Genomic DNA, 129,928 nt, shown 5'->3' on the forward strand with positions numbered 1-129,928 from the left:
ACGCTCCCTCAGCAGCACAGAGGCTGGTCAGTCTGTACTTACCTTCCTTGTGAGCTGGATCTACAGATTGTCTCAGGTGAACAGACTCCCGATACTGCCCAGCAGCAATGAGCTACTGAGATGAAACATATTTCTAAGAACATATCCTTATGCAAGACACTTATCACATGCTCCACGCATATATAATAAAATAAAAATAAAAATAAAAATAGCTGGGATTCTGAGTACCTCAGTGAACTGAGAACCTCAGTGAGCAGTAGCAACAGGGCCCATGAAAGTACTATGAAAGTCTCACTTTCCTCTGCTTCTCTTGCACGGATTTAGGGAGATGAAGGGAGCTTTGCAGAGACCTCTAGAATGATGGCATTGGCCCTGCTACCACTGCTGAGCCTTCCAGGTGTGCAGCACATTTCTTTCCACCAGCTGATGCTTGTTAGAACTGACACCAAACTGAGTTTAAATCAAAAGTAATTCTTTCAGAATCCTTTTCTTTCTTCTTTCTCACAGTCTTTCTGCAGCAGCTGCAGCCAATGTATTGTTGCCAAAAGTCACTCAGAAGCCTGATCACTAATTTGCAAAACTGATGCTGTTTGACCATAAGATGCAAACTGCAGCTTGTCTCCAGCAATCAACACTGTGACTTGAAGCACCCTTCAGGCTGGCCACAGCGCTAAAATGGTATCATTGAATTAAAAAGAAAGGTAATGGGATGGCAATGAAGGAGTTGCTCTTTATGAATTTGACCACTCATTCTGGTGTTTTGAAATACGGAAAAGCTGCCTGCAGTATTGACTTAACAAATAGGAAGACAATCCCTTCTATAAGGAAACAATAATTTCTATAGTAATATGGAGGGGCTGGATGAATGGAATCAACTACAAGATAATCAACAGCTTGTTGCAAACAAAGGTCTTTCAAACAGGCAGCCTGACAAAACCAGCTTCTTTCTGGAAACTCATGAGACAAGGGAAGACTGCCTTCCATATGCAGGACATCTCTCCTAATAAAAGCTGGACTGCAAAAAAAAACCAAACCCAAAACACCCAAATGAAACTTCTATCAGGCTAATGGTATTTGTTTTCTTTGAAGCTTTCTTGCTTATCTTGTTTTTTTTCTTATTTTTAAAATGCATTAAAACAAGGAAATCTAAAGTTTGAATTTGAATTCCACTTGCCACACTGCCTTTGGGTCCTGCACCAGTGGTATACTACATGCAGATAAAAGTGACTTCAGTGATCATTCTTTATCAGTAATGTGTTGATATAACTTTATAGCCATATATACTATTTCCTTAGTACCTTAGCACATGGAAGGGGAACTTACACTTTGTTAGAAGCAGGTGGTTATCTGGAAGGAACAGCATCTTCTGATGTATTTGAGATGGAACCTACAACTCGACAAATTTGACTTCCTCCATTTATAGAAATTCATGGGGAAGATATTTCCTATTCTTTTCACATTCAAACCTTTGAAATTACAGTTTGTCAGGTCTCACCTATGGTCAGCAGTGCCTGTCCATCTGGAATGCCTCTGTTTATCTTTGTCTCTTTCTAGCAAACAACTTTTGATCACAGCAGGTAGCAAACCTCACTCTCCCTCTCACCAAATATTGTCTTCATACAAGAGGACTCGATGAGTTACATCTGGAAGACTGAAGTACATGGGAAGTTAAATCTGCATTCTCACAGACTTCTCCTGGGAGCTGGCACTTTCTGGCCACCTTAGGAATAGAGGGTGAGTATCAGTTAGTTTCCTTCCATTTTATAGTGTAAAAGGACCGTGTAATGGGCTAAGACGTCTCACATCTCTCTGTTTCGTTTCGTGGAAATCAAAACATAATAAACTATTGATTACTTTCTGTAACAGACACATTTCCTAATACAGAAATATTTTCTTGCCAAAACAGTGAATGTGACTTTTTTTCACAAGTATTTTTCTAATCGTATTGATACAAACTCCTACACAACATCAACTTCACGCAATAGAATCAACAGCACAGGGACACACTAGAGGCTAATTTTATTTCTTACATACCAACACATCTGGAGTGCTTGAAAAAACGCAGAGCAAGAAACCAGCAGATTTAACTTCTTTTGCTGGTTTTGAAAACAGGATAGGAAAGAGATGAAAGGGCAGATGATCCCAGGCTGGGCTGCTAAGGAGAATTAGTAACAGAAGTGGCTAAATCATCTTTAGTGAAGGATACTTTTATATCTCACTGGAAAGTTATTTGGAAAATTGTACTTAGCTAAATTAGAATCATAGAATCATAGAATAACCAGGTTGGAAGAGACCCACCGGATCATCGAGTCCAACCATTCCTATCAACCACTAAACCATGCCCCTTAGCACCTCATCCACCCGTGCCTTAAACACCTCCAGGGAAGGGGACTCAACCACCTCCCTGGGCAGCCTCTGCCAGTGCCCAGTGACCCTTTCTGTGAAAAATTTTTTCCTAATGTCCAGCCTAAACCTCCCCCGGCGGAGCTTGAGGCCATTCCCTCTTGTCCTGTCCCCTGTCACTTGGGAGAAGAGGCCAGCACCCTCCTCTCCACAACCTCCTTTCAGGTAGTTGTAGAGAGCAATGAGGTCTCCCCTCAGCCTCCTCTTCTCCAGGCTAAACAACCCCAGCTCTCTCAGCCGTTCCTCATAAGGCCTGTTCTCCATCCCACTCACCAGCTTTGTTGCTCTTCTCTGGACTTGTTCCAGAACCTCAACATCCTTCTTGTGGTGAGGGGCCCAGAACTGAACACAGGATTCGAGGAGCGGTCTCACCAGTGCCGAGTACAGAGGGAGAATAACCTCCCTGGACCTGCTGGTCACACCATTTCTGATACAAGCCAAGATGCCATTGGCCTTCTTGGCCACCTGGGCACACTGCTGGCTCATATTCAGTAAACAATTAAAAACAATTCTTTACCTATTATTTAAGTAGAATTTAGAAACCAAATGCAAAACACCAAATGCTGCTCCTATCTGAATTCACTCACTGTAAACTCCACTTTCAGCTATAGTTTGAGTACCAGAGGGAGCCTCCAAAATAATAAAAAAAATATTTTAAAAAAACTCAAGAACTCTGCATTCAGATACACACTCTCTTGGCGTTTTTTGTTTCTTTCAGTCAAATCTGTTCCTCTGTGTTCAAGTTGCTGTCTGTAACCTGGAGGACAGCATTTTCTTCAGTCTCTCTGCCTCTGCATGTCTATTAGCCAACATTTTCTGAACTAGTATGACCTTTTCTATTGGTTTGAGGCATATAAAGTTGATAATCATAGTAGAGGGAGAAAGAAAAAATCTATTTGGTGAACAAATCCATTCTGCTTTAAGGACAGACTGTAGTCCCAGTGATAGATATATCAGATTAACTTATCACTACAATTTGATTTCACCAGGCATCTGCAAAAATGATTTTTTCACATAAGGGAGAGTTTCCAGTGTAGAAAGGGGAGTGAGAGCTCTCTCAAAGATCAGCTCTCTTAAAATCATTCTTTCTTGTTGATGTTTTCACTCTTCTCTGAAACAGCTGAAGTATTTTAACGATCAATGGAACTGCTGAGGTACAGTGTCTCTGTGTATCCACCATAATAAGTACCCAGTCAAGAGCAGGAAGACAAAATAAGAGATAGAACTGACAGTTAATCAGAACAGAGACAATTAGGAATCAAGTAGCACCACATCATTTTTCTAGGTTGGTTGATCACTCTTCACTATGAGGGAAGGAAAAAATTTCCACCTTTTAAATTTGGATGATGTTTTCCAGGAAAAGCAAAAGCTCACCTAATCTGTGAATTCATTTCAGAATGATACTCAGAATTATTTTAAGAAGGAAAAATGGACAAGGAACCTGATAGAGCAAGAGAAAAAATTCTAACCCAAACTCAGTAATAGACATCAGATGGAACCTGGGATTCCCTCTACAAAATCCTCTGACATCCCACCCCAGAAAATTGCATTCTAAAACCAAAATGCAGATGAATGGCAAAAGATAGGTTATAGATATCCTTGGTGGAACTTACAGTAATGCTAATTAAAATAAATACATGCCTTCACAACTATGGTTTTTGAAAATGAAATGATTTCTATTTTGTCCTCTTTCCCTCACTCTCTCCAGGACTTGAATCATAATAATGATGATGATTGGAACAGAAAAGGAACTCTCTTTTTCTTTTGAAATTTTATGGCAGGTAGTCACATAATGACATTTCAGAGAGATTACCTGGGTGATTCTGAAATTCATGGCGTACAATAACTATGTCAAGGCACTTCTTACACTAAAAGCTGTAAACAGACTTAAAATATACACCACAAAGAAAAAGTGGCAGCATAATTTTCACAGTTGGTATTTCATTAAAATTTGCTACTTCATTCGTAGTTCCTGTTTCAATAGCTTATCACTTCAAGTGTTACGTGGTCCACAATTTCTACTTTCTGACAGAGGATTTTACTAAAGCACTTAATAATGAAGTAGATTCAGCTTCATCATCCTAATTTAATTAGTTGCTTTGCCAAGGGACTATTGATACAATTGGAGAAAATCACAGCCCTGCTCTGTCCGATAGCAGCAGGCTGGAAAACTTTCCTGCTGGTGGCAGGACCTGGTGCAGTGCTGATGCTACTGCCTCAGAAAGACTGAACAAACTGCCTCTAGGAGAGGGCATTCATCATCAGTGGGAGGAAAATCCAGACTCCCCATGGCCCGAGCAGTAGCTCCCACGGCCATTGGCATACCTCAGCAAGCATACCACAGGAGAGTGGTAATGGAAAGGCTTTTTTTTTTTTTAGTGTGAATCTGTTTTATATTTGTCTCACTTGCCTATGCCTCAACTTTCCCCTTCTCCACAAAAGCAAGAGGAGTGGGTTTTTCTGGGAAAACCAGGGTCTCTGTTCTCCAGTCCTCTGGGATATGGGGAGTGTTTGAAGTCTGAGGATACACTCTAGACCGGAGTATCTTTTTGAAAAGAAATTCAAAGCATTAGTAATAGTTAAACAAATCGATCTTCATGCTGAATACTGTATTTGAAGAAATATAAACTGTGGGTTTATCTTTCTGGTATGGCAACGTAACAGTGGGGTGGCTTTTATTACACTTCTGAGGAGCTGTGCAAAACAACTATTTAACCCTCCAAAGTGAATGTTAGGAACAGAAGGTGATGGTAACTTGCAGCTCCCCTGAGTGCCTTTACATTAGCAGTCATTCTGGTTTTACAGTTCTCTCACAAAGAGTTTTGTTTGCTGCACTGTATACAAACCAGATTACGTCACACATTCATTACATCTGCACATATACACTAGGGAATAAAGCTGATGTCAATGAATAGACTGAAAAGTTTATTGAACAAGTAAATCTGCAGCAATTCTCTCTCCCTCTATTCTCTCTTCCTGTCCATTTGAGTACAGACTTCTGTAAGGCTTGTTTAAAAGACGTATAAAATTCAGATGTCCTTTGTGATTAAAGGAAAATGTTTTAGTGGAAGTGCTCAGCAGTCAGATTTGGCTATTATTCTCTGACTTTCTTTTTAAGGATAAGGAAAAGACAAGAAAAGATAGCTTAAAAAACATGCAACATGATGAGAATAGGATAAAGACTATAAATAAATAGAAGAGGAGCGGAGAGAATATGCATTGGGATAAACATTACATTGACAAAAATTTTCTGTCCACCCTTTCTTCCTCATCTCATCCTGTTCCAGAGCTAGGAAGAGCCAGGTACAGCTATGAACTGTCTGGATCCCTGTGTGTCACGAAATTTTTCAAAAAATTCACTATAATTACACAAATGACCACTGAATTTTTAAGTTTGATCAGCATTAAGTGCAACAGCATATGAACCCGCATCAGGTTCTCTTCAAATTTAAAAGCATTTGCAAAGTCCTGGTCCTAAGCTTTAGAACTCTGTTAGATGTGATGATCCCAGGTCAAGGAGCACTGCTTCTCCTTTGACTACAGGTCCCACCAGCATCTTCTATCCTTTGCAAAGATGACCTCCAAATGGACTAAACCGAGTTAGAATAAAGCCATAGGACTGACAGGGCCCTGAGTGCACCACTAGGCATCATCCCCTTACAGGGGTTTCACTGCCCGCGCTCGAGGTCCGCTCTGATGCAGTGTGGGTGGGTGACCGGGACCAGCCTGCCGTGAAGAGCTGTGTCTTCACATGGGACCTCTGGCCTCAGCTTGGAGACTCTGCCTAAACCCAGGCCCTTTCCTAAGCTGAGGATTTGTCTGTGCCAGGCTTCTTCCTTCCGCATCCTGACCTTTCCTTGCAGCCCAGACTTCCTGGCTCAGTCTTCAACCTGTCCTGTCCCTACAGAATCGCCTGGCTGCCACCCCCAGGCTCGCCCCCTCGCTTGGCTGGGGTGCTGCCAGGATGCCCCCTGCTCAGGGCAGCCACTGTGCTGGCTGCCTCGCTGGCACCCATGGCTCCTAGCTCGCTTGCCTTCGCAGGGCACGGCAGCCCTTGCTGCTCCCTGATAGATGCAGCTTGGATACAGTCACCTTCCAGAATGCTCCAAGTCTGGGAATACAGCCAGTGCTAAAACCAAACACAAGAGGTATTCTCCCTTGAACACACATAATGGCATGCATGCTTGCCCCTAGTCTGTGATAAATCCCACAAATAGCCCATGGGGAAAAGTAATCAAGGTATATGGAAGAGTGAGGAGTGCTATTGTAAAGCTGTGGTGGAATAAAGATGAGAGATCGTATCTTCCATACAGCTGGGGGAGAGAATAAACAAGCACTTGAACACATGGACTTTCTTCAGTCTTGGAACAGTCGCTAAACCTCAGCAAAATACAGGTAGGAAGAAAGTGCTCAGAGTTTAAACCCTTTGAACAAGTTGAGGGAAACGGCAAAAATGATAGGCACCTGTGAGGCACAGACGCCTGACAGTGAAAAGAGAGACAGAGAAGCTGTCCAGGGGTGTAGGATGTAGGGAGTCTGGAACAACAGCAGCCACAGTATGGCAAAAATTATCTGTACTGAATTTATGATTTTTAATAGGTAGTGAAATTATGTTTTACTCTTCCTGGACTCATCTCTGGAAGGCAGCCCAGGATGAGACTGAGAGGCAAGAGCTGCAGTGGCCGTTCCCTAAAAATATTCTCCCGAAGGCAAAGAGCATTTCTATCCTTGCCAGCTGTCTCCGGTTCTAATCTGCTCCCATCTCCAAGCTGCTTCTGCTTAGGAACTGAAGAACTTATCTAAAAGCCTGTATTTTTAATTAATCTCCTCAATAGTATCAGTTAGAATGGTGAGAGACTACTCCCTCCCATAACCTTGTTTCTGAAAGTATAAAGATACATATAAACTATAGTGTAACAAAATCTCTCTGACTCTGAACAGACTATAAGTAACAGAAGGATGTACACATCCACCTGCTAAAAATAATACAAGCTTCTGCAAATTGCTTAGATAGCTGGACTTGCAAGCAAAGAGCAGACACTTGCTGAGTGACTGGCAGCTGCTTTGAAATCAGTTCTTTGTCTTCTTGCAGTTTGAGGCTGCCGCTAAACGGTGTTCTGTGGCATTCTCTGCAGAGAGACTAAAGACTGATGGGTGGCGGAGTCTGAGACCTTGTTGACTCTGCAGCTGGAGGAAGCCTGTTTGTCTGCCTGTGGTATTACTTTTTTTCCATTAAGCAAGTGGTTCTAGCATCCAGGCTAGCCAGCTTGGCAATTCTCAGGGGCACAAGGTTAAAAATATTTAAAAACTTGAGAAAACGTGGGCTCTTTCTGTTAGGAAATCTCTCATTTGAAAGTAATATTTCTTTGGGTTTATCTGGCTTGCCTCTGCAAACGATATGAACTTATAATTCATAAAGAGAGTGGAAATGTCACCCAAAACTTCCTGAGGAATATGAGATCAGCACTAATAGAAATCAATACAGGTTACTTTCCTGATTCATAATGCATGTGTCAGGTTGCAATTCCCCTAGCTGAAGGCAGGGTGTCTGATATATTTGTCTAGTACTTGAACTAGTGCCCAGCTCTGCAGAATCTACCATTTACATTTAAAAGCAATAGCAAGTTTTGAACCCTAACGTTTGTTCAGAGCTCTCATGTTGTCATTAGGTTGCATAGGTGTTTAAATATGATCGGGTATGTGCCCTAAGAAAACAGTTCTAATCGTGATGGTGAGTGAGCAGCACTATTTCCAGCTCTGGGTCCATCACAGTCCGCAGGGGAAGTTTCCTGAAGGGTCTCATCATTCATATGCTGATGCTTCACTTGTACTAATGCCAGGGAGCCTCCAGGACATTAGGGCCAAGTCCTGCACTTCTTGTGAGTCACCTTCATGTTCTCTGCAAATATACCTGGAAAATGTTTTTTCTTTTCTTTTCTTTTCTTTTCTTTTCTTTTCTTTTCTTTTCTTTTCTTTTCTTTTCTTTTCTTTTCTTTTCTTTTCTTTTCTTTTCTTTTCTTTTCTTTTCTTTTCTTTTCTTTTCTTTTCTTTTCTTTTCTTTTCTTTTCTTTTCTTTTCTTTTCTTTTCTTTTCTTTTCTTTTCTTTTCTTTTCTTTTCTTTTCTTTTTTCTCTCCCCTCCCCTCCCCTCCCCTCCCCTCCCCTCCCCTCTCCTCTCCTCTCCTCTCCTCTCCTCTCCTCTCCTCTTATTGGTCGCTTGGGGGTTGGATGTAAAAACCATTTAAGCTGATTTAAATTCTTCCTCCTATTTTTGGACTAGTTCCTATATCAGTGCTTTCAGGAGTTACATAGTTCAATAAATGCTTTGCCAGAACTTCTAAACAGCTTTGAAGAGGACTAGTACTATCTTTATTCATAACGTGGGAAAATCTTGTGTAAGCCTACAGTAGTTAATTTACTTTACAGCCCAGAATCTAAGGCACTAATTAAAATTATAAGTCTTAATTATTTGATTTAATACATTTGGCAGTCAAGATCTGAATCTAAAAACTAAAAATATTGTCTATTTTTTTCTGTCTCTATACATATGCTGTTGTTTAATTGTTCAATACAGCATTTATACAGTGAAATCTATCAGAGATATATAAATACGCACACAAGTAATGTGAAAAGAAAACTTTTCTTTTGTTTTTATCATTAAAAATAGTAGCATTTTACTGCAGCAGAAGATAGATGTCTTGCAAGTGTTATAACTCCAACATATTTTGAGTTTACATACTGCAGTTTCAAGCAGTGAAAAATACTCCTATGTAACTTCAGAAGTACAGTAAAGGCACGACATAAACTTATCCCTTTAAGGGAGAGATAACAAAAACTTTATGTATTGTCACCTCCTGAGAGTCCTGGGAAAATTAAAAAAAAAAATCTTGTATTTTATCCCTTGTCTGACAAAGCAGTGGAGGAAATATTCATTTCCTTCCCATTATTAAAGGCTACCATGTTTCTGCCTATTAGAGAAAAAACGTCATGTGTCAAAGCAAGTACAAAACTTTTTTGGTCTTCCTTAACTATGGTATTAATAAATTCTTGGAACACATTCAGATATCTCCTTGCTAGAAAGATTGTAGGAGAGAAAGCAGTTCCTACCCTTCAGCTGAGGTCATGTAAATGACCATAGGAAAGTCCTTAGCCAATTCGAGTGCTTCAACATTTTTTCTGGACACCATTTAAAAATATATGGGTAGTTTTAAAGCTTCCAGGTAACAAATGGAGCCTACTTAGATGTCTTACAACTTAAAAATGACAGTGATTTCCCATTGAAATATCACTGCTACTGCTGATGTGGAAATTTCATTTATCCTGCTTGTTTTATATCAAGTGATTCGGTGGTCTTGCCTCAATTCTGCAGCAAACCATCACTCTTCCATCTCATTCCCTACATGTCTGGTCTCCCTCCTTTCTGGGAGCTGGGCGAGGTGCCATATGTTCCTTCCACTGTCTCTGGCTGGAGATGACCTTCTCTGTCATCTCTGGTATCTCTGATGACTTAGTTTAATTTTTGTCTTTTTCAAAGAGGCATTAATCCCTAGGTATGTACCACCTTTCCTGTTCAAGGTTTTCTATTTCTTTATAGGTGTGCACGTGCCATCCTTTCTTCTGTGTCCAGCTTCTTTCATTATTAGTATTCTAGTTAAGAGTTTTCTATCAAAAATGTCAGCAGGTTACCAATGATTCATTCTTATCAATGTAAATTATGCTTTGCACTATTAAATAACAGGATCATCAAAACTGCATCTGACACTGTTTTACTACAGTCCCTTTCATTATGGATGGTATTACTTTAAATGGCTTTCAGCTATTCCACTGAATTAAAGGTAAAAGATGAACTTTATGACCTGGTCAAACTTGTGCAATCTAAACTCCAGCCTAGAATATTTATCTAGCTAAACAAGTCCATCAGCTGCTTAGCTGAGATACTCCTTTCCCATATATGCTCCAGCAAATTGAGAATATTAAATCTATATTATTTTCACAAACATAAACAATGAACCCATGACCTTTTCTTTGACAGGACGGACTCTTTGTCTCCACTGAGGCTGTGTCCATGGCTTATCACAAGCCTGAATAGTTAATCTGATACCACAGAAGCTACAAGGAGGCCAATATAACATTTTACTAACTCTTCTGTTTGCTTGCCTATAACTTTAATACATTTTTCTCTGATGTCTTAAGTATTAGCACTCCGTTGTCTTTAAAAAAAAAAAAAGTTTACATAGAAGTGGTATCTTCCACTAGAATCAGTAAGTGGAGCCAGGCACCTCCTGTTCCAACCTGTTCTAATGACCTTAACTTTGTAGGCTTTACTCTTCAGATGTCTTCTTGGTAATTACAGTCCATATTTTGTTCAAGCCAATCATCTGAGGGTTTTTTTGTCTAATCATTATTTATCTGCTTGACATTTGATTTTGTTCTTGGAAGTAAAGGCTTTCATGGCATTTTGTTGTTTTTCTGTATCATAGGCATTTCCTTCATTCATGCTGCTGCTGTTAGAACCACCTGCAGGTCTTCCTACATTTTGAGCTTAGCCACCTTTCTCCTCTCAGACCCACTTGGAACATCAGGATGTTTTCCACCTTCTGCAGATTTCTTGCTGGAGTGGACAACTTCAGTTGTCTCAGCACGTCAGCAGGCTAGCCAAAATTTTAAACTATTGAAAGACTGGGAATGAAGATTTTGTTTGCAGTTCCAGACACAACCCAGTCCACTGTAGGAAACCAGAGTAAGTTCCTAAAGGTGCACAGCTTAGACAGGTTGCATATTCCCTTGCAATTTCACTCTCCACAGTCATACATTTCAAATATATGTGTAGTCCATTGCTTAAGTCTTTGTAAGACAACTTTGTAGTAAACATTCTAAGTAAGCAGTGTCTGATGTGCATGATGTGTTGGGTTTTTAGTTACTCCAAGATTTTTTTTTCTCACTGACACTGCAGATTCACATGAAAACTCTGTTTAAGTATCATCTTGTCTTTTGTACTGTCAGATATTCCACCCTCCCAGAGCTTCCAGCTCCTCCATCCTTGCCATCAAATACTATTCTTGCCTTTCACTTGTTACCCAACGATGTTCACCCTGGGCTCTACACATCCCAGAGCAAGCTGGACCTGCTCCCCTTGCTTGCAGCATTTTCTTCCCATACAGCTCTCTATAGTGCCACTCAAAGATCACATCCTGGAACTACATCACTTCGTTTGAGTAGGACTTATGTCAGTGAGTACGACTTATGTCAGTGAGTACTTTCACACCAGCACAATGCCATGTGTTGGTGTAATCACCAGTAAGACAAAGCTATGCCTATGCTAGGACTTCTTTACCAACAGAGGAAAAACTGCTTTTTACTGGTACCAATTCCAAATACACTTTCCTGCATATTGGCAAAATTAGGCTTTTATATTAGCATAATAAGTACCCCTACATAAGCATAACAAACAGAACTAGTCGAAGTATGGTTTCTGCTGCCATTCGTAGGTGCAATCATACTGACCAGAGTACTAGGTCACAGCTCGGACTGTGATCAGTGTGTTTGCAGAGGGCACATCATAGGCTTGAACAGCAAAACATACCAGGGTACCTGATTTTCATGCACACTAATTTTACTGATAATGATTGAAACAAAATTAGGAATGCTTTCTTGGCATGTTATATCTAGTGGTATATACTAAATATAGGGCTTTTATGAATTCAGCATCTGTGAATAAAGATGTCTCCTGTAGGTGTTTTGTTTATATTAATAATATGCCAGTAAAATTTAAAAATAGGTTGTGCTAAATTGCCTAATTTCTATTTCTTGTCTAGTATAAGCATGACATTGATAAGTTCTGGGTTCTGTCATTCATGGATAAATGAAATTTTTAAAGAAATCATAAAACCAATAAGGGATGCATTAGAAAATAATGCTGTTTATACCACTACATTTAAAGCTTTCTTTTCTTCATTTACACAAACGGTGTGAGATCCAAAGGAATTGTTAAAGGTCTTTTAAAGAAGACTAAAATCCAAATATTTGAGTCAATGAATGTTTTTTTAGTATTGTGAACATTTGAGGAGAGTATTACTGTACATATTAGCTTTTTTTACTGACAGAAAAGAATTAGAGTGCTTAGGAATTTCAAAGCATTTAATTGTTCTGAGCAAGAGATATTTTTCTTTAGATTTGAATTCTATTTTTAATGCCTTAACTGGCATTTTAATATTCCTAGAGTAGAGACTACTGATTTGTTACCAGATTGTTGTTTCAGACATTATTCTATAATTTGCCTTGGTAGCAGGAGGCTTTGAGAGCTTTAATTTATAAACAGGAAAGGATGGCAACTTCTGGATTTTCCTTTTTTGGCATGTTTCAGCACCTTATTATAGTTGAGGGAATTAGAGCAACAGGCTCTAATTTTCTGAATCTAAATCTGAAGCTTTGTTGACAGTACTTCTGCTCTGTCCTGTGGAAACGACCGGTGGGTATGGCAAGCACTCCCAACAAAAGAAACACTTGAGACTTCTTGATGCTAATCCCATGTTGCCAGGGCTCTGAGTGCACCAACTGGAATTACAACCTCTTCCCATGCTCCCAGAGGTTTCACTGTCTGTACTCAAGGCCAGCTCAGACATGGTATTGCAGTGTAACCTTGGATCAGGGTGCTGTGAAAACAGCCAAGTTGCAAGAAAGAGCTGGTCTTTGCTGCATTCAAGGTCAGGCCCTTGCCCGTGGTCCTTGCCTGAGCTATGCTGTTAGCTGTGCTTGGTTCTTGCCTGAGTCTGCTATGCTATAGTAGTGCCCAGCCTTGCACCCTGCTGATCCCGACTCTGCCTTGCTGACTGCAGCTCAGACCTGCTCTGTCCCTACAGAACCACCTGGCGGTCATCAGACTGTCTGGCTGCCATCCCTGGGCCTGCCCCTTCGTCTGCCTGGGGTCTCACCAGGACGCCCCATGCTCAGCGCGGCCACTGTCCCTGATGCCCCATTGGCATCCGCAGCCTCCAGCTCCCCTGCCCTCACTGCTCCTGACGCGGCTTACTCAAGCAGGAGCTCTCCATTAAACAGCTTTCATGCTCAAAGTGGACCTAGGTTGATGAGCTTTGCCAGCCCCATGAAAGCAGAGCAAGCTGCCCAGAGAGACAGGAGGCTAAGCTTTTAATAATGCTCAAGTTGAACTGGGAATCTTAAGGAATTACTTGAGGGGAAACTTAGCCAGCAACTCTGGGCAGTTTAATTTTCCTCTTGCAAATCCTAATGCTTGAAAAAAAGCATAAAATATGAGCAAAGTTTATTTTGGTTTTGGCTGCCATTTTGATTTCCCAGAAAGCCCTGCTTGTCAGACCCCAGGTTTTCTATTAGAAAAAACCCTGGAAATTTAAAATGTAGCCACAAATTTTTGTTTAATGGTTGGGTTTCATACAAAGGCATATTTATGACATTTAGATTACAAAATTATTTCAGCTTACATCTCCAAAAGTAAAAGGAGAACATTTTAAAGTGTTTCAATCCCAAGAACTCAAGCGCTTCATAAACATAGCTGAATTGAAGTTTGCTGATTTCTAGTAAAGTACGTACTGTTCCTTCCCTGATCCTTTAAATAGAAAACAAGGAAAGATTAGGGTCATTTACTCAAATGATGAATAGCCTTTTATAATTAAGGTATTTGTTTTGGATTTGGCGTCATTTCATGTCCATCTAACAAAACTAAAACTGTGTTCCTATTTAAACAGTGGCATATCCCATTCCCCACTATCTGCCACATTTTTCTTATGTCTCTCCTGTCTACTATTTGTTTGGCTGCCCAGCGAATTAACTAATGTTTTCAGCTAAACCAAACCAGGAATCAGCTGTCTGTTAGATTAGGTCGCTGATCTTGCTGCAAGACTGTGTGAAATTCTATCCTTAGAAAAAGTGTTATATCCCCAGTTTTGCTACGGACTTCTTGTATGACCTTTAGCAAATACCTTAAGCTTTCTCTGTTTCCAGTTGTGAAATCGAGATAATTATATTCCTTAGCCTTTTGGTATGCAAAGATTAATTTATTCATGTTCATCTCTTACAATGATGAGCCACAGAAGTTCCTAGATCAACACTTTTATACATTTTAGTTTTATCCATTGACAGCTATCGAGAGTTCACTCCTGTTAAAAGCCTCAGTAAGCCAGACACCTCCACATCTTAGTGATATTAAACTGGACTTCAAAAGCAACAATAATACTTTGCCCATTGTCATCTTCATGGTCACTTTATCCTAAATTAATTCAAATTATCACAGCAGAAATTGTGATTCCTCCAGGTTCCAGAAGGTATTTGCTGCAAAAAGATTATTGTTGCCAATGCACGAATGGCTAGTGTGTAAATATTCTAATGTATACACAGTTCTAATTTGAATGTTTGAAATGCATAATCATTGGTGTGCCATCATGATTTAGGTAATGAGCCAGTGGTGCTTATGGTGCTAGGATGAGGTAGTCATTTTTAAGCTGGTGATTTTCAAGCTTTCATTGGTTTAGTAGCAACAGCGTGTTAACTGCAAAATGCGTTCTCATGGTCTCATCTGAAAAATTAGATGGGGAGGATGTGAAGACTTAACTACCCTAATGGTGGCTCCTACCATGCAATGCTAGCTGTGACATTGAGGAACAACCTCTATCATTAAGACCGAGCCTGTGTCTGGTCTCCAGCTCTGCAGAGAAATTCACATAGGCTCCATTATTTTAAGTGATATCTTCAATGCACCTCACATTCAGAGTGGTTGAGACAAAGATGTGGATTTCCTGCATCTATGGCCTGGAAGATAGGATGGTCAAATAAGAAAATAGTTAAGAAAAAGGTTTGGTGTTCACATGAAAGAAAATAGTACTTCACTCTGTTTCTAATAGAAAGAGTCACTAATCACAGTGGCACTTGTTGTGGCACTGACTGTATTTGCCAGAAAGGCAGTGGAAGTTTCTGTTGCATGGGGTGTAGCATATAAGGAAATAATTAAAAAGCTTGCTTGGCTATATAACAATAAACTCTAGTTTAATCGTTACTGGTTCAATAATCATTAATATCCAGAACACAAAATCTTCCTACCTGAGTTTAAGGAGTAAATTTGCTAAGTGGAACAACTTGCAAAGGTTTATAAGGCAAGAAGTGGGGGTGTGGGGAGGCAGAGGAACGAGACAAAAGCCACCAATGGCTTCAACCTAGGAAAACGAATAACAGTGGTTTATTTTGTAACATCACTGCACTCTAATAGACATTTACTTCAGTGAGACTTAGCGAGAACGCAGCTACGGTGACTTCTGAATCAAAGTTTTTCCAGTGCATTAAGTAAGACACTTTTTGTAATGTGAACTGTCAAGAAGATTCTCTTGTTTTTTGTGTGAGCAGAAACTAACATAAGCTGCAAGCTTTGATGAAATCAAGCATTCTAGTGACAATAAAGAGCATATTACCTATTTATCTACACATTCATTAGAAGAGAAAGGGAGGTTGAAAGTATTTAGTCCACTCCCATTGCACCAGCTGCTGCTGTGTCAGTCTTCATATCTCATGATAAAGCACAGCCATCACCATTAATTAGTGCTACACCATGTGTTGGTCATAACTGCAAGATTAGGCGATTTTGTTTGGAGAAAATATGGTTTTACTGTGTTTCTTTCTCTGAGGTAGAAGTGATAGTAGAGAGAATAGCTCCTTCTAGCTCTGGTTTAGTATACGCTAGGTTATATGGCTATTTTGGTTGCATCTGCTGCCTTTCTACTCAGAAAAAAAGGAGTGTGTGGATACTATCCCCTCTGCATGCTACTAGTGTATATGCCATTGCTTATTAATGCCAGTCCTCATGCTTATCTTTCACTTTATATAGGTATGTTTATGTTTAAATCTAACTAACTGGTCTGAAATGTTATTGTAAGCACCAATGTTATTCTCATCTAAATCCTTCAAACCTAGAAATGAAGTCTGACTTATTTTTATCCAATTTTTTTTTCCCTGTCTGCAGAGGATACTGATAAGGACTATTGAAATATCTGAGCATTAGCCTAACTCTTCTCCCATGGTGGCCTATAGGGTTTTAAATATTGCCAGATCTGATTGTAGCCTGGCTATGTAAAGCCTTTGTTCACTTTGGAATCAGTCATTTGGTGACTGGACTCCGCCACCCAGACAACCTCTTGGAGTATGGTCTTCAGTCACTAGGAAAAACGAAACCGTATTCAGACAGGACCATTCTGAACCATCTTCAACTCACAGAACAGTGATTTTGAGTGAGCCATAGCTCTGTCTCTGGGCTCTCCAAAATTTGGAGATTGCTGTTCTTTTCAGTGTCTGAAAAGTCTTGTGGAAGAACTGCTGCCTGTCCTACTTCGAACAGCAAAGCCTTCAGTAATGCAGGGCTCTTCTCCTACGTCCCCAGCAGGGGACCTGCTTTTCAAAGGCAGACTGGCCTACTCTGTCAGAAGCAAACGCTTCAAGGTCTTGCTGTTGCTTTCTTTCCTAGCATCTTACCCGACCCTAAGGCTCTGGCATTTTTCTTGAGTTGTAGGCTGAACACACAGAACGTTTCCCACAGGTCCTACTGCTTATAAAATTGCTGTCCTGGAAAGTGCTGCTCATTGCAACAAATTGCAAAAGGCAGTTACGCTCTAGAAGTTCCCAAAGTCGTAGGATTAGTGGGACAAATTTGGACAATAATGAGGACAAAAATTACTATTAACAGAATCAGCTGTAAAACAGCAGTTTAGCTAGTGATATGTCAGGAGCATCACAGAAATTCATGGCTCGGGAACTGAACGCACCCCCCATGCCCCCCCCCCAACCTGCAACAACTGAGTACAGATGGAGAAGTTGGCTGTTTTCCATCAATAGTGAGTAACCCATTTTTCTGTGCTGATTGATTTGGCCTGTGCTGTTGCTGTCTTACTTATTTTTTTCTACGTTATTGCTGGCAGAAAGATCTTATCTCCTCACACGTTTGTCTAATGTTGGCAGTAAGCTTAATATCAAATGACAATTCAATGCTTCCTCTTCCATGTCTTGCTGACCTTCAGTTTTGTAGCAATCTCTAATGTGTGTACATGAAAATATATTCGTCACCTAGCTTTTAAAAGTGAGATTGAGAGGAATCATTAGCTTCGTACAAAAACATGCAATATTTTTTTCTGCTACTAGGAGCCTCTATACTAAGCTTAACTGTTGCATATGAGAAAATGGAAGTTCTGTGCACAAACGATTCCATATTTGCAAGCTGCTGACAGACCTTCTGATGAAATGTTAAGCAGTAGTGAGTTTATTCTTCTTTCAGCTTTCTCAGCAACACAGCAACAGAGAAGTAACTTGTTTTCCTTTTTGGAATAACCTTCTTATACCTGAAAGCCTTCACTGAATAAACTGCACAAAAAAATTTAGTTAGTAAAAGACTGAACTAGGACTGAATAAAGTATCTAACAGGTTGGGTTATGGGTTATCTTTTTATTTTAAATCACACTTCATCATACTTCCTACGATTTTATGAGATTCGGTTCTGTTTTTAATCAGTGCTAACTTTGAAAGTTTTCCCGCTCACGTATTTTTATTGCTGGTTCTAACCACCTTAAATTTCTGCTGTAGTAGGAAGTCAGATTTCAAAATCTATGTAAATATTTTCTTACCCTTCTCCCGCATCTCCATAAATCTTACAACACAAACCGTTCAACGTAGTAGTGAAACCGCAGACTGCACAAGTAGCGATTTTGTAAATTACTTCGTAGTAAGTCAAGTCTTACTGATGATACAAACAGTGACATTACGGAGGGGGTGGAAAGGGAAACGGAACAGTTCTGTGCAGCTGTCGGCAGCGGTGTTTCAACTAACCACACATCCTCTTTATCTCATCTTGTACACTGGTTGGACTCGATGATCCTCTGGGTCTTTTCCAACCCAGCGATTCCGTGAGGCAGCGCGGATTCTCGCCTTGCGGAGCGGCCCCAGCGGCCGGGTCCGGGCCGGCCCCGGGCAGCGCCTCCCGCCGCGCGGGGCTCTGCCCCTCCCTGCAAAGGGCCACCCGTGTCCCCACTCTGCCGGGCCGGAGCCCTCATCGCTGACAAAAACGAACGTTTGTTTGTCTCGGTGTTTCCCCCCCCGCCCCGCCTCCCCGAGTCGAAACCCTCGGGCGGCAGCGCTCCAGCCGCCGGCCGCACAGGTGCCTCCCCGCATCGCCGCCGCGATGGGGCCGGCGGGGCCGCCCCCCGCTCCCCTCCGCCTCTGCCTCCTCCCCCTCGCCGCGCCGCCTCCTCCCCGCGCCGGGCGAAAGGTGCCGGCGGCAGGGAACTTTGGGGCGGCCGCGCCATGGCGGAGCAGGGCGAGTCCCCGGCGCACGCCGCGCCGCCCGCCGCGGGGTGGCCCATCTGCAGGGACGCCTACGAGCTGCAGGAGGTTATCGGTCAGTGGCGCGGGGGGCGCGGGGCGGCTGCGGGCCTAGCGCCGCTCAGCCTCGCGGCGGGGGCGCCCGGCGCTGCGGCGGCAGCGCTGCCGCAAACTTTATCCGGGGGGGGGGGGGGCGGCGGCGGCGGCGGCTGCCGCTTCTAGAAGGCGGCGCGCCCCGCCCGCTGCGGCCCGGCGGGGGCTGCTCTGCCGCTACCCGCGGCGCATCCCTACCGCATCTCCTAGCGCATCGCAGCCGCGTCGCCGCCCCGGGGCCGCGCGCCTGCGGGCTTTGTGCGCGCGGGGGATGCGCACGTGCGCGCGGATTACTCGGCATTTTTCTCACGGTCGCTGGCGGGATGGTGGGGGGGGAGGGTGGTCTCGCCGCGGGGCCCGCGCTGTATCGTGGCGGCTTCCTTTAGGTGTTTTTATTATTATTAAAAACTAAACCGCATCTACTTAACCGTTTTCCTCTCCCCCCCTCCTCGTGCGTGGCCTTTCGGCTCCGTTTCGCCCCGTGCCGGCCGCCCGCGGGTCGCGGCGGCTCCGTCCCCGGCATCAGCCCCGGGACGCTGATCGTGCCCCGGTTTGGTTTCTGAGCGGTGCTGGGTGAAGAGGTGCCCGGTGTCAGCGGCGTGTGCGATGGAAAGTTTTCTGTCTCCTGACCTAGGCGCTGCTTGTTGCTTATGAACCGCTTTGGATGTTTAGCCTGGAGAAGAGGAGGCTGAGGGGAGACCTCATTGCTCTCTACAACTACCTGAAAGGAGGTTGTGGAGAGGAGGGTGCTGGCCTCTTCTCCCAAGTGACAGGGGACAGGACAAGAGGGAATGACCTCAAGCTCCGCCAGGGGAGGTTCAGGCTGGACATTAGGAAAAAATGTTTCACAGAAAGGGTCATTGGGCACTGGCAGAGGCTGCCCAGGGAGGTGGTTGAGTCCCCTTCCCTGGAGGTGTTTAAGGGACGGGCGGACGAAGTGCTGAGGGACATGGTTTAGTGTTTGATAGGAATGGTTGGACTCGATGATCCTGGGGGTCTTTTCCAACCTAGTGATTCTATGAATACACTTTTATTTCTTTGTAATGTTTTAAATCTCCAGCAAATATTCCAGAAGGCAAAGGCTGGCTCTGAGACTGTGTTTGCTGCTTCTTATGAACGAGGCCGCCTCACTGAAAAAATCCAGGAGTGTTGCCTGCTGCTGATCTTGGTCATCTTCTGTATTACACACCGGTTGCTAACTGTTAACAGGCTGATGACAGCCAGAACTACATGTTACTGAACGGGGTTCCAAGTTGCATGTGCTCGGCTTTGTCAGGAAGCTTTTTATTTTCTACAGGCAAAAGTTGAGAAAAGTGCTTCTTCCTGAAAATGGGATGGTGCTGGGTTGACCCAGGTGGTACCTTTGTATTTCTCTTTGCACTTCTTAGGCTGCGAAAAGGGACTGAGGAGGGGTGAGGGTTCAGGTCCCTGGGGATGATGGGCCTGGCGCTCTGGCGTAGCCCACACCATGGGCAGGGATTTACTGTCCAGAGGACTTTGTTTTACTCAATCTGGGGAATCAATCTAAATTAGCCAAGCAGGAACGATTCCAGTAGCATAAGCTGTATCTTTTCTAAGGAGTAAATCCCTCTTGTAAGGTAAAAAAAAGCCTTGAAGGTATTGGATTAATTGTCGTCTAGGGTGTAACATGGGTCATATGAGTTATTGAAATAGTTGTTTTCTGTTCCGGTACCTGTAGAATGCCTGGCTGAAAGCTGCATTTAGAAACTCCTTTCTGCTTTCTTCTTTCCACAGAAAAGCTTGTATCTTTTGATATGTAAAATATATTTCTAAACATTTATATATCTAGATGTATATGCATTGTACAGTTGGATGCTAAATTCCAACAGACAATACCTATCCGTAGAGAAATGTTATTGTGAATTACCTCCTGGTGCTCTTAAATGTTGATTTTTCATTGACTAAAGTGAATGCCTAGTGGGGGAATTGGGGTCAGGTTATATTGAATCAGTCTCTTGAACACACTGAACTCGTCTGACTTCAGTTACTAAGCTTAGGTTGCTCACGTGACTTTTCTGTCACTGCGATTTATTTGGTACCACTAGACTTAAAAGTCTTGCACTTAGATAAGTATGTATTTTTTTTCATTAACACCTTGTGTTTGTTTCTTTAACTTATAGAACACGCATTACGAGATTGTATTTAGTCTCAGTACTATTAAAAATAGTAAAACCCACAAACAAACGCACCCCACCCCACCCTTATAAATTCTATCCGTTTGACCATGTGTGAACGTACTTTTAGAGGTGTGGGATGAATGTTGGTGAGAAACTTCTGAAGAATCTTTTTTTATACCTGAGGAAGGGAAGAATGGTATAGTCTGATCTTGATTCAATAGTATTTTATATCTCTTTGCATTGGCCATGCCAGGGTTAGTAGCTTTGTGAACATGAGTCATGAATGATTGTTGAGTTACCAACCTCCACCCCTCTTGAGGACCTGGCATGGTCTTCAGGGACAGTTCAGTTGAGTTCAGTTACAACAGCCCTTTACTAGTAAAATGGGGGAAATAACATATTTGGGCATTGCAGGAGGAAAGGTGCACAGGGTGAGGTAGACCAGGGTAGTTTATCACGATACCAGTCAACAGAGTGGGCTTTATATTGTGTAGTAACTAAAACACAGGTTCAGAGTGACTTCAGTGGTCAGATTTAGGGGGTATTTAAAAGTTTTGGTGGTGATCATAAAATGAAAGTCATTATTAGTTGTGTCAGCTGTCTTCATCCTTTGGATTTAGCAGGTTGGGGAAGTTTTGCTCTTTTTCTCTATAAGAACATGAACTTTTCTTATTGCTCATCTGTGTCTAGCCAAATGCTGTTTTGAAAACCAAGGCCATGTGTTATGGATTTAAATTTTTTTTTCCTTCTCTGTCCGTTACTTCCTGCATCATGGTTGGGAGAATCAAGTGCCTGTTAAAGAGAAAACGCTGGCTTTGAGGAGTGCTTCTTATGTTATTCCAAGTTTGCTTTATTTTTGAGGTGGCTAGCCAATTCTTTCTAAACTCTTGATGTGCAGTTTTGTGATGCGTTTAATCTGCTCTAACAGGCAGCTGTTGAAAGGATCACATTGATCTGAGAGAGAACTAGTTCTTCTGCTGGGTAGTTTTCTGTTGGATCAGGTTCCCTATTTGACTTGCTGCATGGCTGTGTGATTGATAGATCTGATGCAAAGAAGAGCCTCTTCCCATCAATGCCTATGTACAAATCTTTTCTGGAGCAGGAGGAAACCATGCTGATTGCTATCTGTAAACGTATACAAGAAGAGGAAATTCTTACATTAATTCGGATTGATATGGGCTGTGCATGCATCTACCCATTTGGAAGTTAGAAGGGGAATCCCTAACTGTTAGGACAAGAGGATCCAAAGCCAGTTACAGAGATGAGAACTGTAATTGCTATTAAGCAAGAGCCAGATTTAATTTAGTGAAGACCTGGGAGATCTCTTTCTATGATTTTATTGCACTAAGTTAGAATGTGCAGTGGATTTTAATGTATGTGCTGGGAGCTTTTTTAAGCTGGTTATGACTTAGATTTAAAAAAAATAAAGCTAATTGAAGCAAAACTGAGAGAGATGTTCTTATTCAGCTCAGGTTTATAAACAAGTGTTCTAAGTAAAATAGCTGAAACAGATTTATCCAAATAGATGTCACTTACATATGCAAGTTTTTTTTCCTTCTCAGAAGCAGTAGAATTCTTGACAAAACAAACATTTAAATGATGATCAACATGAAATCCTGAAAATTGAAGGGGGTTAAAATTGTATTTGTACCTCTCAAATTGTAAAGAGCCCTATATCACATGGGTGAAAAAAGCAGCTTTAAATCTTGGTCGTTTTTTGTGGGTTTTTTTTCACAGAATCACTAGGTTGGAAAAGAGCCCCAACATCATGAGTCCAGCCATTCCTATCAACCACTAAACCATGCCCCTCAGCACCTCATCCACCCGTCTTTTAAATACCTCCAGGGATGGTGACTCAACCACCTCCCTGGGCAGCCTCTGCCAATGCCCAATGACCCTTTCGCTGAAAATTTTTTTCCTGATGTCCACCCTGAACCTCCCCTAGTGGAGCTTGAGGTGATTCCCTCTTGTCCTGTCCCCTGTCACTTGGGAGAAGAGGCCAGCTCCCTCCTCTCCACAACCTCCTTTCAGGTAGTTGTAGAGAGCAATGAGGTCTCCCCTCAGCCTCCTCTTCTCTAGCTCCTTGTAAGACTTGTTTTGTTTGGTTTGTTTTTGTTTTATTTGTTTGGTTTTTTTGTTGTTGTTGATTTTGTTTTGTTTTTAAAAGTTTACTTAAACTTAAATGAGCAAGTGACTTTCCCTTGTTTTTGGAAAACTACTTTGTAGTTGATGTTACTCTGCTGCATATAACTTAATGTTTGTCAGCCTGTGTTGATAATTGTTGAAGGAAGATTCTGTTATGGAAAAGCAGGGGATTATCTCATGATTAGGCTGAGCGCTAGCTTTCATTATAAGGTTATATTTTTTTCCTTCCTGGTGCAACTGACTTGAAAAATGAATTTGGCTAGAAAATATCCAGAACTAATTGGAAAACAGAGGGCTACTTGTATGTGACGGGTTATCTGTATTGACTGCAACTCATTTAAAAAGTTACCTCGTTGAACTGAGGCTTTCATCTAGTTTTGCCTCTCTAACTTTTAGCTCAAAAATGTCTTGTGGTTTGTAGCAGCACTGCAACTTATGTGGCAAAGTCAAATGTGTTGGGATTTTGAGTAGAACAGGTTACCATGTGAGACTGTTCTGCCGATTTTAGGGTTCTTATTGTAAGCAGCCTGTAAGCTACTTTCCCATTAATGGCTCTAGGGTCTTTCTTGGTGTTTCTATGGAATGTTTTTTTACTTATTTTTTTTCTCCCCTGCTGCATGTGTGTTCTAATGGCTCTTGGTCTGACAGAGAGTAGACTTTCCTGTATTTGTTGTTATTAGAGATCTTTGACTCTGTAGTGAGGTCTCTGATAATGCTGCTCAGGAACTGATGTTCAAGTTTGTAAACATTGTGTATGCTGGTTTGAAAAGCCTCCCTATAGTTAGAGATAAAATTACAGTTCTGTGTTCTGTTAATCAGATGCTCATGTCTCATTCATGGTTTTCAAAATTTCTTACCCATGCCTAACAGGTTTGTTTTGGTTTTTTTTTTTTGGTTTTTTTTTACGTGGAAGAAAAACAGCTGAAAAACTTTCTTATGCATAAGTTTTTATGCTGCAAATTAGATCAGACTATGCTCAGTGAATTACCACAAGCTATAGTAATCTTTGATGTTTGCTCTTGCAGAGATTTATTTCCAAAACCCCTGTAATTCTTACATAAGAAGCTGCGTAATTTGACAAGTAATACTTAAGACTACCTAAGATCTTTATGCTCTGTGGAAAAAGAAAGATGTACCTGCCTTAATTCTGCTCCAAAGCAAAGTACGTTCCTTACAGTAAATCTTAAAAGTTACCTTATTGGTCTACGTGTATACTTGGAATCGTAGAACATCCTGACCCACAAGGATCATTGAGTTCAACTACTTTCCCTGCATGGGACAGCGTCAAAATTCACACCATGAATACATATTAAATACAGCCTTCTTAACATTACTTATTACTTAATACAATTGTAGTTTGACGGTAAGAGTTTACTGTTTTGTAAATTAACATTTTATTTTTTTGAAAATAATTAGTCAAGATTTTCTGTCGGCTAATAACCATTTGAAGAAACTGTAGAAATGCTAAATCCTCATTTAGTATTTTAATAAGGAGTGGCTTTTAATTCAGTTGTCAGAGTAAAGATGGTTATGGCGCAATTTAAAAATACCTTGTAGAGCACTCGCAGTGCTGTGCTGCTAATGAGGCTTTGCAGAGCTTGCAGCTGTTAATTATTCACCTTGTCTCCACATAATAGTAATAGTATTGGGGAAGGGAGTCTTGGGAATTATCTTGGCTTTTTGAACGAAAATGAACTTTCTGCATTAGAAATAACCAGATTGGAGACAAGGCTGTAGTTTACATTGCTTCCAAGGCATTAGGCTCTCTCTCCGTACCATCCAAGTTCCTCTGAGACCTGGGAAGTCCTGTCTCCACAGGAGTTGCTTGAGTGCTAGGCAAGGAGCAGCTCTGGTAAGTGTATGGAAATTTGAAGGGATTGCATGATTTTGATTCTCACTAACTCTTACAACAGCAAGGCTTTGCATCTTCCAAGTGGAACTGCTGCTTGTAACCAGCATTGTTCTTAGATAGGAGACCTGGGAGTGCAATTTTAGGTTGGGTCATGTGTTACTCTGAAACAACATTAGAACTATTTTACTCTTTTTTTCTTTCAGTGAAGAATAGCTTTCCCTTAGCTCAGAGACCAGTTGTTTATTTTTCTAGAATCTGCTTGTCAAATGGAGCTTCTCTTTGTTAAATGGAAACAAAACCACATCTGTTCTGGTTGGCTTGAGGGCCAAAACCAGTGAGCTTTCCATGCAAAGGGGATGAGGGTGGCTGATGTAGTGACTACATGTGTAGGCTATATTTCATTTTTGTGTGACCCTTCCGGTTCTCCCTCTCTTCTCCCTTCCCCCCTTCCAAAATAAATCAGAACTATAAGGCAGCAGTAGATAGAAGCTGGTTTTGCTTCCAGTAATAATAGCAATTCATGGTGTTTAAACAATGGACATTAAAATCAAGTTAAGGTTCTTGTTAACTTCTTGAGTTTGCTGAAGTGGCTGGGATACTGCTGAGCAGCAGCAGCAACGGAGCAATCTTTTTGTGGAACTTGGAATATGAATGTGTCATGGGGAAATTTACGAGTGGATTCTTACTTGTTTCTGCCTTTTGCAGCACAACCTTGTTTGTAGGATGAAATCCTGATAGCACTGCTAGATTTCACTACTTCTTGTGAAGTTTGAAGGTCTTTGGGTGTCTGTAAGGGTGGCATGGTTGAAGCTTGTAGGCGTAAGCACAGTATTACCTAGCAGTGGCAGAACGAAGCACTGTTTGTATGAAATCCTTGGGAAAAGAATTTGCTTTAAAACTTCCCCTTTTCCTTCTTATATCAGTCTCTGTATGCACTGTACCAAGTTCTGTGTGGTAATGTGATCAGCTCTATAACTAATGCAACCAGTACATGTTGAATGCTTTTCTCTTGCCTCCTTTGGTGGAGTTTGCCTGCTGTCCTTCTCTTTAGCCTACCCTGGGGTTGTGTGGTGGCAATGCCGCTCTTCCTTCTCCCTACCACTCGTTCCCTCCTGCACGGTGTTTCTGACTGGAGACTATGCTGCGATATTTAACATATACTGGAGGGCTAGGAGCACTGAGCTAAAAAAAATGTGACACCCCTCTCCCTGCCCTGGGACAGAAAGTGTAGTAAGAAAAAGCAGGGATAGTACACAGGGAGGAAAAAGCAATCATGTGGTACCTGACAGTGCAGGGGGAACCTAATTCTTCCTGAAAATGTTGTCAAGTTGTAGTTACTTTGTGAGAGTTGGTTGACTTTCAGGAGAGAATAGATAGTTGGGAGGTGGCAGTAAAGGGGACAAAGTTTAATCTTTATGAAGAGTGTGTATGCTTCCTGGCATTTAGGTAGACTTCAACTGATTTGTGACTGTTTTGTAGAAAGATTCCATGGCAGTGGTGAGATGCTGATGATGCTAGTAAAGTTTGTGGGTTTTTGAAGCATGCCTCTGAATAACTCCCAGATGTGATTTTCCAAGGTTGCTGTTTGTGACAGTCGTACAGCTCACTCACAAGAGAAGATCAATGAGAAATTTGAGCAGTGTTGTTCGGTCATTAGCTAAAATATTAAGGTTGTAGCACTGGTGGAGTTAATATTTCCAGTCCTTTGCCCCTAGGTGCTTGACTAGGTATGTGACTTTACTCAACAGTTTGGTGAAACCCCAGTATGACACATTAGCTGTTTCTGTTAATCCTTTGTCTTTATCATTAACAATTTCTGAATTGTTTAATTAGCCTAATTATTCCTGTGGATGTCTAACTGTCCCTGAGGTATTTTGGTCAGAAGAAAAATATAGGTGAAACCTGAGGATGTCCTATGAGGCTGCTGTAATGATTGTTACATAGCTTTTAAGTTGAGCTGTGCTAACATACTTCAAAAGAAATGAGGACTAGAAGCAGACTGAAGATCGGAAGATTGTGTTATTAGTCATGATTTCAGAAGTAGTGTCAGCTTAAGGGTCTTCAAGATCAGTGTTGAATGTTTGAGGGTTTACTGAATAGCAACAAATAATATAGATGCAAGCAAACAATGTGCCACGTATACCTGCTTCAGGGCAGTGGTACAGAAATAGTTAATTTAACAGACAAAAAAATGCTGTGTATTTACTTGTTGATCATGCTTTCTGTCCTGTAGCATGGATGAGATCATAAGCTTGAGCTATTGCTTTAGAATTCTGAGAAGAAAATATTCAGATTCAGAAGGCTCACAATTCAATTATAAAGTTGTTTTCACCTTCCCACTTCTTTCCTTTGAAGACATTGTATTACAGGCACTGAATTTAAACTTATAATTTATTTCTGTTAGTGTCTTGTGCTTCCAGTCTCTGAACCACTTAAAACTAATAATGGGAATAATTAGAATTAGATTAGAATCACCTGATGGAAATTGAATAATATGATAACATTTATGTTGTTTCAACTCTTCCATTGTTTCATGAGAAGCAGGGTGAGAAATAGGTGAGTTTTTTTGCTTGTTGTGTGTGGCCATAATAGACTAAAATTCTAGCAGGCCTGTTCTGTTGGGGTGAACTAGCTGAAGATGCTTTGTAGCTCAACACTGCAGTATTAATTAGAGATCTTCATGACAGTGCAGTAGCAATACTGCCTTTGTTTTGGAGGATTGCTGTTCTTCATTCTCAGAAGAGAATGATGCACTATGTGGTTGCATCCGGAAGACTTGGAAAATATTGCATTCATGGTATTAGAATTGTTCCAAGTGTTTGCTTTCAAACTAAATGACAAACAATAAAATATGCCAACTAAATCAACACCACCATTTGTTTATAGTGCTACTTCAGACATGAACAGTAATTCTTTTTTAACAGTTTTTTTTCTAGGCAGGAAGTCTGTTTCAGCATAACAAATCTCGAATTTATCCTGCTTGTATAAGGTGAGGTGGAGTTAAGCGGAGTTTTGTGGAGCTCATATGATACCTTCGTAAGGTAACTTTTGATCCTACAGTGAATACCAGATATCAAGTTCTCAAGTAGCTGTGCAGAGTAATTTCCAGTGTGAGTTTTGCCTTCCAGATGTTAAGATTTGTATGCATATTGAATAACGGTTTCTGTATTGATAATCACAGAATCATGGAATTCAGTTAGAAAAAACCTTTTTAGATCGTCAAGTCCAACCAGAAACCTAACACTGCCAAATCTACCACTATACCATATCCCTAAGCACCATGTTTACATGTCTTTTAAATACCTCCGGGGATGGTGACTCAACCACATCCCTGGGCTGCCTGTTGCAATGTTTGACAACCCTTTCAGTGAAGCAGTATTTCATAATGTCCTATATAAACCTCCCTTGGCATAGCCTGAGGCCATTTCCTCTTGCCCTATCACACATAGGAAGAGTGAAATTATTGCAATACGTCTTTCTTTTCTTTCTTATTTTAACTACAAATTAGATCTTGCTGTTTATCTTTGGGGGAAAAATAGCTGGCCATGTAATGTAATAGAGTATTTAAACATTGTAATAGAGTATGTGCTAGGAAAGGGGTTTTGGTTTTATTTTGCATTTTATTAGGAAGAACTGGTTCTATATTAGAAGAATGTTGGAGAAAAAAGTAGTTTCTTTATATTGGTGAGCTTTGGAGGAAAAGCTTTATTTCTAAGCCAGTGTCGTGCACCACCTATATTTGGTGTGATAAAATGTCATTGTTGTTGTATAGTATGATTCAAATTAACTGCTAGGTTAACTTTTTTTCTTCCTTAATACAAAAAGGTATTTTATTTTGAATTTGTTTCTTTTTCCTTATAGATCTTTGTTATGTAGACAACTCTAGCTCAAAATAGATGTTTCTTCCAGATATGTTATTCAGAGTATGTTATTCTAGGGCTTTTCTTTGTGTTATTCTGAAAACTCAGCAGCTGAATGAGAGTTGGACAGGGAGGTAAGGAGGTGGGAAATCAGTAGAAAACTTATCTCTCTTGGTCCTGTTTTAGCTTGGACAGACTAAACCTGTTCAAGGAGTCTCTCTTAACAGAGATTTTTGTTATCTTATTACTTCAGGTATGAGCCTGCAAAAATTCAGCATGTCCCTGGCCACAGACATGATGAAGGGACTGGAGTACCTTTCATTTGAGGCTGAGAACTGAGACTATAGACTATTCAGTCTGGAGAAAAGAAGGATGAGGGGCTCATGTCAATACAAATAAATACATATATGTTTCCTCTGTGTAACACTGTATGGATGAGGAGGAAAAGTTTAAACAAACAAGCAGAAAAGAAGTGAGACCTGTTAGGTCATTGCCCTAACCAGGGCATATTAAAACAGCAAGAAAGTGTCTGTTTCACACAGGTGATCTTTTGTCTGGCTTTTGGGTCTGTGAATTTGACTGCAAGTTTTTGGTACCACTGTAAGTATATATATAAAAAAAATGTCCACGTAAAGCAGTTTATATTATTATCTGCAAATCTGCCTTGCATTGTGAGGGTGAATAGATAATAACATGACAGACAAAATCTGTTTTAATGTTATAAATTCTTAAACCAAGTTGTATCATTAACTTAACTCTTTTTCATGCCTTTTCTTGGGAAAATGCAGGATGAATAGGGGTTTGTTGGATTCATTCATGTGAAGTACAATACATCCACATTTCTCCTTATCACACAACAGCCCCAATGTAATTGTGCAGCAGGAGCTGACTCTTGCCCGCGGTGTGCCGGCTGGGTGTCGGTGCAGCACAGCTGTGCTGCCAGCCATGCCACAAGAGTAGCGGAAGCGTGGGTGAAGAAGCCTGCTGCACGTTCTTTGGGTGTTACTTTTTTCTCTTTCTTCTTTCCTAACAGATTTGCAGTGTGAGTGAAGCTGGGTTCTTCTGTGTTTTGCAGGAAGCCAGAGCAGACCTGATTATAAAACTAATGTTAACTGGAGAAGAGATCTAGTGTCTCAGAGCTTTTCTTCCCCTATTCTGTCTTGTGAGCTAGTTTAACATATGTGCTGTTATTACCTGGGGCTCAGCTCTTTGCTTTGCTCTTCTCAAGAGTCCCTTCAGAGAACTTTTAAAGGTAATCCGTGCTCCTGCCGGTGTGTTTTCGCTGTAGGTGCTGGGCTGAAATGGGTTTGTTTATTTATTTAGTTAGCTATTTTTCATCATGCCCAAATAAAAGTATTCCTTTAAATCTCTTGAAATAACATTATATGTAGCGGTACGCATTGTTCAGCAGTGTACATATATTCTAGACCATAAGTTTGATGAATTCATGTTACCTTTATATACTGATATGAAAGTGGGAGGCATTTTAGGCATTCATTAGGTGAGTACAGCTAAGCAACCTCCTTACTCTCTGACCTGATACATGTTATTTCTTGGTGGCATTGAACTCCTAATTCCTGTTCTGCAACTTTTGTAGATTAGAGTAAAAATAATATTGAAATGGAGTATTGTTTATTTTATTCTTATGCATAACACCTTATTTCATTTTTTTTTTCTTTTAACAATGGCAGCTTATATGGAGAATAATGTGAGAGGAGAGATCATTACAGGTATAGAATTTGACTTCTCACTGTGACGTTGAGTTTCATACTCTGTAGTTCATTAAGCTCTCGAAATGAAGTACTTCATATTACTTCACATTCACAACCTTGGAAAAATGATAGTGAAGGGAGCATAAGTGGACTAGGTATATAAAATGATGATAAGCAGACCTGAAATCCATGAGACTTGAGGAAAATGTAAGTTCTGCCAACTGGAACAAGAGACTTGGTTTGCATTTCACATTTGATGCCTGTTTTTGTATTGATATATTGTAGGTTTTAAGTAGCGTATTTTACAAGAGTTTCAAGGTGTTTTGTGGTCAGAACTGAATGTTTGTTACTTGTTTAGTGTAGGTTCTGCTGTATTTATTAAGTTGTCTTTGTTGGTTGTTTTCCCTCATACTCTTCTGTTTTAGCACACGTGAGCTTGATGATTTTGTGTTCTTTGAAATGTAAATTCTGTTCCAGAGAATAAGATCTATTTACTCCCAAGAATCTGTTAATCAAGCTTACCAGTTGTCATATGACACTAAGGGGAGAGGCAAATTCTTTTAGGGATCCTTGGCAGAATGATGATGGCACTCAAATGTGGTTAGAATTATAGCTTTATTTTCTTAGCAAGATATTATGATTAGCGTAGCACAGAACTTGTGATTAGAATGGCACAGGATTTCTATGAGCACAGTCAGTATAGTACAATTCATAAATGATGTAATACAGAATTTATAATATGGCTTATGATTTCTAATCACCTAGATCCTCTGCAGATTTGGTCAGATCTTAGTACAAATCTTAGTTTGCTGTATCAATATAAAAGTCATAATCTAGACTCAAAAGTCATATAAAAGCATACAAGTCAGAACTAGAAGGAAGCAAATGATGGTGGAGGCATCCTCAGCCACCAGGGATCACAGATCTCATAGTCCAGCAGCAGTTCTGGTCCAGGTTCCCACTCAGGGCTTGTAACCGATTGATTTTATGACAAGCTGATTTTATGTGCTGTGGTGGGGTCATCACCGCCACTGGAGGTTCTGGGTGCCTGGTACCTTCAAGGACAGTAAGGCAGGAAGGAATAGGCCTGGTGCCCCGGAATCTTGAGGCTGGTAGAGAAGGGAAGAAGGAAACTGTTTGATTTGTCTGCTTTGTTTGCAGGACTGATAATGTGAGGAAGGGAAGTGACTATGACCCACTCAGTACCAGAGAAAGGCTGCTTGCCTTGTAAAATGGAGTTAGTTCTGCTAGCTACATAACCAAGGGTCGGGGGCAGAAAGTACTGGTCGTGTCAGTCTTATCATGACGCCTCCATAAAGCAAATTCCAGTTCTGATGACTGCAAATTCTGTAATAGTGGTGATTGTGGAATTTTTTTTTTTTATATATGCCTTTTTTTCACTAAAAAATAACATTTCTTATGAAGCTATTTGAGATGTGCAGTAGAACAAAAGGAATTTAATCTTGGGTAGTGTTTATAGTGTGGGATTTGCCTAGACAGTCTAATTTGGGTTACTATAGTTCCTGTCCAACTTCTTTATTTAGATGACTCATCCATTTTAAGTGACAAGTCAGGGAGAAGATAACCCTTGCTGGAAGTGGACTGCTTTGTTCAGGTTTTTCCTTACCTGCTGTGGTCCTAATATTTCTTTGGTGTTGGTTGCTAATGCACGTGAAGATACTCTCATGCCAGATCTGGAAACGTACCGGTCTCCCTGTGAGCTCCATGACTGGTGTGTAAGAGGGCTCAAAGCCATGGAGTACCTAGTTAAAACAGATGATTTCGGTGATGATGTGCACAGATGGGCATTAAATTGCCTGGATGTTTGGCATCGCTGTGCTTTCCTTTGCAACACATGTACAACTTTCTTTCAGCATCAAGTACCAAGATGTGTTTGGAGTATATGCAGCTTCCTGCTCAAGGTCAGGCAAAAGGAGAAGCGTTGTGGTTACTCTCCGTTTCTGATGCACTTCTTAAAGCTGATCCTCAGCTTTGTCAGTGATTTGTCTTACCCAAAAGTCTTGAATTCCTTTGTAGGTACGTTCTTACTGAAAGAAACGTGTTTTTGTCATATGCCTTGTATTATTTTTGTGATTGACATGGCTAAAAGTTGTCTAGTGTTGAAATGCAGGGCTGTCAGGTAGGTTGCTCACAGGGACTCCTGCTGTGTTGTCGGCATTTTGAACACTAATCATTATAGCAGAGAGGAATAAAACTATGTTCTGCACTAAATATTAGCATGTTGGATTGTAAAACTGGTAAGGGTGGTGGGATACTTACTGTCTTACTACTGTCGCTTCAAAGGTGAAACTGCATGTAATATGTGACGTGACTGTGTGGGTAACAGGATGTATTGCCCTAGTAGTGAGGCATGGCTTTATTTCAACTGAGGTTCAATAGAATGTGTAATCTTGTCCACCTAGAAGTTTTTGTTTCTCCTGCATGCTTAGTAAATGCAGCGGCTATATTTTTGGTGGTTCATTTATTTTACATGTTTCAATAGAGTTGCACTAAATAAAGCCTCTGTGATGAAAAAAAAAAAATCTGTCAGGCTAGGGTTAGCATCAGCGCTTGGCCTCTGTTCCCAAGATGGGGGGCAAGGGGCAGTTGTGAGGTGGAAGGAGGTAGTGGGCATAGTCTTTGTTTTCTTTTGTTCCCTTTCCAAACTGTGTACTTATTGCCAGTTTTGCTTGAATGCCCCAAACACAGTTAATGGTCATCCTTGGACTTTCCAATATGATCTTAGGGTTTTGGTGGCTTTGTACCAAGCTGAAAAGTGCTGAGCTCTGTATGGCACTAGGCAGCAGTCTTCTTACCAAGAAAGTGTCTGAAAACCAAAAGCCTTCACTTAGGTTTATTTAACAATGCTTGTGTTCAACTTGAAATGAAGCATGAGCCTATGTCTAGTGTAAGTATATCTGGATTCACTTTCAAGCTGTAGATTTCTTTAATGCATTTTTCAGTTGAAGTAGAACTCTTTTAAAATTCTTCTAACCATGGCTGGTGGTGATAGCTGATTATGCTTCAAATAAAACGGACATTAAGAAGAGTTCCAGCTACATAATGTGTTCACCAGCAGAAGGGAAGGCTTAGATTTTCCAGATGAGAGTAGGTTCCCCACTTTCTTGTACAGTATTGATTTGTCTTATTTCCTGAATAATTAATTTGTGATTTATAGTTATTTACTGTACACTAATTTCTATGTTCAAGAAGATAGATTCCTGCTCTCATGCTTTTGGCAGAAGCGATTATTTATTCTCTTCTGAAGATATGACAAGGCGAGCTGTAACATAGTACTGCATAGCAGATGTCAAAATATTTCCTATAATTTATCTAGCCAAAATAATCTGATATAACTGGTACTTTTGCTGTTTTAGTGAGGGTTGGGGGTTATAGAGTAGTTCAAAAAGCCAAGTCATTCCTTCCTGCCTCTGTTTTCTTTGTATGTACATAGACAATATGATGTCTGGTTGATGCTCAGCCTTGCGTTGGCTTAACACTTGAGCAGAAATTCTCTTGTAGTTTTTCTATAATGTGTAATGATTTTGACATGGACATTTGACATGGACAGCAGTGTGCCAAGAAGGCCAATGGCATCTTGGCTTATATCAGAAACGGTGTGACCAGCAGGTCCAGGGAGGTTATTCTCCCTCTGTACTCAGCACTGGTGAGACCGCTCCTCGAATCCTGTGTTCAGTTCTGGGCCCCTCACCACAAGAAGGATGTTGAGGCTCTGGAACGAGTCCAGAGAAGAGCAACGAAGCTGATGAAGAGGCTGGAGAACAGGCCTTATGAGGAGTGGCTGAGAGAGCTGGGGTTGTTTAGCCTGGAGAAGAGGAGGCTGAGGGGAGACCTCATTGCTCTCTATAACTACCTGAAAGGAGGTTGTAGAGAGGAGGGAGCTGGCCTCTTTTTCCAAGTGACAGGGGACAGGGCAAGAGGGAATGGCCTCAAGCTCCACTAGGGGAGGTTTAGGCTGGACGTTAGGAAAAAATTCTTCACAGAAAGGGTCATTGGGCACTGGCAGAGGCTGCCCAGGGAGGTGGTTGAGTCACCTTCCCTGGAGGTGTTTAAGGCACGGGTGGACGAGGTGCTAAGGGGCATGGGTTAGTGTTTGGTAGGAATGGTTGGACTTGATGATCCAGTGGGTCTCTTCCAACCTGGTTATTCTATGATTCTATGATTCTGTTTAGGGTACTTCTCCAATACTTTGGTGGGGCAGTGGGGTCACAGAGCTATTTATAGACCTCTGTCATCTTTGGAGAGTTTTTTTCTGGATTATTCATACAATGTGCTTTCAAAAAGTAGTGTGGGATGAGCTAGACCTTAGATAACTTTTTGTTGGAGAGTAGTTTACACAAAGTAAGTACAACAATTGAATAATCCAGTGATTCTATAGCTGTAATGGTGATGTTTTTAAATGTCCAACTGCAGAACAAATTCATTTTGTATAGCTTCATGAAGAATTAATGAGATTAATTGTTGAACGATGACAATGCAGAAATTGAAGTTATACGTATGGGCATAGATTTCATAGAACACTTAGTGTGTTTTAAGTGAATGATGTCATAATCCTGATGGCTAAGATAAACAGATTACTGGAGTGGTGTGAGAAGCAGAAAAGGCCTTGACTCTGTTTAAGCACTACTCAGCAAAAACTCAAACATCCCCGTGTTATCAACTCTGCTTCCAGCACCAATCCAAAACATAGCCCCACACTAGCTACTATGAAGAAAATGAACTCTGTCACAGCCCAAACTAGCATAATGGTATAGGTCAATATATAAGAGTTTGTATAGATTCTGAGATAAGGTATTCGGTGTTCTTCAATTACAGCTGTTGCCTAACCCTTCAGATACCTAGCCAACATGAAAACTTATGATTGCTAACAAATTACATCCTTTTCAGAGACTGGTTAGAAGAACCATGGGGTTGAAGAAGGTCTCTTTGGGTAGAATGTCTGAAGGGACCTAATGAATACAGAAATCTCTAAAATAGTTTTATGTTGGAATACTGCAGAGCAACACTGAGTTACTATAAAAGACTTGGTAAGTCATTGTGGGCTAATAAGGTTACTGAGTTTTGGTTTTGAGAAGAAGAAAGTATTTTATGTTTTTAATAGAGTTACTGTGCAGTGAGGAATGAGTGGAAAGTGTCAGACCTTTATGCATAACAGGGAATAAATGAAGTGTCATGTGTTTGTGTGAAGATGGGTGTGTGCATGTGTGATGGTCCAGCCATCTCGGCTTGCTTTCTTTTTGAGACTTGCGTGGGGGGCAGATAAAACTGAAATGTTCGTGTCAGTTGTTGATCACACTTGTTCAGAGATCCTCTTTGCCAGTCAGAGACAGGTTCTGCAAAGGTTAAATTCCTGTAAATTAAAAAAAAAAAAAAAAAAGTGCATGGTTCATAGCATGAAAAAACAGGTTGGCAGTAAGGGCATGGTCACACTAGAGAGAAGGATGCAAGAACAAGATTAAACTCTTATGACTCGTTGCCTTTTGTGAAATAGGAGTAGTAGGCACCTTAACGTGGACTGAAATTGTGTTATTACAATACTAACTTTTGAAATTGGCAAAGACAAGCATCTGTAGCAGGAGAACAGCTTTTCCATTAGTGGAAAAAACCCGTCTTTCTTACGAAGCTCTTTGTTTTGAGACTGACCACTGGTAATCCTTTACTTTTTCTTCTACAGTAGACAGCTGCATGTAAAGGCTTCTAAAAAGAGACTGGATGCTAAAACAAGCCCGTACTTTAGTTCTCTCATAGTATGCTCTCCACTGTGAGGGTTTGGTTTTGGAAGACTTGTAAGGTTCAGCATAACCTGAAAAGTAATTTCTTCTGGCAAGGAATGGTTGATTGTAATCTATTCTGTGCAGTCATTTTTCTGTGACCCTAATTTGTTATGGTAAATATTGTCTGTGGCAATTTTGTTTCACTGTATGATAGCGCATTATTCTGTAGTATGTTGTCTCTGGACTGAAATGCTTTTCTGAGCAGTCCTGTTTGTAACAGCTACTCGTCTGGAACGCTTTACGTTTCTATTTGTTTAGCTGACTAGAGAAAGGCATGTATTTATTGACACAAAAGGAGTCTTCTGACCAGATGGGAAAGCTGCACATTTTCCCAATCTTTATCCCCAGTGGTTCACTTTGTGAGCCAGAGGAGGAGAGGGAAACATCTTTTAAGACGAGGGAGGCATATGACCACAAAGTGCCTGGTTCCTACTTCAGTACTTGAAACTGCTTTTTTCGGATGGGTTTATATGTACATCCCACTCAGAATGCAAGCTGCACAGATTGTCTTTACTATCAAAATACTGTATTGTGCAGTGCTCAAAAGGCAGGACGAAGAAGAAACCAAGCTAAATTTGCTTTATCTTAAACGTAGAAAGCTTTTTGCATTGTCAGTGCATTATATGGTGACAACTATCCCACTGCAAGTCATGTCTGTCTGATGGGAAAACACAGGGCAACACACTGAAAGACTTTTCATATATATAAACTTCATATTCTAGTTTGTATCCTAAAATCTCACATCTTGTCCTCTTTCAGTAGGCAAAAGAGAAATGGATCCTTAACTTGTATATACAGATTAATTTTGTGATCAAGAGTTTTCGAATAGCAAGCATGTAGTCTTTGGTTGGGGGTCTCACAAGACTTAACCAAGTGATGTAGTGGGATGGGATCAGGGGTGTGATAAGACTTTTTTTTTTGTAATGTAATTTATAAAGAATGTTTTTAAGCATTATTTACTGGCATTTTACTTTAACTTGAGGAAAGAGTCAAGATTTTATTGTTCTAGGTTGACTAATTTTTCTGTGTGCTTTTTCTGTTTGTCCTTTATATGGCTTTTGTATATGAATGTGTTTTGAAAGTGAAAATCTGGTTGTTTCCTACACATACATAGAACTACTGGCATAAATGAAAAAGATACGTCACGGAAAATACTGTTCTTTGTTCCTATATCCTTAATAGTTAAAAATATGGGTTCTCCCTGCTGCCTCAACATAGAATTGCATAGAGAAAGTAACGAGAGGATTTGTGTCTCAATGTCTACTGAATGAGAACTTCTTTAATGAAAGAGATTGAGCTGAACTGTACTGACTTCGTGGTTCCTTCTTTGGGATGTCTTATTTAATTTTTAAAATCCCTCTTAATTCTTTTATTACACTACATTATTTTTAAAGGCTTTGTTCTGTAAGCAGACAGAACAGGACATGTGAATATTTGCCTGTGACCACATCCTGCAAACACACAACTAGTTAGTCCTGTTGAGACTTTTTTTTTAAGATTAACTCAGAATTTTTGTAATGAAATTCATACACTCAGTTAAAAAGCTTTGTGATTTGAGTGAAAACATCATGTGAACAAACAATGCATGTAAATGGCTGAGCAAAAAGCAGTTAAACCACAATTTTCAGTCATGAGGTATTGTTAGTGCTGATTTTAGATGTGCAGAGGGAAAAGCTCTCAATTGTTCTTAAGTCGACTGGTAACTGAATCCATGTTTGTAGAGTTTGACCACAAAAGGCCTTTTGTTCACTATTTGTATTCATCTAGGACATGCCAGTTACTGAGCATAAGTAGAATGTAGTGTGTGAGCAGGCCAATATAATGCGTTACTCTATTTGTGACTTACCAGAAATCCAAGATTTATATTAAAATAGAATTACAAGTAGAAACTGCTCTTTAGGAGATTTTAGATTTCTGCATTAATGAGCATGATGTAATTACTTTGAGGAAGCATACGCTGCTGTATTTCGTGTGACAGCGAGGTGTGCAACCTGGGCAAAACTCTTCCTGAATATTGCTTGTAATTATTTCATTAATTAGTGAGGCAGTACCTACTGAGGCAAAGCTAGTGGATGCTTGATAAAAGAAGCAAGGAGACCTTTTACTCCTGCTGTTCAATTAAAGCGTGATAAAGGAGATTATTCGAATGCTTTCCTCAAAATTTGTTTAATTCCACCAAGCTTTGTTATCAGTATAGTTGTATGACTATTCATGATTTGCATGTCAAGTAAGCATCAGTGACTTTCTCTGCTGGGCCATTCAGCAATGTGCATCATTGTATTGTTGGTGTGATACCTGTGCCTCTTGTGCTCTTTACAAGAATCAACATGTTCTTTGTAGGATGTTATCCTAGTCACAATGAATAAACAGGAACACAGGTGAAACTCTAAAAGATTAGACATATGCAGTTTTATTGATATGTTTGTGTTCTTTGCATAGTGGGAACAAAAACCTGGTTAAAGAGGGACTGACCTGAAAGAGTAAAAAGAAATAACACTTGATAAAGCACACTCCTCCCCCGCAATGTAATGTCTTAAATTGTTAGCTGTGCAAGTCATGTTCTTCAATAAAACAGATGTGTCCAAAGACAAAAGGGTAATGGTTCCCAAACTGTATGAAGTGCATTGAGGTGGTGGGTGTAGCTTGATAAATGAGCTCATCATTTTAAGGTGTTGACTAGGTTATTTTTTATGGAGTATGGAACAGAAACTTTGAGGGTTTTTTTTCTCCATTTGAGAAGTGTGCAAGCTGTCTTGCTAGTGGAAAGGTATGCATGCGAGGAAAGCACTGAAAAAGGGTAAACAGCAGATTTTAAGTTCTTTGTAAGTACGGGGTTCTTATATTGATGACTGTTTTAAACTCCATATTAAGTCTGTTGCTTTTCTGCCCATTTTCAGGTAGCGGTGCTACGGCAGTTGTCCAGGCAGCACTATGCAAACCCAGGCAAGAACGTGTAGCAATAAAGAGAATCAACTTAGAAAAATGCCAAACCAGTATGGATGAACTACTTGTAAGTAAATCTGAGAGGAACATATTACATGGAGACTGTCTTCTGTTTTCACTTTGTTTTTTGCTTGGTCCAAGAATGAGTGTAGAATTTTATGCAAGATAAGACTGAAAAAAGATTTGAAAATAATTTGAAAGAAGTACGCCCTTCCCCTACAAATATATTTTACTCATGTTTATTTGCTAATGCCACAAAAACAAGAAGTGCAAATTTGAATTTTGAGATAACCAGCTGTTGAAAACTGTGGGAAGAATCTTACCCCTTACTTCCAGGAGACTCTATTTTCAACATATTACCGTCTAATTGACTCTCTTTTCTTGATACTGAGGAAAGATACATTTTCCTTTGGTTAAACACTGATTAAAAGTATAAAGGTAAAATTTAGTAGGTCTCCTTAAAATGTCTAAAGCACCAGAATATGGCAAAAACTAATTGTTGGATCGTTTTGTAATTATAACTTCTGAGGGGAAGAGTAGTAATGTCTACACTACCATCTACACAAGGAAAGTCTTGTTAAATCTAGTAACACGCATTTATCTGATAGGCTATAATAAGTCATTTGAGGAATGCTGTGTGTTTGGGTCACTGATCAGAGGAGAAAAGGGTGTGTAAGAGGCCCTTTGTAAAAGGAACTGCAAGAGTTTTTCCTCTGCACTGCTTATGGCAATCCAGGCGAAGTCACAAAGAACTGTTAAAAAACCAAAATCTGTTGCTTTCTGATGCTCCTAGTTAGGGTTATAAGACTGATGTATATTTATATAGGCAGCATAACAAGAGTTGGACATAAAACTATTCTAAAAGTGAGAACACTCTCTTCTGTTCCACAGGTTATACTACTGCCTAGAGACTGTGGGCTTTTTCTAATGCAGAAATTCCTGCCTCTGAAGGAAATGATCTCCTCAGCAGGGAATTGCCAATGCAAAAGATATCTTGAATATGATACAGAGGGTATGGTCCATCCAGTTTCTTCAAGTAAAATGACTTGTTTACAGTGGAGGACCCAAAATGCTCTTCCTCTGGTGCCTAGTGGCGTTTGCCTTTAGTTTATGTAACAGCTTGTGTGGGACGTCGTGTTTTTTGAAAGAGGATTGTGGTAGTGGAAGCTACCTCTGAGGCAGTGAGGCTTGCTCTCAGCTAAAATCTCTAAAGATAAATTCTGAACTGTGTTTAGAAAGGTGAGATGCTGTGCATGATGTATTAACATCTATAGCTCATAAAGAACATTTCTATAAAACTAGAAATCCTAATAATTGTAATAGAAAATGGTCAAATTTTGATCTTTTTTATTAGAATTTGAACTAATAATAGGAATTGAGTATTAAAAAGTTACAACAAATAAAGCCATACAAAACTGACAAAAATCTGCAAGAAATATGCAGGTGGTCTAGAAAAATGCTGTAGTTAGTTACCAGTTTGTACAAAGTTACCTTAGCAAGTGCCTGAGTATCTTTACTGCTGACCTGTTTCCAGTGTCTGCCAAATGAGGCAATAGGTCTTGAAATTTTGGTCTTGTATTGCTTTTTTTTTCGGTATGAAGACAACTGTCAATACCATCTGCTTTATTTTTTAACATAAGTCAGTTTCTGCGTTGCTGTGTTCAGATTTTGTTTCTTTTATTTGGTTTTTTATATTTTTATTTGTTTTGATCTGAACATAGATTCTGGCTTTCAGAGATCCTGGTTAGGAGGCTATCAAAAAAAACCAACCTTGTACAATTCCTTTTATTTTATGTGTGTCTATACATAAGTGCATGCATACACATATATAATTAGTGCTTCTTTTTTTTTTTTTTCTGTGAGGGGAAGTGTATTTGATCCAACTGAGTTCTAACAGAGAGATTGAAATTTTTATTTTGAAAAATAAAGATGCTATTTTGGAAAAGGGCACCATTGGTCTTCAAAACTCTTGTTACAACTGTACTAACATTTTTATTTCAATCAATAATACTTAGAATGCTCTTGCATTTTTGTTTTATTCAGCACCGTTTTTGCTGCTTACTTTCAGTCACTTATTTTTCTGATCAAACAGTTTCCATTGGCACAAGGATGTTCTGAAACTCTTGCCTACCCTCTGAACATGGTGTTTTGTAAAGCCCTGCTGCTGAGTGCTTATGGATGGTGTGCAAAGACACCCTTCAGAAATTCTCAGCTGTGTGGCCATCAGAGAAGTGGAAAAATGCAGCAAACCTGGTGTCCACGTAAGCAGACTTAGGATTTGGGCCAGTGACAGTTAAAATAGAAAAGCAGTGGGGGAGGGAGTTTGAATAATGCTAAGGTTACACAAACTGCCAAACTCCTGAAATTCAATACTCAGTTTCCTGCAATGTCCTGTGTCCTCACTATTGTAAGCTAAATGTAACTTAACCCCGTGAGCCAAGGAAAATGTTCTGTCCTTAGTATTGCCCTCACTGGGTATCTTCCCCCATCCCCTTACCTCCAATATTTTGGAGTGAACAAAAAATTCAACACTTCTTTGGTCGACAAAGAATATTCTGCAGAATGGCTTGTTGGATTGACTAGATTTTCTAAAGTGTTTGCATTTCTGCTCTGGATAGCCCTTCGAGGCAGGCTCTCTGGAGGAGCCTCTTGCATGTTATGCCCAAGCCCTCAAGCGGCTGGACTCCAGGTGTCTGTGGGGGAGGCCCCATTGTGGTACCTGCCTCGCCCCTGGGAGCTGGACTCAGCCCTGTGGGCGCTGCAGCTGGGCTCTCAAAAAAACTACCTCACAGTTGCTTATTAACAGTGTCACCTGCCTGCCCTTAGGCCAACACACGTTTTTGTGCAATTACCCAGTGAAACCCGATCAGGAATAACCTGGCTGAAAAGAAGTTTAGTTTTTAACCTGGCTGTATTTCCTGATCCAGGCGCACAAACACTTGTGCTAGTGCAAGGGAGGGAGCAGCAGAGGGTTGAGGGAGGGACTTCGTATCTTAAATGCCATTGTGGTTTTGGTGCTGTCAAATGTCTGAGGTGATGTGGATGTGAAAGCAGCTCTGCGGTATTCTCCTGGATGTCCTGCTGCAAGCTTCTCTTCTGATAGTGTATTTTAAGTGAATGCTTTTCTTCCTCACCTGGGCATATCACGGGCCTCAAGGAAGTAATAGAAGTTTGTGGAGGCTTACAGTTCTGTGTGTAACAGGGGCTCTCCAGAAGTACAAATCTGAAATTAATACTTCCCTGGCTAAAATGTAATCTGTTATCTCTCATAGATGCTTTCTTTTTGTTTATTTTTGTTTTGTAAAGACTTTCTTTGGAAAAAGTCACCAAAGCTGAGACACAAGATGCCTTTGGGCGTGGTTACTGTGATAGCTCAGTTTTTACTGATGGGTTGATGCAGGCAGACAAAATATTCCAAGCAGTTTTCAGTTAAAGATTGTGAAGTTTACCACAGTCAGTTAGTTACATTTCTGCAATATTAATGTGTGACTGAAATAAATGAGGTGTATTTTTGCCCAGTAGTTGCAGGTAGACTTCTGCTGTATTACCAGCATAGGAAAAAAATAAAAAGAAGCTTTAGTAAAGAATGAGAGATTTGGTATTGATAGCTGAATTAAGATCTTGAGGCTGTAGCCTGACTTGTGTTTAGGCTCACATGTCTGCAGGGAAAGAGGAGACTGCCCGGCATGTGCTTCTTTTGGTTTCTACTTACTGTCTTGTGGAGGAAAGAAATTATTTTGCAGATTGCTCGGTTATTCAGGCTCATTGCATGACTATTCAGGCATTCATCCTTATGTGGTTGAGGACTCAGAAATTGTCTAGGGAAGAGGACTTTTGGCAAGACTAACTGAAGTATGTGTCAAAATGCAGCGTGACTTATCTATCACCAGCAGGCATAATGAGATTCAATCGCAGTCATATAATACATGTAACTAACGTTTTACTAGAACAGGGCTGTGATCTCAAGTGCATTGCAAATGCACTTCATTGAAAGGGTCATTAGGCAATGGAATGGTCTGCCCAGGGAGGTGGTTGACTTGCCTTCCCTGGAGGTGTTTAAGGTGCGGGTGGATGAGGTACTGAGGGGCATGGTTTAGAGATTGGTGGGAATGGTTGGACTAGATGATCCAGTGGGTCTCTTCCAATGTGGTGATTCTATGATTCTGTGACAACAAAAAAAAAGAACCCTCTTCTGAACACATGCTGAATTGAGTTGTAAGTTGAAAATGGTATCCGTGGCAGCTTTAATCAATCTAAGTGGGATGTCCATAGTGCCTGCCTTGCACCAGTGCTGATGGGTCAGCATGTAGCACAAGTCCTCCTGAAAAGAGTTGCTTTTCAGGGAGGGAGATAAGATGGAAGATCTTGTTTTTAAGCTGGATTGGCTCCCTGATTGGCTTGAGGAGCATGTCCTTTTGCATCAGGAATGTAGCAGAATTGTGCAGCCGGAGGCAGAGAGGGAGAAGTGGGGTTGTGGAGTTAAAAGCTGTGTGAGAGTAAACCCTCCAGTACAGAGGAGGCCTAAACACTCCTATGTTAAGGACTGGCAGGATAATGAGAGCTTCCGGAAAGGTGTTACAGAACAATTATGTGAAAGACAATAGAAAAAGGACTCTGCTTGAAATAACAGATACAAGGCAGTCATTCTTAATGTGTACAGCTGTGGTGTGTCATAGATGGTGTTACTTGGTAGTGCCACGTTGTGCATCTGCTGGTGACTGTGTGCTTCTCTAGTCAATTGTTTCCTCTGGCTTTTGGTCTGTAACAATGCTTTTTCCTCTTGCACTTCTGTTTGATTGTGTGACCCTGGTGTCCACTTGTCCATCTCACAGTAGCCAAGCCAGTGGTGTCCTTTGTCTGACAGCTTCCTTCCTCCTTTCTCACCTGTTCCCATTCTTCTCTTTTCATATCCCTTTTGAACAGAAAAGGCAGTAGGTTTTGATTTTCCCTTGCATTTTTTTATTTTGTCCAGTTTGTATCCACACCTTCAGCTCTCGGAGACTGCTCATTCTTCATTGGTCACTCTGAATTTGGGAGTTCAACAGTAATTTCTTTGCTGCGCTCAGAAGGAAACTTATGCCTTTATCTCCCGGCCAAATCTCCCTTGTTTTTTTGCAATAATGTTTGGTCTTGCATGTAGATCTATAGGTAAATTGCAATGTTTTGGTGCCTTGATGCTTGTTTTGTGCATACTTCAGCTCTATGATAGTATTTTACTTTGGAAATTAAACTTCCTGTCCTATACAAGCAGAACAGATAGCTGGCTGTGTTACGTTGGGCTTTGTATTTCTTACAGAAAGAAATTCAAGCAATGAGTCAATGCAATCACCCCAATGTGGTGACCTATTACACATCTTTTGTGGTGAAGGATGAACTTTGGCTGGTTATGAAGCTGTTAAGTGGAGGTAAGTTACTGGTTTTACTTGTTTAGCTGCAAAGAAATGGCATGATTTTTTTTTCTGATCTGTCTTCTTTGAGTGTAGTTAACCTAACCCAACTATGGGTTACCCAAGGATGTGGGAGCATAGACCCTGAGAGAAACCAGTGATTCATGACAGGAATTTACTATGAGCTGTTGAAAAATACTTAGATAATAAGAAACCTGATGTTAGATTCCTCAAAATTTATAATAATTGAAGTTCAATGTCAAACTGGGTGTTACTAGGGATGTTGTCATCTTTTGTTTGCAGAGAGTATCTCCTTCCAGTCTTGCAGTGCATGTTTGTCGTGAACACATGAGCCATAATCTAAGCTGGATAATAAGCCAAAACCTTTGCTTTAGTTGTCTGTTCAAATGTTGAATACTCCTGAGTATTTAATAAATGGCAGCTTAGCAAGCTGTTAGTAGATATTTCTAATGATAGGAGTGATACTGTATTCTTGGGGAAAAAAAAAGTGCCTTGTTTCTTGTTTGAACGAGGGAGTAGTGTGATTTATTCTGACAGCTAGTTACGTGAAGTCCTTATACATATGTGCAACGATTAAATTGCAGTAGCATAGAAAGAATAAAGAATTATAACTTTCTCAGGAATCTGATTTCATAATGCTATATGTATGTTTTTTTTTGTTTTCTTGGATATGCGATGTAGGTTCAATGCTTGATATAATAAAGTATATTGTCAACAGAGGAGAGCACAAAAATGGTGTCCTTGAAGAACCCATAATAGCAACAATTCTTAAAGAAGTTTTGGAGGGCTTAGACTATCTACACAGGAATGGACAAATTCACAGGTAGGAGCTTGTACACAGGGAGAAGCATTTTCAAAGTATTGTGTACAGTTTGTTGATACTGGTCTGCTGCAGCTGCTTGGCTAAGGAAATTGTATTGCCTTTTTCACCTACTGTAGAATGTGATCAGTAATCATCAAATGATAATGCTCAGGCCGATGCTGTAATCTTGAGTGCAGTTTGTCAGTAATTCTTGCCTAGACTTGATCCTATCTCTCTCTTTTAAAGTTGGGATAAGTCTGTGCTGCACTACGTATGTTAAGACTGTAGTCTATACTCTTGTACCTGCTGGTACTCAAAATATGTAATCTGGCTCAAGTTTTTTACGTGGTCAGTGGCTTGGTTATTGTGTTGCATACTGAACCTGTAATCCGAGCACTTGGGCACTGCTGTATAAATGTAAAATATATTTTTTCCTGGTATTCAGTAATATGAATTACACACATCTCTTTATGACCACATGTGAAGCTGGAATTGGTACCGTTCAATTGCATACTGGTGTCTATACTATCTCTTCTGTGTAGTCTCTCTTCACTGACTTCCTCGTTGTAAATAGTGCAGATCCCTGCGGGATGATCTATATATACACGCTGTAGCAATCCCCAGGTTGCTTCCACTGGCTGGATGTTGAAAGTGCTGTACTCTGAGCTCCCTAATTAATTTTACTGAGGTGAATTTGCTTTAAGGAAGGTGCCTACAACAAACGCTGTTTCAAGCATTAGCCTTTTATAAGAGAATTTTTTAAACAAAACCAGATTCTCTGCAGGCAGAACTCTGAGAATGGAGGTAGTGCAGATGTAGCACAATAGTTTTTCTTTATGTGTACTTCTTATGTCTCATCTTATAAGTGAACTGCCTCTGTAAATGAAGAACTATTTCCTCCTTTTGCAGAGAGAAAATTGAGATAAATGGAGAAATAAAGAACAATTATCTTGACTTCTGGTCTGGAACGCCTAAGATCTGCCACAAACCTTAATTCATAGTCGTCTTTTAAGCTGATGTTATTGTGGAAGGAACATTCATTAAGTTTTAAGGATAACAGGACCCTTTGAGATTGGATTTGGATATTACCCTTGTCTATTCTTAAAGGACCTTAAAAAGATAGAGAGACCCATTTGTTGCATCTAATTTGTTAACTGTCTAGTACCATAGAAGTCCTATTCAAGATGATGCAGTGTGCATTGCTTTTCCCTTGTATGTGTTAGGTGAAAGCTGTGGTAGTTCAGGGAAAACTGTATCGGGTGGTATTTGCCAGTTGGAGAAGATGTTTCCAAAATTGTTCAGGGATTCTGTTCTGTTGCTTCGAAGCATTATTGTTTATGTATAAGGGAACAGGCTATGTTACCTTTCAGTAGCAATGAGTTAATTATTTTCAGTCAGTTTTGCAAAGATTTAACTTTCTCAAATTCTTAATGTTTATGGTACACGCTGTACAAAATATCTATCCTGTGCATTAAGAATGGGATGTACGTTTCTATAAAAACCCCACCCTAAACAGCCAGAAGTTTGTTGCTATCATTACGCATGAATAGTGTGTTAAATGGATATAACTGACTGCTGAGCACAAACTGAATTTTTGACAGATTCAATGTCAAGTAGCTTTTCATTGTGGTACCCTATAGCAGAATATGGTTGCTAATCCTGGGCTTTAATAGCTTCTTTGGGTAGAAACATACGTTATTTTTACCTTTCTTTAAGATGAGTCTCTCCTCTGAAGAGATCAAAGAGGAAAACTTCCTTTTCATCTGTTCTTTTTCATCAGTGGTGCAGTTAGATGTGAGAAAGCTCTGTGTGTGAGATTAGATTTATAAAAGGTGGTAAAAACAGACTTTGGACCAAAATTTCTGTTCTCAGAGTTTATCTGTGAATTGTGCTGATTTTATGCCAAGGCTGAATTTGAGGCAGAATTTGTGAGTTTGAGTTCTGTGCTCTGTTTATTGTAAATCAGTTACATTTTATACTTCAGTTCCTGTTTGTCTTTTAAATATTAAATGCTATCTTATGAAACCAATTAGTATGCAGTATTTATTTATTTGTGTAAAACATGCACATATATACTTTAATATATACAAGCAACCTTTGTTTGTACATTCTAGAGACTTGAAGGCTGGCAACATTCTTCTGGGTGAAGATGGCTCTGTACAAATAGCAGGTAATGGCAGTGTCGGAATTGCAGCTGTATTGGGGCAGCAGATACAAATTTTTCTGTTGGCTTTTAACTGTTGATTTTGGAGTGCTGTTGTTGCAAGTTATCCAGTTTTGGATTTCAGGATTCTTGGTTAATGATTTAGAAATTATTAAGTATTTTTCTGTGTCTCATCAAATATATAAGGAAAGTTTTTGATGTCCTCTTAATGTTTTCTTATGAATCACCCACATACCTTAAACGCCTTGCAAATGGTATCAACTCATTTAAGTTTATTTAATTTATTTCTGCAAGTAATTCTGATAGTTCTTGGTGGTTCAAAAATCTGTATGTACTGCCCTTCATGAGAATCTTGGCTATAGCTTAACTAGTCACTGAAATGCATGACATACATCTCCCTGAGAACTATTTTTGGCTTTTCTACCGTTTGTCTTGCCTTGTTATCAGCTGAATACAGTTTGGCATCTTAAACATGCAGTGAATGTATCTATATGCTTCTTGACTGACAGTCTGTAAGAGTGAAATTATTTGGTTTTCATAAGAGCTTAAGTACAGCACCAGTTGTTCTCAGGGTATTCAGTCCTGTGGTAATACGTATCCAGAAATGTATGGAAAAGAATTGGTTAAAACAGGCAGGGCTTATGCCTCAGATACTCAAGGCAAACACAGAAGAAAGATATATCGGGGGCAATTATATGGCAGTCCAAGCTTTCCTTGGCCAGCCCCATTCTTGCAGGAGCTTGATCCTTTATTTCTTTTGCAGTCTTAACTGTAAACCTGCACGTGGTAAAGTCTACAGCCACTGTCAAGGTGAGAAGGTTACGGGAGAAATGTTTTTGCAGCCTGTGCCTTCCCTCAGTGGGGTTCTTGAGGTCCAGCTCCCTTGGAGGCCACAAGCTTTGTTTCTGTCCCAGTCCTACACCAAATGGTAACTGGATATTGGCCGTGGGTGAGGCTTGGCCGAGTGTCCAGCCTTGGCTGAGCTGAAAAAGATGTTAGGGAATACATGATTTGTAGACTGTGCTTATTTGTGCCACTCTGTTTCCTTTAATTTCAGAATGCTTTATTAATACAGTTAATAAATTGGAGCTCTTCATAAAATCTGTTTTTTCTTTGGCTGTGACTTCTAGTCCCTAACACTGTTGAATTGTTCAGTTCTTTCCTTGTAATATGTTTCCCTTTCTTCTTTATATAACTTGTTCTCCATAATGCTTTGTCTCCTGTGTCACAGGAAGCTTGCCACTGTAGGTAGTCTTATCTGAAATAACCTGTATTTGTAAAAGCTGTATGTGGATGGGAAATTAAAGGCTTGTTTTTATTGAGTAGCTATCAAAGCTTTCTTTCTTTCTGTAAACATACAACAGTGTTTGACTAGTATTGTAGTGAAACGTTTACTTGACTTGATTAAATACTCATCACATCTTTCTCAGTGAGGTGTTGAAATATTTCATTTTGAAGCTTAGGCAAGAAGAGATTTTTACTTAGGTTTTTGGTTGTTGTTTTTTTTTTTTTTCATTGTTCTTCACCCATTTATACTTACTGTTTGTTCTCCTTTTCAAATTAATGCTATATTAATAGGAGAAAACAGCACTACAGGAGTATAGGGAAGTAGGTCTATAGTAAAGTACTTGATTTTAGTATAACCGGTTTGTAAATAGCGGCCTAAAATACTCTTCACACAGCCCACTCAGAATGGCAATATTTCTCTCTAATGCTGATAATCTGTTCTTCTTTGTTCCATTTATCCCCTGCATCTCTCATACAGCTGTTTCTGATGTAGTGACAGATTAATAGAACACTAAAGTGTTTTTTTGTGATTTTGGAATTTGGAAAAAACTATTCATGTCATGCTCTACTACTAAATAAATATGTTGTTGATCACTTTGCTGATTACCTATGACTTGTTAAATCTGCGTAAGTATTTACAATATACATAGTATTCATCCTTCTTCAAATTGCATTCAAATTTAGTAGCTATACGGAAGTAGCTCCTTGTCTTTGAATAATAGCAGTTGCAAATCTTTCAAACCTTGGCTCAAGGTGTTCATTTGAAAACTTTAAGTGACAAACTTACTGGAGTCCTTTGTAACCATATTCAGGAAGACGTATACTAGGTTGTAAAACTTGATGATGTCCTAGCGTAGATCTCCCAGATAAAACCACCTCTATTGTAGCACTTCAAGAACAGTGTCTCATCAAACAAAGGTAAGTCCTGCAATGGAGAGTTCCCACTAGTGGACCTTTTTGAACTGACTTTATTTCTAAAGTGTCAAACTTCTGATTTATTATTGGTAGTTTAACAGATTTTGACTTTTTTCATCCTTCCTAGATTTTGGTGTTAGTGCATTTTTAGCAACGGGAGGTGATGTTACTCGTAACAAAGTAAGGAAAACATTTGTTGGTACTCCATGTTGGATGGCCCCTGAAGTAATGGAGCAGGTATTCCTAATGTTAAAAATACTTCTTTTTTTGTTGGTTTTTTTCAGTCTTTAATTTTTGGAACGTGTGACATCACCATCTTCTTGTCTTTCCTTTCTGGTTCTGTTCCAGGTGCGAGGTTATGACTTCAAGGCTGATATGTGGAGTTTTGGGATAACAGCCATTGAGTTAGCAACAGGAGCAGCACCATATCACAAATACCCTCCCATGAAAGTAACAATCACTTTGTATTACTTAATGCTGTGAACTGTATTATCAATGTTGCTAGATACTTAGCCCTACTTCATTATTAATAGCAATTCAATATATTGAAATAAATGAGTTCTGTGGAATACTTTATTCTCTTTCAATTTCTATGTATTTTTAACTGATTTTGCTTACAGTACCTCTTTTTTGGGTTTTCTGTAGGTGTTAATGCTGACACTTCAAAACGATCCTCCTACTTTAGAAACAGGTGTAGAGGACAAGGAAATGATGAAAAAATATGGCAAATCCTTTAGAAAACTTATTTCATTATGCCTTCAAAAAGATCCTTCCAAAAGGTAGGTCATTATTGCCATGTGCAGTGGGATTATATTTTTAAATGTACAGCCTACTTCAAGTTCTGGTGTTTAAACATCCTCTTTAAGTGTATGATTTGAGTTTTGGAATAGCAGCCTTCAGTGATCTTCATCTGGGGAGAAGTAATTGACTCAATTGTTGCTTAATTTTTCCTCTTATGGATTGTTTATCTAGTTTATTTATACTTAAATATACTGTTGAATTTAACTCTGATCAAACAAAGGAACTTATTTCTCATCTGAGGCAAGATATAAACCTTAAAATTGTGCGTACATCTAACAGGACTACTCAGATTGAGCCAACAGAACTGTTGGTAACCAAATGTATCAGTCTTTTGGCCTCTAAAATAAATTAAAAATAAATAACTAATGTAATGTTACAAAATGAGAAAAATCAACATAAGCTTAATATTGCCTTTAACTTGGATATTTCCAGAGAAAATTATTTGTTAAGATGTATTTATATTTTACTATGAAGTTAAGGGCTCCAAGGTTGCTTAGAGTTTTCCTTATGTTTATGTAGGCAATTGCATGGCAGTGTCTTTGATTTTTTATTTCTTGCTGTGTTTTGTGAATGGGATAGCCAAGATCATGAAAATATTAAATGTCTATTGCAAAACCATTGCTGGGGTCCCAACTTCTCAAAACAGTTTCTTTATCCTTTATTCATTTTTATGCAGACGCACTTCTGTAAGTTTCTTTTGCTGAATAGTTAGAGGAGGCACATTATAATTAACATTATTTCCTAAGGGTTTTTAATATATCGCTCTTTTGGGAGAGTTTCAGAGCTGATATTTTGGGGGAAAAATATTGTTCTTGGAGCACAGTCCTGATTGAGTACTGTGTGGGTTTGTTGTGGTGTGTCTTGCTGTTCACCGATATTATGCTAGTTTAGGTCCAGGATATTGTTGTGGAGAACCAAGTTGAAAAGGTAACAGTGGCAATATTGAAGAACAAGTATAATAAAGAAAAGAGATTGTGTAACATCTTTATTCTTGAAATCCTTCAAATTATTTTTTTCACTGAAGGATCATTTGTGTACTGTTTTCAGATTCCCAGACCCCTTACAATTGGTGGTCTTAATAGCAAGTCCTGATGCTTTAAGCTGCAGGACTGCAGTTTGGCTGCTCACAGATACAAATTAAATGTGTTCTAGATAATCAAGCTTCTTTTAGTTTCCAGCGTCCAGCAGTTTTCAGTGCAAGAATAAACTCGTATGAAAGCGTGAGAAGTAAATAATAAAAATGGTTTTCCTCTTCTTCTTGAATACGTAATACAGGGGTACCTGATCTGTACTTATGATATCCGTGTTGAAACATTAGTCTTTAAACTCATTACACTAATTTATTGCACTGATATTTAAACTTGTGCAATATCTTCATACTTGGGAATGCCTTGAATTGAACAATTAGACCAGCGGGTATGCAGTTAGATCTGTGCATCTGTTACTCTAACTGAGAAGAGAGTGTCCTTAACATTGTGGGATCATCACTTTTTTGTTTCTTCCAAGCCAGGATTTAATTTTGCATGGAGATACCTCCATAGTCATTGTGTCAGTTGTGGGAGACATGCCTGCTCTTTTTGGCAAATTCTAGGGCTGGCATTGCACTGTTGTTGTCTCAGACCATGATGTTTTTCTTTTAGTGGTCGGTATATGGGAGCTTCTCTCTCTCTCCTTAGTGCCAAGGACATTGCTTACAGTCCTCAGTTGTGATTCACTGCTGCAGCCTGTGTGGAAAACAGGCCCAGAAAGCATGTCCAGACCACTGTTTCAGAAGTGTCTCACATACTCAAACTAGTGTCCATCATTCTACCATTGATTAAAACTTTGCTAAGGATCTAGCTTTTGACTCTGTATATTTCTGTTATGAGATGTGATGGTAGCAGATAACTGAAACTTGTCTTAAAGTTAAGTGTTAGTCTGAGGTAGAACATAAACTTTCACACACAAAGTGATTTCTTTTTTTTTTCCCCCTTTAAACGTCCCCTTCCTTTTTGCTCTTCCAATTATTATGTGTGAATTACTGCTAAGCCTGGTGGTCTCCACAATGCCACTAATAGAAACTCCTTTATTGTAGACTTTGGTGCTTTGGAGAGGAATAAAAATAAGTGCTCTATGCAACTACTGTCTGCATTGGATCCTTTTTGTTAACGTTGGAGTCGTTTCATTATCTCTGGCAGCAGTGAACTGATATATACATACAAACTACTTACTCTTCTTCACTTACTCTACAGATGTGTTCTCAGAGAAATAAAAAAGGGCAGATTTAGCATCTTTTTTTGAGACTTAAATTTTCCAAATTGAAGCTTTCCTCTGTCCTATGAAGTTTGTGATGAAGCCAGTCTCTTACTTTTTAATTCAAATGCCAAACTGTAGCAGATGTTGCTTCTGTTCTTTTAGAAATCATGAATCTTGGAGATTTTGGCTTCCCTAAATTTAGCTGTGTCAAAACTAGCCTTGGATAGTGGTATGGGCTTCTAATGGAAAAGACTAAAAAGAACCTAGAGTATTTTATTTCATCCCAAGAGATGTTTCGTGCTCTCCAGAGTCTGCTTCTGTATCCAGGTATGGCTTTGGCTAGATAAATAGCTTTTTAGATCCCTGAAGCTAGGGAAGACAAATCCTGTTGGAATCACTTCGGTGTCTATAAGATTGTGGTAATGTGTTGAAAAAGTCCAAAATATAAACTTGACGATGATGTGAATAAAGGGACTTGAACAGAACAGCAAGTAAAAGTGAAATGTTTTGACCTTACAGCCCTCTCCACAAGAAGGATGTTGAGGCTCTGGAGCAAGTCCAGAGAAGAGCAACGAAGGTGGTAGGGGCTGGAGATATTCTCCAGCCTTATGAGGAATGGCTGAGAGAGCTGGGGTTGTTTATCCTGGAGAAGAGGAGGCTGAGGGGAGACCTCATTGCTCTCTACAACTACCTGAAAGGAGGTTGTAGAGAGGAAGGAGCTGGCCTCTTCTCCCAAGTGACGGGGGACAGGACAAGAGGGAATGGCCTCAAGCTCCGCCAGGGGAGCTTTAGACTGGACATTAGGAAAAAAATTTTCACAGAAAGGGTCATTGGGCACTGGCAGAGGCTGCCCAGGGAGGTGGTTGATTCACCCTCCCTGGAGGTGTTTAAGGCACGGGCGGACGAGGTGCTGAGGGACATGGTTTAGTGTTTGATAGGAATGGTTGGACTCGATGATCCAGTGGGTCTTTTCCAACCTAGTGATTCTGTGATTCTGTTGCTTTGATTTTTGTTTGTCCGTTTGGTTGGAATATGCTCTCGATGACTTTGTTTTTTGCATCATGTTAATAGTGTCAGTATAGTTTCTTGTGAATACCTGCTGATGTCAATGAAGTAAAAGAATGCTAGTAGTAGGTATTCATGCTACTGTTTGGAAAATGTAGTTATTAGCAAAGTTCAGTTTTGCTCATAGAGCCACTTAGGGAAAAACGTGATACCCAACTCTTACTTTTTGTTTGTTCATTTCAAGGGTAAAATGCATTTATGTTGAAAAATAAAAAAAAAGGGGGGGCAGGGGGAAATTAGCAAGTTATAGACTGATTTTTTTTCTTTCCTTTTTTTTTCGGTATTTTTGCTGTAGGGAAGCTTAATTTTTTCATGTGTGGTAAGTGAATACATGTGAATTGATTTGGTAGCTATTATCATTCATTCCCCATTCATACAGTACTAATTTAAAAGTATTAGAGACGTATTGTTTAATTAACGTCTTGTACTGTATTCACTAGGAGTGGTCTTTGTTTTCTGTTCTAATTTATTATTGATCTTTCAGGCCCACAGCAGCAGAACTTTTAAAATGCAAATTTTTCCAGAAAGCCAAGGTAAAACGTTTAATATGAGTAAATTTTGCTATGCCTTAAAATCTACATGAAATTTCTTCTTTCCTTGGGTTGATTCTTAACTTACCAAATGTTGATTTTGCAGAACAGAGAATACCTGATTGAAAAGCTTCTCACTAGAACGCCTAATATAGCACAAAGAGCGAAAAAGGTGAGTATATTCATATCTTTTACTTGACTGGTATGCAAGAGAAAGCAGGGACTGTTCATTTGCTTTATACTGCAGTTGACCGACTATGCCATTTCTTATGCAGTCCCTGAAAGACAGTGACTATTGAATTAATGATTTCTGCAGCTTAGCTTTCTCCAGGAAGCCCTGGGGCATTTTGACTTCTTTTCTGGATGTGCGAAAATAGTATGTGGTATTTGGTATCATACATTATATGATTTTCTTCACATTCCCTTTTAGAAAGCTACAGGTGAAATGTACAAAGAAAAAGTGATCTACAAGCATAGAGGTTCATGAATTGTGAAATTTCTGTCTTCATTGATCACCTAGAGAGAGGGTGAATATAGTATATATGTTATTTGTTGAAGACTGCCTTGTTCTTTGGATTATTTCAAATGTGATGCCCAAATGTGTGGAATTTGGTTCCAAACTCTTCAAGAGTGCTGCTGAATTATTCAGACCAGTGGAGTCTTATCCCCCAGATGATGGAGTTAAACCCACATCTATGGCATGTGCTGTTTTTTCTGTGGTGCCTTTGTCACTTGAATAAATTGAGCTTACTAGGAAATGTGCAGCAGAACCAAAAAAAAAAATATTGTTAACAGGTAAGTATTCTAAAACTTAGGTATGAAGTAAGCTACTGTTCATAAACAGGAATGACTGTTGACTCCTGGTTGCTGTGCATGAGAGATTATGGAACTCCCTTCTGTGGTGCCTTAACTCACCATGTCTTTTCAGTATGAACAACCTGCTTGGAGACTGCTGAGCCTGCAGGTAATGGGGTAGTGTGCTGAGCACAGCTTTCTAAAAGCAGGCTTCCTGCGAGGATGTTTTGAGGAGGGCACCACAATAAAGGAACTGTTCCAGCCCTTGTTGGCACATCAGTTAGGCTTCAGTTACCTGGACTGGCACTTGTAACATTTCCTGTAGTCTTTGTGAATATTGGTTTGGCATAGTTCTGCAACACTGAATTGTTCCTGCAGCTGGTGGCCTGTATTGCAAGAGATTGTCAGCAAGATCTGTATGCTTTAAGTTCCTTCTAATTTTCTTTCAAGTGGAAGTAATTTGGGAAATTAGTGGCAATGATGGGGCTTTATGAGAGGCTGGAGTAGAAAGCTGGAATTGAGGGCTTGTAGAAGGGGGAACATGCTGAGCAGGTTAACCTCTGCAAGGGACCGGGGAGGGATAGTTCAGCTGTTTGCCCATGTGGTGGCAGCAGTGACCACATAAAATTCAAGAAACTGTGGAGAAATAGTCGTTTGTTTTTCAATTTACATCTTGGGCCGTACAGGAGTAATTTAGACACGTTCTGGTGTCAGCTACATTTCTGATAGACCATGAGCCTCGTGAGATTCGTATTGTCACATCAGCTTCAAAGATTGCATGTTAACTTGTATATGCACGTATTTCTTTAAGTAACAGCATCTGTAGTTGCATAACAAATGCAAGATAGCCTCACATGTGCCACCAGAAATACTTTTCTGAATGAAATTTTTTGGACAATTCTTTCAAATTTGGAAGAGGAGTGATTCTTAAAAGCTGTTCAGTGCTAGACACAAATTAATGCGTCTTTTAATAACACGAAGAATTAAACAAATATTTAGGCTTTAGCTAGCGAGAATGCTAAAATATTTATATTTTAAAAGGACACTATTAAAATTCATCAGGGATTTAAAATTTAATTCACTTGTTACAGCTATGCATGTGGCTGCTGTTTTAAGATGCCATAAAATATAAATACATTATAATATTAAAACTGTGTGGTTTTATTTTAAAAAAAGCTTGTGTAAGCATAGTTTTGTTGTTCAAACATTCACATGTAAAATGCCTAGGGCATCACTCTTGGAAGAAGTAACCCCTGTAATGGAAAAAAGAATTTTCGCTGGGGCAAGAGATGGGGAGGAACTGGTGTCATTACTACTTAAATGATCTTCTGCAGCACTTGGTGTGAGATGCCTATAACCAATGACCTGTAGCACCACTGCTAGCATAGATTTCCGATCTGCCCTGCAGTAATTGAATTTTTCCTGTGTTTACCACGTGTATAACTACTATTTTATTCTGTTGCCCAGAACTTCAGCCCCAGTTTGGTTTAAATTCTTTTCTCTTGACAAAGCGTTCTCATGTTTTGCTTTGGCCTTTGCAGCATATGCTTGGCAACTGTTTTGATTAAATAGGAGTTCAGGTCTGTTTTTCAAATCCTGAAAACAGATACACATGGTCTTGTGTGCGTGAAGAAAAGGTTTGATGCTTTATGGATATGTCTTGTTTTAGAACCCAATTTGATAGTTAAGCAACACCTGCATTGTGTGTTTAAAATACTGTTTAACATGAGAGTTGTGAACTACATCTTTGTGCAGATATTCCTCCTAGCAGTGTTTCTCTATTTGCTTTTAATTTTGCTAATTTTGAAATTATTCCCTTCTTCCTGGCCCTATCCTAGTAATTAAGGATAATGCTGAAACACTTCTGGAATTTACTTGCCCAGGAGGTACATATCTTGCCTTTTCCTGTGCAGAACTTGCTTAAGTGTATACTGGTACTGATCCACAGAAATGAGTGTTACACCATGTGACGCCTTTCAGACAATCCTGGGTTTCATTAATGTGACTCTCACTTGTGAGAGTGTTGCTGGTGTCAAAAAGAACTGGAGAAAAGGTTGTGGTGAATGGTCTAAGCTCAGTGCAGTCTGGTAAGTGGGGACATTCTCTGAGACCGTGCTATTGTCATTGATAGAAATGTGGGAGCCCTGACTGCAGTCTCTGCTTTGTTAGGTGGTGTGGTGAGCAGCCTGCCCTGTCCTGCTTGGATCAGGGCTGCATACACCTCTGCAATACAATAACTTAGTAGGAGTTCAGATATGTTATTTATTAACACGTTGAAGTGGTTTTAATTTTGAACTGAATGGTAAGTTGTTTCACTTGTGATTAGGCTTGCTGTATTGGAATAGAGGAAACTAGAAACAGCTTCCAAAATTCCACAGTCAGTTTTGAAATTTTGTCACACTGAAAAATTAATTATAACTCTAAGTACTCTGTATGCCCAAAGTCCCTGGGTCAATTTTGTGGTTTTATAAGCCTGTTTCTTTAATTTTGAAAATCTCCTGCATGACTGCCACTTCTACAAAGTGAGCAGGGGAAAACATGTATCTGCATTTCATTTTATTGCTGTCTGAAGTGCTGCTAGTGAAAAAAATAAAAATCTGAGTAGTAATTGGACTTGGAATTCTATTTTGGAGAAGGTGGTATTGCTCTGTGCTGTTAATAGAAGATCTTTAAAGCTCAGAGCTGTAAGTTACTAGGAAACGCCTGTGAGAATATAAAGAGGTGATTAGTGTGAGTGATACCATTTTTTGTTAAAACTTCAATAGAAATACCCTTACTGATGGGTTGCAATTCTAGCTCTGCAGTACAGCTAATTTAGGGAAATGCTCATGTTACAGTACAGAAGAAATTAAAAATCTATTGCATTTAATGAGGAAAATATAATGAGATCTCAGATTTCTTGGGTAGCTCTAAGAGCGTGATTGCACCTCAAGAAGGCATTCATACACAATATTTCCTTGTTTCAGTAATGTATTTAATCTGATGGAGACACCTCCCCAGTGATGGGTCTTAGTACAGCTGGATTCCGGACCTTTTGAAAAGCAGACAGCAACTTCAGTTTGAGCTCAGATGATTAATAAAAGTGCATGTTCATTGTTACAATCCTTAAGACTTTAAGGAATGCTTATTTTGTTAATGCTGATATAAAAAGATAAAGAGACATGTTGTACTGGAACTCTTTTTCTGGAAAACAGCAGCTAAACTCTATTTGGCATGACTTCCTATGGGGGAGGCCTCTTCATTGCAATGGATTAGTTGTTCAGTTTACCCAGAACACTGCTACAAGTTAAAAAAAAATAATGCAACTGTTACTCTATTGTTGGATATTATTAGAGAAAATAGAGGAGAAACTGTCATTCAGACCATGATGGGATTTTGTTTTTTTTTTTTTTTAAGTTGCTGGAAGTAAAACTTAATGGAAACACTTTTCCCATAAAATACAAATTTGACAAAATCTCACATAATTAGAAAGCAGTGCCTGTGTTAGTGGGTGGTAGAATCGGACGGTGTTTTAAGGGGCAAATACATACAGTTGTGTCAACTTCATTTTAACATTTCACATAGAGGAAGAAGTTCACTGTCAGTATTTCTGCTGGTTATTCTTAAATGTAGTTGAACGATGAGATAGAAGGAACTTTGTGCTGTAGATGGGTTTTCCATCTTTTCTTTCATATGGTGCTTTTACCATCTGTATAGAGTTTGTGAGGATGGATTTTGTGCCCTCTCAAATGGAGCTAATTTAGTATAGAATAGATGAGCTTTAAAAGAAACTACAAAATAGTTTGCTCGATTGGGGGTCTTTTGTGCCTCAGATGGCAATGAGCATCTCTACAATTATTTGTATTACTTGTTTTGGCGGGGTTTAAAAGCTCACACATGTTTAATCTTCGTTGTTAAAAAGTAACCCTCTCCCATATTGGCAAGGGTTTTCCAGTTCATGGTCTATCATGGTTTGACCTCAGAATTCATTTTTGTGGTGAATGAGTCATGCTCCCTTGTGTAACATCATTGATCTGCTCACCAGCTGTTTGTGAGTTGTTGACTTCTTCAGAAATGTCTAGAACGTGGACTAACATGAGGTTGGTATATAATGAGAACTTCTCTGATAAGACCTGTAGCTTTCTGGCATTTATCTAAGCAGTTGAAGCTTTCAGTAGTCGGGGAGGGTTTCATTACTGTGAGGTGCAAGACTAGCATGTTCTTAAAGGTGCTCTTTGAAGGAGTCTTGGTTAAAGAATCATGAAAGGATAAAGGAAGTCTAGGTGGGCATGATGATGGTGGTGGATTCTTTGATCAAGAAGGAAGCTTTATAACTAACTAGAAGATAACCCTATTTTCTTGTCCTCATTTGTAATTACTAGGTTTTCTATCTCTTGCTGAGAATGTGCAGGAAGGTGTTGGTTTTACCTGTTTGCCGTCTGAGAAGTGAAGCCTCAAACACTTAGCTCTCATGACATCCAAAACTAGATTGCCTCTCCTGGATTTGAAAAGGTGTCTTAAGTGCAAAGTGACTCAATCGAATTAGTTGTGATTAAATCTGTTCCCAATCTATAGGCCAGTATTTTGTCAGTGCAGAGTGTGTTTTGGCAACGCAGGCCCCCACAGCTGGTTTGCTAGGATCACCTTAGTGTCACAGTGAGCAAGGTGGTAGGAGAAACCTTTCTGTCTGTCTTTGTTCATAAAAGTAATGAGGAGTTTTGGGAGGATGTGGAAGTGTGTTTTACTTAAGCTTTCTACATTTTGAGAAGTTTTTCAGGAAGGACATGTGGGGAGATGAATTATGAAGAGGATTCTGTATATGCAAGGTGGCTCAGAAGTGGCATTGCCATCTGTTACTAGTTGCTGAAAGACTTATGCAATAATTATGTGGGGATTTTTGCTTTTGTGTGGAGAAGTTAAATTTTTAGTCTTCCTAGTTCTAAAAAAATACGAGGAAAAAAAACCCGATGAAGCCCTGGCCCAACACTGGGAAGAAAGTGAAAAGTAAATACATTTGCCTGGTTTCACCTTGTAAAGCTTTATAAGTACAACACAAAAACCCTGCATGCTGTTTGTTTTGACACTGGCCTCCTGTGCTTGTCGTTGATACTGGTCATATTCTTCAAGTTTCTGGGGAGAACTGCAAGGGAAGTACAGGTGAGGCAGGACATCCTTGAGATTGTGGTATTATGTGGGACTTCATTTAGGTGAAAAATGCCCTTGGCTGAAGAACTTAAAATTATGGCTGGGGCTGAGAACTTCAAGTTTTTAATCAGAATACATACTTCAAGGCTAGCAGAGCAGAAATATGTACAGGTATTATAATAATTCACATGCGGAGCCAGTTTCTGTTTAGAACTCAGAAGCAACTCCACAAGGTGATTATTCAGACTGTGCATCTGCAGGTAAATGAGAAGTTACACGGTGAAGTGAAAGGGGAAGAATGTCAACTGGATGACAAAGGTGTGTGCATCCCAGCTGTGCTGTGTAGGAGTCATAGACAGCAGAGGGCAGCCACATCTAATGTACAGTGCAGTAAGCAGGGTTCAGTCCTGCCTGGACTGTGAAGTCACGCAGGTTGGAGGATGTTGCTTAGTTGGGAGCAGCTCTAAGTCTGTGATTTTAAATGCTATAGCCTTGTCTACTTCTTGATATCTGACTAAATATGAACACTGGAGTTTTGTAAAATTGGATTTTATAAAAACTGAAAATTTATGCTCGCAATTTTCATGTTAATTTTTAACTTTTTGGAGAACTGCACCGAAGTTTTGATTGCCCTATTTTTTTAATGCCTTTAGTAAAGCTGTTTACTATAACTTTAAAATCTGTGTTGAATGCAGAATGTGTATTGCAGTAGAGTCTCTAATGTGCCTATGTAAATGAAGCCTTGTAGGAAATAGAAAAAGGAAGAAGTCAGAATTTCAAATTGAAATGGTGTTTTCAAGCCTTTGAGCTTGAAAGTAAATGAAAATCATAGTAAATTCTTACTTGAACTCTATAGTAGTAGGATATTTTCCTAAATATCCTTTAATGTGACTACATTGCTGGAAGTGAAAACCACCTTTACTACGCAGTAATAAAGACTCTACATGAGGCTGTATCCGTCTTCTTTCTTTTTGACTCTGATCATTTTAAGCAAGTAAACAGCATGGATGATAGAAAAGCATGGTGGAACTGGAAAATGTTGATCAGAAATGGAGAATGCAGTGATTCCTCTAACAGAAAGCCTTTCAGTAATGATTCACCATCTTAATGCCCATTCATTTGAGCAGCAAGGAAAGATAACCAGGTGCTCTAAAGATCTGGACCTTTATCTTTCTTCTTCATCTTTCAGAGTATCAAGTTACTTTGTCAGTTTGCTGTATTTTTGATTGGCTTTCTCTGATTCCTGCAGATACCTTCTTGGCCTTAGCACCTTGATTTGATTGGGGGGCAGGGGGGAGTAAGGATGGAAAAATAAGGAGAACATGAAAGAGCCTCTGTCTACATGTATGAATTAGCCATCAGGTCATGCCTGGTAGCCCATTTGGGATTCCTTGTTTTTGAAGTGAAGTGTTACTTTTGAGAAAAAAAGCGACTCCTCTGTGCAATTAATTGAAAACATCCTCCTCAGCACAGGTACACATTCATGACTGGAAGGACTTCTGTTAAAATGTAAATTAAAGGATTGATTGCAGTTAATAACATTCAGGAATTAAATCTGTTTAGTGGAACTAACAAATGGAAAACTAATGGCTGAAAACCAAAAATCACGCTGAATTACTAAACTTGCGCATTTGCCATGTTACTGGGATTTCTGCAGAACACTGCAATTCCTCAAAACAAAATCAAGTTCAAATTTTGGAGCAGAGATAATAAGTATTTTGCAGTATTTATGTAAAACGTTATGGGTTTGGAAAGCAGAATTAGAAGTGATGGGAATTACCTGTGCTTGTTTAAAAGATGTTTATGTGACAAGAGCATGTCTAGTTTGAGCCGCTACATTTTGCTCTCTCTAAGCAGCATTGTGCTAGCAAGAGAGGACACAGTTAAAGAGTTGAAGGACAGCAGCTTTGGACAGGGAATCCCCCAGAGTGAGTGGGGCGTGGGTGCCATTTTGTACCCATTTTTCAGTGTTTCCTCCAGTGGTGTAGGAATGTGCACCCTCCTTCCCTCTCCTCTCAGCTTTTAATGGCTTGGTTTTCCTCTCACTAATCTGTCCACTGTATTCCGTTTCTGAAATGTGGATGTAGGTAAGATTTCATGACAGTCTTCTCCGTTGGTGGCTCTGCCCTTATATGTCATGCTTGTCATCATGCGAGCATGATACTGTTTGTGTTTTGTCTATCAAAACAAACTAACATCATAATTATTTAAAGCAAATGTCATTTAAAAAAAAAACCCAAACCAACAGATTTCTATTCTTTGTTGACTTGTGCTGTGCTACCCCTTAAAAAAAGGTGGTCTTCAAGAACCAGTAGAGAGAGCTGAGGAAATCTTATTCAGAATTGTCAAGCTCCTTTATGCAGTTCTCTTTCATGAAAGAAAATGTAATGATCTTACACTGGCATCTTAGTCAAGAAATGTACTTGATTCCAATATAGAGTAGAAGGAGTAATTTACACAAAAATGGTGCAGATTCCTGTATTTCCACTTCTTAAATGACTTGAGTGCCTTTTAAGTTTATTGCAATAGTTTGTGCTGCATTACAGAAGAAACAGATATTTGCAGGTTTACACCAGTGACTCAGATTTTCCATATTGACTTATTTTATTGAGGGTAATTATAAATGTTCTGTAAACATAACATTGCACACTTCATACCAAACAATAAATAACTTCTTTGGAAGGGTATGCTGGAGAGTTGTGAAAATGTATTTTACTTCCAGTAGAGGTGCAGTTTAAATTTTTGAAGAAAATTACTGTGAGACCAAAAGATGATTGATTTATGAAACATTGACCCCGATGTAAATCAAATATTTTGGCCATTAATCTAACATGAAATTTTAAATGGGAGTCAGCAATTTGGACAAAACCTAATTATGGTTGTACAACGTAGAGGGACAATGGCAACTTATATGGAATATGAATGGTACTTTTGCAAGTTTTCTGGGTTCAGGACCAGCCTTAGCACTCCCTGTCTGCGTACATGAATTTTATTCCCCCAGGAAAGTTTGTGGCATGTGATTGTAGGCAGTGGAGGAGAAGGACTTGAATGTTGTCATACTGTAATAGGTTTAATGCAGTAAACCTCCCCAGTTCTTGCAAAGGTAAGAGCCTTACGTCATCCTGAGTGATGGCTTGCACATCTCAATTTTTATTCTGAGGCAAGAGCTTAAGATTAGAGTCTGATCCCGAAAGGCCATTAGCAGTCATCCCAGCGTTAGTTTCTGTGCCAGATTAAATTATTGCTGTCAAAGCAGTGTCTTTGGCTTGCCTGCACTTTAAAAACAAACCAAACCCACAACCAAGCAAAAAACCCCAAAACACTAACCCCAAATTTTACAAGTAGGAGAAAAAGACTAAGAGGAAGGCTTTTTTCTCATTATATTTGCAGTATGTAGAGTGGCTTAAGAAAAGGGGATGCTAACACCGAATTACTGTGATATCATAACACATTTTGAGGTCTACAAAGCAGAAATGTCAGAGTGTTATTTTAGAAAGGTGGTGGTTACATCCCCTTAATACTGATAGTCTGCATGATTCATGGTGAGAAAGATACAAGGTTCCAAGTAGCATAAAACACATTGAAGTTTGCAGACTTTTTGTGGCTTGCATCAGAACAAAACCGAGACATTGCATTGTAACCAGCTTGGGGGAATTTAAGAATAGCCAGCAGTGAAGGGATTGGGATGCTTACGTGACCTGTGAGACTGGGTTGAATGGGGGCTGGCCTTCTGAGGAAGTGCCTCAGCTCTTGAACAAAGGATGGCGTGTACTTGTGGAAACTCATGCTCTGTCTTGGACCTCAGATTTGTATTTTTTTTTTCCAAAAAGTGATCACAATTCATAGTAGGTGTTCTTATGTTAAAAAGACTGATGTTCTTTTGCAATATGTTGTAGAAAGTGACTTCTCCATGTTTTGTGTTTTACCTCAAGTGATAAACTGTGATTAATGTGTAACTGTTTTAAGCAAAAGGCTTGTGCCATGACTGGATAAATGTGATGATATGCTGATTTCTTCCTTGCATTGAAATGCATATAAATGCATAGGTGTGGGGATGGAAATTGCTTTTAAATCTCAGGAAACATTTAGGAAAGGCTTACAAGGCGGCTAATGGTAAAAATTATAAAATCTTACTGCTCTACAGGATTAAGATGTGTATGGAAGGAACTGGTGTGGTTTTTTTTGGAGAGAATACGCAGAGCAGAATGTGTGCTAAAACCAAAACAGTGGTCAACAATGTCCTGTTTTACACTGGCTCTGTAGGTGCTTCTCACAAAATTGTATGAGAAGTAAAATTCTTGGGACATCTGGTTAAAAAAAAAGGGAAAACAAAAAAGAGATGGGGGCCCCTCACCTTGTCAATTACGAAGTAATACTGCCAGTTTAAAGAGTAATTCAGTGTATCTGTTCTATAAGAACATCGGGGATCTGTGTAACAGGGGAGTCCCGTCTCCTGTAAGAACCATTACTGCAGTCTTAAGGAATGGTGAAGATATACAGCATCAGTTGACTGGTCTTGCTTTTTTTCTGCTGATAAGTCAAATCTGGGCACTTAATAGTACTGACTGTAAAATATGAAAAAGACGAGGTGTTTAAATAACCACCTTGTCGTTCATGCTCTCTGGGGCATTTGGGATTGTCTGTACTAGCAGGTGTAGCTGAAGGGCATCAGTGGTAAAATAAAAGACAATTTTATCTCCAGTAAAAGCTAAGCTAGTTGATTTGTTGGACTGCAGTATTTCCTGAAGAATGTGTAGTTTTAAAAAAAGAAAGAAAGAAAGGAAAAAAAGATAATTTTAACTGTCTTTTGTAGATATGCAAATTAAAAAAAAACCAACCAAACAAACAGCCCTGACTGTTCTCTAGTTAGAAATTAATAGGGAGCAGTGTCAAGTGTCCAAAAAGGCTTTTGCAGATGTTTTTTTAAATGGGTGGGATCTACACATTTGCCTTTCTCCAGGAATTTAGGAACAAATTACATTTGGGCTATAAGTTGCCTGTATATGGAGGGCAGCAAGGCACCTTCCTTGTTGCTGAAATATTTAATGTTTGTTAATGCTATCAGTTTTGCTTACACAAATGCATCTTATTTACCATACTTTAAGGTCACCGTACTGTTTTGTGGGGCAGAGTTGAAAATGTTTTAGATCTACCCAGGATTCTACCCTAACTATTCAGTTTCTGGAGGCTTTAATAGGAATAGCTCAAATAACTGAGAGAGTGGGAAAGTCAAGATTAGTAGTTTAGTTGTCTTCCTTGTAGAATGGGGAAAAAGACAGTAGATGCATAATGTTACACTTACTGAAAGAAAGGATTTCTGTTGTGGTCTAGATCCTGTGGTTGTACCATGTGTGAAATGCAGTAATGTTTTATGCTTGTATGTATTGGTATTCCAGAGTGTCCTTTTAATGTTTTTTTAAAAAGTAGACACTGAAATAAAATACTAAATCTGTAAATGGGCCTGGCTCTTTGCTGTTTTGAGTAGCTGTCAGTAAGGAAGTAGAAAGGCCTTATATTCTGAAAATGTTCATTCCCTTCCTTGTCACCCCACAAAAAAAAACTTATAAAGAGATGGCAGATGCAAAAGAATCAGTGATGAATAATAGATTCTTCTTTCCCCGGTCACTAACATCTACATATAGCAAGCACATCAGTGCTTAGAAGACAATTTATGTTTTGCTTCCTTATGCTGTAGCCTGCTTTTCATCAAGGTTTGGGAAATGCAGGCATCTTCTGTGTTCTGATGCTGGAGTTCTCTCTCTGTCAGGCTGCTTTGGGCTAACCTTCAATGGACAGGATTTACAGTTGCCCTATTCATCTGGTTAAGAAGACTTTCTGCTGGAAAGCTGATGTGTGCTACTGTTGGTGGGAAATGTTAAATTATCTGCATTGTGTTTTAAAAGGGTGCCCTTAAATCTTTGTCTCTGGTCTATACTGGAATAAGCTTTAAGCAGCAACAACGTATAAAATAATAATAATAATGGTAATAATAATAATAATTTGATGCTTAATATTTTTGTGGTAGTCATGATTTTTTCCCTCACTAAATTGTCCAAGCATTTTCATTTGCAGATGATGTTCATAAAGTCTGTCTTCCACAGCTATGGTAACATTGTCAGTAGCTTCCTAAGTTTTTCTGTGTATAAACTGCTTTTGATTGTAGATCACAATGTTCTGAGCTGCATTTGTGTTGGGTGCAGTTTAAATGCCAGTCGCTCAAATTCATTTTTTATTCCCGGTATGCTCTCCTGACATATGTGAAATAAGTTTTCTAATGTGTGCTAATTTGTCTTTGTAAGGCTGAAAGCGCTTATTGTTTTCTTTATTAGCTAAAGTTATTATTCAGTTTAGGTCCTACTTTGGAAGGAGCATTTAGGATTTTAAAACAATAAAACCCAAATTAGAATTGAGCATGTTTTAACTTGTTTCCCTTTCTTTCTGAAATATTTACTGAGAGATATAATCCTAGTATAAAGAACTATCCATGTTTTGTATTTTGACTAAAGCTGATGGAGAAATTGCATTTGTATGGTTACCACATAAAATGCAAAAGAACTTCCTCCTTATTTTTGCAGAGATAGAAGAAGTTTGTTTCAGTTCGATGCTCTCAGATTTGCTTTATGGCCTTGGATAAATCACTTCATCTGCTTCTTTATTTCATTCCGTGAAATGGGAGACCTGTAGCACTGTATCATGTATAGGATATTCTAAATTGATGTAATGCTGTAACCGTTGGGGTGAAATGCAAACATGCTAGCTTTGACACCAGTCTTTTAGTAGTATCTCAGATGATAACCAGTAAAAACATTTCAAATATTTACAGTATTCCAAATACAACCCCATTGTATATTCTTGTTAGGAACTGTTAAGACAATTGTTCTTACATTCCATTTGCCTTTTGCACTCTGTTCATCTAGTACTCCAGAAATCAATTTTTGTCCTAGGCTAGTACCGCTCAAAACAATTTTTCTTACACTAGCTTGTAAGGATACCAAATAAGGTCACTTACAAGTCGGTTGAAGCAAATCAATTTGAAACAAACTGAATCTGAACAAGAATATGGAATTCAAGCTACCTATAGCACTAAGAGCTAATGTTGTTTGAAGGTGAGCATCCATTCTCATGTTGCTAGACTTTTCTGCTGATTTCAGTACTGTTACAAGAGAAATTGGGGTGCTGTACTGAAATTCGCTGACAATATTAAGGCTTGCCTGTGGAGGTCTGCAGACCTCCAGTAGGCTGAATCGTGGATTTGCAGTTAGTGTGGCTTTATGATAGAAACTATAGATGTAGTTGCCAAATACTGTTTACAGTATTAAAAATCTCCATGGCAAAGAAAAGGGGGACATAAAAAGAATACACTTTGCCTGTCTGTATGTCAACAACAGGAGTTCAAGACAGCATGAGTCAGGAAGATCGTAATGCAGTCTTCGAAGGATAGTTCATATGAGGGAAATGCTATACTTGATTTTTATTTTACTTGATTGTAAAATAAAATCAGAGAGAAAGAGAGATTTATCTATTCTCTCAAGGGTAAAGTGTCATTGAATCCCTTTGAAAGTTGATAAACCCAGACTTCATGCCCCGCTTTATTGGTTTCTTAATCATTCTGTGGAGTCCTTTGAGAGCTGTACAGTACTCATTTCTAAGTTGTCTCCCAGATAAGTATGGTTTGAACTTACTTCTGTCTTGTCTAGAGGTAATTATTTTGCTTCCCAGGGTAGTAACAGAAATTGGGATGAATGGTCTGTCTTGCATACACTTGGCATTGTTCATTCACATTAGTTTCCTTTAGCACTTTGTTTTGAGGGTAGAAAAACTCCTAATGTCTGTATTTGTGAACTGTATTTTGAGCATGCATTTCACAAAAGCACTTTTCTTAAGCAGAACTGGGAGTTGAATTCTGTCACAAATAGAACAGATTCTTTAAGTGGAAGTGCCCTATAAGATGGTCATTATGTTGCTTTGTGTCTGAATTTGGGCAGAAATATCTTTTGCTGTTTGAAAATATCTTTATAATGTTATTGCTGTCTGTTTGTGTGATCTCTTCAGATTTGCTGCTGTTTCTATTAGTGTTTCCATGGGTTCCTGCAGTCACCCAGTGATGCTGAGATTATTGGCAAAGCACAGATGAATACTTTGTGGAGTGGTGAACTCAGCTTTCTATAACCTTCCATCAGTACACATCTAGTTTATTTTTTGGGTAACAGTTGATTGTTATTGACTCCCCATGAACTCTCCTCATCACTTCTTTGTAGTGATTTTTTGGTGTTGGTGCACTGTGGTGTTTTCATTAATTTTTACAAGCTGCAGCATTTCAAAGAGTAGCTAAAGCTGCCCACTGCCAAAGGAAAGAATTTGTAAGCTTTGCCATAGGGGACTAAGATTTGATGGGAGAAAATAGGATAATCGTTTCTCTCTCTCTCCCCCGATGGGCATACTCTAATGTTTTTGCTACAAATGCTTGGCACCTGAGGCCCAGATTCTTGTTATTTTATTGTGCAATGCAAGTGCTTCACAGGCTACAGTTCAATATATGTGTGTATATAACTGTTCTTCAGTAAAATACTTCTGTGTTGTGCACGTCTGTTTTGTAAATTTAAAGGAAGAAATCAAGAAAGTGAAGTATGCAAAAATGTCATCCAGAGAAGCACTTTTTGTTTCCACCCTGATGAAGATGCATTTCTAACAGACCAGTTCTGGCACTGATGCCACTCAGTGATTGCTTATCTTTGTTCCTTCTCTATCTTTTTTCTTTTTGTCTCCTTACAGGCCTGTTATAACGGCCCTTAGTGTATTTGCTGGAAAAGTTTTTTCCTGTGTTGAAGGTTGTTTAGGACTGGAAGGACAGAAGTGTTATAGAGCTTTACCACACTCTGTGGTCAATGCTTCAAGAGTAATCCAGAAGGCTGGAAAGGCTTGATTGCGATGAAGTGAAAATCTCCTGAAGATTTTATTATAGCATCTTGGCATACCTTTATAAAAATGTGCTCGCTTTAAATCTGCAGTGTTTTTGTAAGGTGAGGGGGAAAAAAAAGATTAGACTGGAAGATGCATTGTATCCTAGCAAACTAGGACTTGAGGTAGCACAAAACCCAAATGTTTGGTGGCAAAAGACGAGTGTTTATGAAGAATCTGTTTCTTTAAGGTACAGAATTACTTTAACTTTATCCTGTGGTTATCAAGAGGTCTTACACTTTAAATAATGTTAAAAGTCCTATTTGGCTTGATTAAGCAAACATAATATGAAAAGATAATTACTTGAAATTGGGGGAATATGTAAAGTGCCGAAGGGTTGCCTTCATGTTTGCTTTTCCTTTTTTAAGCAAAGATACCACTAGTCAATGGTCAGCTTATTGGTTGGATCGATTATGACCATTCCTAAACTTTTACAGATTATGTAGTCTAATAAGGTGTATGAACTTTGATTGGTGTTGACCCCTGCAACTGATTCATACCTAATGTAGTGACACAGTAGTCTTCAAACTCTTCAGTTGTCATTACAGTGCTTAAATGCTTATCGTAAGTGCATCCCTTCTGAAAGTACGATTAATATGTTGATATGAGTTGTTCATATCAAAATTAGTTTTTCATGAAGTAAAATTGTCCTTTTTAGTTAAATATTTGATACTACTATGTTTTCCTATGCTACTCTTTCTTTCAGAACATAAAGTAACAGCATTAAGCTATTCTTGGTTTGTTCGGTTTTTTTCAAGAGTTATTTATATGAGAAAGTGGCATATAAAAAAAGGTACTGGAAGCAGGTAGTTTGACTTCACCCCCACCCAGGAAAATGTGTGCTGATGTGTATTAATTCATGTTGAAAAAGCTGCAAAGATACTTAGGAAAAGGTTCTTTTTATACTGAAAAGCTAACAGTGTACCTATAATATCTACACATAGGAAGGGAATTAAAAATATTGAGCCTAGTCCTGAAAGGCTAGTATTTGGACTGAGTAAGACAAGAAGGAATGACAAAAGATTGTGTGACAGACTTAAAGAACTTACACTAGCATGCTTATAAAAGGGAAGTGAGATAAATGTATACTGTGTCTGCATATATTTGCTCCCTGTTCATATTTATGTCTGTATCACTTTTTGGGAATTTACTTTTTTTTGGTGCAGATGATTGGGGCAGCTACTGAAAATTATATTCCAGCTCCTCCTCTTGTGCAGGCTGTAGTGCTTGTGCTAGTTTGTGATCAGCTGAATTAAAAAACTGATTTGGCTGCAAGGTAACTTGTGTTCCATGTTAATTTAACAATTGGGTTGTCTGCAAAGCTGTAGGAGCACAAATGAAAGCTTGAGTAGACTTGGTGTGGCAGATTGTGCACCCCAGTCATGGTGCTGCATTATAACAGTTTTAGAGTACATTATTTTGAGGACCCTGAGGGATTGCTGCTGCCAAAACAAGATGATCCAACTTCCCTTTCACTGCTCTTCCTGTTTCAGCCTCTGAACTTACTATCCTTACTATTTGAACCCCAAGATGGGCTGATTTAACCAATAAATCTTGCAAAAAATTTGTTTAGAAAAGAAAAAAAGGACTGTTTTTTACTTCCAGGTTGGTAGGTTGAATCTGGTTGCTGTACCACCAGTTAGGTCCCAGTGCAGCCCTAATGGACGTTTCTGGATTGTTTATTTGCATGGTAACAAACTAGTAGTAGGTTGTCTCAGTTGACATCTTAGCCCTTCAAAGTGATTCTTTGGCTGTGCCATATTGAAAGCCTGAAGAGCTTTAGCTGTATAATGTAGGTTTTATTCCTTTACTTCTTCTGGTGTGTTTTTGCTTTTTGTTAGTATGGGTTGGATATGGTAAAATGCTCGCTGTTTCCTGAAATACTTCGTATGTGTTTGTCACGGTTTAGCACTGGCCTGGCTTGATTGACAGCCAATCATGAGGTGTTGTGTTCCCAAGTCACTTCAGCCCCTCCAAGGGAAAGGGGAAAAGGAATGAGAGAGAGAGGGAGACTTTTGGATTGTAAATGAAAGCTATAATGGCTTTAATGAAACAGTAATAATAGTAAAGTAAATACTATTAATATAAAGTTAATAAAGTACATACAAATATACGAACTTGTTGCCCTCGATGACTACATCACCACTGATGCTGCAGAGCAGGCACAGGGAAAAGGTCCGTGGCTGCACTCGGTGGCAGGAGGGAGCTGGATTTAGGAACTAGATTCACAAATGCATGAATCTGGGATCAAGGAGAAAGATAGTTGAAGTCCTCACTGGACACTATCCATCAAAGAAGAGGACTTGACCCTTGTGATCCGTCAGCTTTGTCTCTAGTATGACCTATATGGAATGGAATACTCTGGTCAGTTTTGGGTCGCCTCTTCTGTCCACACCTCCTTGCAGGTACAACCCTTTTCTTGCCCCTTTCACTTTTCACTCCACTGGCTTCAGGATGGCCTTGGTTTACTTGGAATAAGTATAAACAATGGCCCTTCGGCATACCAGTACCCTGTGTTACCACTTCTAGACAGAAATGCTGTCTGAAAACATGCAGTTAACTTTAAGAAAATGAAGTTACTTAGATAAGGTTTAGCCGAAAATTTAGAAAACTAATTCAACTTCAGCTCAAACGAGAACGGTGTTACCATGCATTTTAATGAACGTGTTCTGGAAAAGATGCTAGAAAACCTTAAGAGAAGCAGCACTATACTAGTATCAAGTCTGTTGTGATAAGTTTCTCTTACAGTAATTTTAACAGTATATATATAAAACAGTAATTTAAGTTAATGTATTTCCATTTGATATGTGATATTAGAGTTATACAGTTTTATGATGAATGAAGAAACAATTAATTTATTTGCAGACATAGTGTGCCAGTCTTACTGTGTCCTGCACCTAGGGTACGTGTCCTCCCTGTGTGACTGAGTCTTGATGGCTTTAACCAGAGCAAAGCCACTGTTAATGAGAAATTGTGCAAATTAATTTGCTATGTAATACGAGTGTTAAGTACACTTACCAAGAAAAAAATGACAGTTTCACATTGTTGGAGATTGAGTAGGTTGAGTACTTTGCTCTAGCTGAAACTATTGTCTCTTTCCTGTGAATGTGTGTGCTGGTAGGAATCAGTCTCGTTTAAGCAGAGCAGAAGTCTAAACTTCTGTTTTTTTCTGCTTTCAGACACCTTTCAAGAAAATAATTTCATTTAACACAGTACTTTATTTTGCTGTAACTTGTTTTCCTCGAGCCATTTTTTATTTATTATTAAAAGGCAATCTATTTAAAAACTTGAAATGCGCTGTCTTCATCAGTAAAGCTTTCTCCCATAAATCTCTGCCAGCATTATTAAGCTCCATTGAAATAATTCTAGTTAGAGTAAATCTTCAGAACAACTGAAAATGTATGCAGAAGATATTTTGATGAATGCATGATGTAGTTGTCTGAATGTGTCTGTAAATTGTTCTCTTCTGTTCCATTTGAAAAGTATGTATTTGGTTCTGGTTGGTGTCCTCTCATCTCATACATTCTTGTATAGCTGTTGGGAAGATGCTTCTGTGGTTAAACAAGAGCCTACATCAGGGCTGTTCCTTGAAGGATAATAAATTATATCCACAAGCACCTGGCAAATGGTTTGCCAGATTACTTTGTATCTGTGATAATCCGTGATGATGTAGACGGTAGGAGCCCGTTGGTTGCCTGGGATGATTACAGCTGAGTAAAATGTTGCTGGGCTACTGCTTCTGTTGGCTTTTGCTTGGTCCTCCATCCTGAACACATACAGGTGTCTTGTACCAAGCTTTGAGGCAGCTAGAGCTAAAACTGGTGCATTAGGAGCCTGGTATGGGAAACGGAAAATAGCGCAGAACTTGCCTCTAAAGTGATGGAGTAGAATATTGCCCCAGTGTCCTGCATCAATTTCCCCTTTTCTGTTTCAAAGAAGTACAAAATATGGAGAAACTCTTACTCAATTGTTCACGGAAGAAATGTAACGAGGAATATCAGTGCTGTGGATGTAGTGTACTTGGACTTAAGTAAAGCCTTTGACACCTGTTTCTCAAAGCATTCTGCTTGAGAAACTGGCTACCACTGGTCTGGGTGGGCATACCCTCTGCTGGGTTAAAAACTGGCTGGATGGCCGTGCCCAAAGGGTTGTGGTAAATGGAGTTAAATCCAGTCAGAGGCCGGTCACAAGTGGTGACCCCCAGGACTCAGTACTGGATCCAGTCCTGTTCAATGTCTTTTATCAATGAGCTGGATGAAGGGATTGAATGTACGCTTACTAAGTTTGCAGATGACACTAAGCTGGGAGGAAGTCTTGATCTGCTGGAGGGAAGGGAGGGATGCAGAGTTGCTGCAGAGGGATCTGAACAGGCTGGATTGATGGGCTGAGGCCAATGGGATGAGGTTTAACAAAGTCAAATGCCAGAGCAAGGTTAATACTAGCTTAGTATTTAGATAAGTTTCATTTTATTGAAAAAAACCGCTGTAATTTTTCTAGTCAGAAATCAGCACACACACACACCCCCTCGTTCTTTTGTGGGTGGCTATGCCAGCAGAAATCGTTTCCATCACCACCACCAACCATCAGGGTGGTAGAACTGAATTAATCAGACATCAGAGCACCACAGACAGAATCTGTGAATCCAAAGCTAAACCAAGCTGTTACAGGCAAGCAGGGTATACTATTTTGAGCTAAGGTCGTCTAGTTCATAATTTTTTTAAAAAGTTTTTTTTATTAGATGTCTTCTCCAGCAGTTGTTCTTGGCCTGAAACTACTTTTCTACCACGTTAGTTCTTCCTTTTGTGCACTGCGAACACTTAATGCTTTGTTCTTTTCATTCTGTTACCAATGTAGAGGCTGTTTTCCTGAATAACTTCTTTCTTTTTTTATAGTTCAAAAGGGTATGTTTTAAGCTTTACAAATATATAACGCTAGGGAGCTTACCTGTCCGAGTGTTTGAAGTTGTGCAGTGGGAACTGTATATTGGTTCAGTAATGTGAAATAATTGGAGAAACCAATTCTAATCTAAACACCAGTGGGGCTGCTGCTTATTGTGCTGTGCTTCCAGCCATCTCATGGGTCTCAAATACATGCCAAGGCATGGGAGGAAGTATTGGATGTTCTTTGTTTTACTCAGATAGGCTGAATGTGATTCAGAGAAAGGAAGTATGTTGTCAGGCTCTGAAAAAGAGCAAAATGGCATCAGAAGAGTATTTGATTTTCAGATTTAGCTGCTGGATATTTCTGTTAAGCCTTGTTAGACTGTTTGATCTATAGGAGTTTGCCCAGTTAGTTTGGTGTGATGCATGCCTGCCTATCTTCTCAGTCTACATACAGCTGCCTTTTTAATTTTTATTTTTTTCTGTAAGGGTAGTTTTCCTTTACATTTTACACATTTTAAAGCTTTTTAGCAGAACGATAAAAACTTTTAATATTTGTATTCCAAGAACAATCATGCCTGTCTAATTTCTGCTTCCTTGAATTGCTGCCTTTCATTTCAGGGGTTAGTTCATATTAAGCAGATGTCATCTCCTTGAGCTTGCTCCTAAGCAGTTGTGAAATATATCCCAACTCTTTCCCTATGTGAATTTTGCATAGCTTAACTGTTCCCACTGGCTCAGGGGTGACCCCTGAAGTCAGATATTACTCCAGTATGCCAGCGACTCCTCCAGCAGACTAATGAAAGCATGCAGAATAAAAATAACATAGAATTACTGATTAACCAGAATACCAATAAAGACTAAAGATGTCTGTGTCATGGTGAACACTTAATATTTTGGTAGGTCAGACGAGTGCCAGGTTCCAGTGGTCACCTCCATAAAACAGAAGATGGGGACTGGGAATGGAGTGATGATGAAATGGATGAGAAGAGTGAGGAAGGCAAAGCTGCTGTTTCTCAGGAAAAGGTACCTTATGTTTGTGCCAAGACATTTACGCTCTGTGAGGTATTATGTTGTAATGTTAATTATATTTCTGTATCTTTAATGCATAAAGCTGCATAGCTCATATCTCACTGCATTTGTTTTCCAGTCACGAAGAGTGAAAGAAGAGGAAAACACAGAGGTAAAAAAATCTTTATAGTTTTTTTTTTTTCTTCCAAATGTTTCAGTGAAGGGGTTTCTTTTTCATTTTTGTTGTCAAAAATCTGTATTGAGGTGGGAGTGTTGTTTTGCAACCTTGTGTGGCAAGTACTTGTTAGGATAGAATAGTGTACAGTTGGGCCTGTAACAATGAACTTGAGCTCACAATGGATAAAATGGATAGGAAATTTGAAGTCACGTTATGTTCATACCTAGGAGAATTGGTCAAGGTAAGTAATTTGGCCATTTTTAATGAATTTTCATTACTGAATCATGCTAATTTCTGTCTTTTTGTCAGAGTAATGATGGCTGTTTTGAAGTTGCCAGAAGACCTCCAACTACATTTTCAATCTTAGGATTTGTATCGTGACGTGTAGCTTGCAATTAAAACGTTTCAATCTATATACAGTAAAATAGTTCAGTACTGTGGCATAGTACAATAATTCAGAGGAATGAAATACTGTACTGGGTTACATGGTCCTGTGCTGGGAGTGTGGGAAGGATCACTGCTATCAATGATTGCTTAATAGGATTACTGGCCTATGGCCAAAGTTCTGTTTTAAAAATTTCTTTCCCTTGGGTGGGAGACATTTGCCACTTTACCTGCGATTTTAGACTCTTTGATTTTCATTGGTATCATAGAATCTTCTAAAAGACTAATAGCTTCCTTCCAGAGCTGGTCCTGTTTGCTCCTGTTGTGACCCCAGTCTTTCCGTTGCAGAGCTAGTTTACATAGTGCTTCTGCACCTGAGGTGTTTTACGTAAGCCGAATACAAAAGAAAAAAAGGGGCAGGCTTTCACCAGGCAGTCTTTTTATTTCTTAGAAATTGAGAGTTCTGCAGTTCGTGTCTCAGTTTATAGAAGTAACTCCTCTATTATGAGCTGTTTAGTTTATGAAGGAGAAAAAAGCTCCTGCTAGAAGTTTTGTGTAGATTTTTGTTTTCCTAAATGCTAAAGAAGATGATTTAAAATTGAGACTAGTGCAGCTTGTCAGTGTTGGTTTGCACCTGTTGATGTTTGGGCTGCTTATTCCTATACACTGAAATAACAAGTCTATTGAAGATGCCAAAATAATAGTAGTATTTATATAAATGAAAGGAACTTAATTGAAGTAGGAAAAAAATCTACTTCCTTTTTAATGATTAAATAATTTTCCAAATATTCATTAGCTTTTGCTTAAAATACACAGATAATAAAAAACACTTGTAAGTAAAACTTCTTTTTTTTTTCAAGTAGTTCAGTGTGAAAAACTGTTGGAAAACTGTCAGATAGGATTTTTGAAGCAGGTGTTTATCTTGGGAGGACTTAACTGTAACCTTTGAACAGGCTTCTGTGAGGGAGGTCAGTATGCCAAGATGGGTATAAAATCACAGTTTAGTAGAGGACCATGAAGTACTCTGTTACATAGGATACACTTCTGCCTGAGACATATAAATGTTAGTTGAGTGCTGGGGAAGGTATCTTAGTGTGAGCCAGGAGTGATAGTGTGAAAGATATCCATATTCCTGATTTTTCTTTGTGAAAGACATTCTCTGAGCTTTGGTGCCTGCTGCGATACCTTCCTAGTTCTTTGCGGATGGATAGATGCAAGACTTGCTTAACAAACAAAACTACTACACAAAAATGATGTGAGTAGTAGGTTGGTATTCTCACTGTGTGCCTATTATTTAACAGGTTATTGGAGCTTTGATACAAGGTGTATTAAAAGCTCTTACACTCAGGGCTTTAACACAGGCCATATAGTTTGTATCTCTGTAATTGAAATATGGCAGTCTTACTGGTGTCAGCTATGTTTTAGACTGTTGTTGAAAGTGTTTAAAAGGTTTCTGAGAATTAGAGGATGTGTAAAATATTCTGTGCTAACTTCAAACTGCTAGCATGGCAAGTATTTCAGGATTTTTTTTCTTCCTTTGGCATCTATTATAAGATTTTTCTGCTTGTTTTTCTTTAATAGTCTCAGCCTGCTGTTAGTGATGAATATAGTGAAGTTCCATGTGCAGTGAATCTTGTCTTAAGATTAAGGTAAGAGATTCTTCTATTTATTTTAGCATTCCTTTTTAGTTGCCTTATTATTCTTGATCTCCCTCATTACTTTGATAATATTAACATAAAATAAGTGTTAACCTCTTTAATCTCCCAGTATGACCAGTATGAATAGTGTTTCTGTGACTAATTGCTGTCTTTTAATTGCTTACTGAAATAGAGTAAAATGAAAAGCAGAATATGAATGTGGCTTCAGGCTAAGTGTACACTTCATTAAGTATTTTCTTTCTTTTTTGCTTTGCAATGCAGGATCACAGTGAGAGGGCTTTAATGAGTTTCTTTCACACTTCAGCAGTCAGCCTCTGACAGAAATAAACCATTGCTGTATTACAAGTTGCCTACTCAAAACGTTTTTCACTGGCAAGTTTGATCAGCCGCTATAGGGAAGTGACAGATATACTTTAGAAAATGGATACGAATGTGTCATCTGTCTTAAGTTTACACATATTTTAAAAGAGTCAGGTTACCTTTAATTAAAATTGGTTTATAACTAAGATTTGAATTGTTTAATTATGCAGTCTAGTTCTTGGATTGAAGTGTTTTTTTTCACAGGAAGCTTTAATAACTTCTTATGGATTAACAGCAGTTTTCCTTAAATGGATAACAGTTAACAAAACTTATTGCCACTCACTTTAAAACTTGTCTATGTGCTGTTTGTTATTACAGGTTATCTGTGAGAGATTGTAAACTCTTAATTATTGCTATGGGGAAAAGTTAAGTTTTATGCATTTCTTTATGCTATCAAAAAGATGAAAAGTCAAATAGAGAAATATGTGTAAAATTGCAAGCAGTACATTAGAAACAAATAGCAGATTTATGTACAAGTAGTTTTAAAACAATGACCTCAAAAACTGTTAGTAATCACAAAAAAATGTACACAGAATGAGTACCAAGTTCCAAAATCTATTATCTTCCCTTTTCTTTGACTATTTTTCCAGTGACAGCTGCCAAAAAAAAAAAGTTTTTTAAAAATTGTGGCTGCTCTTTACTGAAGGGAGGAGTAATGAAGTTTATTGTGGGGAGAGAAGAGACATTGAGATTGTTTGGAATCTGTTTAGTTGTCCAATTTACATAGTTGCCCAGTTATGCTATCAATATTCTTTTTTATCTCTCTGTTGACAGGTAGGTGAAACCACTTACCAAACAGACCAATTTACGCTGCTACGTGGATATAGTACTGAGGCACTCTAGGTATTTTTAAGTTATGAAGAAACCTATAGAGTGATTAGCTTCTACCTGATTACTTACGCTGTTGGTATATCCACAGGGCAAACATTTTGATGCTGCAAGTACAGTGAAATGTCAGAGATAATGCTTTCAGTTTTCTGCAGCTCGTAAGCCAGAAGTGAAGGAATATTGGTCCTATGAGTCTTCAGTTTCCAGACTCTTATTTGCATGAAGAACATCTGTTCTTTTAAGAATCCTCTTAATTCATGGGTGAAAAAATTCCTTCTCCCTACCCTCCCTGACAGCAGGTCCATAGTAACTAGATTAACATGTTACAATTACGGAAGTTTAGATGTTTATTGCTAGAAAGGGAAGAAACATGAATTTCAATTTTAGGAACCAGAAAGTAGACAAAACAAAATATTCTTAGACAGTAGAAACATTTTGGGGCCTGGGAACACTGTTGGTGGTGTCTCGGGGAGAAAAAATAATCTGTTGCATAATTTTGCAGAATTAATTCAGTTAATTTAAGGTGACCTGCTTCTAAAGGAGGAATGCTCTGCAGTGCAAACTCCTGGCCCCATGTGAGGTCTGCCTGTGTCCCACCTCAATGGTAGGAGGTGGGCCGATTCGTGTAACTTTGTGCTGTGTGTCTGGATTTCCTTCTGATGGAAATCCGGGCATGTGAGTAGGGTCAGAGCTAGTGCATAATCGATGTGCGTGTGTTTGGTTGAGGGAATATAGAAGTGTGGATTACACCAAAGAGTACTCTTTTTTTCCTTTAGTTGGGACTTTGTGAAGTGCATGTCTAAGAACAAGGGCTACAAGCTAACTATGCCTCTGCCCAGTGATGTTCATTCAGAGTTACTACTTAAGCATTTCTTCATATTTGCTACTTTAAAGATAAGAGTTATTTTGTTTGTGGAACATTTACAGAAATTCAAGGCAGATACTGGCTGGCTGCTACGTTTGTTGTGTTTAACAGGGTGACAGGGTGTCTATGATGGCATTTGAATAGTTGGGTTTCTTCTCCATGGTAGACCCCAGCAGGGGAACAGCTGAGGCTGCTACGAGCATGGCAGGGCTGGCAGTCTGCTGAATACTTGTCAAGAATTATAGTCAAGTGTTTTGTTCTTCAGTAAATTCATAGAAATCTTATTTGGAGAAAGGAGCTGATGACTTTTATTTAACTTTTATCAATATATTAATATTTCTTCCATTATCGGACTGCCTCTGGGCATTTATCTCGGATCATTTGCCTCTCAGTGTCAAGTGTCTGTCAGTATATTCTGTTAAAAGTTTTTCAACTTTGACCTTACTTCAGTAGTGGCCTTGGCCTAGCAATGAGTGGTTGCACCTGAGAGTAGATGACTCCTGGGTTCTGGATTTTTGAGTCTTGGTCTAGTTGCAGCAACCAAGTTCAGAAAAGCCAACTCTGGAGAAATAGCCAAAGTGGTAGCAGTATAGTGCTGCTTTATGGGCATAGGATTAGGAGTCTCCCTCCTCACCCTCAAAGAGTCCTGATACTTGGTTGGACCTTACTGCTCTCCGAAACAAAGGCCAGAGTAGGCTTGAGGCTGGCAGTCCAGTGAAGCATTGACAACCTTGTACCACACTGGGTAGTGTAAGTGACAAGCTACAGATGCTGTTTGGGGAAGACAGTAGTGTTCAGAATACTGACGTGTTAGTGCTTGAACCATTGCATTAATTTGGCAATAATCCAACTGTTTTTTATTATCAGAAGGGCAGTTGTATGTGGTTCCTTCATAAAAGTCTGAAAAATAAGTGTCTTGTGTCATCGGATACAAATGTGTGGGCCCTCAAGTCACTCACAGTCAGTCTGGAATTACACAGGAAGCCGCCCTCTGCATTCCAGCTGTACACAGCTGTCCTTACGCTGGCATCATTGCAGAGTGAATGAGCTTACATTTAGGGTAGCTGTATATGAAGATGCTCCACTGCCTAGCTGCTCTCTTCTGTGGTAATTAACTTACTGAGTAAATGTTTTTGGGGCATCCGAAAGTAAAAATAATACTAGTTTTGACATGTGTCATGAGTAAAAGTGCTGTAGATGACTTGTATTGTGTCATGCAACATTCCCTTTGGGATTATAAGGTAGTAAAAGGCTAATATCCTTACAGGGGTTTCTGCATTTATCCCCCTCCACTGCAGATTTTGAACTGTTCTGTTGATGCCTTTATGTCTTTTGGTGAATCGATCATTAAGTCATGGAGCTGATAGAGACTTGAGCACATCAGAGGATTTTTATGGGTTTTGTTAAAATGAACCATAAATTGCGAATCGTATTATTATGGAGCAAGTTAGCTACAAGTATGAGGGTTTAAACAGTTTCTTGTGATGCTTCATCTACTACTGTTATATAAGCTTTTAAAGTATGGCTTGATATTCAGATAAACATTGTGAACGTTAAGATGCCGGACTTGAAGACTCAAAACTCAGCGTATCATCCAAAATGGCGGAAGCTTTTTTTAAAAAATACTTTACTTGAGGAAATGAAATTATATAAACTGCAGTGGCTTGATGAGTTCAGAACACACTTGTTTTAGATGCTGAGAATTACTGTTGAGAAAAAAAAAATGTTCAGTACTGATGTGGGTGAAAATGCATATACTGGCAAAATCCAAGAGGAGTGAGTTGCCTGGTGAGGATGATGAGAGGGAAGTATATATGTGAAAGAAAGGCTCAGGAAGGTTTCATCTCTTAAGTACTTCCCTTTCACTTTTCCAGAGAGGGGCCGTTGGGTGAGGTAACAGCAAAAGGTGAGCATCTCAAATGGGAATGAACCCTTCCTGTGTGATGGGGGCTGGCTGGATAGGACCTAAGGGGACAAGGCGTTTCTGAGGGGTCCTCAGGCAAGAAGGGTTGATGGAGAGAAAACTCTGGTGGCATTTACGGTACTGCTGAATCTTTGACTAGAGAACTGTCTTGGTTGCTGAGAGTTTTTGATGGAAGCTGATGCAGACATTCACAGTCAGACAGGTAGAAACAACTTAATGGGAGGCTTGAGAATGTGGGCCAAAAGGTTTGAAGAGTAGGGCCTGGAGATTTGGGACAGGGCAAAGTCTAGGGAGATGAACAACCTCCAAAAGGAGAAAAAAAAGAACAGAAAAGCACAAATGCTTCTCTGGCTTTTTTTTCCTCTAATACAATGAGACCGTGCTATACCAAAACTCAACAAATTTTAGATGATAGTTCTGCATTTTTTTTTCCGATAGTATTATGTTCCAAAAAAGGGTAATAGCATCCATAAAAATTAAAAATTACCTTCCCGAGGGAGGAATTCTGGCAGAAGAATCAAAGCATTTCAGTACTTCTTTTAGTGGACAGTCAGGTTTTGTTATTCTTCCCAAGCAGAGCGGGGCTGGACTCATTCAGTAATGGAGTAGAGAATGCCAAATTAACACCAGCCTGTGTTTGCTGGAAATGCCTTGTAGTGGATGAGAAGCACAGCTCACATCTGAAATAATCTTTAAAGAATCCCATGGCACTCTTTATAGAAGTGATGGTATTTAACTCTGTTAGTCTGGATGGTTTCCAACTTGAGTATCTGATTTTTCCATCCACCTTTTTGTTTTATTAGTTTTCTCAATGGGTCTAAGTTGTAAAAATATTCTCTACTGACAGACTAGCTTCTTCAGTTGTAGACGATAATTTCCAAGTTATTTTTTGCCTTTTGCCCTGTTGATGTCTTGGAGTATGTTGCCCCAGAAGTGAAATGAGCAGCAGTGTTGTCATGCCCAGGAGCCATACGCTTGCATACAGGTCTGACGGTGGGGAGTGGGCTCATTTATCCATGTGGCGATCCGGAGGCCAACAAAGTCACTCCCAGGGCAAAAATCAAAAGCAGGTTTTATTTTGGCTCCAGCAAACTCAAACAGACCAAAGCACTGGGGTGCACGGCCAAGACATGGAGGTGCAGATTCCTAGAGTTATGGAAACAAATCCTAAGCTGCTCAGATCACAATCTGATCCCTGAATGCAGCCAAGATCACTGGGATCTGATCCAACATGTGCACTGTAAGGTAACAGGATGGAGACAGAGAGAAAGAGAGAGAGAGAAAAAAGGAAAGAAATCACCACATCCGTGGGCAGTGGCAGTTCCTCGGAAACATGTGGTCGCAGCAGCAGCTTCTTCCAGGCCATGTGCAATTGAAGTGATGGTCGAGAGAGAGCGTGGGAGTGAGAGCCTCCTGCGTGGTTCCTCGCGAGTTCTTTTATAAGGCCCGTCCAACCCCCATCAGCATGTGTTGGGGTGGTCCTGCCACGTGTCTTTCCAGAGGGTCTGGCCTGGGCAGTCTGCCGGGTGGAGCCAGCTCTGGACCTTGAGCTCAGCCAGGAGAGGGAGAGCTGTGCTTACTCCTGCACCTCCCCTCCATTGAACCCGGTGCCACAGACGAGGCCCTTGGGCGATATCCCAAGCTCTGTCCTTGGGGAGATCTGCTGCTGCACCACCTGCACTATTCATTGCTGGTGCCACAAACCAAACACACAAATGGCCAGCCTTCAAACAAAATGTTTAAGGCAAAGAAAGAAGGAAAGCTGGACTTTACATTCTGCCCCATGACTTAAACAGTTGTCACAGAACTCAAACTGAAAACTCAGGTACATGTCTGTAGTGGTGACACTTATAAGAAGGGGAGAGGATGAGGAGAATAAGGCTGAGGAAGAGAGAAGGAAGGGATAGTCACATCCTGGATTCATGAGCTGTCAACTTGCTAGTTGAAAGACAGGGGTTATTTCCCAGAACCATGAGCTGTCAACTCGTGCCCAGGCCTCTTTCAGCTTGTCCAATTGAAAGATGAGAGGATTTCGGGATCGGGATGTACCAGATAGAGGAAGAAAGATAGGGAGGAGAAGATAAACAGGATGGCCTGTGTGATTATGGAAGGATCAGGGTTAATATAATAATAGCAGAGTGCAAGCTAAGCAGTGCTTACTGCTGCACCTCCCCTCCATTGAACCTGGTGCCACAGACGAGGCCCTCAGACGTTATCCCAAGCTCTGTCCTTGGGGAGGTCTGCTACTGCACCATCTCCACTATTCGCTGCTGGTGCCGCAAAACAAACACACAAACGTCCAGCCTTCAGACAAAATGTTTAAGGCAAAGAAAGAAGCAAAGTCAGGCTTTACAAGTGCGTTTTAGGTAATTCTATGTAAAGCTTTTGAAAGGTTCTACTATTAAATTCTTAATGCAGACCATTAGTATTTTAAAGTTTAAATTTAATTAAGAGACTGTGCTTGAATTTTGCAATGAACTGAAAATAAAGGTTCTCAGTGGTTGCTTGATTTATTGCCATGGCTTGTAACTGACCCAGACTGTGAGCCATGTTCAACATGTGAGCATTTCCCTATGTTGAAAAGCTGATGCTTTGATGCTGCTGCTGATGTGTATCCTCAGCCTCACAGAGGAATGGGAGTTTGAGAGTAGGGAGGAATGAAACCTGTAATCCAGACTTTTTCCTGTGGGGTTGTGCGCATCATGTGTCTTGGCAGCAGACCCTCATAAAAACTCTGTAAAGAGACATTTAAGGCAATTGTGATTTAGTTCTGTGACAGGACTGTTCATGCCTTGGAGGAAGGGGAATGGGCAGAATTATCACCCTTGATTTGAAATTTCTGATCTAACCACCATGTTGTTACAGTTACAGATTTAGGAAGGCCACTGTCGGAGGGTTTGACTGTTTAGATTAATAACAGAGACATTTCATGTTAAATTAGAAGACTTGTTAATGGTTAATAGTTAAGATGTGCAAATTATCTGAAGCCATCTGAGACGGTTAAATTACCTTCTATGACAGAAAGATAATTCACTGACTGTAATTTGGAATGTCCCAGAACCTAATTTAATACAGTTCATGTTCACCAGATGAATTAAGCCTGTGGAAGAACAGGGAAATTTTAACTTGATGCCCAGGCAATTAGAATACTTTGTTATATTATTACGTATCTTATTTGAAATAGTATGTAGAGAAAATGCTAAGGCGGAATTTCAGGTAATGGCACTCAGATCGTATTATTTACAAACAACCATTTGTAAAGATCTGTATTTCTTACAAAAACATTTCTTTAGCTATCACTGCTGGTTTTTCACACTTTTCAACTATGTGTCATTTGATCCTTTCTGAGGAATGTGCCATCTAGGGAGCTGGACAGACAGATACGATTCAGGACGACAAGTCCAAGGAGCAGCCTGTAGCAGGTAGTTGCCTGTGTTACATTAGAGCTGGAGAGTTGTTAGGACTTAAGTGAAATGTGATGTCCTCTGCGTGCCAGAACAAAAACAATGAGAAATCACTCAGTAGCCTGGATTGAAGCTCAAGTGCTAATCTTCTGGCTTTCATCTAGATGTCTTTGTTGACCTTTTTACATGTAAGAAATTTTTTAAGAAAGTTACAGAAAAATCATACCTGGCTGGAGGTACCTAGTAAAGCTATTCTCATGTTGTTAATATTTAAGTTTGAGGCTTAGATTTTCAGGAAGGGAAAAGCCCCTGTAAACGAGAAAACCCCCAAGTCTGGCTAGAGGTGGAATGAGCTTGATAATTGGCTTAGTGCTGTAACCCAGTGTTCTCGATTCTCCTTCTCTTCTTTATAATTTTAGCATTTTTTGTATCTTAAAAGTTCTATCGTTCCAGTTTCTTTTGTAAGAATTGGGGCTGATGTGTGTCCTTCACTAAGGGCAGGTGTTTATTATTTACTATTTAGAATGATTTTTTCCTCCAGTGTATTTAATGACAAAATCCACAAACTCCCAGCTGTGTGGTGGGTTTACATGTGGAAAGTAACAGAGCTTCTCTGTAGACTAGGAATTGATCCAGTAACAAACATCATAAACAAAACTATTTGTAGAATTCTTCAAGTAAATGTACCTTTTATTACAGTATTAAGCACTGTCCTATGTTTTATTTTACCATCACCTCTAAGGCTTTGGTCTGGAAATCGGGGAGGTGTGGGGACATGGTTACTGAACTGAATTTTATTTTCACAGCATAGAGACTTGATTTAAATAGCTTGTTTAATCATGATTAAATCATGACTAAAATTGGTAAGCAGGAGCCCTTGATTAAACTATTGATTCTAATCCTGTTTTCTGTTTTTACCTCTATTATTTCGTTCGAAGCTTGCTCTTTGTAAATGGTAAATTACGCATTTCTTATTCACTGCTTAAGGATGTTTTTATGCCTCGTGTATTTTTATTGAAAATAAATTAAAAAATTAAAAGTTTCATTTTAATTTTAAAGTTTTATTTTAATTATGACCTAAATGATCCTGGGTGCAATTGCTGTACCATTATTTAATAGAAAACTGATATATTTGTTTATCAAAACAGCTTTTGTATGTAAAATTGATAATTGGTAATTATTGAGCAAAGGAATCAATATATCGTTTCTGCTTAAAATTTAGGTTATCAAGAAGATTTGGATGTCTGAATATTTAGATGGCAAAGAATTAGGCATTTAACGTGCATAGCTGTGGTTGTAAATTATGTGGGTATATGCATTTGACGATGTTACTGATACTGATTTTAAAATCTGTAGAGCTTTTTTATTCCATTCCAACTTTTTATTGTATTATTTACAAAAGAAAGAAAATAAGATGTCTTTGTGGTTTACCGAAGTCTCCTTTGGTTGTAGTGATAATGTACTAATAGATCATCAGGAGTGGAAAAACTCTAAGCTAATAGCATTGTAAGGATGCATACATCCAGGGAGGTTTTGATTCAATGTATTTAAAACATCCTTTGCTTTGGATAAGGCAAAAGGTTTCTCTGAGCATTCCCTCAGAGAAAAAAAGCCTGTTTTGTGTACCTGGGGGCTTAGACGTCTATTAAAAAACCCACATATTGCTGTTGAACTTACCACAGGTCTTTTGTCTTGATGTTATAAATGAAATCACTTTTCTAGAGCTCTATTCTGAAGTACCCCATGCCTCTTGGCCATGATCTCCCCTTCACATTTTCTGATTTAAAGAACTGAAATTTTGCTTCAAGCTGTCTTATGTTGTTGTGCTCAGAGAATTTGTTACTGGACTAACAGGTTATAATATCTGCTCTTGTGCGCATGGCATGCAGAAGCATGCAAAGTAAACCTTCACATGTTTCATCTGTTAGTCACTCCAGTATCTCTTACCAGTCAGGCAGATGGTGTATTGCTTCATTCATGCAGCTAGTACAGGTTCGACTTCCTTAAACTGCACTGATTGATAATTTTTGGTATCAAGAAACACAGAGATATTTCAGAGATATAGTTGGAGAGAGTAAGTTAAACTATTGGCAAATCCAAGAAAGGTAACTATAATCACAATGTGCTATAACGTTTAACAAAGTGATCGAATGATATATATGGCAGCTGTCCTTTCTCTTATTGAAACGCTCCTACCATCTACTTCAGGTGATTTTATTTTTTTTAATGTTATTGATGTCATTTGTACTTAACTGCAGATCTTTCAAGGCACAGGTCAGTTTTAGATCACTTCTGGTTTTGACCAAGCGTGGAGGCTTTTCTGCATTGCTGAACTCTCAATATAACTGTGTACTGCCCTTCATTCTGTTTTGAGTACTTACTAGAAGTACTGATGCTTTTCACCATGCCATCATCTATACTACTGCTTTTTAAAAATCGTTCATGTTAATTCAGGAGTAACTTTAGGGAAAAACTTCTGGATAATATTGCCCTTTCTGGAGCAACCCCTTTGTGTAAGGGTTTTACCACCTGCTGATATATGAGAGACAAGAGTAGATAGGAAGTGTGAGCCTCAAAAAGGTGATGTAAATGAATATTGCTTTTCACCACATATGCAGAGAAATGGGTCACTGAGAACTGAGGTAAAAAAAAATTACTGTTTGTTCCAGAGTTTGCTGTTTGACTTAGCTGTAAAAGAAAGTAACAAGGAAAAAAACCTGAAGTCTTACATTCTTTTGATTTAGCTTTTGGCATCAGCAGCCACAGAAAGAGCGAAGACCCTATTTAAAAACATGTTTAGGTGCAGGTACATATAACGTGTCTATTTCTAACACCTCTATGTCAAGGATTGAATACGTGAGGCTGTAAACCATTGGGTAGAAAGGAAGGTCTTAATGGTAATATGTCACTTCTAAAGTGATAAACAGTGTTGCAGACTTGCCTAGTGGTACTTGCATGTATCAACTAAGGTTTTCTTGTGTTTTTTTCTGTCACACAACGTGTGCGTTTTCTTGGTTTTACTATCATATGCCATCCGTTTTTACTAGCTTGAGAGCACTCTAATTTCTTTATAGTCTTAAGCAACTTGAAACTGGTCAGCTACAGACAGAACTGCTGTAAAGGAACTGTTGGCCACCCTGGAGCTGTGGGCAGTAAACTGGAGCCTGTAAACTCTTAAGTGGTAGTAGCAGTGTATATTTAACTTTTGAGTCCTATAACTTGGTCTTGAACCATCATATACTAAACATATTTCCCTTTTCCAGTAATGTACGTGGAGGGGAAGAAGTTGTAAACCCATGGTGTTTTTTCAGAACCACTGAAGTAAATGGTGAAATTGTAATGGACTTGAAAGAACTGTATATTTCAGGACTACTTTTTACTATTATTGAGAGGTTTTAATCCCATTCTACTTTGTGGCAATCTGAAAGCAGGGCAGACTCCAAACACCGATTTTGCTCTTACCGAAAGGTAACAAAAATGCCATTCCATTTAATCTAGAATTAACCTTAAGTCATTAAAATTGAGTTAAGAAGAACCATCTCTCCCCAAAACACTGAACAGTTGTGATCTGCTCTTGATAGGATGGTAATGTGTAATGGAGGAGCCTGGATATTGATCAGTGAATGGCTACTGAGCATGGAGGTGATAGAGAGAATGGGATTTACATAAACATGTGGTGTATCCTCAGGAGGCTAATGCTTCTTTACAGTAAATGCTCTCTTCTTTTGTTTATGTGATCCCACAGGAGCTTTAAAGTTCTGATTCACAGAAGTACTTTAATAAACAGACTTCCTCTTATTACTGCTTTAGTTCTGCTGTGTGCAAACTAGCATGGCTTCCGAAAAAAAAGATGAGGGAGGTGAAGAGTGGTGGTCAAGGGAGCTGTGATTTTTGTAGAAGGAGAAGAGAGTTCTTGGTTGCCAGGCCCTAGCTGAGTGGATGAATTCCCACAGCTGAAGAATAAGAAAATTGCTAAGGAAGGAAAGTAAAGGGACAGAAGACTTAGGCACCAGGACAGACCTTGAATTTGGGGCCAATGGATACATTCACTTCCAAAGATTCTGCCCCTACATCCTGTTTGTAATACTGAAAGTAAAGTACCAGCTTGCATTTCACTGTTTTGGGTATATTAACTGTGTTCTGTGAGTGCAGTTTAAATAAAGTTTTAACTAATCAAATTGAGATTAGAAGCAGATACTATACATCTTCAGTATGATTTTTAACAGACAACACTTAAAAAGGGGTAATGCATCACTTATTCAGGATTTTCTTTGCATCAAGCTTGATATCTTGGCATAATGTAAATTCTGCTGGAAAACAATCCCAATAATTTATTGTCCACTGGGAAAGCAAACTCACAGCTGATTTCATGGTGTGGTGCTGTCTCCATCCCTTCCATTGCTACTGTGATTAGTTTTCTCCATATGTACTACAGGGCATTGAATACACTAATGCTATAAAAGGTAGGTTATAAAGGGAGACAGGTTTAACTTGTGCGTCATGCCATAAGCACGTGAAAGTGAGAAATGGGTGACAAGTTATTGTGAGAAAGAAGATGACAACTTGAATAACACTTGTGATGGCCAAATAACGTTCTCCCTCCAGCATTTGAATAACAAGGGAGAAAAATACAGGCAAAATTTCTTAGGAAGAGAAGCCAACACAGAAACCCAAGCCTTCTGTGTTTTCCCCTTGATTTTATTTCTTGCACTGCACGCACGAGATCTTGCCCCAGAGATGTGGAATGAAAATTGGATGAGTGCAGCTGTAGGATGTACAACCTAGCTATCACTCTGTTTAGTCCATTGTATTGTGATCTGATCTTCCGCTTTCTCTGCAGTCTAAATGAACAAGTAGTCTAGATGGTTCTGTAGATTTAATTACACCAGGAACTGCAGTGAGGCAGTGCAAATACCATATTGCTTGCCCTTGTTTCTTAAGCTATGCTGTCTTGGTTTTCCTGGACTTCCTTAGTTTGCTTCCATAGTAGTTCCATTGCAGTTCAAATTTTGAAGGGGAGGAACATCTGTGAGGCTTAAATTTTGTACAAGTGTGATAAGCGCGATGTTTGTGTGTTTTTTGTTAAAGCACACTGGCTTAGACTTGGCCAGCGTCACTAGTCCTTGATGGTGAGGGAAATTCAGTTGTGTTGGGAATAAGGCTTGTAGGAGTATAAGGAGGTGAAAGGCTGGCTGGTGAAGGGTGCAGTTCCTAATAAAGTTTCTACAGTTCTAGTTGAAGACTACGTTATTTCTGGTTCCAGAGAAGAATACATATTCCGCTGTTGTTTCTTTCACTAGCTAGACTTATTAGGGTTTGGCTAAAGTTTTACATTTTTGCCACAGACGAAGTTTTACATTTTTTGGGATTACATGCTTGATGCATGTTTTCTTTTAACATGTAGATCGGTTCTGTTGCTGAGTTGTGATCTGAAAAGCACATGGAAGAAATAAGTGCTCTTCTATCTTTCTTCAGAGAATACTTTCTTGCTTGTTATTTGGTTAATTGGACCATGGCCCTCCTCAGTGCCGTTCGGACCCTGAAAGTACGGGGAGTGTCCCTTTACGAGGCAACCTGTTCTTTAGAAATGGTGGAAGTATGCTTGCCTCCTAACAACCTTCCCATGTGGGCAAACCAAGGACTTTTTTTTTTTTTTTTTCCTAAGTTTTCACTTCTTTTCTCTTTGACTGGTAATGTCCTCCATGTTCAACTGCAGCTTAGGAAAAAGAGTATGAAAGGAGGAATATACATACATAGAGAGAGACATACATCTTCCTTCTTCCATCTATGTATAGCTATATAGATAGAAGATATATCTAGAGAGAGGTGGAGATAAATATTAATTTCCTATGTATTTTTAATTTAGTCATGCAGAAATATGCAACAGTGAGTGAAGAAGAAGGTAGAACGTGCCCTAGGCCAGAGCTGCAGCATCTGTATGTTGGAGGCTGTTAAAATAGATTCAGTGGTGAGGAAATGGAGTAATAAGAGTGAATAATCATTGCTGCAGGAGAGGTCTATCTTTTGCTGCTTTCACTCATCAGTCCATGGAAATAGCAGAGAATATTTCTATGCCTTGTTAGGAGTGGATAACAATAACATAGAGAAATGGTACACTAATTAAAAGAATGGGTAGCATCCAAGATGATAACATTGGTGCAGAGCAATGAACTTTCACATAGACAAGTGAACAAGAATGGGGATGGTAAGGACTAAGATTTTGGATTGTTTTTCCATGGGAGCTATGGCAAAGGATGATCAAACACTTATCTAGAGTGGTATTTGATTAAGAGAATAAATAAAGTTTCATGGAAGGGGATGTATTTGTGAAATGCAACCATGAGTAAGTGACTACTGATCGAAAGCATGGATGCCTACAGCATTTGTAATGCAGTCAAGACTGGCTTTCTACATGACATAGTGATGGAACAGTTGGTGATGGTTGAGTGCCTGTGGTTTATGGTTTCTGACTCCATCTGAAAGAAGAGAATGAAACAAATCAGGGAATGTTGTTTCTGCTGTATCTAATCAAAGGCCATATGTGATGCAGTTCCCATGCAATGTATTTGCACTGTTTCATGTCTACTTTGTTGATTACCATTCTGTTATTACCTGTGTTCTTGGACACTCAGCTCTGTACATTAGTCCTTGTAAACCCCATATGATGGTTGAGTAGCTGAACTTGGAAAATCTGGCAAGTGACGCAGAGATAAAATCTGTGTATTCTTACTCGCATGAACACACCCTTCTTTTGTCTTACCTTATTTGATGTATTTCTGTCTTATTTTGAGAAGAAAGAATGTACAGTTACTTACCTGTGATAAGATGAATCTCATCCAGGAATATAGACTTTCCCTAAAGTCTGTCTGGAAGATGCTTAAACTTGTGGGAAATAGAAGCTTATGTTTCAGATAACTCTGCATAAGAATTGGTGGATAAGTTTGTGTGAGGGGGTGGAGGGAAAGGTAGTAATAAAAAAAAGAATAAAAATCTGCTTGATACGTAATCACTCTATCCCAGTGTAATTTGCACCTTAAGCTTAATTCCAAAACATCTAGTTTTCTTGAATCTCACTTACATGATAGACATTCTGCATTTAAGGACAAAAGAAATAATTACATTTAATGTCTCCAATTTACAGTTGCATCATTACACAAACATCATTACCTATTTTAATTCATCAACGCAGATCTTTTATCAAGTGTGTGGAACACAGTTAATTGACGCTGGCAGGAATTACACTGTCATTAGGTAATTATTTGAAAGGCTTTGTCTTTAAATGCAAATCCCTGAAACCTCTTTCATTAAAGTCTTAGGATTTTTGTAGTAGAACCATGCCAATCTGAACAGCTGCATAATTTGTTTATTCTCTAATCTGGATTTTTTGAAATATGAGCATTGTTCTGCAAATTATTTCCTTCAAAACAGAGCATCTTTGTTTCGGGTTCTAGTGACAGGGTGGTCTGAGTTCATAGGCAGAGTGTGTAAGTGATTAAGTTGGTGCATGTGCTTTTCCTGGTTCTTTGAGGAAGCATTATTCCCTAGAAAATCAGATCTAGCAACCTTAGTGTGTACGTCAAATGGTCCTGATAAAAACAAAATAATAATGAAGACTTGAAATAATATTTCATAAATAAATAAAATCAAATAAATAATTTTCATAAAATGTTAAGTTTGAAATTCTGAAATTACTTTGCAAGAAAGATGGCTGTCAAAATATCTTTTCATGGTGTGCTTTCATATCGCCATTATTCAGAGCAGTTCTGTGGAATTCTTCCTGCTGGAGGGGACTGCATAGTGAAAGGTAACCTGCAGGAAATTAACTGCAGTGTGCTAAAATGCACAAAAGTATTTAAAATTTACTATTTTAAAAAAGGGATGGGCTATTTTTATCCATGACATTCAAGGTATATTTGTCTGTAATGGCACAGAGCAAGTAGCAAATAAGAAGTTTTATAGGAGATGGCAAAAAAGATCTGAGTGTGCATTTTAAAATAGAAATAACTTTTTCACAAATGCATTAGAGATACTAGGCACCATTAAGAAATGATGAAGAAGGTGAAATAATTAATCACAAAGATACTAAGTGCCTTTGTTCAAATCCTATTTCTGTTTAGCAGAAATAAAGTCTGTGTATGCTGCTGCATGATAAGAATGTAATAGGTGCAAGTGAAAAGAAGACTCCAATGGAACAAATGAAACCCTGCTTGGAAACTGCCTAGAAATAAATCAACAGGTCCAAACAGTTGTCGCTAAAGCGTATCAAGGGGACTAGGAAACTGATTTGCAGTAATGGTGACACTAAGTAGAACCAGATAAGTGTCTGAAGACTAGAGAAGAGCATGAGCAGCTTTTAGGGGAGAAGTCGAGTGCATCTTCTATTTGGTGGAATACATAATGGTTTAAATAATTTATGGAAATCAATAAATGTCTGGAAGGCAATGGAACTGTAAGCAAAAGTGCTTAACAGGCTTCTAGCAGACTAATCTTGCCAAACGTCCTTTGTTTTGCTTTCCTGAATAGCAATGCACAATTAAAGGGAAAGCCGCTGCATCTGAAGTTCAAAATAGTTTACAGTGAAACAATTCCAGGTAGTAAAGTTGGATGCCTGAATACATATGACCTTCCTTGAATTTTCACCTTCGCTTAATAAAACTGATTCAACTCATTAACTTTCGACTTGGGACATTTTGAAGTTTGGAGACAAAGTAAAATACATGCTCCGTTTGCATCCTGCTCGAGCAAAGGGTCTGTATTTGGAGCAGCTAGTCGTTCACATAGCTGTATCAGCCTGTTAGAAAGCTGGGAGGTTTCATGAGAGTTCACAGTATAGGTACTAATAAGAAGCAAAATCTTCTGTTTTACCTCTGCGAAAGTGTGAGATTTTAGCCCCTTGGTTTACTTCTTCAAGGAGTGTGTGCAGGAAATGAGTGTCTAAGAAGACATTATTCTTATTATTTAAGAAGAATGCTGAATTTCTGTACAACTTCACGCTTTTGGAAAGTGGCAGTTTTAATAAACTGATTGGAGAGAACAGAATTCAGCAAAATGAAGTGGGTTGTAGAAAAGGAGCTTAGATGAGTCATATGTTGATTTTTATTTTTTTTTAAAAAAAAACCCCACAAAGCCATCCAGATGCAATAGTCCATATAATGGCAGTAAGTTTCCTACAACAGAATTAAAGGAGCCTCATAAATCTGTACCTAGTTAGCTGCATTATCTGCAGCTTAAAATCCAATAATTTTTTATTTAGAGTAGAATTTTGGGAACCTGAAACTTCTCCAGCTTAGAAGCATTCAGGATATTCAGTAAATGAGTACTTTTCATTTTGAGCAATGCGTGTGCATAGTAACATTTCAGGGTTTACTATCTTGCTTTTGTCTGTGTTGCGAGTTATTTTGGGTTTTGTGTTCCTGCATGTTGCTATTTTTTGACTCTGTAATATTTTTGTGAGTATTTAGCAAGTGATAATAGCTGTAAGTCACAGATGAGTATGTCTGCCTATTGGATTTAGCTTTCCTGCAGCAAGACTTCATGGCTTGGTACGCTGAAATATGAGCTTGCGTGCAGTTTCCTTGCTGAGGAGAAGAATAATGGACTGCAAAACGCATTCTGTTGCTATTAGCTTTTCAACTGGATTGAGCTATTCATCGGAAAAAGTGTGCTACAACAATTAAGTTTATCCCTGTGCTCGGTTGGCTTGCTGTTTCCAAAAGTTAGATGGACACCTATTTTGTGAAGAGGCTAATGTTTTATTAATGGTAGAAATTATTAACTAAAACTGAAGCTGGAAACGTGCAAGGAATGGAGGTTTGAAGCTCAGTAGGAGACTGTAAAAGAATTCTTTAATGTAGATGTTAAATGCCCTATGCGTGAGTTATACGTTGCACTGGTTAGAGCACTCTTCATGGCAAATGGAAAGGCAGAAAACCTTTGGCTTTCACAATCTGCTGCTTACATGTAGATAGAACCTCACTGCTAAGACGGTGGGTAGTGAAAGAAGTTACTAATTTCTAAACAGCTTTGTAAAACCTCTGCATCAAGCACTGCTTTTCAGCCTTTGATGTTTGCTAGATACTTTCTCTTAAACAAGCATCTCAGGAAGCTCTAAGTCCAGGTGAATGTTTTGTTACCTTTGGAGGGAGGTATCTATGTTGCCTAGTAGAGTCAGTATAGCAGAGTGTCTTGAAAATGAAAAGGAAAATATCAGAGGACCTTTTTTTAACATTTCAGTTGCCCAAGACTCTTTTCAGCTTAAGCATATTTTTCTGTTAGTTTTCTCCAAATTACTGCCATGAAAATGTGGTGGACTCTCTCCAGTCTGGGTGCTTTGGGAGAGTAGAGTTTTTCAAGTTGAGGTAACTCGACTTGAAAAGGGAATTCACACTACAAAAGTGCGGTTGATGCCATAGGTATTCTTTGAGTGTAGGAACTGAATAGTTGTTCTGTTCTTCATTACATACACTGAATGTTTTTCAGGAACTCCAGGAAGGAACTTAATGACATACGGTTTGAGTTTACCCCAGGCAGAGGTAAGGCTCCTTCAACTGAATTATCCTCTTATTGCTCAAAAAGGTATTTCAGAAATTTATTACTGCTTTTGGTTAATATCAACTACCTCTTTGGAATGTTTCCTGCTGTGCAGAGCTTTACACTTGAACAAGAATAGCGGATGTATGCAAATTCTAGTGGCAAGGTTGCAAAATGTATAGCATATACTAGAAATCTTGATTCACAGTATACTGTATAAATTTCATTTCTTACTGAAATTATCTAGATGTCTATAAGATCTTGCATAGCAATATTTACGGCTTTGGATTTTCATTTTCATGTTTGGAAAAATCATAGGAAATGGAATATAGTAGTCATAAAGGTGTGTGTGGTGATGGTGGTAATATTTGAGTTTCCTGTTTGTAATAAAAGACGGTCTGATAACAAGGAGGAAGTGCACACCATTTTTCAAATGCTGTCTTCAGCTGAAAGTTGCGTTGCATGTCTAGCTCTGGCATCATCACCAGAAAGGTACTCTGGCACTGAGATTTTAAATGCTACTGCATGCTTGTAGAACTGTACTGGCTTTCCAGTGCTAAGAGTTGTAAGAACTTGTAAAAATTAATTTTGTTTGAAGAAAACCAAGTACTAATGGGATAAAATGCCCTGGAGGCCGATACATAGAGTAAGAAGGTATCATCCTTGTTACATAGCAGCCCTTTGAACTATGAACACATTTTGTATTTCTCAGAAGTCAGTATTCACTGTATTTAGAATAGCCTTCAAAGAGCTTCCACCCAAGAATGATTGGAAGAGGTGTCTCTTTTCCTGTAAATTGTAGTATCTTTCATGTACAGTAGTTCTGTGCATGGAAATACTTTCTGTTGTCTACATGCCTTTCTCATTGATTTTGGCAATGAGTAATAACAAAAAAGATCCTTTACTTAATTAGGCACAGAACGTCCTGGTTTAGTCACTTATCAAAAGAATTATTTAAATACTCTCTAAGCAGTTACATAAGCCATTTGAGAATTCTTACTTTGCCGAAAAACAGAGGATATGACATAGTAAAGTACACCTGGCCTGTGCCTAGTCACTGTGGCAGCCAGAAGGTGGCTATGATTCCCATCTTCAGAGCTCTCCAGAAACTGAAAGTAGCTCATCTGTATTGTTTATCACCTGTGTATGTTTCTTGAGGAAATGATGCAACTGTGTAACTGCCTCAAAGCATGCGCTCCATGTAGCTGTTTGGTGCTGAGGCCATATTACAGTTGAGACTTAGCTGTAATTTTGGCTTGTTCCTGCTGTTTCCTCCTACTTATCTCTAAGCCTTCTAAAGTCTTTATCCTAGAGCCAAGTACTAATGAGAGGGACCTAACAACTAACCTGCTTGGGTACAACAATGGATGCAAAATTATTCCAAAGCTCTGAATTTCCTGAGGCACAGTACCTCAAAGCTATTTTAAGCTTAAAGCTCAAATTAATGACTGCTCATGTAACTCCTTTGCCTGACTCTTGACAAACAAGAAAGCCTATATAGCTCACCTCTATCTAAATATGCAGAACAATGGAGGGGATAAAGAAAACATTGAAACTCAACACCAAAACATTGTATTTTCTTGACTGTGAAGACTTGTGCACTGTGTAGAGGTACATAGTGATAATAGAGATGCTAGTGGCCAGGAAAGGCCTGTAGGAGGTTTGCAGTGAATCAAATCAGCACTTCATGTGATTTGCTGTGTAGAGACTGATAAGATAATTATCTTTTTTCCTCCTAATTAAAGATAATTTTGAATTCAAGCCTGCTTCCATGGGTGTTTTGGAACCAAAGTATTTTTGTTAAACTGCATTGGATGACTGATGTTTTTTGTTGTTTTTGTGGGCTCTCATACTTATTCATTTCACCTTTTGGACAGACACAGCAGATGGCGTTTCTCAGGAGCTGTTCTCTGCAGGCCTGGTTGATGGCCATGATGTAGTTATAGGTAAATTACATTTTTGTTTGCAATTACGCTCTTGTGACAAGTTTGTGTTAAATGGATGTGGAAAATGTTTTTTTCTAATGCTGGTTTTCACAAAATCCTTTTTGTGCTAATTTTGCTTTCATGTATGCATAGTTTGATAAACAAGCCAGTTTTGATACCAGTCCAAAGATTGCTTTTGGAAGTCAGAACTCTTTAGCAGTTTGAGCGGGACAGTATCATATAAATCTCCTGAAGGATTATTTACAATTCAATGACTGATCATTTTCGTGCTTACTTAATTTTTTTGTTTAACCATAGAATTGTTTTCTGGCAGGATTTTGCAAAGTGTACTTTGGCAGCTCTCAAGTTAGTAAGTGTTCTGCTTGGGTTCATGTGAGTAGAAGCAAGCTAGAGTTCAGGATCTATGGAAATTGCACCTAGAGATACTCTTATGGGAAAAAAAAGATAATTTTTTTACAGCTGCTGAGAAGAAACATACTTCTCTGTTTTTCTATTCTGTGCTTCGGTAATTTTAACATTTTTTTAAAAAATTTAATTCAGTGCCTGGCAAAGATGATTAACTTGGAAATGCTTACTTCCCTGCAGTTCCTTCTCTTCTTCTGGTTGCTCAAGACCCATAGAAACATAGTTAACAAAATCAACAGGGCCTAGTAGATGCTGAATGTGTGAGAACTGAATTGAGGAATACTAGTAAATCAGTCTTTGTGTTGCAGTCAAAGAAGTTCATATTGAATGGTTAAGGTACCATTAGCAAACTTTTCAGTGAGACGGAATGTGGCTTATAAACCTGTAAGTTCATGTGACTTCCTGGAAGATTATCTAAATACATTCTCAGTGTATTTGTAGAATAGCTACAAATATTTTGGAGAGAAGCCAATAATTTTTGCTTTTGTGTGTCCAGAATACTAGTTGATTCTAGCTGATCTAAGGCACAAAAGCCGTACCTATGCTTTTATTTTGATTTCTAAAGAAAAAGTATTTAGAGAAGGTTTATAAGTGATACCAGCTAGCATGCATTCTTCTCACTTCTCCTGAACTGTTATTGTAAAGGGTTAAGGGGAGAGGAGTTGCTTGGACTTAGTTTGTTGCCTTTCAAACATCTCATACAGAAAATCTCATTGCCATACTGCTGATAACTTTTTTCTGTTAGATTTTTTCATTGCCACAAGATACCTTCCTTCATTTGGAAATAATAATTTTTTTTTTTTTTTTCTGGCTAAGAGAAGAATTGTTTTCTGTTGGCTATCCCACGTACCTGGGCAGTCAGCTGGCACTCCGTGTTGCACAGAAATCAGAGTAACAGCTCTCAATGCTGCAGTGCAAGTCCTACTGGGACTCAGTGAGACCCCTTTTCCCTTCTTTACTCTTCTCTTTTCCCCTTTTGCTGTAAAGGCCTCTTTCAATGCAAAATGGCAGTACTTCTATAGAAACGGCACCATGGATGGGAGTTGTTTATCATCTGTCAGGACCAGCAATGGGAGAAAAGCAAATGAAGATAAATATCCCTGCTGGTTTTAGTGATGGGACTTTGGGCCTTGAAGAAACATGAATATTTAAATAATTGAGGTTTTCACTAGAAGGCTAGGTTAGAGGCACTGTCCAGTTAATAATAAGAGTTTATTTCCTTGCTTAGTTTCTGCTTTCAGTTGCATCAGACTTTGAGTTTTAGCACTATGGTTATGGTTTTCTCTGTTCTTTCCTGTTTATATTTTATTTATTATATATTATTTATGTTAAATTAAATTAAATTTCTTGTATATAATTGAAAGCACTCTATTTAAATTTAATTTCATGAATTATAATCATTCATTCATCTGTCATGCTGTAACTTTCTCAAGTCCCACAGACACAAATTCTTACATGACTTTGAACTATAATTTTCACTTGTGTCTGCTTCACCCATGAAGTTGCTCAAATCTTCAGATATGTTTGAGCATTGTTATCTTCCTAGAAGATTACTTCTGTTGTTCAGTAAAACATGAAATCTAGTTCTGCTAAATGTGACTTTACTTCTAGTTAAAAAAAAGTAGTTAAAATTGGATTAATGTAAAGTTAGAATATGTTCATGATTTGCTTTGGGAAAACTGGCTAAATGTTGTATGGGCGTAGAATAATACAACTTGCATGCAAGCAGATTATTGTGAATGTCAGAATTTCACTGTAGCAGTGCAGTTCTAAGAAATATTTCAGTCCCTTAGTTTAAAGCAATAGGTCATATAAGAGAGCAGGTGATGCTGAAAATATGAATCTGCTTACAGAACTAATTTTCTGTGTAAAATTATTTTGTCACCTTGTTCTCTAGAAATTAAATGGTTTAAAATCTTCATATGTACAGAGAGGGGAATGGTATAGAAGAGTTCGATTAACCCTCTTCACCAGAAGAACTGATTCCATTAGATTCCAGATTGAAAGCAGCTGATAAATTACCTTTCATTTTTCAGCTGAAGCGTGCAGAAATTCAGCCTTTATAACATGAATGAAAACTAAGTTCTGAGATAGTCTCTTAAAAGTTCCTGTAGTTTCTTTTAATGGATGTTGGAATGTGTCGAAGCTGGGAGAAAAAAGAAAGGTGAAAATATCTGTGCTTATGTTGAACTCAACAATTTGTTGGCATAACAGCTAATTTTCTGAAAGGACACTTGAATAGGAGTCAGCAAAAGCTGCTGTGAAAAGTACAGCCGTGGCATACGTGAGCTGACACTGTTAGTAGGGACCAGCCAACATGTAAGTTTATAAAATTTGCTGCTAAGCATCAACACGCTTCACCTTTGGAGTCTTGCTGGATTTGCCTCACTTAACACAGGCTTCCCAGGAAGATTTCCATTCTGATAAGCAATTACCTTCAGCTACCTACTCTGCAGAGAAGCAAAAATCTCATCTTGAATGTTCAGTTCTGGCTAGGATTGACTGGTTTCTGTTCTTATTGGTAGTAGCATTGTTTCACAGGAGATCACTACATCACGGGAATCAGTGCAGAGGGTTTAATTTAAAAACAACTAGAATTTGCATTTGCAGAGGAGAATGTGTCCTGGAACTTGTATGTAGGGATTGGTATCTAGCTGATGAGGTATTTTTTAGCGGTACCAAAATAGCTGTGTTAAATCATATGAAAGATGTGGGGTATTTTTAAAATGCAGTTTGAGGTGAAATATGTCTCTGTGTGTATATGCAATATATGTATATTAGCTTGTAAACATTCATATAGTAAGGCTTTATTATATTTTTTATAAAATAAAGGACATCAACAGTCAGTTCTGTTGAAAAATCATATAGTTGCAATCCTACTTCACTGATGTATAAAATGTATACATGATTTCAAGGAATCCTTAGGCTCTACATAATCTTCGAGAGGCCTTACTTAATTTTTGGAACCTAAAGATGTACTTACAGTTATTAAATTGCATTATATCAAAAAGAAAATACTTCTCTTCCTGAATACTGGTTAAATAAAAGCCTTTATATCCATGCCATCAAGAAATGTGTAGTTGCCCCTGGCTATATTAATGTAACTTTATTTTGGGTATTTTTGTCAGAAACCGTGAATACCTTGACCATCATGGAAGCTGTACCTTCACTTTTAAATGCACTAGACATTAACTACTGATAAATAAATACGTCTTTGGTGTTGAGCCAAGCCCAGGTATCTACTTAGTAAGCAGAGGAACAGGTTTTAGTCAATTAAAATAAAAGCTTCCTGTTGAAAGGCTGGATGTGTCTAGAAGAACCAGCTGAAAACCCGGTAGATCTTGTTTTGCAAGCAGTAATCTCTTTCATCAAGATCTTGAATATTTTCTTAGAAGTGCGTATACAATAGTGACATAATAGTTTGACTAAGGGTTTGGGGGTTGTTGGATATTTTTTTGCTAGGGGGAAGATAACTTTTTTATTTGGTGCAGTTTGTGTGGTAGGGAGATAGGACTTAAATTGGCATCTACGAGAAAAATGGCTGTGGAGGGTTTTTTGGCCATTAGTGCAGAAAACATGTATCTGGCCAAATTGAGAATGACATTATTTTAAGGAATGTTAACCAGTAAGAAACATGTGTGTTTCCCAATTGATCACAGTATTGAAGCGTTTGAAATTGAAACATCTGACGGTCTTACAGTATCCTGCCTGCCAATGCTGATGGTACTTCCACAAAAAAATTTCTAAGATGAAAAAGCAGAAGCCCAGTTTGTTACATGTTGTTAACATGTTGTTAACATGTTTGTTACTGTCTGTAACAACATGTTAACTTATAGTGATGGCGATAATCCAATTCATAGAAAAGCCACGGAATTACACAGTAAATATCCTTTTGCTTTCCTTGGTTTTACTCTGCATTTGCTTACACCTAGTTTACTTTGCTCACTTGTTAGATTAATAATATTTGAAACCAAATGAAGTGATGCCTTTTCTTCAACTTACTCCGGTTTATCTTATCAGAAAATGTGATAGTGCTGCATGGGTAGACGTCATATTGCATTAACTTGTCCTCAGAGGGCAGTAGTGTTGCTAAGGATAGGTGACCTGGATGGCACTACCATTTGAAGGCAGCATAGATTTGTCATTTAATATCAATAATGTTCTGAGATGCACTGATTTTTTGGAATCTTTGAGGAAATTTATTAGAAGTTTTGTTTTTTCTTTGGCTGTTTGCTCTTGTTGTTCCAACTGAATGAAATATCTGAATTTTTAGTTAGTTCTGTCACTTCTTCATATGTTCTAAAACTCAGTGTACCCTGGAACAGACTGCCCAGGGAAGTGGTTGAGTCACCTTCCCTGGAAGTGTTTAAAGGACGGGTGGATGAGGTGCTGAGGGGCATGGTTTAGTGTTTCATAGGAATGGTTGGACTTGATGATGCAGTGGGTCTTTTCCAACCTAGTGATTCTATGACTCTATGATTCTATAAACTTTGTAAAGAGAAAATGCCTTTATAGACTCCTAACAATTAATTGCAAATTATAGACTAAATACTTTATGTTTACTTTTTAATATATTATCCAGAAAGGAAATTTATAGAATTAATGAAAACCTGACTGTATTTTAAGGGATTTTATAGAAACCCTTGTGCATTCAATGTGTACAGATAACAGTATGTCTTTGGGAAGATATGCACATGCATTACGGGTTGGAGAATATCTCTAAAATCCCCAGGGTTTAACTAAGGACTTAAATATTTCAACACATCTAGCTCATTTAGAGCTAATGCATTGGAGGGTGACTCATAATGGCTAGACTACTGGGAGTTCTGGAAGCTTGAGTTTTACACCCTCAGGTAATCAAGTTTTGCATCTAATTGCACCTCCAAAGGTACTTTAGCTATACGTGTTGTATGTAAAAGGTGCACTTGAGAAAGTATATTGTGTGAAACTTAGTTTCATACAAGTTACCACTTTGCTAATTTTTCAGCATGGTGGAAACTTAAAGGTTCAAGATGAAAAAAGCAATATTGTGTTACATGAATAATCACTGCTGCAGTGGTGGCTGTGGCAAAGCTATACTGCAATAATGCAATTTGCAGCAGTTGTCTTCAAAGTAAGTTCCTTTTTTCATCATGCAGTCCACCAGTTCCTAGTTAACGGCATAAATGAGGAAGAAATATATCTGTTTATTAGTGGGATTGGTTTGGGGTTTGTGTGGTACAGTGGGTGATAAACTCTTAGGCTTACAAGTGTGGTCCATGCCCTCATAGGTCTGAATTGTGGTTTTGAGGGCTTTCCTTTCTAGTTTGAAATAAAACAAAACCAAACCCAACACAATAAAACCCCAAAACAAACAAAAAACCCAAACAAAGATAGAGAGCTGTGAATTTGAATCAGAAATTGTGAAGACAGCGATATAAGTAATGTTCCTTTTTCAATTGTAATTTAGTTGCTGTTATTTGTTTCCTTGACATCCACTTCTCTGTAAGCAGTTGGTATGTCAAAATAAGGATTTATTGAGGTTCTTCAAACTAGAGGTAGTCTATTTAAGAACCTAACTCCTGCACATGAGGGAGTCTTTAGTAAATCTATTTTTCCTTGTTTCAGATTTCAGATATAAGGTATTGAAGTAGCGTGGCTCCTATTTCATCTTATTAATAGTTGTCAGAACAATATCTATAATTCATAGCAGAATTCAGGACAGGAGGAGTTGTGACGGTCTGATGGGGAGAGATTACCAAGTAATAATATGCATATCAGAATTGACCTGTTTTCCTTTCGCATAGACCTACATTTCAACTCTAATCCAGCATGATGAAAGTATTTGTTAGAGCTGTCTTCAATATCTTGATGACTATCAAACTGTTGTCAAAACCTTTGTCTGAAAGCTAGCACTTGCTTTCTGCATTCAATCACTGGCAAACGATTTTTTCAACCTTGTACTCTGACTCATTCTTTTGTATAGAGAATGTATGAGCACAATTTATGGTAATATCTCAGGCTTGTTAAAAATCTGTACTAGCAATGTTGGGCAGCATGTCTGAATTTTTATTTTAAATGCTCATTTGAGTCTAGAATGCTAAGGATCATCAAAATGCTTTTCTCAAAAGGAAGGGGAAATTGTGAAATCTGTATATGCTCCTCCCTCATCTTTCTGGATCTACTGCATTAGACACATGCAGAATCAAGGTCTGCAATAGATAAGCATTTAAATTTCCAAATATATTCTAGTTATCTTTTTATAACACACTGTTTTAAGTGTGGAGTGGTTTGCTTAACTGTTCTTCACACACTTGGAGGGGGGGAATCAATCTGAAATATCAGTCTTCTGTTTTTCAATGTGTTTCTTGGCAAGGGTATTAGACAATTTGCCAGTTATATTAATATTTTAACTTAATAAAATCAATTATCACAATTTCTGAAGATTTTTGTTTGCTTAGTTGCTTTTTTTCCTCACAGATGGTAGAATGTAAAACATAACCTTGGGATCAGAGGTTCAGGTATCCATACTAAGTAATTGAGAATTGGGAGTTTAATAATAAATTATTAGAATTGAAATAGGTACATTCCTAGCACAAACTTGTTTTGTTTTCCATTTTGATCCTGTTTCATAAAATACACTGCTTCTATTGGATGGGAATTTTTCCATCACCTACCTGAAGAAAAGCATATCAGGCTGTTGCATACTAAAGTATCAAATGTTGAAATGAAGATAGTTTCCACTGTCTTTATCTATATCTACTGATTCAGCAATGTACTTTGAGCATTCAGACAAATTTGTGAGCTTTAATTCCCCCTTGATAAATTCCTGATGACAGCCTTCTTCATAAATAATACATTTCTAAATGTTTTTATTGTTTCTTCCTTATCATTACCCAATAGCTTACTCGGGAGAGAAGCCAGGCTTGCTGTTGATCTTTTTCTTTTCTTTTCTTTCTTTCTTATTAGAAACATGTCTAACACCTTGCAGTCCTGTAGCAATAAACGCTTCTTAGTTAGCTGTCACAGATCTCAAAATGCTTTAATATTTCCCTTGCTACTGTTCCCAAACAGCATAAACAAAAGGGATTTTATGACTAGCATCGTGAATGGATGAACTAATGGAATCATGCTGCACCTTTTTGACCTCTCTTTGCAAAGCCTCTTAATAATTCATTCAGATAGTTTGTGAGTAATTAGATTATATCAGATAATAATAAGAAAGTCAGAGATCTGGAGGAATTGTTACCAAAAGCTCTAAAGGTTGATTGCTTTGATTGTTGGCATAATATTCTATAATCCATTGCTGGTTAGGTTTAAAAACTTTGTTTTGATTTTGTTATGAACTTGCAAATGCATGAAAACCTCTGTGTAGTATGAAATATAAATGAGTATATTGCAATGAACCTCTTGCAGTATGTTAGGGTAACTCTGCCTCAGGAATGTGCATAATAAATTCAGTCCTTTGGAGGAAAACCTTACCAGCAGCTAAATTTTTAGGAGTGATAATTCCATTGAAAAATATTCCCTGTCATTCAGGCATTCTGCTTCCTGAGACCCATACAGGAGAATACAGCATTAATCCTCAAATCAGCAGATTCCCAAGGCAGTTAATTATGTAGAACTCCCATGTATAAGGTGAAAATGGCAAAACAACTGCCTACAGTTGAGGAAGAGGTAATATTTGAAACAATCAGCAGGAAAGTAAATAAATCCATGGAGCTTTTGAGTTTTGCCTCTCTAACAACAATACTGTTGATGAAGTGGGGAGCAGCTGACATTGGCTTTTTCATATAGACTAAAACTTGGATTACATTAAAATTATTTACTTTTCCACTTACTAGAAGTATTTTTCATTTTCTCAGAGCTTATAATTTTTGAGATTTTTTTTGTGACTGTGTCTGAATAATGCTTTCCCTTTCTTCATATCTGAATTTTAGGATATTAGTATGCTTTGCAAACTGTTCAACCTAAGCATACTGTCAGAGGTTCCCCATCCATTCTTTACAAAATGGGAAAGCAGATGAATCATTATTCTTTTGAGAGCACCCTAGAAATATCTCAAGCTTTAGATTCTGCTTGTGTCTATGTTGATGCCAGATGGCTCTGGCTCAGTTGGTTGTGTCGGCATTGTACTGGAAATAGTTCTGCTGTACTTCATATAGCTTTATTTACTGTCTCATTAATTTTAACTTTTCCAGAAGTTTTCCCTATTCAGAGGCCATTAGGGTTAGGTTTCATTCTGTGTTAAGAATTTTAAATAACCAGGCGGACTTCTGTCACGTTACAGAAGTGAAACTGCTGTTTGACAGTGCCCAAAGTATGGTTGTTCTTTTATGTTTGTTTATTTGTGATCCTGAAGATGACCTTCTCTATTCTGTTTCCTCAGCTTATATTGATCACCTATTTAAAAATTATAACTGATGTTGTTGGCCAAAATTGTCATGTAGCAAAAAGTGATTTGTAGTGTATTCTACATAAATATGCACGCTAGAGGACTCTAGTTATGTGGGGTGTGGTTATTTATTACGTCTGCAATTAGCAGCCTGTGTTGTGTATATTTATATGCTGGGTTTGACCTTCTATCCTGCTGCATTCTCTGCAAATGTAGACACTTATTTTGACTGAGTGGCACAACCATTTGTCACTGAGCAACTTGCAGAAGAACCTGGAATGATTTGTGGTTACATAGGTTGATTATATGTCCTTCAGAAGCCTTCTGAAGAAACCGGAATGGCACCTCATTTATTGTTGTGAACAACAAAAAGCCCGTTGTGCTAACTGCTGCTAAAATTTGAAGAGGGCTTTTGGCTCCAAGGCGTGATTTGAAGTATACTCTATTTCCTTGAGGTTATTGCTGCCATCACTGCTTAATTTTTTTTCCTGCAGTTATCTTGTTAATGTTTCTTCTTCTGCCTTTGATAGGAGCATGGCCATAATATCCTGAGAAATCACTCTGCAAACTAAAGTTGAGTCTAGTGTATTCAGGCCATGTAGAAACAGTGAATTCCCAACACGGTTTCAAATATACTGCTGCTTTTGCCTTAATTGTCAATTAGTGCTACTTGCAGGCAAACTTAATCTGATGTGAATTTCAGAAGTACAACATCCAAGGATTGACTTCAGAGTACTTCAAAGAAAAATGGCTTTGTCAGTAGCAGCTGTAGTATACTTATTTTAGGGATAAGGTGTGAAGTAGAACCCAGAGACATATATTTTACAATGTTCTCCACTTTTCCAAGTAATTTAAGTATCAGTGGAGAGACCAATTCCTTCTTCTTTGGAAACTCCTACTTTGAGACTCCTTTTCATGAGGGAGAGCATTACTGCGTTAAATTAACTTTGTTCACTGGCTTGCAGTAGAAGAATTGTTGGGAGGATGGGGGAGGGAAAGGGGGTGAGAACAGAATGCTTATTTTCTTCCCTAGTGTTTGCAGATGTGTTTGGGATCATCTGCATTTAGAAACTTTCAGGCTCATTTTTTGTTTTTAAGCAAAATTAAAACTTCGTATATGAACTATACTAGGAGGGTTAGCGAGTCTTAACCTAGTAAATAATTTTCCGTGATGAAAAGAGACTAAATTTAGTAGCTGGGAGAGGTGTTCATCAATAAAGCCTAATGGCATCTCCACTTAAAAGTGATTGGTTTTCTTTCTTGTCTGATGTGATCAGTAATTCTGAATAGGGCTGAATAGAAGCAGCAACTGCTTGTGAGAACATTGATTACTGTTGTGAGCATGTCTGTCATGAATTTCTTAGTGTCTTTCAGCAGACTTTGTAAACTTCATTGTCCAAACTGTGTAGGTTTAGTAATAGTCTTAAATTTTTAGAAGCATATTCCCGAGAGTGGTATATCAGTTATATATAATGCAACTAATAGCTTAATTTAATTGCATTTAAAACAGGATGAGTATTACACTCTAGAGTATGTTTTTCTACATGCAGTTCTGAGGATGTTTTTACTGTGGTGAGGATGGGATCCCCAAAGTTTTTGAAAAAATACTTGGAAGGCACTGTAGGTTGAATTTCAGGAAAGAGTTTCAGCTGCTTGGATGGCTTCTCCTGCCTGTACTGCAGGGTCTGTTTCTAAAGGAAGGTAACTGAACTAGAAATGCCATGGAGACCTGAACTGAAGTTCATGGTTTACTGCTGTTTTTCTGAGTTGACTGTATCACGTCCCAAAAGATTCTGGCTACAGGTTGAGCCCAAATCTTCAAGGTGTTTAGCACTGGACATGTGTCTTTGCACTTATGTGCTTACAGAACTACGTAGAACATTTGTCTTGCACTAAGGTGAAAAGGATAATGAGTGTTTCACCCTTAAAAAAATTAACTATATTTTAAGTAGCTTCCTGAAACACAAGCCTGGATATCCAAATTCAGATAGTTGCTGTATTTGTTGACCTTGCAGTCTAAATAAGGACAAGACCTAGCAAAACAAAAGAGGAGCTAGAAAAATGGAAAAGATATCAACAGGACTGTGTGGGTTTGCTAGGTATTTATATGCGTGTATTTCATTCTTAGTTTATGTTAATTACTTACACTTTCAGATATTGCAGAAGAAGTAGGTCTTTGTGGAGGGATTTGCATTCATGGTGGCTTGATGGAACAGGATTAATGATGTTATTTTGGCAAAAACATTTTTATTGCTATTCTGTAAAGATCAGAAAATGTAAAACAGTACCAAAAGTCACAGGTGAAACACTAGTTTTACTTGAAAAATGCTGACTCTGTATAGCTGAAATTTAGAGGATCTGTCTGTAGGAGACTGCAGGTGTGACTATTTTTTATGTAAACTTGTGTTTAAAATTATTGACTTTTTGCAGGTCTACTTCCTCATTTTCAAGCATAGCCTGAAAACATCTGGCATTACTCCCTTAAATCCTCCTAATCTCCTGTTTGATTGAACGTGTCCCGCTGTAGTTATGGCTCATCAGAGAAGCAAAAATAAGGCATATTTCGTATGCTTGCTTCAGATGTTTCTCTGGCATTTTATATGTAAAAGTTTTTTGCTTGTGTTAAAAGTAAAGACAAGTGAGTAAATAAAACTGTGTCCCTGTAGCCTTTTAATGAGCACTGTTCTTTAAAAAGCGGTTTTCTTGCAGGATGGTATAACTCCTTTCTGTCATAGTGTTAATTAACAACAAAAAAAAGGTAATTAGAATCAACTGTTTACATATATTGCTAGTGTCTGGTATTTTTGCTTTGAAAATTTTAATTTCTTCTCTGATGAAGAATCAGCAGGAAGATTAAGGGGTTTAAGATTTTTATACTACTTGTGAAGTCCTCAGTGTTGCTTCCCACTGTATGATGATTCATTAAAACACTTGCTGATAATGAGCTGCTCTTTGCAAGTGCAGGAATAGTAACTTTGTCAGTAACTTTGCTGAAGGGCAGCTGGATTTTCTTTTTTTTTTTTGGTATTCAGGCGAAACAGCCAAGCAGTCTGCAGGCTTGCCTTAGTTGTTCTACAGCTGCCCAGCATAAAATGAAAAGCTGCCCCTCCTGAAGACAAGCGTGCATTTGAAGTTCAGGTTTTTGTAATATTCTATAACAGCCGAAGTTGAAAATCTTTGGATTTAGGACCCAGCTCCTATCTGGTTATGTAGCATTTTATCTCCAGCTAGCTAACACAAGCTGGAGAATGTTTTCTTTTTTTTTTTTTTTTTTTTTTTAAGACATGTTTTACAGGGATTTGGATAAGCTAGAGCTGCAGGGTATTATTTTATAGATTTTTTTTTCAAGATGCACAAAATTGAAGTTGTTCTATCCCGCTTCAAGAGCTATGAGGCTGAACACTCTTTTTTGCCTCCGTATGAGGTTCTAAGTGTTAATTGTAATGAAAAGCATCTGTATTCACCTATATTTTGTCAGGTAGAAGATATTGCAATTAAAATGGGCTTTTTGATTGTGAAAGTAAATTGTGTAATTAAAATAAAAATTGTTTGTAATGGCTAGAATAAAGAAGATTATTCATAATGAAGCTTTAAAACCAGAAAGACTTTCTATTGTAGCGTCTATAGTTGAGTTCATTTAACTGTGAAGGTTGAATTCTTTTATCTTTCCAAAAAGTGTTCTCTACAAAATGTACCTCGTGATTGCTTTTAAAACTTGTTTTTACATTCAAACACCCTTTAATCCCCGTCAAATCTGTAACAGGTGTATAAGCAATCCTTGTTGCTTATATCAGCAGTACAAAGGAAAGGAGAGCCCCAAAAATTTAATTTGCATTTAACAGTAGTAGATTGGCCTGATTGTTTGCTAATCTAAGTTCCCTTGGTAAATTCTGTGCTTCCTCCAGTGAGGCCATTTACTGTTACACTATACGCAATGGATCATGTATGATCAGGCACTCTAGAGTGAAAATTTTGTAGCTGTAGTGTTAGAAGATAGGGGAAGTATGAACCTGAGTTTGTAGCAGAACGTCATTCCGCATGCAAATGTTTGGTGTTCATCTTAAGACTTTATGAAGTCCATGGAAAGTAATATTTATGGAGAACATCTGGTATCTTGCTTCTCTGCTGTATGGCACTTACCTACTCAGTGTACTGAAAAATGTCTGCTACTTAATACCCGTTTATTTCCTTTTAAAAATCTTGTCTAAACAGCTCTTCCAAGTGTGGAGTCTCTTATCTCCTGCTGATGTCCTGCTGATGACATCTTGTGCCCATAAGTCAGTTTTGAACAAAAGCTCTTGATGATTTGGTCTGCATTACATCAGGATCTATGATGCAAAGCTGGGAGCAAGTTTACACACTTGCAAAGCTGAAAGCAGCTGTTTATTATTTTCCAGTCTCCGTGTCCCTGCCTGCTACTTCTGTTATGGCATACAGCTTCCTTCTCTGGACACTCTTGCTCTGTAGATGTAGTTAAACTGTTCATTACTGTTGCAACATGAATCTCAGTCATGCTTACTGACAGAGTAATTTGGAGAGCAGCTCTTTCTGTTTCACTCTCATTTTTGCTCATTTTCGTTTTGGTTTGGTGAGCTGTAACAGATCACCAAGAATCTACGTGGGTATTAATGCCACCCCAAACAAGGGACAGAGGCACACACATGCAGCCAGGGGAAAGAGAGGGAGGAGTGAGCTCAGTCTCCTCCTTGAAACTTATGCTTATGGTAGCTCCGGGTATAGTAGAAACATGATACAAATCGTGACAGCCATCAGCTGTCCCAATTCCCTTGCATTTGCATTTGTGTGATTGTTAGGCAAATTTATGGAATAGACTAAGCTGAAAATTAGTAGGTTGGGTTTTTTTCCTGTTATTTGTTTTTCAGGCAGATTTTTCCTGAGTCGCATAGTCGAAGTATTGGTGACTGCAAAAGAAAGGAGGCAGGTTTTATGACAGCCCAACTGCCCTCTGACTTTCAGACAGTTAGAGAGTGATTAAATTATTCAAGTGGTAATACAGATGTGTATGTATGTAGAATTAAGTAGAAGATACAACATGCAATTTTCTGTAAATCATATTTTCTCTAATTTATTTTTTCATACTCTCTTTTACAGTTGCTGCTAACTTACAGAAGATAGTAGATGATCCAAAGGCCTTGAAAACATTGACTTTTAAGTTGGTAAGTAAAAGTACGAAGGGAAGAAACTAATTGTCCCAATATTCACACAGAATCTGAATTTTATCTCTACAGCTCTAAAAGTGTTGACAGATGAGATGATTGAGATTGCCAAGTGTGAGAGAAAAAAACAAACCTAAAACCTATTTTGACAAGACATTAGGGACACATATGATCACACAGTTCTGTAACTCTGCAGGGGGAAGGAGGTTCATTCATACTAGTTCTGAAGAAGTCTGAGGAATAGGTGAGATCCTGTATGGAGAAAACCCCGAGGAAGACTTGCAGAAGCAGTTAAAGCAGAGAAAACTGTAGGTGTTGGGTTAACTCCTCTCCATCCTGAATCCCTCAGCTCTGCACTGGCTGAAGTGTCCTTTGCTGATGCACATTTTGTTCCAATCCCATTTTTTTCTGACACTTGTCACGTTTTTACTTGCATGCAGGTTGCCCTCTCTGCTGCTTGCTTCTCCTTAATTGTTCCCTTCAGCCTTCTTTCAGTTGACCATCTACACTTACAAGTTAATCTTGGCCCCACTGTATTTCATCACTATACCTCCCTCCTCACCTCTGTCTTCTGTATATACAACAACATCAGGCACTGGTTTGGGGCCTGGGACTGCATTGTGTGCTCTGGACCACTGGCCCTAATTTTGGTTTCTTTTCATGCAATCATGACAGATCTAATTGAATGTTACTAACTTTATATCTCAAAAATTTAATTCAGAATTGATGTGCTGTATTTGTTTTTATTTCTTGCTAAAATTAAGTTGAAAAATTTACATACCTAAAGCTATTGAATGATTGGCTATGTAAATCGTACCAAACTCGTACCAATTAGCTTTCAGCGCCCCTTGTTGAGTGACTCAGCTGTGTATGAAAGACCACAGTGAATGGCTGTTAGATAAGTAGGTCTCCAGAATCACAGCTTTGTTTATAAAAGCAGCTGCTTCAGATGGGCTATAGAGAGACAGAAAGCAAGTGACCTAGTTGATGATGATGTATCAATTCAGGATTGTTCTTGCCATGTCGTTTTTTAAATATAGATTTGAGTAGTTTAAACTGACCAAATCATTTGGACCAGTTTTTCCACTACAGTCTAGTAAAATCACCAGAACTTACATTTTTCTTTTGAGAAGGGTTTGGGGCAGGGAATTAAGGACATGTAAATCAAATTGGCCCTTACTATCTAAATAAAGCTTGATGGCTGATGCTTCTCTTTTTGCAGCTGATCATTGTTCTTGCTGTCTAAACATCTGACTTAGCTTTGTTGTATAGTAGTGGCATCTCACCAAGAGCATTTAGATACATAAGTACTCTAGAGGCTCTGTAGAAGTCTGGGTTTCTAGTTCACACACATAAAATAGGGGCTTGAGATTCCAAAATGTAATATTCCATAGTATCCAGTTAATGTTTATATACGTTGGAAACAAATCCACTTGAAAATTGAGATTGGGTTATTTCTGTGATTCGGTTGGATTTCTTGCTGGAGTGCAGGCAACATCATGTGGTGTATCAGATTCCAGGGTGTGAATGCTGTTATAATCCCACTTCTTACTGTAATCAGAATTAATAGACAATTCAAAATCAATGTCTTTGTCTTTTCTGAAGATAAGTTCTATTGGCTAGGTAACAATTCCTTAGGTTAATTTTTAACCTAAGTGTCTTCCTCTTTAAACTAGGTTTCCTGCATTAGTTCCCTACTTCCCAGGAAAAGAACCTGACCACAAGTATCCTAATATATTCTTATCCTTGGATTAATTAATATATGTACGGTTTCTGCCTGTTTTTCTATGTTGTGTTGTGGCATTGCTAGAGGAGTTGTTGCGTAGCCTGCCATTTGTTTGCATGCCCTACTGAGTAACCCCTTAACAGGGTCTCACTGAGTTTGAGAGCAATTGTATGCATCTTGATTAAAACATGTTTTGTTGGTAAATGTTTCATGGTGATTCATAGTCTAAATGTAGCTAATCCTATATCCATTCAGAGAATTCAATTTTGAAGTGCTGTTTAGTCTAGGATTAGTTACTACTGTTTGTGGTCAAGGAGTCTGCAGATTGCTTTTGCTGGTGTTTTCCTGGTGTATATTTCTATTCAAACAACAAGCATTTTCATCTTTGGGGGAAAGAAGAACAACAACTTACATCTTAACTGTTTCTGTCTTTAATTATTGCCAAAATGATAAAGAAAGTTATTAGTGAGGGGGTCTGGATCAGTCTTTGTTTAAGGTTTGGTCTCAGTCTTGTGTATTTTTTAACAGTGCATCTTTGATCTAACAATTATGTCATTCTTCAGAACATATATAACATTAAACCTCCCTTAGTTGTCTTGGTTAACACAGAATGATGAATTCCCTGCAGGATCCAGCTGTCCACACTTTGGGAAGGAGTCTGCTTTAACATACAAGTAATCTTGGCAGCACTCAAGGAAACACAAAACTATTGCACTGCATAATTTGCATTTTATGTAACTATTTTAATATGATAAGGGAAGGAAAAAAACCATTAATGAAAGAAATGCATCCAGTCAATAAGCAGTGAATTGCAAATATTAAAAGCTTTTCTTATATGTTGCAGTTTGTGTATAGTTTGTGTATATACAAGCTAATATGTTCCACGTGCATTGAATATTAGACAATATTTATTGTTAAGGATGGCATTTAAAAATATATATGCATATAGATCTGTTACTTAACATGGCTTTGAGGAGGACTGGTAGCTATCTAGTATATAGAAAGATGTTAAAAATATTAGCTCTTTTTATCATAATATTTTAAGTGTAAAATTCAAACTTGATTTATTTAGTAAATTCCCAATCAAAAACCAATTGAGATATCTTAGTAATAACGAATGGTGGTGATCTCAGATCTTTTAAGTTGCTGCTTCAGTAGAGTAAGACCTGTGAAATACTCTCTGAAGAGAGAACTTCTGTTGTCTGTGTCTGATCAAAGTCAATTTGAAGGAGTATCCTGGTGGAATGCTTCCACAAGTTGAGTGAGTTTATTTTTGGTCATGAAAACTCAGTGGACATGTGACTCTGCGCACAGTGTGTGCACACTCAGTGCACTCTTCCTTATACTGCATGTACACAAACTGGTTCTACTAAAGCGTTCAGCTGCTACTAATGCATGAAAGGATCAAAAGCATTTTTATAGGGTGAACCAATTGTTCTGAGAGATTTTTTGGGGGTATGCCAGAAAGTCTGATGGCATCTGTTGTAAGCAATCTACCATTACATACTCTTCATTCAATTGCATTATTGTTTTGATTTATCTACAGCACAGGTGAAGAATGCATAAGAGAACTTTATTTAAAATATAGTCACTTCTGTCCTACAGAAGCAAATTTTTTATTTAAAAATCAATATATAAAAATATTTTGTCTACAGTGTGTTTAAGTTTTTTTAAACCTGACCTAAAGTAACAGTTCAGTCCTAGGCAAGGTGATTTTTATATTCATAGCCATTTGTCAAAAATGAACTGATTACTTGTGCCAATTTGTACTGTGACAGACTTCACTGAAGAATCTCAACCATACTATCTTAAGTACTGTCAGAAAGGAGCTGTCCTTTTGCAAATATTAGCATTTACTCTTGGTAGACTGCTTCAGCCTTTGGTTTAAGAATTCAGTGGATTGATATTCCAGACTTGATAGCTGGACTCAAGAAACATAGGATATCTACAGCACAGCAGTAAAACATGGATTCTATACGTGTAGGTTATTTGCTCTGCATGAGTGAAAACAGCATGCTTACATGAAAAAACAAATTTGGCTCCAGTCTGGAAAGTTTTGGTTAAAGAATTTGGGTCTTTAAGTGTTTATTTCCCAGTGGTTTGTTTGTCTGGTTTTTTGTAATTTTCAGTATTGATTGAAGGAGTTTGCTAAAATTAAGCATGCGGTTAGCTGACACTGACAGAGGATGCACCAAGCAGTCTGAAAGCTATTTGCTGACTAGGCAATGCAGGGAAAATTTATAACCTGGCTGTCAAAGCCTCCTTTGTAGCGTGATATACTAAACATTTCTGTTTGTACTTGCAGGCATCTGGCTGTGATGGCACTGAGATCCCTGATGAAGTGAAACTGATTGGGTTTGCTCAGTTAAGTGTCAGCTGATGTCTGTCCCTTGACCTCAAGCCGAAATGTGAGATTGCGAAGAGGCCAGCTTAGATGCAAAGGAAAATTAATGCACCACACACTGAGTTCTGCTTCATTCTGTAGCAATTCACAAAGTCAGAACAAGCAAAGCCCACAGCTACGCCGCTGTTGCTAACATTCAAAATGCTACTAAATGTCTCTTAGCAGTTGATTTGCATTCCCCCTAAGTTGAAAAGCCTGTGGAAATGCACTCAGGTGGCTGTATTTATTGGTTACAAAAGGAATTTTCTATCAAGCTTACTTCTTTCATAAACTTTGAGTGATACTATTTTTCCTGTACTTGTGGTTGATAATACTGCCTATGTTCTGTTATATTTAGAAATGAAAATAAATACAAAAATTAAGAATTATTAGCCAAACTTGAATTCTAGTTTTAAAACTGTGAATTTTATTTTTCATATATTTATGCATTACACATCCTAGTAATAACAAAATTATTTGATTTGATTGTGTACTATTTGATGTTAATCTCCCATTATTTAAAAAAGTTTCAGGTATATCTTTGAAGTATTTGGTAACTTCTAGGCGTTTTTTTTGAAGTTAATTAATTAGGCATTAGCAAGCTTTTGTTGGTTGTGTGTCTAAAAACCAGTCCACAAACTGATTGTCAAGGGAGTGGGAGGTGCCTTGCAGACATTAATGTTTTCAGAATGTGCCTGAGGCTGCTTAAATAAATAATCTCCATTTTCTGGAAGTACCATACGTATGGTACAATATATAAAATATATATATATAGTTACATTGGCAAGGAGGGAATATACAGTAGCAAAGGGGTTAGAGTACTTTGGCTATGCTTTGTCAGGGAGTCTGTGAGCTAGAACTACTTTGAACTGTTGTTGTTAAGGTAGACTGCTTACTGTGTCTGTCTCTCATCCAACTTATCCTTAATGATAGAAACCGGTTTCATACAGGTGATAAAAACTTGAAGAACGGAACTGAAGCTTTACTTGAAGTTCTGCAAAATACCAAGGTGGAGTGAAAATAATAGGGCTTTGTGCAATGATCAAGTAAAACTCTGTTACAAAGAAAACACTTCTGACCCAAGTAGTCTTATGCTTAACCTGTGACATAGATGTTAAGGAGCTAGCAAACTGTAGAAAGACTTTCAAATTTGGAGGTGTTTCTTGGAGGTTACAACTTAAAACTACTTCCTAGCTAATCCTAGATAAATGGCAGCTCTTCAATGTACTGAAAATGGCAAATATATATTATTAAGAGAAGTTATTTATAATGCCTTGTCATAATTGTTGAGGTGTTCTAGAGCCATTTGCATATGACTCAATGTAATCCCATCCTACTGTTTACATGATGATTACTCCAAGATGACTGCAAAGGTTAAAAAAATAAAATAAAAAGTGTATTACACAAACGGATTTGTATTTTGAATTTCCATGCTCTGTGTGCATTTTGAGGGCTGTGCAGCAGGGTGATATTATAAATGTCTGCTGCCCTTAATTAGTTTAGGAGCAGCACCTGAGGGGGGAAGGAGGGGAGAAAAGGCTTGCTTGCTAGTGGGAGAGGGTTGCTCTTGACTTGCCTGCTTTCCAGACATTGTTTTTAAGACTCCTGAGGTATTTGTGCTTCAAGAAATGATTTGGTTATTTGGAGGAGGACCCGTATGCCTGTGGGATGCTGGTTTGTGTGGGGAGGAGAAGAAAGCAGGAGGATTCCAGGTCAGGGCTGGGGCTGGTGCTGTTGCCCTGCCCAGGTGTGGGCTGTTGGCCACAGCTGATGCTCGTTGAGGCATTTTCAGGCCCTCCTGGGGTGATTGGTCTCAGGCTCATTTGTGTGGGGAGGCCTGGACTGAGAGGAGGGTTTGGTGCCACAGCAGATGTTCGGTGTTACACTCTGAAGTCCAGGGCCCTGTGCCCCAGCCTGCAGCCAGCTGAAGGCAGTGAACAGAAATGGTAAGTGTACCTTTCCTCAGAAACAAAAATGGTGTGTCTGGCCTTAGCTGTGAGGTGTCCCTGCAGGTATGGTGGGCATTACTGATAATCTGTTCGATATCTCTTCCCCATTAATGGTATCTCAGTGCCCTATAATCAGCTGTTGTTCTCTTGCCTTACTTAGTTTAATGCTTTGCCTCGGTCAGCTTGTGTGTGCTGTGCTCTGGGGGCAGCTGCAGGAAGAGCAGGGCTGGGGACTCCTGGCAGTACAGCCAAGGCTGTTCCCTTGGACCCTGCCAATCTGCAGCTGGGGAGTCTCTGCCTTGGCTGTGCCAGGTGAGAACAGCAGGTGCTGCATTGTGTCTGGTCTGGGGAGCAGGCTGCAATTGGCAGCTGATTATTCATTAATAACCCTTTGGGAGTAAGAGTAAATCAAAAGTTACCTTAAATGTGCATCTGCTAGTGAAATAGTTGAGAACCTGCAACACTGCCATGGGGTAGCTACCGAGCAGGACCCAAAGGAGTGAAGTCCAGAGCATTGGTGCTAGATAATTTTTGTTGTATACAGTAGTGTGTGCTTCTTGAAATGTTGCACCAGTATTGACTTATCCACCTGCAAAGTAGTTAGCTGGTTAGCTTTCTTTTTTCAGGCAAAGAAATGAACATTCAGGGAAGCTTGTTGTTTTCACGGATCTGTTAAAGAAGTGGGAATATATAATTGGATGGAGATCTTGTTCCACTTGCCATACGCCTCCCCAAAGGCTGGGGAAAAGTTGTTGGGGTATGAGCAGCAACTGTCAAAAACGCTCATCTGCTGTAGTGGTTGAGGCTGCAGGAGGTACCTAAATAAAGAATGCAATACTTCAATTGAAGCAGTCAGCAGTGTTGTACCAAGATAAAGCTGTAACAGTTTTTGCTCACTTGCAGTCTGATGCAGAAACATGCCAATGCTTCACTGAGCTTCCATGGTTCAGTAAGATAGCAAATTCATGTGGCAGTGTTGTTTTCATGGCTGTCTTGGTGCTGGTGTTTTTAAAGGCCTTTTGCTGCTGCTAAGGAATTGTGAATGTGAGCAAAATGTGTTCAGAAGGACAACGGCCTGAAAGAAAAGGTAGTTAAAGCTTTGGTCTCTGTTAAAATGAAGTTTATCTGTAGTTTATTCTCACATCTATAAAGGTGAAAAAAAGGTAGAAATACACAGTGTTTTGCAGTAGAAAGGAGTGTACAAGTGGTGATGGAGTAGAAGTAGCCACCAGAATAAAAGCAGTTTGCTTCCTGAATACTGTATCCACATCCTCTCTTGAATAACGAGAGAAAAGAGAAAACCAGCAACTCTTCATTTATTCATGTTTTCATGAAAGCATTTAGGAGATGGGTACAGTTCTTATATGTACGACCTGACTTGCTCCAAAGCAGATGTGCTCCTCATAGCTATGGGTTACCGGACAATACCTTGGGCCTGTTGCTGGCTGGAGCACCTGGCTGCCTTTGGAGGAAGAGGTCTCTAATTAGCGAGATGGAGCTGAAACAGGTGAGCTACCATGTAGCTGTCTCTGAGGCCAGGAAAATAGGGCTTAATTAGATGGTTCTAAAAATAAAATTATCTGTAGTGATTATATGCCAGTGCTTGCAGCTGGGCACTTGCAGGCTCTGTGGGCTGATAATGTCAGTGTCCATGGAGCCAGCCCCGCCAGCGTGCTCAGCTTCAGTTTGCTGAAAGTAGCTCTGTGTTGCGAGCTGAGATGGAAGTCAGTCAATGAAATGCAGTTCTGCAATTTATTATTTTCTAAGTGTTAAAAAGGATGCATATAAACACAGAATTTAGCTCAGCACAAAACCAGGTCTAGAGAATAAATGGTTTGTGCATGTGTAAAAGAGTGGGAGGAGAGGGATGGTTCCAACCTTTTACCTCCTGGGACTCCAGCATGGGCTTCAGGCCAAGAAAGCTGCCTCTCACTCTGGCAACATATGCTTTTCATGCTAAGAGAACAGGAGTGCACGTCTTTCTCTTCTGACAGTTGCTGACCTCGGATACTCCCACCAACACACAGAGTTGCATTCAGACTGCAATGCATCTATCTAGTTGTGATAATATTTCTAGAAAGCAAATATTTATCCTATGTGCTCCCATGATTTCCTCTATAGACCTCCCTGCCCCAGAACACATATCTGCTTTGTGTGTGGACTTGGAAGGGGGAGCAGGGAAATAAGCCAAGAAACAACAGTATTTCCTCTCCCCCACATTCTCCACTGAGGTAAAGATGAATGTGTGCCTTTACAGCTAGCTTGGTCTAATTTAGAATCTCCAATTTGGGAGCTTCCAGAGCAGTCCTACAAAATTTGATTGTGGGGCATCCCTTCAGTATGTTTTTAAAACACCATTATTTCTCTGAGAAGGAACACTGTGTGCAGCTTGTAAATGGTGCCTCTCCCACTCATGCTTTTCTTAATCAGAAATTTGTTTTCCTTTCCACCGCCTACCTCTGCATAATGATGTTGGATGGTGAGATTGGCCTGTGCCTGAAATCAATTAGCTCTGATGATGAATCTGACACAGACCTAAAACACTTCTAATTGAGTGCATTTAAAATGCTGAATTTTGTTTAGCAAGGAGCAGAGATTCCTTCCCCCACCCCCTAGTGTTTTTTCAAAGCAGCCAAAAAAACAACTTAAAAAAGAGACCTTGCTAATAACTAATAGCAGTTGGTGTATTTTTTTTTCTCTGGATTGATTGTAATATAACTCTATTTAGTCAATGGCCGTGAGTATTTTTTCCACTGCATCAAGTGGGCAGTCTTTCCACCCTCTTGCAATGCACTTATGCATGTGCATGCACTAGGAATGCTAATTACTTTTAAATGAGAAGTTGGAAAAACAGCAGGAGCCTACATCTTCGAGTTCCCTGTGCGCGTCCTCTGCTAATGAGCTGGTGGAGCAGCTGGATTCATTCAGGCCATGAACACTCCAACAAAGTCCATTTTACTTGTATTTTAGTATATAGTGGTCCAGCTGATGAAATATCCAGGCATATTAGTTGAGTACTGTGACCTTTTAGTTATTAATTTTCCCTTGATGACTCGCACTACCATCACACTGCACATAAAAATGTGGGTTTATAGCTGCTTAATGATTGTTACGTTGATGCTTGTCAAGCAGCTTGCGTAGTCATTGTAATCCGAGATGGTGAACCAAACTCAGTAGTTTTGAAGTTGTCTGCTTCTAACAATGTTCAGAATATGGGCAGTGGTAGATCAATGAACAAATTGCAGGGAGTTGGAAGAGTGTGTGGTAGGAAGGAGAAATATTTAATTTTCACTGCATATACCAATAGAGAGCCAATCTTGTCCTTCTCAGGACATGAATATTTTGCAATCTAATTTTCAAATGTGAATTTGAAAGGCTATGCTCGTTTATTGTCTCAGTAGGATGTAGAAAATCACTTATGCAAGTGGATGTATTTATGCAGAAGAATAGCTATGAGAAATAGAATTGGAGTAGGTGGAGAATACATGCCTCTGCTTTTTTTATTCCCTCCTCCCCTAGGAACAAATTTTAAGAATTGGTAAAACACATCTGTCTTTCAAATCTAGAACTTTTTTTTTTCTTTTGGAAAGTAACTAAATTGCTATTTGGTTCTCTTTCATCCACATAATAATTCAGATTCGTTAAGGAAAGATGCTGCTCCTGCATAGGAGTGCTGGGGTTCTTAAGATTTACTTTGAACGCAAGGCTTCTCTAGTTTTGTTGTGTTTACTCTGCATCTGTAGACCCTATATGTCTAGCAGTGTTTCCTTTGAGGGCAATCAAGGTATGGCATCTCAAAATGTGAAGGAGCTTAAGGTTTTTTTTGTAACACAACTGTCTCTTCACATAAAGGTAGCGCCTGGGGCTGTCATCCACAGGCAATTATAAATAATGAGCCAGAAGAATCTGAGTGTGTCCAATGGTTTTGAGGAGGGAGACTCTGTGCTACTTGTGTCGTATAAAAACACATAAATGGGCGTAAAGATTATATCCCCCTGTAGCAAAACTACTGTGTTCTGGAAGATGGACCGTGTAGTGCTAAATTGGAAAGCCTCTAAGCGAGAGGCCCGAGTTTCTGCCTGAATCTCTGTTTTTGAAGGCTTGGAACCGGTTTTATTAAGCATTCTGGTATTCAGGGGTGTGGGGGAGAGAAAAGCAGGAAAAAAAAACACATTGAGGATGATGTACTTTGATGTTGGAGCCTGTACCTGTCTGTTTGATAATGTAAAGGGCAAAGAGAGTTTTTGAAGACTTACCAGGAAAGCTCACATCTCTAACAGTTGCAGTTCTCTCCAATACATCAAAGAAGAGTGAGGGACCCGAGTATACCATTACTATGTTAACCTTAACATGGTGGTATTTGTATTGTTAAGGCTGCTGAAAGTTTGATTGTTCTGTTCTGGTGAATGAGTATCTTTTGCTAATGCCATACAGTGTGCTAGTACTCTGTTATTGGCCAAGAAGGAGAAAAATGCTGAATTAAAGAATGAAGTAAAAAATTAAATGGTCACTAAAAGCAAGCTTGTACAGAACAGGGAGGTGTGGATGGCTGTTCCCACTTCCTTATATGCAGTCTAAATCTGCCCTCCCTTAGTTTAAAAGATATAAGGGGCTTTGTACTTAGACCAAGGAACGTAATATATTTGATGTTTTTCTAGGTTGCCTTGGTTGCACAGTTTTTAGCACAAGGTGGAAGCTGTAACTTTCTGAGAGTGCGAAACACGCAATGTGTGAAATTAAATAAAATCCCTAACCATGTTTTTCAGCTCTGTGGCAAGGTTTTTCTGATTTTGGGTCTTTTGAAATATGTGTTCACATTGAGGAAAAGCACAGAAGATCCAGATTTAACAACCACAGTCATGTAATTATTCCCAGCACCTCAGAGAATCAGCTGAGAGTCCTGCTGATTTCAGGATTATTTTTTCTGGCTTGTTACAACAACTGTGATTGTAACAAACTTTAAATTCACTGGAGCATTTACTCTATATTATGAGAAATAGAAATAGGATGGGGAAAACCACCTTAAATTAGAATGGAGAATCCAGAGGGAAGGACCATTACTGAAATCTCAGCCCCGCGAATTAACACTGTATGACTTTATGATAGCTTCAGTGGGACTAAAATTTCACTTCCTATCTGTGTTGATTATGAGCTCCTCTGTTTACTCCTGGGGCTATAAAATGGAAAAGGTTCCAATCATGATTAAAGAGTAGGTGTGATTTGAATGGAAGGTGATTACTAAAATCTCCCTGAAGTCTTCCACCTTGCTTGTGTTGCAAGCATTTCCCATTTATAATAGCATAGCGGGTCTATCCAAGCAGAAAATGACACCAGAGAGAGAGTTTTCTGATTGTTTCTGATTAGGTTCAGTGCTAACCTTGTAAATCTGTCTGTCAGATGGGGCACAGTCAAGTCATCCGTAAACCTGATGCTGCAGGAAAGATTGAAAGGGTGAGGAAACTCCTGCACTTGTGTGGTGATTGATACTTCCTTTTTTTTCCTCCCTCCAGAAGGATTTTCACAAAGATAAATCTAGACTCTTGGATGAGAACTATTGAGCTGCAATTTAACTTTGTATAAATTACTGTACTTGTTTAAAACTACTTTGTGTTCACAGATTTATATTCATTGTATAACAGTACTTCCTTCTTGGATTTGTAAGGCCAGCAAAGGTCTGAATCTCTGAGGTCTGTCCTGTTTGAGGCAGTGTAACTTGGATGAATCTGCAGAAATCAAAGCAGGGCTGTGCTTAACCAAATCAGTATTACTCTCTCCTGCTTTTTTATCATCATGTTCTATTATCAGCATAGCTGAGCAGGGTCTTTTTCATAGGCAAAGATTTAATAATTAATAAAGTAGTTGTAGATAATTTCTTATAGTAAGGCTAGATGTATTTAAATCCAAAGACAACTGGGGCTGTATATTTACGTATGCCCTAAAAATTGTTTTAGGCAACATAAGAGTCTATGCTAAGGGAAACAGTGCTGGGGTAAATTTAATATTCTTCCCTTCTTCTAGTGTAAGCTAAAAACCTAAAAATACCTTTTGGAAGAGTACTGCAGTGACCTTGTGGCAAATCAAATTGACGTCAGTTTAAATTGAAGACAGCTGTTGGATGCAAAAAATTACACCAAAGTAAATTAAACATTCGATTTCAGTCCAGGAGAGTAAATAGATTTGTTTTCCAATTTAGGGTGTGTAGATGTAGGCTTTCAGTGTTACAGAAAAGTGACAGTGCCTTACTGACTTTAAAATTGGCGTCCTGAAAACCATTGGTGTTGCTTAGGTTTAACAAGGGACATACTTTGAAATACTGGGACATGCAGGTAATATATTCTCAAATTCAGTTCAGGCAAAAAGTGTTCTTTAGCCCAAAATAAAATTTTGAGTGGTTAATAATTGTAAAAGGCCTATTTTGTTTCATATGCCAGGTATCCATGGGGCTACTGCTTATAAAATGTACCTTTTAAATGTATTTATTTATGTCATGGCATTGCATAAAATTACTTATACCATAATATTTTGTAACTCTGTATGTCCCCATGTCTTTGTCTTTCATAGTTGCCTGGTATTTTTCTTCTCTGAACTGTCTTCATTATTCATGTTCACCTGGGAGTAAACTTGCATTAATCAGACATTACTTTAACTTATACTAACTTGTATTTAACAGAAAAATCTCATCTAAAACAGGGGCTCCAAATACTGTTAGAACTCAGCATGGTTTTGTGGAAACGTTATAGAGAATCTGCTTAGGGTAGTGCTGTGATTCTTGCAAACGTGAAGCAGCCGTAACGCAGCCAGCTGGCTGGGATATGGGCAAAGCCACACAGAGATCCCCCCTGACTGGGAAGCTGAGAGCTGGGGATGGCTGACTACTTCTCCTGTGTCTGGCTTGCACAGTTGGAGCTGGAATTATGCTAGTCCCTCTGCAGGATGTGGCGTGTTTCCCTTAGCTGCCACCAGAAAAATAAAGCAAATTCTGCAAAAATAGTCCATGAAACCAAAATGTTTTCCTTTTTGGTTAATTGGTTGAGGGGTTTTTAGCCCAAATGGAAATTGGGAAGTAATGCTTCCTTGACTCTGCTGTGTTTGGGAGGGAATGCACTTTGCAGATTCCCCTTGTATGGCAGCGCACAGGCTGCTGCCCTCGGAGAGTGTAGGTGTTAGTGCTGTGTTCATGCAGGTGCCTGGAGAATGACCACAGAGTGATGCATGAAAGCCAGGGACTAAGGGAGCAGACAGCAACGTGAGAGGCAGTTCTGCTGTTGCACACTGTGTGGCTGGAAATGTTTTTGCCTATGGAGACAAGATCAGTTTTGGTACTAATGTACTACAGTCTCCATCATTAAAAGAACAAATCTGCAGCTCACAGGATTTGTTTTCCTTGTGCTTTTCCTCTTGTAACTTCTTACATGCTCTGTCTCCACTGTGGCACTCCTTTCTTGATATGATCTTCCACGTGGCCACCCTGTCCTCTCTTGCAAGTGTCCTCCTCGAGCTCTTCTCCAGAGCTGCTCCAGCTACGTCTACTCCGTTTTCTAGAGGTGGTTGAGCTCTTGTGCCTCAAGGTAGCCCAGAAGCCATTCAGCAAGACTGATGGGCTTGGCTCAGCTCTGTGCCCCGTGGCCTTTGCTCACTGCAGAGCACAGAGGGAACAAGCCTGCATGCGTGTGGACTGCAGGCAGGATAAGTGCGTACGGTCTTTATTTGATTGTCAACTGTGAACTTGTGTTTTTCTGGCTAGTTCTGGGTTCTGTTTATATGTCAACACAAATGAAGCTATTGGAGCATTACTAATGCTTCACTAAATAAATCTGTGCATTTAAACAATTTGTTACTACTTTTAAAGATGTTTGAAAAAGAAAACCACAAACAAAAACCATTTCAAGTGCTTACAGGCTCAGATCTTAATGAGAACCCTTTCAAAGCTTCTGTCGGAGACACATATGCCTGCATGTTAACACTAGCTAATATAAATACATAAGAAACAGTGGAAATTCAAGGCTCGTACTGCTTATCTAACAAAGATCACAATCCTTGTCTTAGTCACAAAAGAAATCTCTTATCTGTGAAAATAATTTTTATCATTAAAGGTGAAATTATTGTCTTCTGGAGAGGATTGCAAAGATTATCTTTTCTTGTAGAACTGAACTATTACTGTCTGACTTTATGGTAAGTTAATACAAAGAAAGATTATTTTTGTATAATGTTCTCTTAGCACAGATATTGGCAAATTTAGGAAGAAGGATATAAATGCACTTACTTTGCAAGATATAAAATAGTACCTATATAAATTCCATTTCAAGAGTCAGACGGGGAGCTAAGTAACTTCTTGGTGTATACTATTTAGATTTAGATATTCTTTCAAACTAGCATGGAAGAAATTTATCCAGGAAAAATAAAAATGTTTGAAGTAAATTTGAGTAATTTTACCTGTTGGTGACCTATTATGTTGAATACATGGAACACATGGTATAGAGTTAAATTAAGTCTGTGTTGTGATTTAAATTCAATGCATCAAATACATATTTTTGGCTTAAAAGTACCATTAGAACTATATTTATTGGAAAGCATGTTAAGATGAGTTGTGGGAGAAGAAGTAGTGCCTACTGCTCCTCTTGAGAATACTGCTTTTCATTGTCATGTGCGTACTAATATGATTAAAAGTGTAATTTCAAACAGATATTTTAAGAACTCTTACAATAAATCTGTTGCCAGTTGTCTGATGTGTTCCAGGCAGCTGCAAATCCCACAGATGATGTTGCCTCACCCATTGTGAATTACTGCTTAAAACAAATACATCTTGGCATTACAGCAAACAGAATAAACTTGCCGATCAGACACAGTGGTGTATATGAAATTTCAGAACACGTGTTTTTCTAAAGCTTTGGTATTATCTGACACAAGTAGTTTTGTCACCTGTGGTGCATTATTTCCTGTAAAATTTCTGCAGCTTCCAAGTTTTTTGTGTCTGGACCATATACATTAGGCTCCCTTTTTCCTTCTGTGCAGTTTCTTCTGTTATGAGTAATGATGTTGATGTCGCTTAATTTCATAGAATCATATAATAATTTGAGTTGGAAGGCACCTTTAAAGGTCATCTAGTCCAAACCCCAGTCTTTGGCTAGGTCAGATATTTTTGCTCTTGAACCATGGCATGATTAGTAAGACCTGGCAGAGGACAGTCCTGTTTGCTGTAGTCTGTCCTTATGAGCTGTTGTCCACCCTCGCAGCATGTGCTAGGGAACAACAAAGTGTTTCTCATTTCACTTCTGCATTTCATGTGGATGTTGCCAGACAGTGTGCACATTCAAATACAACTTTCCAGGAGTACTTTTTTCCGTTTTTTTTTTCCTTAAAAATATTTCCATTAAGCATTTTTTCTTCCTGAAATTGTGATGCATAAAAAAAACCAAACCAAAAATAGCAAACAACAAATCCAAAACTGTTAGGTACTTTAGAAAAGAAGGGCATGGAAAAAGGGAAATGAAATATGATTGATGATCAGAGCTGGAAAGAGAAAATATGGGCAGGCAGTAGTATCAGCACTGATGATCCATATGGTTTTTAGTTTACTGATGTGGCTGTCCCAGCATTCAAATGAAATGTAACGTACTCCTCCGAAGTGGTACTTCTCTTGGGCTTAGCAGAAGATAAAAGTGCAAGCTGGTTTTCAATGACACTTCTGGCACAGTAATTTCAAAATCATAATGTGTAGAGCATTTCATTATCTAAAATGTTCAAGAAATAAATGATCTATCACAAGTGAGACAACTTTATCTGCTAAGATTTCTTTTTCTTACAGCCTAGAAATCCTAAAATGTAATGCTTGAGTGCCCCATGATTTATTCTCCAAGGTAAAATGTGCTGATCCCTAGTGGAAGCTTTTGTGCCAAGGTGTAACCAAAGATCCCACAAGATTTCTGCCTGGTTACATCCAAAACCAAACCTGGGGCTGCTGTGAGTCTTCAAGATGTAGGATCTGTAGCATCTCAGTGGGTCAGGGTGTTCTTCATTTGTTCTTTAGCAGCCATGCTATGAGCGCAGCTCTTTCTCTTAGAAGTCAGAAGGACCTGCCAGCCTCATGAATCAGAAAGGACCTTCCTAACTAATCTCTTTCCTTTCCTAATGTTACATCCAAGGAGTTTAGTAACCATTCTTGCCCTACAGGTTTTGTTTGGTTGTCTAATTGAGGTGTACTCCTCTGTGGTACTTAGAGGGTGAGGCTTTTTTCAGCTTGTCTACTTAGACTTATTATTGGATTATTCTTGTTTATAGTTTATTTTTATACAGTTGGTGCTTCTTGGGCATGAAGCTTTTTCTTACAGGACATCCCTGAAATTCAAGACAAGAAGCAACCTCTGGAGCTCTGACCTTAAACTGAATTGAGATGTAGATATTCCATAGGCCGATACATGTTCAGGTTAACCTGCAGACCGTCTGCTCTGTGATTCATGTTTTAGTGAATGATTTTGCCCTAAACAAAGACCGCTGTAGTAAGCCCACGCTGGCTGCCTCAACTACAGACTTAATCAATGCTTCTAGGGAAGAGAGTAAGGGTAATCAGTTTACGTATACTTTTCTGATCATTCTTCTAAGCACATGGATGGACATAATGTCTACATGTTATTCCTGACATTCACCTGTCTCTGATGTGCAAATATAAAGCACTCTTTGTCATGTTAGCCATATTTTTGTCTTGCATGAATGGTGGGGGGTTTTAATCTTGTTTCTGTATTGATAAAACAAATAGTCAATAACTATTTTGTCAAATATTGGCTTGCAAGGCTCAGTTTGTTTTCTTATGGATGCTACATGTTCAAAACCCCTTCTAAAGGAATCTGTGAACTATTGTGTAATTTATTGCACCTAATTAACACAAGGCAATTCTTTTAAACTGATTTAATTATTTGTAAAAAATCTTGCACCACTTGCCCGTCTATTTGAAGTACCAGTTACATTTAAATATAATACAAACTTAAATGTATACTTTCCTAACCTGTGCTTCTTAGTATATGCTGGCACTTGCCTTGTGTGCATGTATATTCCTCTAACAAAAAATGTAATTTTAATTGCATGCTGTGTATATTCCTTATTCTAGCCCATTAGTTTTATCCCCATGTGTAGAAATGCTGAATCCAAGTAACAAGGCAGTAAATAATACTGGCTTTTAATGACCAATTAAAGCAGGTTATCATCAACCTTGGCATCGACTGAGTATGTAATTCAAAGTACAGACACGGTGTAATTGGTTAGAATAAAATGGTGCTCTGGAAGTACTGAGCCAGGCTTGTCAGTACTGGATATCACTCCCCAGAGGCAGCAACCATCCTGCAACCAAAACTTGATAAAAATGAAAGCTAAAAAAGTAGTTCTAAAGTGATGGCAAGCAAAATACAAAGCCTCAGTTCATCTCAATGTCTTTAACCTGAGTGTGCTGGACCTTTTTTGGCCTTTGCGAGGGGAAATTGTTCTATATAAAGAAAGTTCATTACCTAGGTACTTTTAAAAATAGCATGAGTATGCTGACACTTGCTATGTTGATAGCTACTCTAGCCTTATGCACTTGCTAAGATGCAAGCAAAAGTTAGTTTTCTGCTTTAAATCTGATAAGAAAAGCTGTCCTGTCTGATGAAACTAATCTGGTAACAGTCATTGATACCTCAAAAACAGGAACTGAGAAAAGTACTGCTGTGCTCAGCCTTCATGCAAATACAGTTGTAATAGATTCAGTGCCAGATATCTGAATATTAGAAAGATATGAGCAAAGTGGAGGCAACATAGGGAGCAGAAGCAGATAGAAAGATTAAAACATTGAAACTATGGAATAAGGTATACTTGATTAAATGGAAGTTAAAATGAAATGTGAAAAAAATGCTGTTATAAATTCTGATGAAGTATTCAAGGTTATGTGAGGAAAGGTAGAGGGAATAAAGGAAAAAAAACATGGAGAAGGTGTGTTATAGGGAGATCTGTTAAACTGTGCAATGATCTCTGCAGGCAGAGGCAAGATGAAATATGATGGACCTGTTTTTTTTCATATACCTAAAACTAGACCAGACAGCACCAAAGAAAAGGTTCTTGAAGGAACTACTCCAAGGGCTACTTTTCCTCTGAAACTCATTGAGTTCACTTTGGACAGTGTAGGACTAAACTCTTTAGGTGGGGACCATGTCTTCATAAAACACTATGTTCTTGTTTTTGCAGCTGGTTTGGACATTAGATAGGAGGATGCTGAGCTATGTAAAAGCACAGGAGGAAAAATGTAAAGAGTGAAGGAAACCACAGAGGAACGTACTAGATCGAAGCAGGTTAAAAATGCAGAAGAATGGAGTGAAGCTAAAGACAACTTTGTAAATAAGTTAAAAAGTTGAAGTGGGGAAGAGAGGGAGGAGGAGGATGTAGCAGAAAGTCAAGGTGTCTGCTGGATCTTACGGTGGAAGATTTTAGTTGTGACTGGCAAGCCTTGTGCAAGTCTCTGTTTTGTGAGAGGCTGGTAATGAGGAGAGGGGAACAGTCCTACAAGGAGGAGAGAAGTGGGAAAACAGACAGGTGACAGCTTTCCAGGGCTTGCCAGCAGAAGAAGGAGAGATAGGGAAG

At 38.8% G+C, this 129,928-nt stretch overlaps 1 protein-coding gene across 3 annotated transcripts; it reads left to right on the plus strand.

Moving 5' to 3' along the window:
* The first annotated feature begins 18,663 nt into the window (after window positions 1-18,663).
* On the plus strand, window positions 18,664-116,787 carry STK39 (serine/threonine kinase 39). 3 transcript variants are annotated; one of them, XM_069861168.1, is made up of 17 exons: window positions 18,664-18,800; window positions 39,217-39,329; window positions 44,559-44,667; window positions 45,352-45,493; window positions 47,587-47,642; window positions 49,966-50,075; window positions 50,187-50,288; window positions 50,484-50,617; window positions 54,424-54,472; window positions 54,576-54,641; window positions 75,130-75,252; window positions 75,377-75,409; window positions 77,381-77,448; window positions 95,318-95,370; window positions 97,246-97,314; window positions 111,206-111,270; window positions 115,302-116,787. In XM_069861168.1, exons 1-17 carry the CDS (start codon window positions 18,707-18,709, stop codon window positions 115,374-115,376), a joined length of 1,461 nt encoding a protein of 486 aa, XP_069717269.1. In that variant the 5' UTR covers window positions 18,664-18,706; the 3' UTR covers window positions 115,377-116,787. The 3 variants fall into 3 exon arrangements, 2 of the variants coding, with proteins under 2 accessions (XP_069717269.1, XP_069717270.1); XM_069861169.1 differs by lacking the exon at window positions 18,664-18,800 and adding an exon at window positions 40,154-40,274 and having other exon boundaries at window positions 39,243-39,329; XR_011337743.1 differs by lacking the exons at window positions 95,318-95,370; window positions 97,246-97,314 and having other exon boundaries at window positions 115,302-115,383.
* The last annotated feature ends 13,141 nt before the right edge of the window (window positions 116,788-129,928 follow it).

Source organism: Phaenicophaeus curvirostris, chromosome 7 (assembly GCF_032191515.1).
Source record: "Phaenicophaeus curvirostris isolate KB17595 chromosome 7, BPBGC_Pcur_1.0, whole genome shotgun sequence".
Classification (NCBI taxonomy): Eukaryota; Metazoa; Chordata; class Aves; order Cuculiformes; family Cuculidae; genus Phaenicophaeus; species Phaenicophaeus curvirostris.

What these genes read in the sequence shown, in the direction of transcription:
- STK39 (XM_069861168.1), top strand. Translation starts at nt 18,707, where the DNA reads ATGGCGGAGCAGGGCGAGTCCCCGGCGCACGCCGCGCCGCCCGCCGCG. An exon ending in AATTTTTCCAGAAAGCCAAG is followed by an intron (nt 54,473 to 54,575) that starts GTAAAACGTTTA and finishes TTGATTTTGCAG; the next exon opens with AACAGAGAATACCTGATTGA. An exon ending in TGGCCATGATGTAGTTATAG is followed by an intron (nt 97,315 to 111,205) that starts GTAAATTACATT and finishes TCTCTTTTACAG; the next exon opens with TTGCTGCTAACTTACAGAAG.